The 139,411-nt window shown below is 49.3% G+C and overlaps 5 protein-coding genes and 5 non-coding genes across 11 annotated transcripts; 4 read left to right on the forward strand and 6 right to left on the reverse strand.

Annotated features, from left to right (window-relative positions):
* Positions 1-10,232: 10,232 nt before the first annotated feature.
* Duox2 (dual oxidase 2) lies at positions 10,233-28,429 on the reverse strand. The gene is made up of 34 exons (XM_075961989.1): positions 28,255-28,429; positions 27,835-27,956; positions 27,489-27,578; positions 26,535-26,699; positions 25,859-26,046; positions 25,497-25,698; positions 25,169-25,335; positions 24,797-24,857; positions 24,588-24,684; positions 24,084-24,174; positions 23,551-23,653; positions 22,885-23,048; positions 22,183-22,358; positions 21,863-21,981; positions 21,412-21,549; positions 21,095-21,208; positions 20,732-20,934; positions 20,246-20,431; positions 19,159-19,384; positions 18,984-19,077; positions 17,340-17,527; positions 16,756-16,825; positions 16,335-16,415; positions 15,425-15,603; positions 15,014-15,244; positions 14,842-14,941; positions 14,181-14,230; positions 13,883-14,010; positions 13,484-13,637; positions 11,643-11,875; positions 11,317-11,475; positions 10,887-11,042; positions 10,655-10,783; positions 10,233-10,409 (listed from the first exon to the last, which is right to left on the reverse strand). Exons 2-34 carry the CDS (start codon positions 27,902-27,904, stop codon positions 10,287-10,289), a joined length of 4,635 nt encoding a protein of 1,544 aa, XP_075818104.1. The 5' UTR covers positions 27,905-27,956; positions 28,255-28,429; the 3' UTR covers positions 10,233-10,286.
* Trnan-auu (transfer RNA asparagine (anticodon AUU)) lies at positions 12,570-12,642 on the forward strand. Its single transcript has one exon. It is a non-coding gene; the product is annotated as a tRNA-Asn (tRNA).
* Positions 28,430-28,612: 183 nt separating the features above from the next.
* Positions 28,613-31,931, forward strand: Duoxa2 (dual oxidase maturation factor 2). Its single transcript, XM_075963795.1, has 6 exons — positions 28,613-28,879; positions 29,728-29,785; positions 30,174-30,308; positions 30,553-30,766; positions 31,006-31,220; positions 31,551-31,931. The coding sequence occupies exons 1-6, from the start codon at positions 28,733-28,735 to the stop codon at positions 31,742-31,744; spliced, it is 963 nt and encodes a 320-aa protein (XP_075819910.1). The 5' UTR covers positions 28,613-28,732; the 3' UTR covers positions 31,745-31,931.
* Positions 31,932-32,006: 75 nt separating this feature from the next.
* On the reverse strand, positions 32,007-42,223 carry Duoxa1 (dual oxidase maturation factor 1). The gene is made up of 8 exons (XM_075963797.1): positions 42,152-42,223; positions 41,417-41,492; positions 36,018-36,193; positions 35,645-35,702; positions 34,897-35,031; positions 34,432-34,645; positions 33,966-34,183; positions 32,007-33,298 (listed from the first exon to the last, which is right to left on the reverse strand). Exons 3-8 carry the CDS (start codon positions 36,162-36,164, stop codon positions 33,045-33,047), a joined length of 1,026 nt encoding a protein of 341 aa, XP_075819912.1. The 5' UTR covers positions 36,165-36,193; positions 41,417-41,492; positions 42,152-42,223; the 3' UTR covers positions 32,007-33,044.
* Trnak-uuu (transfer RNA lysine (anticodon UUU)) lies at positions 38,544-38,616 on the reverse strand. Its single transcript has one exon. It is a non-coding gene; the product is annotated as a tRNA-Lys (tRNA).
* Positions 42,224-42,276: 53 nt separating the features above from the next.
* Positions 42,277-76,675, forward strand: Duox1 (dual oxidase 1). Its single transcript, XM_075961990.1, has 34 exons — positions 42,277-42,380; positions 44,560-44,668; positions 46,801-46,884; positions 47,282-47,446; positions 48,263-48,450; positions 48,604-48,805; positions 48,966-49,132; positions 49,520-49,580; positions 49,686-49,782; positions 51,405-51,492; positions 52,228-52,330; positions 52,591-52,763; positions 54,622-54,797; positions 55,047-55,165; positions 55,765-55,902; positions 56,573-56,686; positions 57,394-57,593; positions 58,133-58,318; positions 61,810-62,035; positions 62,203-62,296; positions 62,546-62,721; positions 64,880-64,949; positions 65,330-65,455; positions 66,349-66,527; positions 66,632-66,862; positions 67,357-67,456; positions 67,647-67,696; positions 68,848-68,975; positions 72,793-72,946; positions 73,315-73,547; positions 73,756-73,914; positions 75,000-75,155; positions 75,259-75,387; positions 75,963-76,675. The coding sequence occupies exons 2-34, from the start codon at positions 44,611-44,613 to the stop codon at positions 76,083-76,085; spliced, it is 4,653 nt and encodes a 1,550-aa protein (XP_075818105.1). The 5' UTR covers positions 42,277-42,380; positions 44,560-44,610; the 3' UTR covers positions 76,086-76,675.
* A 1,223-nt stretch (positions 76,676-77,898) lies between these two features.
* Shf (Src homology 2 domain containing F) lies at positions 77,899-97,249 on the reverse strand. Of its 2 annotated transcripts, XM_075961991.1 has the most exons (7): positions 96,752-97,249; positions 88,349-88,490; positions 85,520-85,726; positions 83,910-84,050; positions 82,384-82,555; positions 82,136-82,255; positions 77,899-78,178 (listed from the first exon to the last, which is right to left on the reverse strand). In XM_075961991.1, exons 1-7 carry the CDS (start codon positions 97,244-97,246, stop codon positions 77,992-77,994), a joined length of 1,464 nt encoding a protein of 487 aa, XP_075818106.1. In that variant the 5' UTR covers positions 97,247-97,249; the 3' UTR covers positions 77,899-77,991. The 2 variants fall into 2 exon arrangements, with proteins under 2 accessions (XP_075818106.1, XP_075818107.1); XM_075961992.1 differs by lacking the exon at positions 83,910-84,050.
* A 10,460-nt stretch (positions 97,250-107,709) lies between these two features.
* On the reverse strand, positions 107,710-107,781 carry Trnah-gug (transfer RNA histidin (anticodon GUG)). Its single transcript has one exon. It is a non-coding gene; the product is annotated as a tRNA-His (tRNA).
* Positions 107,782-109,177: 1,396 nt separating this feature from the next.
* Trnah-gug (transfer RNA histidin (anticodon GUG)) lies at positions 109,178-109,249 on the reverse strand. Its single transcript has one exon. It is a non-coding gene; the product is annotated as a tRNA-His (tRNA).
* Positions 109,250-109,781: 532 nt separating this feature from the next.
* On the forward strand, positions 109,782-109,853 carry Trnah-gug (transfer RNA histidin (anticodon GUG)). The gene has a single exon. It is a non-coding gene; the product is annotated as a tRNA-His (tRNA).
* The last annotated feature ends 29,558 nt before the right edge of the window (positions 109,854-139,411 follow it).

A 139,411-nucleotide genomic window follows, 5' to 3' on the forward strand; every position in this document is an offset into this window, starting at 1 on the left:
ATTCTCTCTTAACAGGCTACACATGTCTCCAGAATTTCTTCTATGTGTGCCAGGCACTGTGCTAGTCTGTAGGGATGACTTCACAACATAGAATGAGATTTGGCCACGGCTTCTAGAAGTGCCTATCCAGAGAGGACCAGCCCCATAGGCCTCCTGGGTCTAGGGCCTTTTTTGGGTGGTAGATGAATGGAACAGGGGCAGAGGAAGTTCCTGGGCTCCTCTCTCTCCCAAAATCCATTCTTGGAGTCCTGACGCATTCATTTCAGGTGAGCCATTTAAGTTGCGTTCTCTTGATCATTTGCAATGGGAATCACAGACCCTTTTCCCAGTGGCCATTTGTCAACAGAATACTAAGTTACTGCAGGGAAGAAGGGAGTTGTGTCTGCCATGGGCCAGACACTTCTAAGGGTGATAGACGTGAATCCATGTCTGCCGTGGACCAGTCACTTCTAAGGGTGATAGACATGAACTCGTGTCTGCTGTGGACCAGACACTTCTAAGGGATAGACGTGAACTCATGTCTGCTGTGGACCAGACACTTCTAAGGGATAGATGTGAACTCATGCCTGCCATGGACCAGACACTTCTAAGGGATAGACGTGAACTCATGCCTGCCGTGGACCAGTCACTTCTAAGGGATAGACGTGAACTCATGCCTGCCGTGGACCAGTCACTTCTAAGGGTGATAGACGTGAACTCATGCCTGCCGTGGATCAGACACTTCTAAGGGATAGATGTGAACTCATGCCTGCCGTGGACCAGTCACTTCTAAGGGATAGATGTGAACTCATGCCTGCCGTGGATCAGACACTTCTAAGGGATAGATGTGAACTCGTGTCTGCTGTGGACCAGACACTTCTAAGGGATAGATGTGAACTCATGTCTGCTGTGGACCAGACACTTCTAAGGGATAGATGTGAACTCATGCCTGCCATGGACCAGACACTTCTAAGGGATAGACGTGAACTCATGCCTGCCGTGGACCAGTCACTTCTAAGGGATAGATGTGAACTCATGCCTGCCGTGGACCAGTCACTTCTAAGGGATAGACGTGAACTCATGCCTGCCGTGGATCAGACACTTCTAAGGGATAGATGTGAACTTATGCCTGCCGTGGATCAGACACTTCTAAGGGACAGACGTGAACTCATGCCTGCCGTGGACCAGTCACTTCTAAGGGATAGATGTGAACTCATGCCTGCCGTGGACCAGTCACTTCTAAGGGATAGACGTGAACTCATGCCTGCCGTGGACCAGACACTTCTAAGGGTGATAGACGTGAACTCATGCCTGCCGTGGACCAGACACTTCTAAGGGTGATAGACGTGAACTCATGCCTGCCGTGGACCAGTCACTTCTAAGGGATAGATGTGAACTCATGCCTGCCGTGGATCAGACACTTCTAAGGGATAGATGTGAACTTATGCCTGCCGTGGATCAGACACTTCTAAGGGATAGACGTGAACTCATGCCTGCCGTGGACCAGTCACTTCTAAGGGATAGACGTGAACTCATGCCTGCCGTGGACCAGTCACTTCTAAGGGTGATAGACGTGAACTCATGCCTGCCGTGGATCAGACACTTCTAAGGGATAGATGTGAACTCATGCCTGCCGTGGATCAGACACTTCTAAGGGATAGACGTGAACTCATGCCTGCCGTGGATCAGACACTTCTAAGGGATAGACGTGAACTCATGCCTGCCATGGACCAGTCACTTCTAAGGGATAGACGTGAACTCATGCCTGCCGTGGACCAGACACTTCTAAGGGATAGACATGAACTCATGCCTGCCGTGGACCAGTCACTTCTAAGGGGGATAGACGTGAACTCATGCCTGCCGTGGACCAGTCACTTCTAAGGGGGATAGACGTGAACTCATGCCTGCCGTGGACCAGACACTTCTAAGGGATAGATGTGAACTCATGCCTGCCGTGGACCAGTCACTTCTAAGGGATAGATGTGAACTCATGCCTGCCGTGGACCAGTCACTTCTAAGGGATAGATGTGAACTCATGCCTGCCGTGGACCAGTCACTTCTAAGGGATAGACGTGAACTCATGCCTGCCGTGGACCAGTCACTTCTAAGGGATAGACGTGAACTCATGCCTGCCGTGGACCAGTCACTTCTAAGGGATAGATGTGAACTCATGCCTGCCGTGGACCAGTCACTTCTAAGGGATAGATGTGAACTCATGCCTGCCGTGGACCAGTCACTTCTAAGGGATAGATGTGAACTCATGCCTGCCGTGGATCAGACACTTCTAAGGGATAGACGTGAACTCATGCCTGCCGTGGACCAGTCACTTCTAAGGGATAGATGTTATCTCATGTAACTCATCATATTCTAACCAGATTAGGACAGTTACCCCATTTGATGGCTGAGAAAAATGAGACACAGAGCAATTAATTAATTAGCCAGAAAATAGTGGCATGTACCTGTAAATCCCAGCACTTGGGAGGTAAAGGCAGGAGCATCATGAATTTGAAGCTGGTCTTTGGTGCAAGGATGCATGCTGGGGTTTCTTGCAGGCTAGACCCTCTACCCAAGAACCCAACGGCTTTTGTCTGACGTTTTCTGACCCTATCTTCACTAGGAGGAAGATGCAGCCAGGGACAGGATGAGCCCACATGTGTGGCACCAGCCCAGGAACCTCTCCTCCACCTTCCACTTCCTTTTTAAAAATTACATTTATTTAACGTGTATGTGTGTTGAAGAACCAAAGTTCCTCCATTTTGTCCTCCGCTTCCATCTTGTGTCTTGTGTAAGCTATTTCCCCTAAAACATTCCAGTCCTCAGAAATGGCTAAGGGCAAAAGTGACAGGGTAGCCATCTGGAAGTGCAGATAACTGCAGAATTTCCCACCCGAAGGTCAGCCGATATGAAAACTTGACAAGCAACAGGTGAGGTTCGAAAATAAAATTGGTGAAAAGTCCCTAGACGTCCGCCAATCAGGATTGAATCCGTCACTCCACACTCTGCTAAGGTAACTTTTTTGGGTTTTGCCTTTAAATAATGCTCTCTAGAAGGGCGGGGGACCTCCTGTTGCCGCTGCGTCAGTTGCTTTGACGAGGTCCCTACTGGCTTGTAATTGTGCACACAATAAACTGTCCTTTTGTGTTTCTGTGAGTCGGTCCTCACAGACTGGACATAACGTGTGTGCGTGTGTGTGTGTGTGCGTGTGTGTGTGTGTGTGTGTGTGTGTGTGTGTGTGAGAGAGAGAGAGAGAGAGAGAGAGAGAGGAGCATGTGGAGGTCAGAGGACAACTTGTGGGAGTTTACATTTTCTTCCCATCATGTGAGTCCTGAGGACTCAGGTCATCAGGCTTGGCAGCAAGCACTCCCACCAACTGAGTCATCTTGTTCCTGATCACCCTCCACTTCCTAGTTCCCTTGAATGCCTTTGTCACGTTCTTTGTTGGTTCTCATCTTCACTACCTGAGGGCTGGGCTTTCTTTATCCTTTTAAGTTCACTTAGAGAAAAGTATTACCTTAGTTTGCAGTTCATAGAACTGTTTTTTGTTCTGTTTTCCAGACTGGGTCTTGTTGTGTAGCTCAGACTGGCCTCAAACTCTCAATCCTCCTGCCTCAGCCTCCCAAGGGCTGTAATCTATCTCTGTATCTTTGCCTTGGGTGGGTGGGGGTGGCTGGAGAGATGGTTTTAGCGTTTTTTGCAGGGGACCCACATGATGAGTCAGAGCCACCTGTAACTCCAGTCCCAGGGGCTCCAACGCCTCGGTGGGTACCAGGCACACACGTAGTACACAGTACTCACAAGCAAAATGCCCACATATGTACAACAATAAAATATTCTTTTAAAGTCTTGACAGACCTAAAAGAGACAGTCCACTATTATTATTTCCGCTTTTGTCTGGTAGGGCACTAACCCTGGGGAATCTCATATTCCAGGCAAACATTCTACAAAGAGATATAATCCTGTCAACAACTCTTTATGTCTATTAACAACTATGCTCTTTTTCTAATCTTGACATAGAGACATATTCACTTAAGATTTCATCCAACAGCCTTACTCAATCTTGTCTGAAGTGTTATGGAATCTTTCTACTTCCTCTTCAGGGGTTCTGACACCGATATCATGTCCTAAGCAAGCCCTTCAGATCCTCACAACTCCCACAACCATGGACATAATGTCCAAAGACATTTTATTGCGGATTCTAGAGCCCATGTAACCTCCCAGCCACATGGCATTTTGAATCACATCTTTGAATTCATAGTCGGCAAGTAGATGGGCAGGGAAAGGCCACATACAATCGATCATACGTTTGCGGAGCCTACAAATGTTATGTTGTCTTACCCTTACTCTCATCAAGTGAAGCTCCAAACAGTAATGGAGCCCAGTAAATTAGCTCGGCAGGATTTGAGCTGGAGGATGGTGTCCCCGGTAGGCCATTTTCTCAGCACAATGAAATTCTATCTTGGAGATTTATATATATATTCCTGTCTCAGCACATATAGATAATACCCATTTTTTAATGATAATACATTATTATCAGACACATCGAATGGTTGTAGAGAACACAATGCCCACTGCAGTACCTTTGTATACATACACTGTGCAGCCTTATGTTTATATGTGAGTCTCCTGGTACTAGGTGTTTCGATTTCCTTCGCATTTTGCTAATGTAGAATCACTGAATTTCCGTGCACATGGATCTTTTTATTATTTAATTGCAGATATTTCTGTAGGATTCTTAGAAATCGGTGCCTATGCTGATCACTGACACGGTTACCATCATCACACGGCCCACCCCAGGAGAGTGGAGGGTGTGCTGTCCTTTTTTCCTCTCAGGATAAGGCGAGTAAATTGTTTCTTCCTTTTCATTTTAATCATGTTTCCTTTTAAAAACTGCCACCGTCCTGGTGTGTGTGTGTGTGTGTGTGCTCGTGTGCAGGTCTGTGAAGGTCAGAGGACAGCTTCTCAGAACCAGTTTTTGCCTCCCGCCTTTATTACGCCAGTCTCTCTTTTCACCACGTATGTGGCACGCTGCAGGCCAACTTCAGGGCTTCTGTCTCCCCCGGCTTCCGTCTTACCACATGTGTGCTGGCATTTCAGGCACACCAGGGCAGCATCAGGCCTTTTCTGTGCATCACCGGGGTTGAACTCGGGTTGTCAGGCTTGCTCGGCAGGCGGTTTTACTCACTGAGTCATCTTGCCAGCCCGCTTTTCCCTTTTGGTAGTGAAACATCGACTTTGAAAATTTCATTCAGGCACAGTCTAAACATTGTTACTATCCTGGAATATTTCCAGCTATAAATATTTATCTAGATTTTGGGTTTTTTTTTCCCCTAGTGATAAGTTCTTTCTAGAGGAATTAGTAGAAAAGAAGGCTCAGACATTTTAAGATTTTGAGATGTTTTGCCAGATTTTCTGACTATGGAAAGTTGCCTAATGAGTTCTACAGTTAAAGGATGTATAATATTCCACTTGGTTAAACAGTTTGCTTAACTTCTCACTTGCTGTTGGGTGTCTAACCATCCACCCCCGCCTGACAGAGCTGCTGAGGGGAATCAAACAATAGCACATATGGGGAAGTTGGCCTTGGGCTGTTTTAGGGGGGCTCCTTGGTACCTTTCCCTGTCAGCTGCACCAGGTAAGAAATTTCCAATTCCCCAGAAAACTCAGCCCTAGCAGCCTCCTACCCCATCCAGCGTCCCTCTAGCACGGTTCCCCAAAGCCAGGCCTTTCTGAAGGTATCCAGAACCCAGGTAGATTGGAAAGTGAAAGCTGGGAAGGTCTTGGGTTTGGAATCTAGTATGATCTGTGTGCGCAGCAGCTGTTCAATAAATGACCATCAGAATAACTAGAGAGAAAATAATAAAAAAAATCTGCATTCTTCCCTTCCCATTCCCTTAGAGCAGTGGTTCTCCACCTTCCCAATGCTGCAACCCTTTATTACAGAGGCCCATGTTGTGGCGATCCCAACCATAAAATTATTTTCTTTGTTGCACCGTAACTGTAATTTTGCTACTGTTATGAATCATAATGTAAATATCTGTGTTTTCCAATGGTCTTGTGTGACCCTTATGAAAAGGTCATTTGACCCCCCAAAGGGGTTGCTACCCACAGGTTGAAAACTGTGGCCTTACAGGCCAGGGACAGAATGGACTCTGAGATATCAAGCCTGATTTCAAACGCTGATTTTGTCTGTTCACAGCGCGATGCCCGTGGGTGTGTGACACTCGGAGTCTCATTTGCCTTCTTGATTAAATGGGGATAGCAGTGCCTCTTCCAGTGCAGTATTGTGAGGAACAGAAGAGGTGAATTATGTTAGAAATTATAGGATCACACACAGTAAACTCCCTGAAGACCATATATCCTTAGCTAAGGGGCTGAGAGAGCTAAATAAAGTTTCTGTTCATTTGAGACAATGGGTGAAGGGAAAATGAAAGTTTAGGTATGAAAAGACCCTTGGTTTATTTTTGTATCGCTTTGTCTTGCTTTTACATTTTATTTGTTTTATTATATGTGTGGCAAGAGGCTCATGCTACATTGGGCACCTGTAAGTCAAAGGAAACTTGGTAGAGTCGTTTCTCTCCTGCTGGGTGAATTTCGGGAATTGAACTCAGGTCATCAGGCTTGGTGGCAGGTGCCTTTATGCACTGAGCCATCTCACTGGCCCACCATTCTCTCTCTTTTTTTTTACTGATGAGAAGTTTGAGATGCAGAGAACTCAGGTGGTCTCCCGAGATCACACAGAAGTGGAGACGAAGCCCAGACCGCCTGGTTGCAGTACTCTCGCGATGACTCTGGAACCCCAGATTTAGCCTCTCATTCTCAGAGGAGAGAAGAAGGCCTTCAGGATATAGCTCACTTGAGGTCACTATTCAGGACAAAAGGGGGTTCTGAATAAGTCAGCTGGGAAATTCACCAAGGCTTCATTGCATCCTGTGCTCGGCACGTCACCTTCCATTCGGTTTCACGTCAGGCCACAGGTGAGTGACTTCTCAGTGGTGGGTGGAGGGAGGACCTCAGGGGCTAGGGAGGTCTTCTTCCCTTCACAGTACCAGACCCTGGTGAAACACAGACCACCCAGGAACTGATAAGGGAGGTGAGGTAGTTAATTAGTAGGGTGAGTGGGAACCAATAGGAACTGATATGGAGGTCAGATGGGCGTGGTCTGAGGACAAGTCATTTAACAGCACTGAGGCCTCCACACCCTGTTCCTTGGAATACAGAGCTCTGCTCCTGAACCTTGACCTTGATTACTTAGAGTGGTGGGAATCAAAATCACAGTAGACGTCTGGCCTGAAGTAAAGTCTTTGCTTTTGCGAGGCTAAAGTGAGAGTTAAGGGCACAGTCTGCTGGATTCCAATCACTGCGTCTTGGGTAATGAGGAACTCATTTAAGCCTTTCTGTATTTCGGTTTCTGTAGAGTAAACCGGGAGTAATATTAACAGCTGTTTTGTAGTTCATCCTGAAGACCAAGTGGGCTGGACACACAGCAAGGATTGTGTGCATGGGTTGTTAGAATCTTAGGAGCTTCCTTGGGCTTTGCTCATCCACCTTACTAAAAGGTGCCCTCCCTTCCAGTCCCCCACTGTGATTCTATTGTCTTCAAAGCCTTTGTGAGCTGAAATCCTCTCCCCCTAAATTGCTTACTGCTTGATTGTTTCCATTGGCATGCAAATGCCCCGGAACTGGGCCTGATTCTGAGACCCAACAGGGCCAGCAGCTTATTAAGTTGGATTATGTCATTGGCGCTTGCCAAATCCTATGGAGAAAATACATCGCCCCGTTCTGTGGAGGAGCAAGCCGAGGCACCAAATGTTCTCTGTGTGTACTCAGTCACCTAGATACGATTCAAGAGTTGTCCATTATAAACATCAAGCCGGGCAGGATGCTCTCCCTCAGAAGCTGGTACCCAGAGCTGGGAAGGATGTTACATCTTGTCAACTTTCTCCTCTTTCAGTTGGACTTAAAGCTTGGGGAAACGTGTCCAAGACTGGGCAGAATAGTCAAGTCATATAAATGTCTGCCTACAGCCAACATCTAGAGCTGAGGTGTGGAGCCGGGAAGACCAAGTGCTACTGAAGGTTGCTCAGGGTCATCATAGAATGTCCTTCTACCCAGCTGGACACGCACTTAGCATTGCCTTGGAGTCAGAGCAACAAGTAACTGGGGGATGCCTCTTTAAGATCCCAGACTCTGCATGAGACTGTCACTTCCCCTAGCATGGAGAGGAGGAGAGGGAGAGAAGTAGGGGACAGAATGTTAGGGATAACCCTGGTGGCTGTGTTAATGCCATTTTGCAATCTAGTAAGGATGAGTGGGTTAGGATCAAATAGAAAAATATTGGGGGGGGTCAGGGAGAGGTGGTGGCACATGCTTTTCATCCCAGGACTTGGGAGGCAGAGGAAAGTAGACCTTTGAGTTTGAGACCAGCATGGTCTACATAATGAGTTCCAGGATAGGCAGGGCCACACAGAGAAACCCTGTTTTGAAAAACAAAAAATAAAATAAGAAAGAAATTTTTTTTAAAGAAATAGCAGGAAGGTGCTAATGGGTCAGATCTGAGAATAAAGCTAAGGCTGATATCAAAGAACCTGGATGTCAGCTCTTAGTTCAGGACTGGGGACCGTGAGACTTGGTGAGGACCAGGAGAGCTGGAGGCCAGGGCACACATAATGCTGTCCCTAAATGTGTTCACTGTTTATTTATTATATTAAAAAACACACTTAGTGAAACTTTAAAAAATTAAACAGATAGACTAAAATTTAGCACACTATACTATGATTGTAAAATGTATTCTCACACGCTTTTCTCATCTGTATAATTTGTCTGGGACAATTTGCTGTCTCACCTCCTAATATCTTCACAGCAGCTGCATAAATATAGGAAAAGGCTCAAAGAAGTTGAGGGTTGTTCTTTATAATCTCTACAGATAAACTTGGCACCAGAGTCCCAGGTCTCCTGGACTCCGGCTTGGTATGTCCCGCTCTGTCAGAGATGACCTCACTATGGAGATACTTGGCTTCTGAAGAAACCCACCAAGAAAGGAAGCTGGTTCAGATCCTGGAGCCGGTCTGAAACTCTCCTTGCTACAAATTCTTCTAGCTAGAGAATACCATGAACCAGCAATTTCACTCCCAGATAAATTCCAGACCCAGAAAAATAAGTGCATTACATCCACCAAAAGACAGGCATACGAATGTTCATAGCAGCTTTATTGAATCATCCAAAGCCAGAAACAACCCCACTGCCTTCCAGCAGACCAGGTAACAGACTAGGATCCAGCTCTACAATGGAAGGAAGGCGACATAGCAAGACAGGGGAACAAACTGCCAAAAGACACAACAGCAGGAATGAATCACAGTGCACCAGGATGTGAGGCCAGGATTAAAGCTGAATTCAGTGTGGCCCAAACTGCAGTGACAGAAATCACATTTGGAGTTGCTTCTAGATGAGGGAGACTTACCGGGGAAACTTCTGGGTGACAGGAATGTTGAAATGTTTTCTGACTTGACCTGGGTGGTAGTTACTTTAAGATTCATACATGTTCTGCAACTATACCTCAACTGTACATGTGTTACAACTCAGCTTTTTAGTAAAACGCCATGTGAAGGAGGGGAGAGGTGACATCTGTGTACTGTGGTCAGGTGACCTGAATCTCCCTAGGATAAGAGGCTTCCAGGACCCAAACTGGGCAAACTGGGAAAGCTGTTACGTTTTCTCTGGGAAATAGGAGCTGAGGAAGAGTTGTTGAGAGACTGTTGCTCCTGGAACCCAGGGACTGCTCCTCAGACTCACAGAGGATCCACTTCAGGGTCAGGGCAGCAGACGCTACTGGCTGACATTAGGAACTCAGGGCTAGTGGCCTTATGGCTTGTGGCCCTCTTGGAGCAGCAAGGTGTGGGGCTGAAGCTGGGGCAGGGTGGCCCAGAGCCTGAGTTGAGCTAGGTGGGCTCTGCAGGCTTTCAGTCTCTGAGAGGAACCTCAAGGGGATGCTCAAATGATCCCCCCGAGGAAAGCCCACCACTATATATACCAATTCTGTGAAGGCAACGCAGAGAAACAGAAACCTACAGGAGGTGTACCCTTTCCCTCCACAATTGTAGGAAACAGGAACTGTCCCCTCATCCCTTTACATCCCATAACCTATTACAGCATGATCTGTGTATTAGAGAGGCCTTGTTTATCTGCCCAGAACAGGAGGTAGACGGGGCAATGAGGCGGAGTCTGGGTGGTATCCAGTTTCCTCCCTGTGTTCTCAATTGACAGTTGTGCTGAAGCCCACAGAGGGGCTGGGCAGGAGCCAAGCATCAGACTCAGAAGTTCTCATAATGGTGCACGAAATGGGCCTGGTCCCGCCTGTTGATAAGTTGGCAAGACTTCTCCACATTCTTGGTCATCCCCGGAGGACCACAGCTGAAGACTCCGATCTTACGAACCTGTCCATGGAGAGACGTGTGCCCTGGAGCCTTGAACCACCCACTGCCCAGGGAAGTCAGCTTGTCCAGCCTGACTACAAAAAGCAGACTTCTACCCTGGACCCTGAGAAAGAGGCTAGAGCTGGGGGTGGTTAGGATAAATCTGTGCTCAGGGTGGGAATTCTCTGCTCAGGATGGAGCTGCAGGGGTCTTGAGGGCCAAGATGAGATTACATAGGGTCCTAGGGTGGGAGGGGATGGACTCACCTCTGGATGAACTTCCTGCAGAGAGCTGAAGAAGAGCTCAAAGGGAGGGCGGCCAAAGTGGGTGACCGAGCGCAGGCCCGTGAACAGACTCCGGTTCAGCACCTTCTGGAAGTGCCGCTCACAGATGTACTGGGGGAGGAAGTGGGCACAGAGGATCATAGCCAGGCATGGCCAGGACCAGCTCTTGGCCCTGATAGTGTCCCACCTGCCCTGCCTGGTTGGCCTGGCCTACCAGCATGGTGGTCCTGAGGTCAAACTTCTCAGCCAGCTGGGTGATATAGATGTGCACAGACACCAGGTCCTGGTGGTCATTCTCCTCCACCTCCCGGATGATGTCAGCCAGCCACTCAAACTGCCGCTGAGTCCTTGTCACCCAAATGAAGTAGATCTGAGGACACACACTGGGGCTCAAGGCCAGCTCAGGTCTGGCCCCCTACATTCTGAGATGCCAGGATGTCTCAGATATCCCATAGAGGGATGCTCCGAAGCCAGCGGAGTTCTTTATGGCCATGCTCCTATCCACCCTCCAGACTTGGCATCTGGACCACTGGATGTAATGGTCCCCACAGGCCCCGTGGTTGAAAGCCAGGAGTGTTCTGCTATGATATCAGGACTCCATCAGGCCACATGCTCCCCATGCAGGGTGGAGGAGGGAGACTCACCTTCTTACAGAGCATCTGGCTGCCCAAGGATGACTTGAAGACCAGGTCTTTAAGGATGGAGGCAAACGGGGTGACTCCAATGCCCCCTCCTACCAGCACTGATACCTCAAACTTATGCCACTCCTGGTGACCCTCTCCAAATGGCCCATCGAGGTACAGCTGCCGAAAGAAGGGGAGGTGAGCCTGGCCTTGCCCCAACTCTGAGGCCAGAAACGGGGAGGACTATGAGAGGACAGAACACCCCAGCCCCTCTTAGACGAGCATTGTCACGATTGGAGCACCTAGTGTCAGGACAGAGGGGAAAGGGATATTCCTAGGGTAGGCACCTTTGGGTATCTGGCATAAATACCACCCACTGGGGGTGAGTAGATCTCCCTGAGGCGAGTAGTCCAGGGTCCCACAGCCCTGATGTGCAGGCTGAGTGTGTCCTCGTGGGGTGCAGAGGTCAGTGTGAAGGGGTGGTACTCATTGGTCCCCAGGCCCAGGCAGGCGATCCGAACCCACTGCCCTGACTTATACTCAAAAGCCTGGGGTCGCTGGAATTGCAGGTAGGTCACTCCTAGAGGTCATAGGTAGGAAAGAGCCTAGATTAGAGACTGTACCTGAAGACCAGCAGATACCTGTTTGTTTTTTTTTTCTACACTGCTGAGGTCCAGACGGTCTCGCAGTCACATGGTTTAGGCAGATGGATTCCTGGTCTGAGAATAGTTGAGTCTCCTCTGCTTCTTGGGTAACGTAAGAGTTGGGCTTCTCTGACCCAATTTAGTGTCTCTCCTTTCTCCTTCCTCATCCCACAGAGGGTTTCTGGCTCAACACTGCCAGAAAAGCAGCCTACAGAGTGGAGGGGCCTTCAGATCCCAGAGGCTTACCAAACTCCCCTACTCGAGGGTGACTTCCATGATGTACATGTCAAAGCAACATATTTTGTTACCAAATCTTTGTTAGATACTGTTGATTGCCACCACAGCTGGACCTCAGGCTTACTGATATTTGTTGAAAACGGAGAATTAAAAGTTTTGGAGCATATGAAAGGCTACTTTAACTTTACCCTTGAGTAATCCTAAGTGAAATAAGATTGAAATGAAATTGAGTTCTTTGAGATGTGAATCTTGGAGCTTAGATAACCTTATGCTCCCTAACACCTCCCACCTCCCTCCATAGTGATTCACATCAGCCAATCCAGACACAGCAGCAGTCTGGCTATCAGGGCTATTGACCTTTCTCTGCTGTGGTAACTCCTAGCCCCGTATTGAGCCTGGTTAGTTCAGTCTGTAGAGCATGGGACTATTAATCTCAGGGTCATGGGTTTGAGCCCCACACTGGGCGCCAAATGTTGCATGAATAATAAAAACCCAGAGATAGATATTGGGGTTCAACCTCAAGATCAGAAAAACAAAGCATCCAAGTCACTATAGAGCTCTTACCTCTATGAAATATTCAGGCTGAAAGAGAATAAATTCCTGTCTCATCCTGCCTTATATTCCTCTCTAGTGCTGGGATTAAAGGTGTGCACCATCACTGCCTGGCCTCTATGGCTAACTAGTGTGGATGCTGGGATTAAAGGTGTGTGTTGTCTGGCCTGTATGACTGACTCTTGTGACTGTTTTGTGTTCTGATCTTCAGGCAAGCTTTATTTATTAAAATACAAATGAAATATCACTACCCTGTACTCTCCTGGAAATCTTCCTGATCCTAGAACTTGTCTGTGTCATTTTTACCTGCATCTTCCCATCATTGCTTCTCACTGTCTGCAAGTCGTTCTCTTTTTTAAAGATTTATTTTGCTTTTAATTAGGTGTATATATGCTTGTCTGCATGTGGGTATATGGACATGTGAATGCAGATTCCTGTGAAGGACAAAAGACGGCATTGTATTCCTTGGAGCTGGTTATGAGCTGCCTGACATGGGTGCTGGGAACTGAACTCAGGTCCTTTGAAAGAGCAGAAAGTGCTCTTAACCACTGAGCTATCTCCTTAGCCCCTTGTCTGCAAGTCTCGTGAGGAACTAAGCATAGCCCCTCTTGGGATGCTATTTCTATTAGAAAGATCTTAGGGGCTCAGGGGTCCTCAGGAGAATGTCAGAGGTGGGGTTCAAGAAACCTGAAAAAGCTCCCACCATATCTGAGGAGCCAACTGATTCTCCATGCCTGCATCAGACCAGTCCTTACCTGAAGGCAGCAGCTCAGCCTTCACCACGCTGATCTCCACCTTCTTTCTACTCAGGCTCACCAGCTTGTCCCCTCCATAGATAATTGCTGGGACCAGGAAGTAGATGTGGAAACTGGGCAACTGGATGAGGGCATAGCTGCCGTGGATGATGAGCTGGAAACACAGCCAGTTAGTATAGCACCACCCAGCCAGGCCCCACCTTCCTCCTCCTTGTCAGGCATGGCCCACCCAAGGTCTGGATCTGGTTTTGTAGATGGGCTGGCATAGACCCCAGTGTGGGGGTCTCAGATCTCAGGATCATAGTCCTTGGGTCTAATTCTCCCTGCTCCCTACTTTACCCTCTGTTTCCATCCCGTGTCCCCCTCCAAGGTCCAACCCTGCCCATCAAAGGTCCTCACCAGGGCATAGAGCACAACATAGAGGTGGTGGGTCAGCCAGAAGCCCCGGAAACTGTGGCGGCGGAAGTGGTGGGAGGCGAAGACGTACATGATAGCCAGGACCAGGAGCAGGAGTACACCTGTCATACCTGGGAACAAGAGGACGGAGTCAGTGGGTGTCTGTGAACTTCAGCCTGAGCTGAAAACACAACAGGACACCGCACTACACCCATCCCACCCAACTTCAAAAGGAGTGCTCAGATCCCACAGATGACACCCCACTTCCTGCTCAGATCCCACATCCCGCCATGCGTCCTACCTGGAACTGTCTCAAAGAACCACCAGTAGTACTTTGGCGGAAACTTGGACCTGTGGGGCGAAGGCACAGTGAACCTCTGGCTGGGGCGGAAGGACATCACCGCTACACCCCAGCCTGGTGCTGCCTCCTGACAGCTGATGGCTAAGGGATCCTTCCAAGGAGACTTGTGTCCACTGTCACCATTCTACTCTCTGCAGCCACTGCAACATTTCCTGTCATTCTATCTTACGTTCTCTTCCTGAAGTCAGCCCTGGCCTCCTTGAGTACTTGTCCATTATTCCGTGAGAGGAGGGAGGGTGAGACCAACTACAGAGCAAAAGTGTTGAACAACTGCACTCATCTGCACAGCCCAGCTCTCTGGCACTTGAATTATACCTAGCACATGATGTATAAGTGTTTGTCCAGTGAGTGGATAGCAAACTGAGATAGTAAACTGTGTGTCAGATATATATGGGAAAGAGACTCCGATGTCATTTCCTAAGGTCCTATCCTGGCCAGTCACAGACAACTGGAGAGAAAGTGGTCACCTTTCAGCTCCCCACGAGGGACAGCTTTGTGCCTCCATGCACCAAGCAGCTGTACTTCTGTGATCACCTACTTCTTTCCTCTTACACCCTCCGCCCACCCAGAAGACCCTAGGGACGCCTTCCCATGAACTGACCCGTCATTCACGAAGACGTTAGGGAAGACGCAGGTCAGCAGGCTGAGGGGACTGACGGAAAAGATGTACACATTGACCGCATGGCCAGCACTGTGCAAAACTGGGAGAGAGAGACATCATGTCAGAGCCATTAACTGGGTCCAACTCTCCTCCCACCCCAGGAGCCACATACCAGCCAGGACAACTGCAGCCATAGCAATCCAGCGATGGAAGTCCACAGCGGCATCGAAGGGAATGTAGCGGTTGAGGAAGGTCTCCCGCAAGAAGGTGATGAGGTTGCGACACATGGTGAGGAGGATGTAGGAAAACATGAAGGAGATGCTGGCCGCTGTGCCCCGCGACAGGATGATGCCCACATAGGTGGTCTCTTCAATATCCGTGGGTGGCGAAGCAAAGCCGTAGTCTAGGGCCAGAGTTGAGGCAGATCAGCATGGCACACAAGACAGCATCCCCAATCTGAGTCCCAGTGCCCGGGCTCTGCCATCCAGACACTGAGGACTGGTGAGGGCAGCCAGAGGGCTCTTCACTCCCCACTGAGATATAGCATATTCCCTGCCCACTGCCCGCAGCTTGGCACTCTCACAGTAGGCACGGTCTGCAAACAGGCCCACGCAGATGGCTGAGAAGATCGTGACACACATGATATGGCGCCGGTAGTTCTCCACAAACCGCTTGAACTGCTGTAGCTTCTGGGCCAGGAAGCCCCGCTGCAGCTTCTCCGGCACGGCCTCTGTGTACAGCCGGGGAGAGGGCCCCATTGACCTGTAGCAGTGAAAGAGAAAGCATTGGGAAGGAAGGGGCTCCTTGGCACCCCCTCAGTGCCACCAACCAATGGAGATCTGGGAACCATGAAGGATGGGTCCTCACAGTGAAAGGAACACAAGCAGACCCTACTCCCCCAACCTTTTGTCCCCATTGTTGCTTGTTCCAGACACCCCCTTCTGACTCCTCACACTCTACCTCCTCCTCCTTCCTGTCTCTTCCTCTGTGTTCTACACCCCCTCCTTTGTTTTATGCGCTGGCCTACTTCTGTACAGCAGAAGCCAGGAGACCCCGTGTGCCCTGCTCCTGGTGCTTTGAGTCTCTTGCCTGAAGGTGAGTTTGGAGGCTGAGAGAAGATGAGGTCATTTGACACTCTAACCCTCCAGTGAGTGGCCCTGAGGGAAGGTCAGGGAGCCACTTCCTCACCAGTGCCTGTCTCTCATGCTACAGGGCAGTGGGGCCCCCTCTCTGACTGTGCAACCTGCAGAAGATCCAATGGGTTTCGGGGCCCAGACGCCACAGTGGGTCAGGTGTTCCATGGAGAACACCTGATACCATAGCATGTCAAAGGGAAGGGGGTTTGAGGTCGTGTGTCAGGGTGCAGAGATCCTGAGAGACCTGATACCACAGCATGTCGAAGGGAAGGGGGTTTGAGGAAGTGTGTCAGGGTGCAGAGACCCTGAGACATCTTTTTAAACATCCTTGTGCTCAGGGACCTAGGAAATACTCACTTTTTGCCCAGCTTCTTCTTTAGGCCGGCACTTCCCAGCTCTGGGGCTTTTAAGGGGAGCACCAGTTCCCGGGGGCAGGAGCTAAAAGAAAATGGAATCTGTTTTCTTCTTATCATTGCAGACAGCCAGGATAAGAACTGCCATGTTGACGTTGGAATGGAATCCAGAGAAGGACCCTGAGACCAGGGAGGGACCAAGGAGGAAAAGCAGCAACAAGTTGCTCATCTGTCCTTAGGATGCCTCAGCCCTAGAGAGGCAGAGGGGAGAGCCAAGCTCTTGAGCAACACGGGCTGTAGAAAGCAGTTGGAGTCTGAGCTGACACTGACCTTGTGGTAAGAGGTCAAATATTTGATCAGCTAGCTCTGTTTCTTTTGTTTCTCTACATAGATCTAGCCAAGGAGACCACCCCGAGCCTACGCACCGGTTCCCAGGAGTCCGGGTGATGAATGAGACTCTATAGCCGCTGCGTTGTTTAAAGACGTCCCCAGAACCTGGAAAGGAGAACAGGCGTTCCAGTTGGCTTCTTCAGATGGACAGAGGGTGGGATGGGAGACTGTCCTTTCCTCCTGGACCCTGGAAGGCTGCCTCAGCCCTGGGTGGTGACTTAATGAAGTCCAGATCTCTGACTTCAGCCCCATTTTTCTCCCTGTACGTACTAGGCACTTCTGGTACAGAGGGCAGCCAGTGTGGTAACCGTGGTAACTGTGTAAGGAGAAAGGGGCTATCCTCTGGACAGAGAGGACTCTGCACGTCCTTCGGGAAAAGAAAACAAGGCCCCCTCTTCTGGCCAGATACACCCTAGGCGAATGCCCATGGCTTGCCCTTTGGTGTCGTGAGCCACTGTGAGCAAAATACAACTTGTCTCTGAGTGTCCATATTTAGCTCAGTGCCAAGCACCGAGGGCTCAGAGGAAAGGCAATAAGGCCTGGGCTGTGTCCATCGGGAACTCTGTTCTGAACACTCATTGTCTTCCTGATTCTGAATATTCCTTCCATGCTCACACACCTTTAGCTCCACCTTTGACACAGAGCTGTGTGAATCGGAGATCGCTGTCGTGGTCCCGCAGCATGAAGTGGAAATCCTCCCAGGTCAACTCCTCCTTGTCCTGGAAGCCCGACTCCCGGAACATGGACTCCACCACCTCAGTCAGCTGGGCCTTGGACAGGCAGTTGTTAGAAATTTCGATGAAGGACCTGGAGGAGGATAGAAATAGAGTAACTATCATGCAGCAAGGTCAGGATGGGGTTCCCTCAGACCAGCAATCTGGGACATGGTGCTGGGAGGTGCCTGTTCAGCCTGAAGGCAACACTAAGTTAGGTGAGGGGATGAACCCAGACTCAAGGACCTTGACAGTGTAGGAAAAGCATCCCCAGCCCAGAGGAATGAAATGACAACAAACGGGAAAGACCACTGCAGAGACTAAGACATCTGATGCCCCTCTCTTGCGATGGACTCGCTGCCCATTCTCTTCTGGGAAAGCCCACACCCATCACCCCCAGGGATCCCACTCTCCCTATCCAGAGAGGACCCTAGAGTGTGGGAGGGGCACCGCTGCAATGGCAGCTGCCTCCTTACACCGATACCCTAGAGCATGTGGAGTACCCCCTCGTTCTATCTTATTATGGGATTGCAGGGTTAGAGGATGATGGGAATTCCGCCTGGATTTTCTAGAACATTGCCAGGACTGAACCTGCGGTAACATGGTGGTGAAGTACAGGCTGTAGTCATTTTTGCTCTTTTGGAAGTCTATGCTGGAGACTGGAGAGATGGCTCAGGAATTAAGAGTGCTAGATATTCTAGCAATTTCTGCTTCCAGCATGGCAGCTCACAACTGTCTGTATTTCTAGTTCCGAGGGAATCTGACACCCTCACATAGACACACATGCAGACAAAATACCAATACACAAAAGATAAAGATAAATAAAACTGAAGGAGGAGGAGGAGGAAGAGGAGGAGGAAGTAGTGGTAATCGCCTGTGTCAGGCTGGGATTGTCAGCAAAGGTAACGCCAAAAGCAATGGGAAGGCAAGCAGGAAGAGGCACTTTTAAAGAAAATGGGCTGCTGGGCTCAATATTTACTCACACGCATTTCATTCGTTTTGGTGAACTATGTGCTAATGTCTACACACTAATCTCAACTTAGAGAAAGCAGATTCAAGAAGAAATGAAAAGCTGGGCATTGGTGGCGCACGCCTTTAGCCTCCTCACTCGGGAGGCAGAGGCAGGTGAATCTCTGAGTCTGAGGCCAGCTGGGTCTACAGGGTGAGCTCCAGGACAGGTGGGGCTACACAGAGAAACCCTGTCTCGGAAACAGAAGAGAAGGAGGAGGAGGAAGAGAGATGCCTGAGGTGCTCAACGCGGCTTGTTACTAAGGTCCTGTCCTTGGGAATGAGAAGTTGAGGATGCTCACAGCTGCTCTTTATTGACATTTTAAAACTAGGGCAACGTTTCTGGCAATTTTAAACAGAGTAGATATATGGACCCTGTTAGAGGCAGGGACCTGCCTCGGTGACCTTTTGAAGGTGGATGCCTTGAGAATCCAGGATGCAGTGTGTACCGCTCAGCCACCTTGCCTGCCCACCTCTGACCCAAATTGCATTACTGTCTAAAACATCGAGATGTTTCAGGATTGGAAAGGCCCAGGCTGTACCGCATCATGGTGAAGAATTCGTCCTTGGAGAGGAAGCCGTTTGAATCCAGGTCATACATGGTAAACATCAGGCGGGACTTATCCTCTGGGGAACCTACGAGGGAAAGGGGATTCAGGCCACCTCCTTGAGAACAAATTCATGGGTCCTCAGATGCTCTGCTGGTCCCTACCCTACCTTTCATGAAGACTACCAGGATGTCCAGGAACTCCCGGAAGGAGAGGTAGCCATTGCCATCCTTGTCGGCCAGAGAAAACATGGCCTCCACAAACAGATCCTGGGACTTGAGACCCAGAGACTCGGCAAACTCGGCCCTGCTCAGCTCACAAGTCAGGGCCTCGCGTACTTGCTGGGATGAGTCCATGGGCAGAGACCCTGCATCTGCCTGGTTGATATCCAGCACCTGTACTCGGGCAGTCACAGGGAGGGAGAGAAGGAGGTAAGGCCTGGGACAGAAGCAGTTCAATGACTTCCTATCTCCTCCATGTGCAGGTCACAAAACCCAGCTCCTGATGCTCAGCCATGCTGATTTGGGCCTCTGCTTTCCTATCGTAGGGGTCAACGGACTCTCTCAGTCTTTCTTTTCTCTTTGGACCCAAGCACCACCCAGCAAGGACAGTAATGAGAAGATAGAAAAAGTGAAAGTAAGGGGCAGGGAGCAAAGTCGAGGGATGAAAAGAGAAAGAACGTGTGCTGGAGACAGGTGATAGGGGCTATAACAGGGCCAGCAGTCAAGGACTGAGCCCAAGTGCTCGGCTAATTCAGACAGCACTGCTGCGTGCCTGGAATCTGAACCCTGTCAATGTGCAGGGAATGTAAAACTAACATTGCTGCCTTTCATCGTCGCCCGCGAGGTACTCAGGCTAAGTACATGTATTTAGGCTAAGCACCGCCTACAGAACGGCAATTCTCAAACTTGAGTCCACATCAGCATCACCTGGAAAGACTTGTTAAAATGAAGCTTCCTGGGGCTCATCCCCAGAGCTCCTCGTTCAATCTGTTTGAGGAGGAGCCTGAGAACCAGCCTTGATAACAAATTTCCAAGTGAGTTGACGCTACCGGTTCAGGGGTACCATTTGAGAATTCATCTTGTAGATCACCTCACTAGCTCCACTGCTGATTAGATAAGGAAGTGGGGATACAGAGACAAGAACACGGTGACTTGTCTTAGAATCTAACTGTTGCCAGCCTGCAGGGTAAAATCTTAGTTCCCATCCAGCTCAGGTTGGTTCCATCCCCTGTGCCAGGTATTAAGTCATGGCACCTGAGCAAAAAGTTGTCTGAAGAAGATCTCCAAGATGCCTGCCCGCTGCTGCTTGGTCACAGCCTTCCTAAATAGCTCCTTCTCGTCCATCTCAGTCATGCGCAGACCTGGAGCCCAGCTGATACAGAGGTCTTGCAGCTGCTGCACAAACACACCCCGCTCCTCTTCAGAGTTAAACAGCAGCACCTGTGTTGGAGAAAGGGCTGCCATTGTGTCTGGAGCTGGCTCTTCTGTTCTAGCCCCACTCCAAAGGACCTCAGGTTGAGGGAGGAAGAGGACTCTCTTCCCTGACCATCCAGGCTGTGGTCAGAGAGTGGCCTGGAGGGGGATGTCAATCAGTCTGGGAGCAACTGAAAGGAGGGAGCCTCCTCCAGTTTCAGTCTTCCCAGGCAAGCTCTGAAGCTGGGACACAGAGTGGAGGTGACTCGCTTATGAGAGGGGATGTGCATGAAAACAGCCCGCAAATGGAGGCAGGATGAGCAGTACCAGGTCATACTCCTTGGGGATCTTGAGCAGCAGGGTACGGCGTCCTCGGTTGCTGGACAGGATGAGGTTGACCTGCTGTGGGGGCCGCAGCTGGATGGTATGGAGCACGGTGAGACGTTTGTCAAGGACCTGCAGACTCCTGTCTGGGGTCAGCTGGATGGTGACAGGATAGCTCCTCTCCTTGGGGCCTGGCCACTCCATCGCTGAGGAAAGAACAGTTGTGCATGGTGACTCAGCAGGGGTCTTTGAGCCCATGTCATTCTCCAACCTGAGCATGTGTTTCTGCTGAGCCTGACTTTCATCCCGCTCTCTAACTTGGTCCCAGATCCCCTTCCCCACTTCCGTCCCCCAGGCTCATCTCACCTGGCAATCCAGCACTGGCTGTTTCCTTCTTCAGACTCTCTTTGCCTTTCTTTTGTAGCTTCTTGCGCTCTTGGTTCCGGTGATGAGCCACCACCCCAGCGACAACCAGACTCACTAAAGGGGACCAGGAGAGATCAGTGACAGGGAGGGAGAACCTTTTGCTCATAGCCTCAGAAGTGGAGGGCCTTCAGCTGCTGTTCCTTGGATATCCAAGGCTCCCTGAGCCTGGCTTGAGCTATACAAAGGAGCTAGCTCAGCAAGCCAGCAAGTGGGGGGGGGGGCAAAAAAAGAGAGATGGGGGGAGGTAAAGTGCTTACCTAATGGTAAGCAGCAGAGAATCACAATGACGATGCCGTAACTGGCACCACTGCCCTTGAAGTAATCAGTCACAGTAAGGGGCACACACTGGGGCAAGCCTTCCGTTGTCAGCTGCTGAGGCTGTGGGCAGGGGGCACCTGAGGGACAAGTCACGGCAGACCTCAGAGCCCAAGACTCCCACTCCCTAGGCAAGCCTCTTCCCCTGTCTTATATCTTCTCCCATTCCCAGGTCCACCCCTCTGGAACTCGTTCCCCTCAAAAGACCCCTTTCATAACTAATTTCTCAGCATCCACCTCAGCTCGATTGCTCGGTCTGACCCTCACGCCTGCGTGGACGGCAGTGTAGGGAGCAGCTTACTGCAGGCCTTGCAGCCCAACGCAGAGGTACATGGCTCCCTGGACTGCACCAGGTGACTGCCCCACACCATGTCTGCTCGCCCAGCTACTCACCTTCCTGCCAGAAGAAAACGTTGGGCTGCAAGGCACTGGGGTCCACGTTGGAGACAGCTACCAGTACATCCCGCAAGGTGGTATTTCTGATTTCCGCAATCTCCTCCTCAGAGAACAGTCTACAGGGGGAAAGGCCATTGCTGGGATGGGAAGGGGCTTTCAGTCCTCCACGGACTCATGTGAGGAAAGGGACTGGAGTGGATAGAAGGATGGGGTAGGCCCCTGGAATCAAGACCTGCAGAGCTGTCTAGGGTCAGGCAGAGAGGGTCTGGAGCCCCAGGCCAAAGTGAGGTCTGAGGCAGGGCCCAGCCAGGCCTTACCCATTCCTGGTGTTCTCGAACCAGTAGCGGTCACCATCCCGTAGCCTCACAAACTGGTCCATAATGATGCTGCTGAACAGAGGTCCGGGGCCCCCGTGGCTCTCCAAAAGTCCACCCAGGAGGAGCTCCAGCTGGGACAGGTCCTGGTTGTACAGAGCAGCTGTGGCCTCCAGCACCTGGAGCATCGTGGGGGTAACAAACGTGTGTGTGGACTCACCAACAATGCCATCATCGGTAAAACTGTAACGCTGAGAGCAACAACCTTATAATATTCTAATGGAGAGTAAGTGAGTTCACCTGTGTAGAGGATTTGGGCCATAGAAAGTTTTGGCTGCCATTAACTTGTGTATGTATGTGTGGGGGGAGGGGATATGTTTTTGCACATAGATATGTGCATATGGATGCCAGAGGTTGACACTGAGTGTCTTCCTCGATCGCTCTCCACATTATTCTTTGCGACAGGGTCTCTCCCTAAACCTAGATAGATAACGCTGCTTTGGCTGGATTGGTTAGCCGGTAAGGTCTAGGGTCCTCCTATCTCTGCCTCCCCAGAGCTGGGATCACAGGAACATTCCAGCTTTATATATAGGAGATCCAAATCCTCACACTTGTTAACATGTTAATAACATGTAATGAGCATGTTATCAACTGAGTCATCTCCCTACCCCCAGGTGCCGTTATTGTTTTGTTGATGTTATTGACCTGTGGTTCTACTTGGGGGTTGAGAGTGCTCCAGTTCTTTGGCGGCTCCAGTCCTAAGGCCAACAGAGCCTCGCTATAGCTGGGCAGCCCCATATCTCGGCCACGTTGGATACTGCTAGCCACATAGTCTGTGCGAGAGAATCTGTCCGGGCCAGGCCAGTAATCTGAAAAGAGACCAGACTCTGAGTCAGTCATCCCAACCCTTGCATCCTTATAGTGAGCTGTTGAGAGCTCTCCCCAGCACTCTTCTACACAACACCAGTGGCCTTGTTTGCTGTGGAGCCAGTGCCACCATGTGTGATCGGGGCAACGTTTCTTAAAAGGTATTCTAAGACTCAAGATTAATTCTTGATACCAACCAGAAATCCCCTTCTCTGGACCTCCCAACTGTAAAACAGGGCTGGATAGAACCCTTAGGACCTAAGTAGACACCAGAGATGATGTTCATGGGTGGTGCTGCCCCCATGCCCACCACATTCAGGCATAGTCACCTTAAAATAAAAGCAACACAAAACTAGAAATTAAGTGGGGGGGGGTACTCAAATTTCGACGTATTCTGACATCTGTTCCAAGTCTGTGTATTTGTGTGTATCGGCGTGTCTGCCTGTTGACTCACCCAAAAGGATCCTCAGTGTCCCCCTGTGACACCCCACGCTCTGAGCTCACCTCTCAGGTCTTCAACCACTATCCTGTCCTCCAGCTCTGAAATCTGGGAGGCCATTCCCAGCAGCAGCTGGTCCACCTCCTCGGCACTCTTCAGATTGGGATTCTGGAAGTGAACAATCCACGCAAGATTTTGACCCTGGACCACAGCCCAAAGGCCCCAGGACAAAGGCCCCCTCTGACTCTCTAGCTCTCCCCATCCCCCCTCTCTTCCCCCCTCTTTCTTTCTCCCACTCTCCTTTCCTTTCCCCTCCGTATCTTGGTAGACTGTTGAGGCCTTGAACACCTGGGTTCCAGCCATAGTCCTGCCTCAGTTTCCCAGGCAGCTAGGAGAGCAGGCACATCGCCTTCCCCACCCTCACCCTCCATGCTCAGGCATTTCCAGACTCTCTTGGACAATTCTCCCCAGATAATTTTCTCTCTCTTTTGCTCCCTACCTGGAGGCACCACTGCTCAAGAACCCAAATTGTTACTTTTCCAAGGGTTTATGATAAGTGAACATGACCCCTATTCTCTGCCCCTGACCCCATGCTGACCTCCCGAATCCAGTAGCTGTTGCAGACCCTGAGAGCTGGAGAACTGCCAGAACCTTCCTTTGAGAATTTCCGGAAATGACAGCTGGAGTTTCTGAAACGGAGTTTTAAAAATACAGTAAAGGAATTGGGGGCAGGCGCTAAGGTGGTGAACGAGGTGGAGCAATTCTGGGGGCTGGTTGAGAGTGAAGGACGGCCCATAAACCTCCTAGAACAGTGAAAGGATTTGAAGAGAGGGTGATCTCTATGACCTATGGGTGGTGGGAGGTGAGGAGATACCCCAACTGCAGGCATTCCCGACACTCAGAAACCAACGTTCTGCCATTAGGAGAGCCTAAGGATTTCCTCTGGAGCCCAAACCTCCCACCCCTGGATCCTGTTTCAGCCCTCTCCCCCCAGTTCTGCTTCTCTTCCCATGAAACTGTGGAGGGGCGTGCAAGCTCCAAGCTGGCTCATGGAGTACCTACTTCCAACCTTGAGCAGCTCCACCTGCAGCCCCTCTCTTACCTCATGTAGACTCCGGGGGGCACCATGGTGGAGAAGAACTGCTCAGAGGCCACCACAAACTCCGGGGAAATGCTGGGGTCCATGAAAGGGCGGTACCCTGCAGAAAGACAGGTTCCTTACCTCACTCCCTGGCATCACAAATCTACCCTTGTTTCTTCTCTGAGTCTTCAGCTTAGGTGCCCCCACCACACACAACTCCTCTCCCTTACCTGAATACTCTGGAGGGTTTTTCTGCAGGAAGCTGGGCAACCATTGGTATAGAGCAATGTTCTGAGGGTTAGCAAGAGGAAAGGAGAAGTTGGAATGAGCCTGTGAGGAAGGAAGACTTAGGTGCAGAGATGAGACCCAGGCAAGGCCAATTGTGGGGGATGGAGGACCCAGGCAACTAAATTATAATCACAAGTAAAATCGTTCACATAAACATCTGCGGGAGCTTTTCATATTTTCCTAAACATTAGCCCCTATGGGAACAAGAGTCTCATGGGAAGGGGCCTTGTCCAAGGCTGGGGAAGCTTTGCTGGGGGAGCTGGATCTCCCTGGATCCTGCCGCAGGTGGGCACGGGTCAGGTGGCCCCACTCACCTGGTAGGTAGCAATGACCCTCTTGCGCGCATGCTGGAACAGCTCCTCATCCCCCCAGTGTGGGTGCTCCCGCGCCAGCCTCCTGGCCCACAGGTTGTGGTAGCGAAACCACAGCAGGCCCAGAGCCTGCAGGAAGGGCTCCCTGTTCCCGCGCTGGGCTCCAAAGGCTGCATCCATGTGGAGACAGAGGGGGTTGGAGGAAGGCGATGGGAGGCAGCATGAGCCAGGGGAGCCCAGACCCACAGGCAGACCCCTCCAGCCCAGTCCCCAACCCCATCAGCCTGATGTCTCCAACCCTGCTCCTTCTGCGGGGACCCCTCAGTCTCACCATACATCCCCTGCGACCCTCCCTGCCCCGTGGCGGGGTCCGGTGCCATCCACATGAGCAGTTGGTCCTGGGATTCCTTTGGGAATGCAGGATCGGCCCCCGATGCCAGCTGTCCTCCTGAGAAGCTCCTCAGCGTGTCGCTCCACGAGTGAGAGGAGCCATAGATGGCACTGCCATCCAGCCAGCCGGTCACCTGGTTGGTCTGTGGGGACACGTTGGTGAGCTGTGTCGGGTCAGGTGCCTGCACGTGGGAAAGAGCCTCACCCTGCCCAGTTTTCCCAGCCAGACCCCAGGTCTCCAGCGGGTTTAACCTCGGTCTCCCTTCCCGCTTGCCTGCCCTCCTGCCTGCCTGCCTGGCTCACCAGGTCCCGGGGGTTGCTGGGGCTCTGTCCAGTCTTGCGGTCCCAGCGGCTCCTTTGAAAAGGCAGCACCACGTCCCCACGCTTGTCGGGGTCAAACACGGGGTCCCCACGCGGGATGTAAATGTTGAGAAACTCTGCGGGGCAGCCTGGCGTTTCCACACTCACCAGGTCGGAGAGCACGTGGTAACCTGGGTCAAGAGGGCAACGTGGTCAACCAATCATCAGGCTCTGCTGCTCTCTTGGGGCCAGGAAGACCTCTAGTAATTCTCAGGGCGCAGAAGGCAGAGGTCAGAGCACAAGCCCCTCGATCTTCTAATATGCCAACAGAACATGAACATGCATGTTCTCATGAACATGGCAACGTTGTTGCCAGATGCAAAAATGATATGATTAACAGGCTCCCTTCACCTCTGCGTGGTAATTATTAGAGTCTTGAGGAGAGCAAACGGCCAGGGCATCCAGTTCCTTAGAGTTCTAATGGGGACCCGATGGCACTTGTTAGTTTGGAGTAAGGTGTAAGAGAAAGATCCCCGCATCACACCCAAGTACTCAAAGATGACAGCAGAAGCGCTTCTTAGAAAGTATTCGTTTCCTACGAGTTGCGGTGGGACTCCCGGGGTCCTTCCCTGCGCACGGAATGAGCTCCAGATCCGCCCAGGTTTCTTCCTACACTCACCAAAGAAGACCCCTAGCACTGTGCGGTTGTGGGTGGACGCCAGCCCGGCTTTGCCTTGAGTGACAGCGTCGCTAAGCCGCCGAGGGTTGGGCAGCAGCGGCTCCTCCAGAGCCTGATAAACTCCGTCAGCGTAATTAGCAGGTACTAGGCGCTGCAGGCGCGATCCTGCAGGAGGCAGAGAGCTGAGCTGGATCACAGCTCCTGGTGCCCAAGACCTGGTACCCAAACCTGACCTTTCTCTGTCTGTCTCTCTGTCTGTCTGTCTGTCTCTCTCTGTCTCTCACCCTCCCTCCATCTCCCTCCCTCCCTCCCTTTCTCCCTTCCTCCACTTCTCTCTCACAAACACACTCTCTTTCTCCTTCTCTTCCTCCCTCCCTCTCTCTCTCTCTCTCTTTCTCTCTCCTTCTCTCTCTCTCTCTCTCTCCTCTCTCACTCTCTCTCTTCCTCCCTCCCTCTCTTCCTCCCTCCCTCCCTCTCTCCTTCTCTCTCTCTCTCTCTCTCTCTCTCTCTCCTCTCTCACTCTCTCTCTTCCTCCCTCCCTCTCTTCCTCCCTCCCTCTCTCCTTCTCTCTCTCTCTCTCTCTCTCTCCTTCTCTCTCTCTCTCTCTCTCTCTCTCTCTCTCTCTCCTCTCTCACTCTCTCTCTTCCTCCCTCCCTCTCTTCCTCCCTCGCTCTCTCCTCTCTACCTCTTCCTCTCTCTCTCTCTCACTCTCTCTCTCTCTCTCTTTCTCCTCTCTCACTCTCTCTCTTCCCCCCTCCCTCTCTTCCTCCCTTGCTCTCTCCTCTCTACCTCTTCCTCTCTCTCTCTCTCTCTCTCTCTCTCCCTCCCTCCTTCCCTCTTTCTCTCATCTCCTGGCCCCAGGAATGCACACGAGTGTGGTGTGAATGCAAAACCCGCTTGCAGCCACACTCCAACTGCAGGCGGGCACTGCTGCGAGAAGAACTCAGGATTTACCAGTAGAACCTCGCTGGTGGTACTTCAGATTGTTAAACCAGCCATCAAAGCGCTGCACTTCCCAGGGCAGTGAGGGTGCGTCCTGGCTACCTGTGGGAGCAGAGAGCCTTCAACTTGGCACTAACCTCCCAGAGATCCTTCCCCAGCTGGCGAAGTCCTCCCAACCAACTCTATTTCCAATCCTTCCACAAAGCCGGAGGACTCAGGACAAGTCTTCATCTCACAAATCCTATTGGAGATGGAGATGGACCAGCCCTTCCCGCTTCCAAGACCAACTGCACTTCTCCCTTTCCACCCTCATGGGACTTTGGGTGACCCCTCTCAGCTAGAGGTTCCTTCTACTTACCTGCTGGACCCAGGGGTCCAGTCAGCAGAGCACCCAGGAGCACTAGTGTCTTGGGGCTTGCTGGAAGCATGCTGTCCCTGCAGCCTGGAGGTGGGAGGTAGTACACACCCCTACAGCTGGTGCTGGAAGAGGATGGCAGAAGCATTACTCAGGTCCCACATCTTCATGACGCTCTTTCTGGGACAACCTGGGAGATTATTGAGAATGCCCCCTCCCCCACAGCCCTGACAGAGTGCGGCATTGTTTCAGTCCCCCGGGGCTTTGCTCTAAAACCGGGTACTCTCATTCCAATTTCCCACATACTGCTTCTCCAGGATGAGACAGGAGAGTGGGAGAAGCTAATGAACTGAGAGCCAGGGGCCCCCACTCTCATCTGCAGTGAATGCCGGCGGAAAAAGGAGAGGGCTAGAAGGACCCAACCTTTGGTGGAAGGCTCTGGTCTGTTTCAATTGGCTTCTGTGTTCTTTGAGGCTTTCTTTGCTCTGCTTCCCGCACTCCACCTTCGGAGCTCCGAGAATCTTCACGCTTCCTGGATGTACTTTCAACCTTCACTCTGGATCCCGTCTCCCAGGTGTGAGCTCACGCCAGGGCAGCGGCAGGTGTGAGTGTGTGGACCAGAGGTTTGGCCTCCAGTTAAGAAGGGTTGCCGTTATTTGCATGTCCCCGCCCCGCGCTTGATCTCAGCTGGACGGGACCCTGCCACCTAATTGGGACACCTCCCCTGCTTGCTGCCCACGCTCCTATAAAAGGGGGTCTGCCTTTCTTTGCAAACGCGGCGCGAACCTGCCAAATCAGAAAGAGCTTCGGGATCCCGTCTCTGTGCTTCTTAGGAGAGCCGCGGGTCTCAGACTTTCTTTTACTCACACCAGTTCGCCGCAGTTCTCGAACTTCTCTCAGAATGACTGCGTGGGACGGGGTGATGCCCTTTTATCCCCAACCCAGGCACGCCGCGGGCTTCAGCGTGCCGCTGCTCATTGTTATCCTGGTATTCTTGTGCTTAGCGGTCAGCTTCTTGCTAATCTTGCCTGGGATCCGTGGCCACTCGGTAAGGGGGTACTGAAAGTTCTTAGGAGGGTTCTAGAAGCTCATGTCGTGGGGTGAGAGAGCTATACGTAGAGCATTTCTCGGAGATTCAGGGCAGACAAGAATAAGGAAGATTCTTCATAAATAGTTGAGTTGAGGATCAGCAGGAACAAATTTTAGAAGTCTGGTTCGGCAAAGGACTCTTCACAAGGAGAGGGACAGTTCCTGGTTTAGGACTGGGGGGGGGGGGACTCCAAGTGCCTTATTTTGGAGGCTGCTGCAGAAAGTGAGAACCAGCCCAGTAGTGGAGGCTTCAGGTGCTGCCAGGACCTCCCACCTCTCTCTGAACCTTCTGACCAAGAGGATGGGCAATTTAGACTGCTGTGTGTTTCTTACACAGGGTGTTCAAACTTGTAGCAAGTTTGGCAATTCCCTTAAATGCTCCCAGCCCCCATATCCTAAACTGTCTCCCCCCCCCCAAGTCTGAAAAGACCTCTAGTCTTTCTGTGTTGATCTTTTTGCCGGTTTTGGAGAACTGGCTCATCTAGAAATAGCCACTGTTCCTCTCCTTTTGTTGGCCACCAGGTCCTGGGGCCTCCCTCTTCTGGGAGAGGTGACCCTTGTCCGCCTGGCACTTCTGAACTCACTGAGCCTCACCAAGCAGTGACTGAACTAGAAGTAATGAACAGGAGCCAGACAGCTGGGGGTAAAAAGGAGGCCAGAGAGTGCCAGGCAAGGTGGACCTGAAAACAGGGCAGGGGAAATGGTCAGAAATGCAAGCAAGGCTGGGATGGAGTGGGGTCAAGGCAGGTCTTGAGGATGGACTGGGCAGTACCCAGTCTTGACCTGAGTGTCTGTCTCTTCCCACAGCGCTGGTTCTGGTTGGTGAGAGTTCTTCTTAGTCTGTTCATCGGTGCAGAAATTGTGGGTGAGTGTATGGGGAAAGGAGTTGGAGTAGGGAAAGAGTGGCAAAGGACACCGAGAAATGGGGAGCCAGCTTGGTTTCCTGGGCTCCCTCCCATTCTGCACCTATTTCGGGCACCCCTGGCTGTTCTTTTGCTGTGGATGTTTTGTTTTGAGACTGCCTCTCACTTTGTAGTCTAGGCTGACCTTGATGAAAGCTTACTTGCCCTGGTCTACCCTACTCACCCCCGCCCCCGCTGCCGCCTCCACTATTGCTCTTGGCCAATGCCCACTTTCCTGACCTTGCCTTGCTGTTACACCAGGTCCTAAGCCTTCATCTTTCTGCCCTACCTCCCATCACCGCTTCCCACTGTCACCCATCCCCGCAAGTTACTGTGTGCATCTCTCCACAGCTGTGCACTTCAGCGGAGACTGGTTCGTGGGGGGAGTGTGGACCAATACATCCTACAAAGCCTTCAGTACAGCCCGTGTTCAAGTGCACGTCGGTCTGCATGTGGGACTGGTGGGCGTCAATATTACACTCAGAGGTGAGGAGGCTGGGGCCAAGTGAGTTCTTAGGGCTGGGAGATCCCATGGAGCTGAGTGCCAAGAGTTGTTAGAGGATCTTCTACATCCTTCCGGCTCAGAAAGCCTCTGATTGACGTGGATCTGGGTTTTTCCCCAACTACTACCTAATCTTTCTCTTTCCTGACAATTGCCCCACCCTTATCTCCCTAACTGAACGTGTTCAGTTTCCGGGTCTCTGGCCTTGACCTCACGGCTTCCCTGCAGGAACACCCGTGCAGCAGTTGAATGAGACCATTGACTACAATGAGCGGTTCACTTGGCGTCTGGACGAAGACTACACCAAGGAGTACGTTGATGCCCTGGAGAAGGGGCTGCCGGACCCAGTGCTATACCTGGCAGAGAAGTTTACACCCAACAGCCCTTGCGGGCTGTACCACCAGTATCACCTGGCAGGACACTATGCTGCAGCAACGCTGTGGTGAGCGTGTGGTGGGTGGGGAGTGGGCAGGGTGTGTGCGACCCGGAGAGCACGGCCTCGGGAGCTGCAGGTTGGAACTGCAGCCTCGTGGGCAGGATCCTCTGGCGATCTGCAAAAATCAAGGGAATCCCAGCCACGGAAAGAGCGCAGGAGCCGGCTCTCTCCGGGGTTCCCCTGCGCCTCCTGCAGGCCTAGCCAGGGAACCCGGCTCACTGGCGCGCTGCCTTGGTCCCTCACAGGGTGGCGTTCTGCTTCTGGATCATCGCCAACGCGCTGCTGTCCACGCCCGCCCCGCTCTACGGCGGCCTGGCCCTGCTCAGCACCAGCGCCTTCACGCTCTTTGGCGTCTTCGCCTTCGCCTCGATCTCCAGCGTGCCACTCTGCCCCTTCCGCCTGGGTTCCGCCGCCCTCACGCCTCACTACGGCGCCTCCTTTTGGGTCACGCTGGCCACCGGTGGGTACCAGGAGATGCTCACCTGGTGGTGACTGGGATATGTAAAGGATGTGCGCTATCCAGCGTATAGAATGAGTTATTTTATTTCTTCCTCTCGATAGCGGCCAGAAGGTCGGGGAGACACTGTTACTCTCATTTTACGATGAGCGGAACTAGTTTGGGAGGGTTCAGTATCTTGCCCCAGTTAGGGTGAGTGAGAGCTTGTGCATCGTGTAAAACTCGGAAGAGTTCTTTCTGAGGATTGTGTGTGTAGGAATTCCGGGGATTGGCTCCTGATGATGGCGAGGAGCGCCTGCATCCCTGACTCCGTCTTTCCATCCTCCGGTGCAGGCATCCTAAGCCTCCTCCTCGGAGCGGCGGTGGTGATTCTCCACTACACTTGGCCCAGCGCTCTTCGCTCCTTTCTGGATCAAAGTGGCAACGACTGTAGCAGTCAGGCGAAAGGGAAATCGCTTCTCATCTTGGACAACCCGCAACACAAGCAGTTCGAAAACCCAGACTTAAATATTACCACTGTCCTGTGAAGAGAACTAACTCCGGATTCCTACCTCCTTGGGATCCTGCAGACCTGAAGACAGTGTTAAGGGCGCGCCCGGAGCTCAGCTGAGTCTAGGGGACTCCACGACCACGCAGGAGGACGAGGGGGAGCCCTGGACATGCCCTTTGCTCTAGGGAATGATTTCTTTGAGAGCTGTAAATAAACGTTTGTTTTGTTTTGTTTCGTTTTTCAAAATTCCCCCGCCTATCCATTTCCTTGATGTCTCTTGGCCTTTGGAGTCACAAACTCTTGAGAGCTTTGCTAGGCTAGTGATAATGTAGTATTGTTTATTCAAGAGCTGAAAAAGCAGAGAAACACAGAAGGGATCTGGGAGAGGTGCGCCCTCTAGTGAAGACCGAGAGGAACTGACAGGCGCCTGCATCTTCGGGAGCTGCCTCACAGGGTGGTTACAATGCCCACATCTCTCTCTACTGGGCAAACTGAATCTACTGGGAAAAAATTAAGATTTTGGCGTTGATTCCGTAATTCTTCCCACTTGACTTCTTTTGTGTTTGTACCTGAGAGCTAAAAGAGAAATTAACAAGGCATAAAAATATAAATCCTGGGAGTCTGGAGAGATGGTTCAGTGGTAGAGGGTACTAGGGTTGGAGAACTAATACCCACATGGTGACTATCAATTGCCTCTATCTCCAGCTCCAGGGGGAATCTCTGCAACGCCCTCTCCTGGCCTCTTCAGGCACTGCATGCAATTGTTGCACACATACATGCAGGCAAAATACTCATACACACTATATACATCGTGGGATTTTTTTTTCCCAAAGGTTCTTCCTAAGTCCTGGAATCTTACACAGCATATGTGGGAACTAAAGCTCAAAGAGAAAGTGGCACACAACTGGTTAGTATTATATCTGGAACAAGATGTTTGGTCTCCTTCCAGTGCAGGCTCAGAGGTCACATAAACTATGAGAGCAATCGAAAAAGAAAGGAGAGGGACCCAGGCCCTCAAAACAAAGTGATGGGTGCTGAGGGACCACTTTGATGCCCGAAATGTTGGTTCTGAGAGGGAGGTTGACCTTGAAAAGGCAAAGCATCCAAGAAGGTGGTGTTTGCGCAGAGACTCATCCCTGCTGTCTTGCAAAACGGCAGTGTTTATAGGCACGGTTGACATCTCTTCAGAACCTTGGGACTTTTGCTCTATTTTTCAAATTGGAGTTGGGCATCTGACACACCCAACACCACCTCCTGGGCTGTTCTGGTTGTTTATGGAGGCTCCGGTGAGGTCTGGAGCCCATCTGGAAACTCAGGTGGCCACCAGCAGAGGAACATCACAGGGCACAATCAGATGGTTTGATGTGTTCTTCCTTGAAACATGTTTCAGAGGAAGCTTCTGACATGGGAATGTCCTGGGTCTCAGAAATCTCAGCCGTGGACCTGTAACGGGGGCTCAGGAGTCCCCCTTCCTCAGAACCCCACTCCAGCACTGAGTCCTCGGCACTCTGGTTGAAGAAAGCCTTCAGTCTGTGAGGCTGCATCCTGTGGGCCACCGCCATGGCTAGGCCAAGCAGAATACACAACAGTCCTGAGGATGAAGGGGACACGTGTCTGCCTTAGTTCTAGTACATCCTTCCAAGAACAGCTCCTCCGAACATCGGAAAAACTCTATAAGGGAGGTCTGGGTCCCTGCCTCAAGGTAACTGGAATTCATAGATCTCACTGAATGTCCTCGGGTCTGTATCGCTGGTATGGGTCTACTGTCCTGAACTTTCATACTCTAAACTGAGACACAGAGAGAAGTAGACAGACTGAGACTAGGGACGGATGGGGACAAAAGATGGAGGCATGCGATACATGGGTGGGTAGACACAGCACGGCAGGAGAGTGCCGCTGTGAGCCAAGTTGATTTAGGGCATTTGGGGATCGTGTGAGCTGGGTACATACAAGGGATCTAGGAAAAGATGAGAACTGTGGTTAGGGGATGCAGGAGGGGACACACAACTGGAAGATTTGGAGAACGCGAGTAAAGAAAGTTAGGGGATAACGGATGTGACCGAAATGATACAGGGAAGTGAGCATGGATGAGGAGAGAAAATGGCCTTGGAGAGAGAAAGCCAGGAGGTGAGGGAGTTAAGAAGGATGGGGCTCTAAACAAGGCACAGACGTCTTGACCTCTAGAAGTGGATCCACTCCGCCAACATGATAGTTCCTGCCCTCCATTCTCAGCCCTTACCTTTAGGAGAGGGTCTCACCTGTGGCCAATGTGATCCAGAAAGCAGGCCCATGGTGAGTGTGCAGCACAGCGGTGCCCAAGCGCAGCGAGCAGGGTGATATGAATGATGTGGCCATGGAGAAGAAGAAAAGTGCCAACAGCTGGAAGAGGCCAGTAGCCAGCAGCATGTGGCCACCATAAATCAGCACCGGCATAGACAACATCACATTGGCCAGCAGCCAGCAGAGGAATGCCACCCTGGAGAGCCAAGATGCAGTGAGGACTGGCCCAGGCACCTCTACCTGCCAGAGAGGATGGGATGGTCCAGGTAGAGGCTGTCCCAAGGGGCACTCTTGCCTGTGGCTTCCCAACCAAGAACTAAGGTTATTGCCAGCTCCCCCTCCCCCACTCAGGATACCCCTTGAGTGGAAACGAGATGGCTACAAAAATAATCTATTCCTGAGTTTAGGCCAGTAGGGGCTGTCCCATCCCATATCCATGCTCACCACAGCATGGCTGAGGCATAGTGTCCTGCCAGGCGGTACTGGTTGTACAGCCCACATGGGCTTTGAGGGGTAAACTTCTCAGCCAGGTAGAGCACCGGGTCTGGAAGGCCCCTCTCCAGTGCCTTTGTGTACTCCTCCACGTAGCTCTCTCCCAAGCGCCACAGGAACTCCTCATTGTAGTTGATGGTTTCGTTCAACTGCTGCACTGGGGTCCCTGGGGAATAGGGTGGCTGTGCTTAGCAGGAAACCGAGAACTGGGCTGGACCTTTCACTTGGGTAGGGGTTCATCCACACGGGGCAAAGGGCCAAGAGCGGACAGAGGAGACAGTTCTGAATTTCCCTTCCGCCTCAGCTCCTACCCTTCCAAGCTCCGGTGCTGGGCACACATGGTAGCTCTGTACACACAAGATGCATCTCCAAGACACCGAGCAGAGCCTTCCTTTCTCCCCAAGTTAGAGCCCTTACCTGTGAGTGTGATGTTGACTCCTCCGAGCCCGATCTGCAGTCCCACATCCACGCTGACCCACTTGGGACTGAAGGCTTTGTATGTCGTGTTGGTGTTGATTTGACCCACAGACCACTCCGAACTGAAATTCACAGCTGGGATTGGGGAGTTGCAACTCAGGAAGGTCTGGGCCTTGCTGGGTTAGTCAGAAGGAAAGCTACAGGGGTTCCATGCCTGAACTTGTTGTAATTGTATATCCATTTACTAGTCCAGGCCTGGCTCATATTAAGTCTGCCAACCACTATTGTGGGATGAAGAAAAGGGTCAGAATCTAAAATTTTCCATGCTCACACTCTGCTTATCCTCCCAGTCCCACTTATGGGCAGCCGCTCGCTCATGCAACTGGTAAGGGAACATTAGCAGAGACCACGATGGGCAAACACAGACAACCTCAATAAAAATGGTCTGTGTTTCCCATTCTCCGAATCACTGGAACCCAGCAAACAACCCTCCCCCAGAGTCCTCCTACCTACATTCATTAGGACCTAAATAAAAATAGTAAGAAGATGCTTTCCTTGGTCCACACCTTTCAGGGCAAGGGCAAAGGCAAGAATAAGAGGCTAAAACTATGGTAACACGTGCGGTTGGATCTGGAAGGCACCCTGAATCCGTGACCACTAGGGAGCCACAGAAAGAAGAGAGGCAGTCCACAAAGGAAAAGGCACAAGACAGAGGCAGCTGCTCAAGTCTGTGGCATCTGGCACTCACCCAGGATCACAGCCCCGATGAATAAGCTGGTCACCACCCGCAGCATCCAGAACAGCCTCTGAGTCAGAAGGGGTGGGGCTTAGTAAGCCTAGCCTTCCTTCCCTGTACACCCTCCCTCCTCCTACCATGGGGAGGGGCGGGGCTTCTACCGCTGAGCTCACTTGGCCAATTAAGATCAGAGTGTCTGGCACAAAATCATTCCCAAGCTTTTGGTTCAGGGAGTGGGGAACTCTGCACGGGGGATGGTGAAGAGGCATTCTCAGTACTGGACTTCCTCCCCCGAGTCTGCCTCTAGACAGAGTCTGGACTTCTCACTCTTGAAGCTGAAGTCCTCCCCAGGGCTGGAGTCTCCAGGGCTGGGTTTGTTTCTTACCGTCTTCCCACGGATGCCAGGCAGGATGATGATAAAGGTGACCAGTGCAGTCAGGAAGATGGTAATTATAACAGCCAAAGCTGTGTCCATTGGGAAGGTTGGCTTGGTGCCAGTGTAGAAGGGCAGGGTGTTTCCAAGAGCAGCCATTTTGTTGGGGGCGTGCAGAGGTGGTGACGCTGCAACAATAGACATTCGCTGAGGAGTGTCCTCTGTGGGCCCAACACTAACTGTGGGGCCGGGGGTGCTTCAAAGAATAAGCAGACCCGGGTTTTTGTGTGTGCACTCTGATCTTCAGCACCATTACTGTTATTCACTGCCTTTTAGCCATCCATCGCCCCATCTTTTGACTGTGACAGATTTACGGTCTTGACAATCGGTATCTGTTGGCTGTGGTCCTAACCACTCAGCCTTCTAAATAAGTACCATCATTACCTTTGGGCCTTTTCTGTTTCTTCTGAGAATATCTAAAGGAAAAAAAAAACCCTCTCTTTTATTCTCCCCAGACTCTAGTACAGGCAGATCACAGAACATAAAAAGAACTGCATTTACTATCAAACAAAGCCATAAGGGTAGGAGATGGTGCAGACGGCTTACGGAAAGATTGCCTTTCTTCTTCAGTCTCCAAAGGAACAAAGGCCAAAAAGCTTCTAAGTGTACAGTCTGAGTTTATCACTAGAGCTTAAGCATCCTAGCTCCTGGGACTGGTGAGTGCGGAACAGCCTGACTAGGCATTGCAGGAGAATCCCTGTTCGCTGTCAGGCACAGTGCTGGGACCAGAGGTCCTACTATTCCACACATCACCAGCATAGGCCCCTTCTGTCCATCACATCCATCCCCCACGCGGTTCTTCAACTCAAATACTGGCTTTGGTCTTCTCTGCCTTGTTGCTTGATTGATCTTAGATCTTATTTGACTCTTGTTTGTCCCTTTATACACAGGGCATCAGTAAAATTATACCTGGTCATTTCATCAGCTTTTAGACAGAATTCATTGCAAGACACACTGTTATCTCACGATCATGGCGGGGGGGGGTACTTCATTTAAACCTTAACAGCCATTGTGATAAGATGTACCCCAACTCCAGAGATATCAAGAGCAGGGGTGAAGAAAGAACCTTAGAGCCACTGTCCCAGTTCTGCTCGTTCTCCCAAGTGTGAGCTGCACCAGGGACTCACATCATCAGGAGGACCCATAATTTAATCTGAGCAGGGAGATTGTTAAGTGGGAAGGTAAAGAAAGCAGTTTTGGAGTCAAAGGGTTTGCATTCTGCTTCTGTCTTTAGCAACTTCACCTCTATGTAGTTTTATTGGGAAAAAACAGAAACAATAAAGTTTACATCCATTATGGGGATGGAACGAGACCGGACACGGAAAGTGCAAGGGACACTCTCAGAGACAAACAGGGAATTCTCTGCTGTTCTGTCCTCATTCTGGGTTCTTTGCATTTTAGCTTTGCCACCGTCAAAGACGCCTGATGAACAAGCTATCATACCCTCGGAGAATTTCCTGAAATTGTCCATTGGCTCCCTTCGCTGCTGTTGATTTGAGTCTCATCCTCTCTTGCCTGGTGCAAGAAAAACATTTTCTAATAAGCAGATGTAATCGGTTCACTTCTTTGCCTTGGGTAAAATCTACTTTCTCACATAGAAAGCGCTTCATGAGCAGCGCCCTTTCCTCCCCTCCCCATGGCTGACATGCTTCCGAACATTTTTGCCTTTGTGTGTGCTGTTCCCTCTACCTGGACTGTTCCAGCCTTGGCAAATGCCTTTCCTCACTTCAAATTTCAGCTCGCTTTACCTTCTCTGTGGAGTTCCCTCTAACGCCACTGGACCAATGGTAAGGTTTCCCACTCTCCCATTCCTGGTGTTTTGAGTGTATCTCATGGTCCTAGTAATGACTGTACTCCAGCACTCTAAACATTTCTCTCCGCTTTAGACAGAGACTGGAGGGCAGAGATTTAATCTTCCCATCTTTGCATCATCTCCATATAGCACATTCTAATCAAACTCTGGATCAAATTAATGAATGTGTGAGTTCGTCCCATAGGCATCTCCTTCTGAGTCTTCGCACAGGAGGGAGCTCTGTCCCCTCATTACCCACACTGTCCTGTCACTCACGGTCACTGAGTGCCACCAACTCAACGCTGCACCGGAAGGGATCTGGTGAAACTGATCTACATTTAGTGATCTCAAAAAAACTGTCTAGAAGTCCTCTTCCAATAGTTAGGGTCTCTAAGAATAGTAAAGACAAAACCACAAATATTTGTATTTAGTTGAACACAAAGCATACATTGTAAGATCAGCCAAAAATGTATAGATAAGGGGCTGGAAAGATGGCTCGGAGGTTATTATTATTTTTTTTTTTTTGGTTTTTTCGAGACAGGGTTTCTCTGTGGTTTTGGAGCCTGTCCTGGAACTAGCTCTTGTAGACCAGGCTTGTCTCGAACTCACATTAGATCCGCCTGCCTCTGCCTCCCAAGTGCTGGGATTAAAGGCGTAAGCCACCACCGCCCGGCAAAAGAACCAAGAGCCCAAACAGGGACTTGAACCCTGGACCCTCAGATTAAAAGTCTGATGCTCTACCGACTGAGCTATCCAGGCCCTTGGCTTGGAAGTTAATTAAGAGCACTTGCTACTCTTTGCAGAGGACCTGGATTCAATTCCCAACCACCACATGGCAGCTCATGACTGTGTGTAATTCCAGGTTCAGGGAATCTAATGCCCTCTTCTGGCCTCTGCAGGTAACAGTCATGTACATGGTGCACTGACATTTTTACCTGCAAAACAGTCATACACAAAATTTTTAAAAATAAAATAGAGCCTTTTTTAAAATAAAATAACTAACTGTAACATTTTATTTTTAAATGTTTGTGTTTATTAGTTCATGCATATGTATGTGTATGTGTGTGTGTGTAGGTGTGTATGTGTGTAAGTGAGTGTGTGTGTGTGACTTCCCACGGCAGGCATTTAGAAACAAGAGGACATCTCTGTGGAGTTGGTGGTATCCTCCCACCTTTATGTGAGTTCTGAAGCTTTAACTCAGCTTGTCAGGCATAGCCGGCAAGTGCCTTTACTAGATGAGCTATCTTGCTGGCCTAGTGACATTTATTGTAAAGCATATGTTTTTTTTTTGTAGTGAATTTTTATTTACGATGCCAAAACTGAAACCATTTCTAAGAAAGTCTATACAGGAAGAAGGGCTATACAATGTAGAAGGCCTTAGGTCTTAGTTTGGATAGCCAGGCTTGGTGGCACACTCCTTTAATTCCAGTGCTTGGGAGGCAAGCCTGATCTACGCAGTGAGTTCAAGGCAATCCAAGGTTATATGATAATAATGATGATGATGATGATGATGACGATGATGATGATGAGAAGAAGTAGAGGCAAGGGGGAAGAGGAGATAAAAAGAAGACATGAATTAAGATAAAGTGAGATTGTTCATAGAAAGAAGTCATATTAGAACCAGTGAGGTGGATCACTGGGGGAGGGGGCTTGCTGCCAAGCCTGAAAATCTGGGTTTGATCCCTGGAAGCCACATGGTGGAAGGAGAGAACTGATTTCTCAAAGTTGTCTTCTGGTGTCCCTATTAGGATGCATGCATGCATACACACACACACACACACACACACACCACACCCCTCCCCACGAATGTGAAAAATGAAAAAGAACACATATTATATGATTGAGTTCCAACAACAGACACTTGCAGTGTGAAGCAGATATTAACTAACACAATGCATCTTGGTCGGGATCACACACACTTAGTATTTCTGCACTTATTTTAATGAGAGGTTATGAAAGTTTTGTGAGCATGGCTCATCTCTATTAACACGATGCGTCAAAGAAACACTCACAAAAGGTTTTTTATCTCAGGTACAGAAGGACATTGTTAACATTTCTGATTCTCCAAAATATGCATTAAGGATGACTAGAGCGAATGACAGCTGGTGACGACAATTTGCCTTGCGTGGTCCCTTCCATTAATCATGCACTTTCGTGGTGTGGGTACTCCTTTCCCTGCACTGTCTGATGTAGCAGAGTTGAACTTTTATGACTGATCCTAACTTGGTTCCATTATTATGCAAAAGGGGTTCCTACATGAAGAGATTGACTGATTTTTTTTTTAAAGGCTGCAGGACTCTTCTTTTTCCACAAAGCCTGTGTTTCTCTTGCGACCATCTTTCTCTCCCAGGCTTGACAAATAAAGTCTGGCAGCAGAATTGGCTCTAATCTAGAAAAATCTCACATCAATGTTAACTTTACCCCCTGGTCTCTCAGCTCGCTGCCATGACATCCAGTCTATACTGACACCCATAAGACTGTCAAATACATACCTACAGACTTACATAACCACAGACAGACAGACTGACAGACAGAAGACGGGTGCACCCAGACTCTGTCGTGCTCTAACTAGACACCTATAGTTCTTCACAGGGACCCCCAAGATGACTTGGCGCTTTCTCACTGAGAAGGCCCAATTCCTTCACTTTGGGGTTCTGTTTTCTCATGAGGCCTGGAGGGCAGCCTGTAAGTACTAAAGGCTTCCCCATGTTCAGTAGGATTTCCGATGTAGTCACCCCGTCCTTTCCTATAACAAGATGAAGTGGATTTCCAGTGTTTCTATGCTGGGTGGGTAGAGATAAAGTTAACAGTCTTGAAGAAAACCCAGCCTAGTAATGCCCAGTTTCATCACTCAAAGTCAAAGGGTTTGGTAGGTGATCTGGAACCTCTCTTGAAGTTTGACAAGAGAGGTTCCTAAGTCTTTCTCTGCCCCCTCCCCCGGGCAGTGTAAGGACTGCTAGCCCCCTATGAAGGCAGCTTAGGTGACATGTCTAATCCCGTCAAGCACTCTGATAGGTGATGCGTGGCTACCAGAATGTGACGGCTTATATCTCTGTTGAGGTAAAACCCATGAAAAGTTTAGCTTGGCTGGCTAAAGGGAGTCATTTTTAGGAATGCCTAGTCCTCCTTCGTAAGGAAGGTAGAGGTGTGTGTGTGTGTGTGTGTGTGTGTGTGTGTGTGTGTGAGAGAGAGAGAGAGAGAGAGAGAGAGAGAGAGAGAGAGAGAGAGAGAGAGAGAGAGAGAGAGAGAGAGAGATTCCCCATTGATGGATGGTAATGGACTCAGGGATGGGGAACTGAGCAATCCGACCTACCCAAACTCCAGATAAGAGAAATAAAGATTCAGTGTCGACAAATCATGTGACTTTGTAGCCTTAAGAAGTTTGCCTTGTCTTAATTTCTCATTAAGACTTTCTCCTTCACACACCCCACCTCTGAATTAGTCTGTGTAGACTCAAGAAGTGCGCCCCTAGGGGTCGGTGCTGGAGCAGCACTTCAAGGTCTGATCGCCTGGAAACCGCGTAGACCCCGGCACCCACACGCGATCCATGGTTCCCTACCTTCCTTCCTCTCTTTCAGATACTGTGCGTGGCACCCGCGCTCGTCTCCTCCGTTGGGAACTCACTCGCAATGCTCCTAGTCGTGGGGATAAGGCCGGAATCAGGTCCAGACGTTGACGTCTTGTCACCAAAACTATACACTTCAGCCCATCAAGGTCCCATCCAACCTCCCATTCTTCTAACTCAAATGCGGACCAGGTTATGACCCCATAAACCCGGCCTGGTGCTTTTGCCGCCTTCCATTGCAAGTCATTTTCAACTTTCTCGTCCCTGGCACTCCGCCCTCGGACACCGGACGGACCCGAGTGCTAGGACAGTGCTCAGGCGCCTGGGCCCTGTGCAAGCCACCCCCGCCCCCCAGACCTCCTAGTCCCTACCCAGGCCAGCGTCCCTGGCAGCTGCAACGCAAACCTAGCGACCAGGCTCGCAGGACGGTGAAACCTGGGAGGTTCCCACCAGGAACCCTGGTTACCCAGACTTACAGGTTTTGGGGACAGATGGATGCCTTGCTTTGGAGCCAGGTCTGGAAGTAGGTATTGGAAGATTATCTTTGTTTTAGAACCCTGACACCGACTGTGTGGCGAGGATCTGGGGACAGCCCGCCTGCCCCACACCCTCTCGGGTCTCCCACCCCTCGCCTCAGCCCCCTCCAACTTAAGGGAGACTTGCCCTTCCCACCTCCCACATGGCCACACTGCCTGAACCCTTGGAGCCCTGCACCCCACATGGTCTCACCTTTCACGCTCGGGTCCCCTAGGAGCACCTCGGCGGGTCCCCGCGCCAGCCTCTATCCCGCCCAACTGTGCCCCGCCCCAGCGCCAGGACGCGCTACCCGTTCTTCAGCCCCGAGCCCCGCCCGCCCCGGCTCAGAGTTGAAGAGGCAGCCAGAACCGAGTGGGCTACCGCGAACCCGGAGCCAGGCCGGAGCCAATCATAGTCCCAGACTGAGGGACCAGAGGCCAAGGTCAGATTCAAGAGCGTTTCTCCTGACCCGCGGGAATGGGTGCTCCAAGGGAGGGGGCTCCAAGGGCGGGGACGGAGGGAAAAGGAACACCGGTCGGTGGCCCTCCTCTCCGCAGAACGGGAATCGGAGCCTCGCGTACCTCCAATCCTTCCCCGAGGCTGAAAGGGATCTCGCTAAGGCTTGAGCTCAGCACGCTGAGGTTTTGAAAAAACAGGGTCGTCTGGTCCTGAGCATGTTGAATGACCTAGTTTGTTTGGGCCTAAAGGATTTCTTGGCGCCATCACGTCATGCCAAGGAGGGACTTTGGGGTCTTTAGTATACGGGCGTTACTTCCTGCTCTTCATCTTCCAGGTTGGAATAGATCTTAACTCATCTTTCTCTCACTCCCACCCCGGGGCCAATAGAATCACCATTCTAAGACTGTGATCTGGAAACACAGCCATGTGGACAAGAACGAGGCAGGCTGGTACTCTCCCTGATTCTGCCACTGCCTGGAGCTCCATTGCCCTGGAGTTGTGCCTTCGTTTCCAAATTGTTTGGGAAGTTACCACGCCCAAGTGTCTTGTGTAAATTGCGAAGGGTTACCTACCCACGGAGAGGTTTCCAGCATGGCCAGTCTTCCTTTCTAGTTTGTCCCCACAGTCTGGCCTGAAATCCCACAGGCCGTTAGAGCTTGACTGCTATATCTACCACATTAGAAAGGGAAAGAGGTCGGACTATTTGGATTAGGGAAACAACCATAGCCAGTCACCCCACCACATCCAGTTCAAGGCTTCAACTATCCAGAGCCCAGCTCTTTGAACATTACGGAAGGCCACACCCTGAAGAATCTCTAGGATAGAGGGGATGCTGAGTTGGGGGATGAGGCAGGATCTAGGTTTTTTCGCTTGTTTAGTAGGAGATGGAGAGGGGACAAGGCCACTCACAGACTTCTCTCCTTTGACTGGAGAGCCTGTTCAGGAGTTCTGGCTGAAGATGGGGCCTTCCCTGAGCACAGGACTTTCACCCTTCCCTTCCCCTCCAATCTTCAGGTTGCCCTTAGGACATCTTCAGTGAAATTTCACCAGAGGTATCCTGGCTTGAGTCTCCTGCTGCCTCTGTTTCCCTGTTGGCAGGTGGAGGGAAAGCCAGCCTGAAACAAGCAATGATGGGGCACTTCCCTTGAGTCTGCTCACAGCAGCCATGCTCCAGCCTCTCCATAGGAGAGCCATGCTCCAGCCTCTGTGGTGCTTGAAGTCAGCTTCATCACCACATCGGATGCTGGCTGCCACGCTGGGAGACAAGCAGCTCGGGCACATTCCTGGCCAGGACTGTGCAATCAGATGAATGTTTTACTTCAGATCCCACAGAGGATGAGCAGCAGACCCGAGATCTCAGCAGGGTTTCTCTGCTCCCTCCTCCCAAGTTAGGCTCTGACAGTGGAGCAGACTGTGTGGGCAGCTGGACCAAAGCAAGGGTTTTCAACTACTCAGAAACTAAAGGCCACAGGAGCAAGGTTGGCTTTGCTTTGTTTATCACGTCGTCTCCAGAGCCTAGGCCAGTTCTGTGCACAACGTGTGCTCATCAGTTAAAGGTTGAATGAATGAGAGGCTTCAGAGAGAGTGAGGCGCTTGCTTTTAGCTGACCACGCCTCCTAGGTCCAACTCTCCAGCCTGGATTCTTTTTATTATTATTATTACTGATTTTATTGAGCTCTACATTTTTTCTCTGCTCCCCTCCCTGCCTCTCCCCTTTCCTTCAACCCTCTCCCATGGTTCCCATGCTCCCAATTTACTCAGGAGATCTTGTCTTTTTCTACTTTCCATGTAGATTAGATCTATGTAAGTCTCTCTTAGGATCCTCATTGTTGTCTAGGTTCTCTGGGATTGTGATTTGTGGTCTGGTCTTCTTTACTTTACGTTTAAGAACTACTTATGAGTGAGTACATATGTTAATTGTCTTCCTGGGTCTGGGCTCCCTCACTCTATGATGTTTCCATCCATCTGCCTGCAAATTTCAAGATGTCATTATTTTTTTCTGCTGTGTAGTACTCCATTGTGTAAATGTACCACATTTTCCTTATCCTTTCTTCAGTCAAGGGACATTTAGGTTGTTTCCAGGTTCTGCCCGGCCTGGATTCTTAGAAGTCTTGCAGAAGCCTTATCCTGACTCTCACGAAGGCTATCCTCTGTTTTTCTAGGTCTCTATTTTGAAGAATTCCAACACTTAATCCCTCGTTACCATTTTCATCATGGGATCCCCTCTAGCTCTGGCCTGGATACTCCTGGTTGGGACATCGGCCTGTTTGGGTGAGTACAGACTGGGGAAGAAGTGGGCAAACGAGCAGAGAACCCATGTCCTCTGTCTTCTACAGATGTGTGCTATCGTTTCTACAACCTTAATCTCAAGAAGATATAATACACTGTACATGACAGGTTCTTGTTTCTAGCTGTTGAATAAATGGGGAGATGACAGAATAAAAATGATTTCCTCTAGTATGAGGCCCTTTCTCTCTCCACTGTCTTTTATCCTTTTAGATAAGGTAAGTTCTCCTGACTTGGCACAGGAAAGATTGAGTAGACGTGTAAGACAATAAAGCATCTTAGGGTAAAATTGAACCCAAGGCTAAAGAGGAGTCACCAGTGTTTTTAAAATAAAATGCTCTTAGGCAGGGAATGTAACTCAGTGGTAGAGCTTTTGTCCAGCATATATAAGGTCCTGGGTTTCATCCCCAGTGCTGGAGAAAAGCGCAAAATAAAACAATAACATCAGAACACAACACGGCCCACAGCAGTTCCAGCTTTGGAAGTCTGAGAACTTTAGCATTAGTGGCTGTTCCCTATAATCCAGAGCTCTGAAGAGGGAACTGGACCCACAGTGGTGGAAGGTGGGTGTGGTGGCACCTGGCAGCTATCACGGCACTTTGGAGATAGAGACCCCAGCATCGAAACAAGCAAGCAAGAGCAAACCTCAAAGGTGTTTTGCATCTTGGGGGTGATTCATGAAGATGGACCTTGTAAAGTAGCACCTCCTGGCTGGCATTGGCAAGACAGTGATACGGACCTTACATTCTCCCTTGCCAAAGCTGCTCACGTTTGAGTTCTTTCCCGTACTCTCCGTTCTTTGAGACTTCATTTTCTCTCCCAGCCATTTCCTCTTACCCCTAAGATAGACTCTCCCCGAGAGACTCCTTCCTTGCCCTACCACCGTTTCATCTTATTCTAGAGGTCTTGTGTGAGTGACTGACCTGCTGTCCTAGGTGTTTAGCCAGGTTCAAATATTAGAACTTTAGTTGTTTTCCTTCCTGATCCCCCCTCCCTGTGAGTGTGCCTGTGTGTGCATATAGCACCCACAGCTTGGAGATCTTACGCTTGGTCTAAGGACAATCAGAGGTATTGATCATTGTTAGAGCCCTTTCTTCTGTTCTCCCGGGCGAGCAGAAAAGTCTTCTAAATTTTCTTGGAGACGAGGAGGGTTTGGCTAGTCTCCTGACCTACTGACCGAGAAGATTCTAGACCCTCCCTTTTTGTCCTGCTTCCTCAGTTTCCCCCCCCCCCCCATCAGCCAAATGCTCCCTCCTGGATTGTAGGTTATTATAGTAGCATTATAAACAGGAATTAGGCCTGGAATGGAGAGTCAACAGTTAAGAACATTGGCTGCTCTTCTGAGGACCTGGATTCAGTTTCCAACATGGTAGCTCACAACTGTTCATAATGCTGATTCGAGAGGTCAGTTGCCCTCTCCTGGCCTCTGTGGTCATCAGTTACATGTGTAGTATGCAGACATTCATGCAGGCAAAACACCTAGACACACAAAATAAATAAATTAAAAGAAGAAGAAAAGGAGGAGGAGGGATGAAATGAGGGACAAGATGTTCCAAAGGAGGATGGGGCAAGGTCATTCACAGGATCAGTCCTTGGTCTCACCCAAGAAACTGGGAAAAAGACCAGAGTAGCAGTAACACACCCTGCCTTGGGGCTCTGCTCAGTGAGAAAGAGCCAAGTCCCTCTTCACACTGCTCCTGCCCAGTGATGGGTCACAGAATGACTTGTCCTTCCCAGTTACAGGGTGTGGCTAGCTCTTGCTCCCTACTGGATCTGAGGGTTAGGGATGATTTTTGTCCTCCTGTGTCTCCCAAAGACTTGCAATAGGAGGAGTGCAAGCTTGTGTGACCCCATCCTATTGCTTTGTGCTGCTCTGCCTCTCCTCTGAGGCCACGGTTAGCAGGTGCTGCATGGTCGTGCACCGTTTTCCACTTTCGGAGTCAAGTCTTCCTGGCTTAAAGAGTAGACAGCACTTTGCCCTGGTTTCTCCCTCTGGGCCGTACTTCCTCCTCCTGCTCTTTCAAGAATCAGAATCACAGGCCCTGTTCCCTCATGGCCTGCTTGGTCCCCTCTGCCTGCACCTGCCCAGCGGCCTCTTTCCCTTTATTTTCACACAGGGGCTCAGAACTCCATTTCTTGGGAGGTACAGCGATTTGATGGATGGTATAACAACCTCATGGAGCACAGATGGGGCAGCAAAGGTAGGTGAGGGCAAAGTTAGTCCGGGCATCAAGGTGGTACCCTCCAGTGGAGATTGAGAGTTGGCAAGTATCACAAAAGGCTATCGCAACTATCGTCAGAGGCTGCCAATATCTAAGGCTTCAGGATTCAAGGTATGGAGGGAAGCCTGAACGTAGAGGTCAAGAATGCTCCCTGGAGTGGAGAGATGGCTCAGTGGTCAAGAGCACTAACTGCTACTCTTACAGAAGACCTGGGTTCAGTTCCCAGCACCTATGTCCAGCAACTCACAATCACCTGTAACTTCAGGCCTAGGGGTTCTGCCTCTAGGGTACTTGCACTCACAGACAGACAGACAGACAGGCAGGCAGACAGACACACGCACCAAACCCATCCTTGTCTTTACCTCTCCTGTGCCAGGCTCTCGGCTGCAGCGCCTTGTTCCAGCCAGCTATGCCGATGGAGTGTACCAGCCCTTGAGAGAACCCTACCTGCCTAACCCCCGAGACCTTAGCAACACGGCCATGAGAGGTCCTGCAGGGCAGCCCTCTCTGCGGAACCGTACAGTCCTGGGTGTCTTCTTCGGTGAGAGCATCAGCCTCGGGAGGAGTAGAGCCAGTGGGTGTCAACTGAACACCTCAGTGCGTAAGGAACGGGGGGGGGGGGGGATGAGGAAAGATACAATGGAGGATCAAAGGTGGGCGTGAGAGATGGAAGAGGAAGCCATGAAATCATGAAATAGGGTAGGGGCAAAAGCAGAAGAAGGGAGGACCCACGCTGAAGTGAAGCCTGGCAGGGCGTGAATCTTCCCTGTGCTGGAAGAGGACATGGAGGAGAGCAGAGGAGCATCTCTCCGTTTGGGGTGAGGGTTGGTGTCCACACTGTGATAGACTGTCCCTGGGACCCTGCTGCCCCAGTGGCTGCTACAACAGGCTGAGAGAAGGGTTCTGACCTCAGCAGAGAGGGCTATATGGGGGTGTCGGGGTGTCACAAGCTCAGTAATGGGGGTTAATGGCTGGTCCTGCAGCAATGATGGCTTCTGTTGCCCTTGCTGACTCCCATGTGACTTCCTGCTTGGCTGTGGGCCTTCTGGGAGGCTCCTAGCTACATGTTGGAGCTGGTGCTGACAACCCTGCCTACTGAGGCATCATCACCAAACACCTCCCAGTTACCAAGGAGAAGGCCAAACTGACAATGACAACATCTTAGAGCAGGTGTAGGCACAGGCAGGGCAGGAGAAAGAGAGTTGGGAGGGGATGTGGAGGTCAGGGCTTGGACTTGCCCATAATAGGAGATGACTATCCTGAAGCTTCGAGAAGCGGGGAGGCCTCCACACCTGAGACAGGGAAGAGCATGGCCTTTGGCTAGCCGGGTAATTCCTCCTGCTTTATGTATGGGCAGGCTACCACGTGCTCTCCGACCTGGTGAGTGTGGAAACGCCAGGCTGCCCCGCAGAGTTCCTCAACATTTACATCCCTCGTGGGGACCCCGTGTTCGACCCTGACAAGCGTGGGGACGTGGTGTTGCCCTTTCAAAGGAGCCGCTGGGACCACAAGACCGGACAGAGCCCCAGCAACCCTAGGGATCTGGTGAGGCCAGGCAGCCAGGGAGGAGGGCAGGCAGGTGGGAAGGGAGACTGAAGTTAGACCCGCTGGGAAAACTGGGCAGGGTGAGGCTCTTTCCCACCCTCTGGCACCTGCCTGCCCCCCCCCCCACCTGGCTCACCAGCACGTCCCCTATAGACCAATCAGGTGACCGGCTGGCTGGATGGCAGTGCCATCTATGGCTCCTCTCACTCGTGGAGCGACACGCTGAGGAGCTTCTCAGGAGGACAGCTGGCATCGGGGGCCGATCCTGCATTCCCTCGGAAATCCCAGGACCCTCTGCTCATGTGGATGGCACCGGACCCCGCCAGGGAGCAGGACAGGCAGGAGGAGATGTATGGTGAGACTGAGGGGTCCCCGCAGAAGGAGCAGGGTTGGAGGCATCAGGCTGATGGGGTTGGGGACTTGCTGGAGGGGTCTGCCTGTGGGTCTGGGCTCCCCTGGCTCATGCTGCCTCCCATTGCCTTCCTCCAACCCCCTCTGTCTCCACATGGATGCAGCCTTTGGAGCCCAGCGCGGGAACAGGGAGCCCTTCCTGCAGGCTCTGGGCCTGCTGTGGTTTCGCTACCACAACCTGTGGGCCAGGAGGTTGGCGAGGGAGCACCCACACTGGGGAGATGAGGAGCTGTTCCAGCATGCGCGCAAGAGGGTCATTGCTACCTACCAGGTGAGTGGTGCCTCCTGACCCGCGCCCACCTGCGAGTAGGATCCAGGGAGATCCAGCTCCCCCAGCAAAGCTTCCCCAGCCTTGGACAAGGCCCCTTCCCATGATGCCCCTTTCCAAGATGGTCCATCTTCCTGGAGATCCGGGAAAACTATTGTACATGATAGAGAGGCAAACTCTGTTTATGGGAGATAATTTTGGGTTTGATCATTACTTAACATTTCTCTCTCAGTAAATATTTGAAGAACCTGATTTTTGGTGCTCTTGTTTTAAATCTTTTCTTCCATGATCGGCTTTGCTGGGTCCTCGTGTCTACTCGTAAGCTTTCCTGGGCTCGGTACCCTGCCTGGCCCAGCCCTACACATTTTTTTTATACCTCTTTCCTCTCAGAACATTGCGATGTATGAGTGGCTTCCCAGCTTCCTGAAGCAAACTCCCCCGAAGTATGCAGGTGAGGGGTGGGGAAGAGGGCTGAGCGATCGCTAAGTATCGTTTGAAGAAAGGCTGGTAGTGAGTTTTTAAAGTCCTAATGGGTCCAGTTCTCCTCCTACCTCAGGATACCGTCCATTTCTGGACCCCAGCATCTCCCCGGAGTTTGTGGTGGCCTCTGAGCAGTTCTTCTCCACCATGGTGCCCCCCGGGGTCTACATGAGGTAGGAGAGGGGGCTCACACATTTGTGTTTTTGAGCAGGACAGGGTTCTATCCGTTTGGAGCAGCTAGTTTCTAGAGAGAATGGTGAGAATAAAGAAAGGAGATTTGAACAGACCCTTGTGCATGGTGTGGACTGTCTGTAGCCCACAACCGTGTGCTTGTTTGTATGTGTTTGGTCGCTGGTTTGTCAAGACAGGACTGTGTAGCCCTGGCTGGCCTGGAACTTGCCAAGATCATCCTGCCTCTGCCTCCTAGGCTGGGTTACAGAAGTACACACTTGATTGATCAAAAGAGAGAAGCTTGCATCCTTCAGAAATGTATACATATCATTGGTTGCAGTGGCTCGGGTCTCTAAAGTAGTCTCTCCTGTTTGGGAGGCTGATATGGGAGAGTTGCTTGAGCTCAGAGGGCCAGGGTTGGCCAAATGGGAAAACTTCATTTTTAGAAAGAGGGTGGGTGCATCCTTATAGTCTCTTTTCCCAGCACTCGAGATAAAGTCAAGAGGAACAGGAGTTCAAGGTTATCCTCTGCTATACAGAGAATTCAAGGCCAGCCTGGGTTACTCAAGACCTTCTCTAAAAAAAGAATGTATACATACATATAAATAAAACTATGTATACATGATGTGTATATAATAAAAGTATATACAGGTAGTGTGCATCTAGTCAGCCCTTACAGTGTTAGGTTCCCTATCTACTCAATCAACCTCAGATTTTAAGTATCCGGAAAAGTTCCTTCCGTACTGAAAATGTAGACATTTTAGGGACATTCTTCCTAACAGAATAAAATCTAAAGACTATTTAGACTGCATTTATGTCATATTAAATATTATAAGAATGTAGGGGGTGGGGAAATATCTCAGCTGGTGAAAGTACTTGCCACTCAAGCACAAGGCCTGTAGTTCAAAAGTTCAATCTCTAACATCCTGTAAACAGACAGACCGATGTGGTGGTTCAGGCTTGTGATTCCCAATGCTGGGAGGGCAGAGACAGGCAGACCCTTTGAGACGGCTGGTTTGCCAGTCCAGCCTAACTGTCAGGTCCTAGGTGCCAGTGAGTGACCCTCAAAAGAACTAGGTGAACAGCGTCCAAGGACTGACACCCAAGGACTTTGGACTCCACATACATGTGTACAAACATACATGCACCTGCATCCAAACATACATGAATATGTCTGTGCAAAACATACATACAAAGATTCAGAGAGTCCTTAACTGTATGGGTCGCTGTGCATAGATTATAGGCAAATATTATGCTGCTTTACATAAAGGATGTATGCATCAGTGGATCTGCTATTTAGAGGGCTCTATAAGTCCTACCAAGTGGTACCAAAGGACTCCTAACTGTGTATGCATGGGTGCTATCTGTGTGTGTTCTTATCCGTTTGGAAAGGGCGCAGATAAAATATATTTATGGCCAAATTTTCACACATTTGGTCAGATGGGAGATAGGACTTTCCAAGAGTCAGATAGTTCAGTAACTACCAAGATCAGATGTCTTGATTACACAGAAAATAGAAAAGGCTATGGCCTGGGACCCCTGGCTGAAGTCTTGGAGAGCAAAGCTGATGTCTGACATTAGGACCCTGTGGTTTCAGTAACCACTCTTGCTCTTTGCATTTTAGGGATGCCAGTTGCCACTTCCAGAGGATTGCCAATAACGCAAGTTTCTCCGGAGCCCTCCGGGTCTGTAACAGCTACTGGAGTCGAGAGGTTAGAGTTGGAGACATATATTGGATTAATATATGTATATGCTGTGTGTGTGTGTGTGTGTGTGTGTGTTGTATGTGCATGTGTCTGAGAATGTGAAGAAGGTAGACAATGGGACTGCAGTAGGCAGCTTGGATGGGCTAGAGTGAAGGGGACAGCTTGGGTACCTGGTCAGAAGTCAGTCCTCTACCCTCACCCAAGGGCTAGATATGAGAGACAGGAGGGGAGGGGACACTATGTGCTCGGTGCGGTTCCACCTTCACTGCTCCTCCTAGGTATGTCCTCTCCTTTGACAGCTCTGGGTCCCTGGAGGCTTTGGAGCACCCAGCAATGCTATCCCTCCTAGGCAATTGCTTGAGAGTTGAGTATATATACCAGTAGTCCCGAGCTCTCCCCTAGTAAAAGGAGAACAGCAAGTTCAGACAGGTCCTATGACTCCTCCATGATCATACAACTAGCTAATGAGAGAGCAAAGATGAGCGTCTAGGGACCTTGCCCATCATGTTGTCAAATCTAGGACAGAATAAACGTTTAAAGATCCTCTGTGTTCCAAGACATCGGCTTTGGGTGGGAATACCATTTTCTCTGAGTGAAGAATTGACCCAAGTTGAGGAATGCCCACCAGGAGCAAAGGGCTTGACTGAGTGGGCTCAAGGATGTGGCCGGTGTGGTGGAGGGCACCAGGCTACCCAACCTCTGACTCCATTATCCATGTCCCTCTTTTCCCAACTCCTTAAGCACCCAAACCTACGAAGTGCTAAAGATGTGGATGCGCTGCTGCTGGGCATGGTTTCCCAGATCGCCGAGAGAGAGGACCATGTCGTGGTTGAGGATGTGCGAGGTGAGCCCAAGGCTGTCCCTGCAGGCTGTGAACCTCTGACCCCTGGGAGGAGATCCGGCTGGACCTGAGCCAGGAAGCGGGGAGTTCTCAGGGCTGAGGGCTGTATGTCATCCTTTGCTGGGAAAATTTCTGATCCACTGACTATGACCCCATTCCTTCTCCATGGCTCAAATGTTCTTGGCATTGGTCGGACTGGTCCGGGCTGGAGGCTGCATTGATGGCCCTTGACCTCCTCCAACGCGTTAGTCTTCCTTTTTCAGATTTCTGGCCCGGTCCACTGAAGTTCTCCCGTACAGACTACGTGGCCAGCTGCCTGCAGCGGGGTCGGGATCTAGGCCTGCCTTCTTACACCAACGCCAGAGCAGCACTGGGTCTGCCTCCCATTTCCCACTGGCAAGACATCAACCCTTCACTCTCAAGAAGCAATGGCACTGTGAGGAAGGGTTAGGGCCCAGAGGGTTGAGTGGGAGGGTCTGGGCACACCATCCCCACACAGGGAAGATGGATAGGAAAACATAGTTACCAGAGACAAGCACTTGACAGGGGACAAAACTCATGAAGGTCACTTTTCCCAATCTTGTCCACCAACTTATGAGATTCCAAGTCTAGCAGGATTAGACTTTTGACTCTGAAGGCCAAGGCCCAGCAAATATGTATTGACTGTCTATTGCATGTAATGCGTTTACTTGGTAGACATTGATTTTGTTACTCTTGACAGCCCTAGAGTGGTATTGCAGGCCCCTTGACTTAGGAACAAACTATGTTTCTGTGTATTTGATATTTCCGCTGTCTTCACCCTAAGTTAGCTTTTACACTCTGAGCTATCGCCTGTGGGCAAATGGCATTATCTACTCATCGATAGACCAACTTTGATTGCCCTACCGTTTTGGCACAGTCGTCTTGGCACAGTCACCTAGGCATAGATGTGTTTCCACGATTGTGTGCCTAGTGCACCGTGCCCTTACTGTAGAGTTACTGGAAAGAATCGAAAGGCTTATTATAGGAAAGTGCTATGCCCAGCATGGTGTCTCTCGCCTGTAATTCTAGGATTTGGAAGACAAAGGTAGGAGGTCCAGGAATTCAAGGCCAGCAAGTTCCAGGCTGGCCAAAGCTACAGGAGACCCTGTCTCAAGAAATACTCTCTTCACCTCTGCCCAAAAGTAACATGTACAGTGATCTCACAAACATTTTTAAAACATTTTTTTATAATGCTAGGGATCGTGAGACAAATCAATTTAACAAGTCATTGGCTTCAGCTAGGTGTCACTGGAATGAGTCTGGTCAGGTACTTAGAACACCGGTAAAGAATAGGAGCCACTGGGATGGCTCGGTTGGTCAAGGCACTTGCTGTCGAGCCTGCCAACCCGAGTCTATTCCCCAGGGTCCTCGTGGTGGAAGGAGGAAGCCAGTTCCTGAAAGTCGTCCTCTGGGGTCCGCATGCGCATCACCTTGCACTCACACACAGCTTACACACAAAAATTAAACGCAATAGGAAATAAAATGAAGTTAAAAACAAGGTAGAGGGCTGGAGAGATGGCTCAGAGGTTAAGAGCATTGCCTGCTCTTCCAAAGGTCCTGAGTTCAATTCCCAGCAACCACATGGTGGCTCACAACCATCTGTAATGGGGTCTGGTGCCCTCTTCGACAGAAATATTGTATATATAATAAATAATTATTTTAAAAAACAAGGTAGAAAGCTCTGGCACTGGGTGAGGTGACACAAATCTACACCCCAGCATGAGGGAGGCAGACGCAGGAATATCTCGGTACCAGGCGAGCCTGGCACACACACAGTGAGACTGTGTTTCAAAACAAGCAGCGTGCATGGTGATCCCCCTGCCTCAGTCTCTCGGTGCTGGGATTACAAGGTGTGAGCAACTGGGACCATGGATTGCTAGGGATTTAGCTTTTTAAAGTTTTTTTCTAACTCTAAGGATAGAAGCCTTTTATAATATCATTCAGCCATTCAGCCTCTCACACAGTGATTTGCTTCTCAGATCTATTCCTTCTCAAGAAACTATGTAGACGACCGGCTGTTGCTTTTATTCAACATTCACAGAACAGGATGTTGAATATGTGGAAAGATTCCTGTAAACAATCTAGCTAATGTAAAGCACCCAGAGGAAAGCCTGGGGTGTAATCGTGTAATTCCTAGAGATAGGTGTATCTCTAGGAATGAGATATTGTTCAGGTCATTTATCATTATTATCATGCCTGCGGCTAATCCCTGGGAGCTGTCTCTTTGCCCAAGGCTGGTTGCTGGGTCCTCTCTCAATCATCCTGTGTTCCAGGTGCTGGAGGCCACAGCTGCCCTATACAATCAGGACCTGTCTCGGCTGGAGCTGCTCCCAGGAGGGCTTCTGGAGAGCCATGGGGACCCTGGGCCTCTTTTCAGCACCATTGTCCTCGACCAATTTGTCAGACTTCGGGATGGTGATCGCTATTGGTTTGAGAACAGCAGGAATGGGTAATGCTTGCCAGGGCCACGTCTCAGATTTTCTGAGGCCTGGACCACAGCCCTCTGCTTGACCCTACAACTGGCCTCAATTCCAGTCCCTCTGGATCTCTCGAGTGAGGATTTGTCTCTGGCAGCTCCCTAGGCTGGCAGATTCTCACAAACAGCTGTGGACCAGAGACGATTTGCCCATGGGATACCAGAGTGTGGGGTCCTAAGTTTCTCCCTAACCATGATAGCTCTCCGCCTCTCCTATGCCAGACTGTTCTCTAAGGAAGAAATTGCAGAGATCAGAAACACTTCCCTCAGGGACATTCTAGTGGCTGTCACCAATGTGGACCCCAGAGCCCTGCAGCCTAATGTCTTCTTTTGGCTTGCAGGTAAGAGACCTAGAGAAGGCTAGAGGGGAGGGTTCAGAGTCTTGTCCTTCCTCAACCGTAGGCTTGGTTTGATGAGGCCGGATGAACACTCTAAGTGTAGTATGACTGAGGGTTCTGCCTTGTGAAGTTTGGTTTGGGGTACCAGGGCTGCCACATATAGCTGCCCCTTGCACAAGACCAGGAGGTGATAAACTGGGGAGAGGACTGACTCTCTCAAAGACCTGGGAAGGACTCTGACATTCAAATGGGACAGGATGGGGGCTGTAAGTGGCATTAGGAGGGTCAAATGAAGGCGAGGTTATTATACTCGATAGCAGTGGTGAAGGAAGTCTCTCTCTCTCTCTCTCTCTCTCTCTCTCTCTCTCTCTCTGTGTGTGTGTGTGTGTGTGTGTGTGTGTGTGTGTGTGTGTGTGTGTGTGTGCATGTTTTGAAGTTCATGCTGGGACCTGCTTGCTACCCACCTAGGCAAATGCCATGGTCTTGCTACTTGCTCTCTAGCTCCCAGAGTACCCTATTTTCTTCTGTTATCACCCTCCTCCGTGGGCTTGTGCCAGATTGTGGCCCCGTACTCAATATTCTGACCTCCTCTGCCTCCCCAGGAGACCCCTGTCCACAGCCAAGTCAGCTCAGCACCAAGGGCCTGCCAGCTTGTGTCCCCGTCTTCATTCGGGACTATTTCAAGGGCAGCGGATTTGGCTTCGGACTCACCATTGGGACCCTTTGCTGCTTCCCCTTAGGTAGGAGAGTAATGGGTAGGCAAGATGGGGCTACTGAAAGGTGCAATCTAGGGGTGAGCTGGGCTTGTTTTACGTATGACAGCAAACAGTACAGAGTAGCTGTCCCTCTGGGTGGTGAGAAAAACACAAGCAGAAGAAAAGGTGTCTTGCTGCAGATAAGTGAGCTCCAGCCTCCTTGATCTCCTGAGATGCCCCCAGGCCTAGCTTGGCCGAGAGTCTGTAAGAGCCCAGGTCTGCACCTGTTGGTGCCTAGGCTGTGCCTAGGGAGCTGTCAGAGACAAATCCTCACTTGAGAAGCAGAGCTGGGCCAGACATGGTTTCTAGAACAGGAACATGATAAGACTCTGTGTGGGTGGCCCAGCAGCCTGGTATGGTATGTCTAGCTTGTGGTTTGAGGAATCCAAGTGTGGACTTAGTCCCTGGCTGGGAAGGGATCTGAGTAATGGAACCATTGGTGACAAGACAGATATTTTAGACACTCTCCAGAGCTCCCTGTGGGATGCAAAGCCGTTCCTTCCATGGGGCCCCCACAGTTGGAAAGCTGTGCATCAGGAGCATCAGAAGGGAGGACTAGGGAGCACTCGTCCTAAGGAAAGGGGGTGAGACGGGAGCGACTCCTATCTGCTCCCACCCTCACTTCCTGGAATACCCTCCCCCACTCTCACGCCAGTCAGCCTGCTCAGTGCCTGGATTGTTGCCCGGCTTCGGATGAGGAATTTCAAGAGGCTCCAGAGACAGGACCGCCAGAGCATCATGTCTGAGAAGCTTGTAGGGGGAGTAGAAGGTAGGCCTGGGGGTGGCTGGGGCGGTGATGGGAAGGATATGGCTTAGGGCTCTGGTCCCTACCCCCATCTCAGAAGCCCGTGGAAAAGGATTCTCGTTTATAGGGCTGTCAGGGAAGCATGGGCAGGTGGAGGAGAGGCACGGTAGGCATTGGACCTGCAGCTTTCCAAGTTGCAAAGCTCCTCCCAATGACCCTAAAGAAATGGAATGTGATGGAGTAGCGGCAGAGTCATGAGATCCTGCCTTCATTTCAAAGGGTTATGAATCACAAGTGCCGGATGGTTTTGCGGCATCTTACCCTGGAATCGCAGGCAACGGGAGCAATCAATGAAGGACTGAAGTCAAGCAAGGATTGGAATCTTGATTCCACCACTGCAGACTGGCTGTGGGACCTTAGGCAGATTTTAGTTTAAATCTCTAAACCTGTTTCTTCTGTAAAAGGGGGATCCTAACGGTGCCTGTATCTTAGGTTGTGAAGACATGCAATAACTAATGCAAAGCATTACGGGAAATATCCAGCAAACACTCAGGAATCAGCCGTCCTTCTTCTCCTCATGGATTAGAGGAACAGCAGAACTGTTGAGAAGAGAATGACCCTTGGGGCTTAGGAAGGGGCCGAGTGGTTGCTGAGACCCTGTACTGGCCTTCTCTTTCTCTCCTGATGCGTTCTACACCCTAGGTGACCCAGCCCCATCTCTTGCTTTCCAGCCTCAGAGTGGCAAGGCCGCAAGGAGCCCTGCAGGCCAGTGCTCGTACACTTGCAGCCTGGACAGATCCGAGTAGTAGATGGCAGGCTCACCGTGCTCCGTACAATCCAGCTGCGGCCCCCACAGCAGGTCAACCTCATTCTGTCCAGCAACCGTGGGCGCCGCGCCCTGCTGCTCAAGATCCCCAAGGAGTATGACCTGGTATGGCCCAGCTGACCCCCATCATAGCTGAGGTAGTTATGTGGAAGGGAAGGAACGCTGAGACAAGAGGTAGGGTTTCTGGTTGCTAGTCCCCGGATATAGTGCCTGATAGAGAGATGAACTTGAACGTGTCTGTCTTGTTCTAGACCATGCTGACTGATAGTTTCCTCGTACTCTGGCAGCCACTGGCAGCTTCCTTCTCTATGAAGGATGTTCTTATGTGTCCTAGGTAGTTAGGAGTTCCTGGAAGAAGTTGTGTCCTCTTCCCTATTCCCTCATTTCAGTTTAGGGGATTTCCAGGCACTTGGAGGGGTGTCAAACAGGAGGCCGGTTGTGGGTCCACTCCACCTTCTGCTCCCCTCCCTACTTCCGGCTTTTCTCCAGTATGGAGTAAATGCTCACCTGAAGTTCTCTTCTGTAAATGGAAAGACAGTATCTCTTCTGCCAGGCCACACCAATGACCCCTGGTGTGACCCAAGCGAAACACATTTCTTTGAGAGGTTCTGACATGTTTGCTTCTGCTCCTGCTGCCTTTGCAGGTGCTGCTGCTGAACACGGAGGAAGAGCGCCAGGCGCTGGTAGAAAACATCAGGGGGGCCCTGAAGGAGAGTGAGCTGAGCTTCCAGGAGTGGGAACAGCGGGAGCAGGAGCTGATGAGGGTGGCAGTGACCAGGGAACAGCGGAGTCACCTCCTGGAGACTTTTTTCAGGCACCTTTTCTCCCAGGTGTGTACGTGGGATCAGATCTGGTGTGCGTGCGTGTGTGCGCACGCGCGCATCCTTACCTACTTGAGGCCATAGGGGTGATCATTCAAAACTCAAGGTTTGAATTCTTAACTAAGTGTCATGATTTAGGTCAAGTCACCAGACTTTTATGTTACTAGAGTCCCAGGTCAGAGACCAGATCTAGAGGAGTGGACACAGGGGCATGTCCCAACTAATTAGGTTCATTCAGCTGCTTGCCTCACAAACCAAAGTCAAGGAGTCTGTCAACATAGTCATGTTGGGAAGACAGAGCTGGAACATCGCAATGCTGTCTTTGGGGGTATTGACCTGCACTTCTAGATTATAGACAGAAAGGGCAGAAGAGGGAACCCGGGGGCATGCATAGCCAGTCAGCCCTAGTCACACCATGGTCTGAGGCATGCATGGCCAGCCGGCCCTAGTCACACCATGGTCTGAGGCATGCATGGCCAGTCGGCCCTAGTCACACCATGGTCTGAGGCATGCATGGCCAGTCAGCCCTAGTCACACCATGGTCTGAGGCACGCATGGCCAGTCAGCCCTAGTCACACCATGGTCTGAGGCATGCATGGCCAGTCAGCCCTAGTCACACCGTGGTCTGAGGCACGCATGGACAGTCAGCCCTAGTCACACCATGGTCTGGTAGATTAGCATGGCCAGTCAGCCCTAGTCACACCGTGGTCTGAGGCACGCATGGCCAGTCAGCCCTAGTCACACCATGGTCTGAGGCATGCATGGCCAGTCGGCCCTAGTCACACCGTGGTCTGGCAGGTTAGTGTTTCAGTTTCAGTTCTACAAATGACTCCAGAGAATGTGTCAGTGAGAGGAACATTCTAGTTCCCACAAGATGATATTGTTTTGCTTCGTGGGCAGCCTCAGCTCCCATCATGGAGTACCTGCTTCTGTTTAGGGAGCATCTCATCATGGAACGATCTGCCTACGGGCTCTGCTGTCCTGAAGGGAAGGTGACTGCAGGTTTATGGCAGTTACTACAGCGTTCAGCTCCTTTTCGGGGGTTTGGAACAGGGTGTAAAATCTGGTAGCAAAGCTTTGTTACCCTCATCTGATGTCTTCAGCCTTGAAAAGAAATTTAGGGTTGATCACCCTGATAGCCTCAGGAGGTTTTATGGTGTGGGTTTGTGTGTGTGTGTGTGTGTGGTTTTTCGAAACAGGATTTCTCTGTAGCTTTGGCATCTGTTCTGTAACTAGCTTTTGTAGACCAGGCTGACTTCGAACTCAGAGATCTGCCTGCCTCTGCCTCCCGAGTACTGGATTAAAGGTGTGCGCCACCACAGCCTGGCACTATTTTTGCTTTTTTTTTTAAAAAAAAAGGGTTTATTTTAATTATGTCCACGGGGGCGGGGCAGCACAAATGAGTGTGTCTGCTCACAGGGCAGAGGCACCACATCCCCCAGGAACTCAAATGGCAGGGAAATGGTTGGGAACCTCCTGAGAAGTCTAATGTTGGTGCTGGGAACTGAACTCAGGTTCCCTTGGAAAGCAGTATGTGCTCTTAACTCCCGAGCCTTCTCTCCAACCCAAACAGGAAACGGAAGCCCAAAGGAGATACACAAAATAAAGGCACAGATGCCAAGATTATTCTGCTTTGAGGAGTCTGTAGGAGCATGTAAAGAGCTGGCGCTCTTCTGAAAAAGCACTCTCTTAGTTCCTTTCACACTTCCTGTGTTCCTACCCAACTCAGTCCGGTCTCCTGGGAGACAGTGCACAGGAATGAAGCAGAGCAAGCCAGCTCTGTGCCCCTTCCGGAGCCAGAGTTCTGTTCTTCGGGGAGTGCATCAAGGAGCTACCATATGGACTTCTGAGAACTACTGGGAAGGTGTGGGAAAATTAGATAGAAGAGAAAAGTCCAAAGACTGATGCCCACATCTGGTCCAAACTTAAAGATAACCTGGATAGAATGCTGGAGTGGAAATAGGAGGCTTAATGTAGAAAGCATGGTGGTACACACTTGTAATCAGGAGGATTGGGAGTTCAAATCCAGCCTCGACTACTGTCTCAGAACCAATGGTGTCTGTGGACATAGTTCACTGATCAAGTGCTTTCTGGGATGTGTAAAACCCTGGGTTCTGTCCCCAGCATGGGGCTCAGGGTAGACACATAAATACAGCATGCGTCCCAAGAAAGTTAATCGTTCTATTGGGCCAGTGATGATGTTCTCCCAAAAGATTGGTAAGGGGTGAGGACGGTAAAGGTGATCCAGGGAACACGTGATCTAATATGTTAGTGAAGAAAAGCTGTCAATCTGGCGTAAGATCATGGTGGAGGTTAAGATTGGCAAGGACACAAAGAAAAAGTTTGGCCCAGGAGAAGGGAGTGGGTAGGTAGGACTGAGCAGAGGAGCCCTGCAGAAGGGAGAAAATTAATGTCTGGGAAGGAGTAAGCTGCCTAGCCGGGAGAGAGTGACAAGGGAGAATATCCATTTAATGAGCATGCGTACATGGACTCTGGGCCAGGATTAATTCTCCAACTGTTGAGTGTGCATAAGAACCAGGGAACCCTAAGCTGCTGGGTTGTGGCTCCTGCTAGGGCACCAGTGGGATCCAGGCACCTGCACTGAGTCCAGATGTCATCAGGATGAAGGGAAGACCTTGTTCTGGAAGCTTCACGGACTGTTAGGTCTCCCCCTAGCTGCCCTGTACTCTCAAGCCATGCCCGACACAGACACTCCTGTTGCTTGTCACCATAACCTATGAGATAAATAGGGCAGGTGAGGAAACGAAGCCCAGACAACTGAAGGGAACTGCCCTAGGGCACACAGCACCCAGATGGCAGGGTTGGGACATGAACCCAGGTCTCTTACCTCCAGCCCCAGGCTCTTTCCACTAAAGCACCTTGTTTGAAGCTGTAGTGTTTGCCTCATGAAAACACAGCCAGGCTTGGACTGAGCAGCTGTTGACAGGCAGGAAAAACAGGTATTATGGCCTTGGCCTACCTGCCACCCTCACCGGCTGTTCTCCTGCTGGGGCAGTCCATGGGTAAGATGGAGACGACCCACAATAAGAATTCTCCTCTGCCAACCCCTTTAGATGGAAGACAGACATAAAGGATAAACACGGTCTCAGGAACCCCAAATGGAGGAGGACTTCATCTTGGCTTGGGAAGATCTGGGGGAGGATACTGTTGGCAAGCAAGGCCTGTCTTCGATTGTGTCTACTTTCTCTCTGACTCTTCTAACCCCTGTGTCTCTGATCACAGAGGTTAGATCACAGCATTGTGCTGAGGTCACAACATTTCTGGAACCTATCGGTTGTAACTCCAAATGCCCAGGTCGGGTCAAATGTGCATACTTGGTTCAGTCAGCTAAGTCAAAGGGCCAGGCCTCTGTAGCATAGCTGTAACTCACAGACCTGGACTGCTTATGGGGGCATGTGCTGGACAGATGCCTCAGAAAGTGGTCCCACCAATCTGCAAGTGAAGGACACCCCCCAACTCCTGTGTCTGCCTAAATGCAGGTGTTGGACATCAATCAGGCAGATGCAGGGACTCTGCCTCTGGACTCCTCAGTGAAAGTGCGCGAGGCCCTGACCTGTGAGCTGAGCAGGGCTGAGTTTGCAGAGTCTCTGGGCCTCAAGCCCCAGGATATGTTTGTGGAGTCCATGTTTTCTCTGGCTGATAAGGACGGCAATGGATACCTCTCTTTCCGGGAGTTCCTGGACATCCTGGTAGTCTTCATGAAAGGTGAGAAAGGAGAAAATAATGTTCAGACAGGGGTGGGACAACGGCACTGCAGTGTGGCTGAACTATAGGAAACAGAGAGCCGCGAGTCCACGACAGATGCCTGGGAGTCTAGTAAGGGGTTCTGGAGGTTGGGTTGGGCTCTCCTCACAGAACCCTTCTTCTTCCAGGCTCCCCCGAGGAGAAGTCTCGCCTTATGTTCCGAATGTATGACTTTGATGGGAATGGCCTCATTTCCAAGGATGAGTTCATTAGGATGCTAAGGTTGGTCCTCTCGAACAGCAAGGAGAGTTAAGTCAGGACAGGGACTTCCAGGAAGAGGAGGGTCCATCACAGGAATAGTTATAAAGGAGAAGCAGGGGGCCTCCTCCTTATCTTTGTAACCAGAGCCTTCCAGAACTACTAGGGAACTTGGGATTCAGCAAGCCGGGTCCCTGATTTAGCCTCCCATCTCCCCGAAGACCTGGTGGGATGGTCAGCGAGCCTTCTTGGTGTGCCCACCCCCAACCCTAGGTCCTTCATTGAGATCTCTAACAACTGCCTGTCCAAGGCCCAGCTGACTGAGGTGGTGGAGTCCATGTTCCGGGAGTCGGGCTTCCAGGACAAGGAGGAACTGACCTGGGAGGATTTCCACTTCATGCTGCGGGACCACGACAGCGATCTCCGATTCACACAGCTCTGTGTCAAAGGTGGGGCTGCCTGGCTGGCAGGCTGGCTGACGTATGTGTCAGGAGGCATAACATACTTTTAGGAGCCCACAGAAATACTTTGTATGAGAACCAGAAGGGAAAAAAATCAGTATAATAATGAATGCATAATATAGCCAGCCTGGATGATGCTCATGTGATTATCGAATAACACTGCTAATTTATTTTTATTTGTATGGAGGAAAGGGCCCAGGAAGATAGAAGCGCCTTGGGGCCCATGAATGTAGCCTGGCTGCTGCAGTGGGGTGAGAGGTGGGTGGGAGACATTTTTTTTTTTTTTGAGATAGCGTCTTGCTCTGTGCGTGACTGGGTGGCCTGGAACTTGCTATGCGCACCAGACTGGCTTTGAACTTCTGGTAATCCTCCTGCCTCTACCTCCCAAGTGCTGGGAAAACAGATGTTTGCTACTACACTCAATTTTCGGTAAGAGATGTTGACTGGAGCCCTGCTTCTGCTGGATCCTTGCCAAAGCCACCCCACCCCTGCACCTCTGAGCTTAGTGCCCAGAGCAAGGAGGAAACAGTGTCTCTTTGTTACAGCTCTACTCAGGTCAGGGTACGTTCTCAGTGACTAGGTTGTATGGGTTGGGTGTATTTGGGGTTTTATCCCCTAACTCCCGCCCTATCTCCTGGCTAAGTGCTTCGTAAACGTTTGCTGAGTACGTCAAGGTCCAACGACACTGTCTGCTCCCTACCTCCTGCCCTACCTGCGTCTGACTCAAGTGGGTGGAAGGTCGGGGTCAGAGTGAGGGATGGGACAGATTGCAAGCCCAGGGTCTGTGCGTGGCCTGCTCTGAGCTGTCACAACGTCTTTGTAGCTTGAAATTCTCCTTGGAACATGTTGAGACCAAACCCAGTCCTTCCCGGGATTCTGAGAACAGTGGGGGCTAGCAGCGTTGCTGAGAGATGGAGCGAGTTGGGCAAGATGCGGATCAACTTCTGCACAAGGCCTCCTCTGGCCTGCGGGCAAGGGGAGCTGGTGAAAAGGAAAGCTGAATCTGTAGCTTTCTTCTTTTCCTAGGAAGCCAAGCAATGGGTACTTAGGCCTGAGGGCAGAGGCTAGCCAGGCTACACAGTCCTGGGGATACCGGGCCTGGTGTGACCGGGCAGGGGACTGAGTGAACAATGTGTGGCATCTTGTTTCCCTTTCGGTCATCGCTGCACATTGCTCTTTCCTTCTGAGCTTATTTGAAAGGTTTGACATGACAGAAAAGGGCACACGGGCTTTACAAACAGCTCTTCTCTTTCACCAAGACGAGGTCTTTCTGGATTACTACCTCACCACATTTGCTGTTTGCCGAACGACTGGAGAGTCAGATATTGGCATTTGGAGCTAGACACTTGAATTTGGGGCTGGAGGGATGGCTCAGTGGTGAAGAACACCTGCTGCTCTTGTAGAGGACCACGTTCAGTTCCCAGCACCCACATGGCAGCTCACAACCACTTGGAACCGAGTTGCAGGGGATTGGGTGTCCTCTTCCAGCCCCCTTGGGCATCAGGCATACATATGATGCACAGTGATCTACGGATACAAACACTCATAAGTTTAAAATAACTCTTAAACACTTGGGTTTCATGTGGATAAGTTCACCATGAGCCAAGACATCTTCGGGGTTGACTTAGAACTTAGAAGCACCCTGGAGGCTCCAAGTCTCCTGTAAGAACTTGGATTTGCCAGGCAGTACACGCCTTTAATCCCAGTACTCAAGAGGCAGAGGCAGGTGAATCTCTGTGAGTTCTAGGCCAGCCTGGACTACAAAGAGAGCTCCAGGACAGCCAGGGCTGTTACACAGAGAAACCCTGTCTCAACCCCCATGCCCTCCAAAAAGAACTCGGATTTGCAGCTCAGCCTTGCATTGTTCTCAGTGTGCAGCTCTGACAGGAAAATGAGATAAAGTTTCCAGTATTGTATTATGAACATTTTCCAACCCAGAAAGACCTTTAGCTACACTGATCAATAGATAGGTGAGTCCGGTTCTCACTGGACTGGGCCGAGAACTGAGGCTGGGGTCCCCAGAGGCAGGTTCTCCTCTGGAATGGAGACTTTCTACAGGTTTGAACTTAGGAAGGAGGGGGACCCTGTGCTTGAGCTAGGCTCAGCTGAACTCTGAGCTGTTCCCTCACCAAGCTTTTCATCACAGGGGTGGAAGTGCCCGAAGTCATCAAGAACCTCTGCCGTCGAGCCTCCTACATCAGCCAGGAGAAGATCTGGTGAGTTTCCGTCTGGGTATATGGGGTAGCTGTCATTTTGTCCCTAGGATGGCTGAGGTTGGGCACTGCCCCCATCCCATGTAGCACCTTCATGCAAACAGAAAAAGGGCACACTTTTTCTGTGGGTACATCCTGCATCGGGATGAGAAGTGAGCCTGCTGAGTTAGGCAGAGCTCACTCACTGCCGGGGCCAAGTGTCCTCAGAGAGGACACAGTTACATGTGGCGACCTCCACTGGAACTCACTCCCTGTCCACCTTGCTGGGGAACTCCTGCTGTCCTGCGTGGAGGGTTTTTATCTTTCCTCGACAAAGTTGGTTTGGAGGCAGAGCAGGGCAGCAGGAGGTCGGTTGGCAGACACCTTCCGCTTTTCCTTCCTAGTCCTTCACCCAGAATAAATGCCCACTGTGCCCGCAACAACATCAAGACTGAGGCATCACCACAGAGACTACAGTGCCCCATGGACACAGACCCTCCTCAAGAGATCCGACGGAGATTTGGCAAGAAGTATGGCTGCTTTGCCCCTAAAGTCAATGCCCCTTCAACCACTCATTACATGGTGCTGAGTACTCTGCTCTATAGGCAGATAAGTACTCCCTGCGCCAGAATGCTTTGAACCCGTGCGCCTGTCACTACAGTTCCCTACTGATGAATGTTAGAGTGGTAGGAAGGGCAAGGAACTTCAGGACTCAGGGATGTTTTCTCACCTCTGTCTGGGAAGTTGGGGGGCCTTCGCAGAGAACCTGCCCTAGTTAGGTTTTTGTTGCTGAGATAAAACCATGACCAAAAGCAACCTGGGGAGAAAGGGGCTTATTTGGCTTACAGGTTTCAATCTATCATAGAGAGAGGCCATGGCAGGAAGTCAAGGCAGGAGCTTGCAGCAAAAACCAGAGGAACGCTGGCTTCCAGCTTGCTTCCTTTAGCGGTTGAGCTACCTTTCTTATATAGCCTAGGCTCACTGCTCAGGGATGGCACCGCCCACAGTGGACTGGGCCTTCCTACATCAGTTAACAAAAAAAAATGCCCCAAACATGCCAATCTGATGAAGGTAATTCCTCAGTGGAGGTTACTTCTTCCCAGGGATGTCAAGTTAACCACGAAAGCTAACTGTGACAGGCCCCTTGAGCCTTCCATAGGCTAACTGTGGGTGCCTGGTAGGAGCAACAGATAGGGAGGGAAAGGTGCTGCCTGTGTGAATGGACCCTGGTGTAGAGGCTGTGTATGCCCTGGGGATGAAATAATCACTTGGAGATCCGCCCTCACTTAGACTTAGTAGTTGTAGCCTACTAAGGGTCTGAACCTGTCCTTCCAGGACGCTCTTCAGAGACACCCCTTGGGGTAGCAATTTTCCACTGGTATTGAGTCTCACAGGCCAAAGGTTAAGGCTTCTTGTCTCCCAGGGTAACTTCGTTCCAGCCCTTGCTGTTCACGGAGGCACACCGAGAGAAGTTTCAACACAGCCGCCGTCACCAAACGCTGCAGCAGTTCAAGCGCTTCGTTGAGAACTATCGGCGCCACATAGGCTGTGTGGCAGTGTTTTACGCCATCACTGGGGCGCTCTTTCTGGAGAGGGCCTACTGTGAGTGACATCATATACCGCAGGCCAGGGGTGGGTGGTCGTGGTGATGCGCTGCAGCAAGTGACGATTGCGTCGCCTCCAACTGCACTCTTGTCCCTTCACAGACTATGCTTTTGCGGCACACCACAGCGGCATCACCGATACCACCCGTGTGGGCATCATCCTGTCGCGGGGCACAGCGGCCAGCATCTCCTTCATGTTTTCCTACATCCTGCTCACCATGTGTCGCAACCTCATCACCTTCTTACGAGAGACCTTCCTCAACCGCTACATTCCCTTTGATGCCGCTGTGGACTTCCATCGCCTCATCGCCTCCACAGCCATCATCCTCACAGGCAGGGGCTGCTGCTCTGGGATTCTCTCGGTGCCTGCTGCCCTTGCTAGCTTCCCCTCCTCTGGGGCTCCTCCCCGTCCCCACTGGCACTTAACTTTAATGTGGCTCTTGGGTGGCATATCCATAAGGATGGAGTTAGGTGGGCTTGTGGGATGAAGTTAAGTTCAGGAGCCCACCCTGCCCTGAATGGCTTTTCCTATACTTTCAACCCCTCAACTTTAACTGACAGGGTAGAAATGCTTGCTCTCTTAGTTCTTATGCTTTAAAACAGATCCGTGAAGGAAACCAAAGGAATGAGCTTCTAATGGCAGAATTTCAGACTCATGTGGTTGTGTTCGTGGGTGGAATGGGGGAGGACCAGGAGGTTGACTACCAGTCAGCAGCCCAGACCACGAGGGTGCTGTTTCATTCCTCCATGTCTGTTTGGCACTCGGATGTGTTGAGCCTCCTCGCTTGGCTGTCCTTGGGCTCATCACCCTGTCTGGTCTTCCCTAGTCTTACACAGTGCTGGCCATGCGGTGAATGTGTACCTGTTTTCCGTCAGCCCGCTCAGTGTCCTCTCCTGCCTCTTCCCTGGCCTCTTCCATGATGATGGGTAAGTGTGTGTGTCAGGAATGAATTTCCTGAAGGTAGAGGATAAATCTGCTTGGCCCAGAGAACAGGGTCACCTTCTGGGATGGACAGACAATGACCAACCTGAAAGGTAGTTGTTCTGTTCCTCTGGGAACTCTCGGAGAGGGCCTGGAGAACTCATCTTGCGACTCCCTGCTGTGCCTTCCACACAGGTCAGAGTTCCCTCAGAAGTATTACTGGTGGTTCTTCCAGACTGTGCCAGGTGAGAACTCTTCCCCTCTCTGAATGTCTAGGCTTGACTCCAAATTCCAGGCTATGGGTTCCGTCTGTCACTGAATAGCCAAACTCACTCAATTCTTATGATGAGCCAGGCTCTGCCCTCTAGCCCAGAGGACACTTCTGGGCAGTAAGAAACTTTGGTGGCTTCATCACAGCTCCCCTCAACCTTGGGCTAGATCCCCCCTAGGAGGGGCTTACTGGACCTTATTCTGGACTGGTTCTCAGAGGGCTGGGAGTAGGCCTTCTTTATAATACTTATACTTACCATGACTGTTGCTTGGAGAAATGCTGTGCCCCAGCTCCATGGGAGAAGGACCAGGCTTCCTTTTTTTTTTAATCAGTTCAGGCAGAAGCCCCCACCCACACCATAAGAAGCCTTGACAAAGGTTGGGGAATATTCCTAGCTTACTGCAATCACCCAACTCAGAGCTAATAGCTGAGAATCTATTAAGATTGATCCTAAGCCTATTTATAATTTCAGTCTGTTCCCTCCTTGGGGTAATGTGTTTTTCATTTTCACTCCTTCTGTGAAATACAGCAGGTTTTTTAAAATCCTACTGCTTTGAACTTCAGAGGGTGCTTGCTGACTTCCGCACCCTGGGATTTGGTGGATAAGGCTGTATTTATGCTCTTCTCTCTGCTCACGACTTTTACAGGCTGCGGTTCAATCCCTCCTTAACCTTTGCGTTCCCACACATCAGGGCTCTAATCTTCCTAATTACCGTCTTTCTCCTCCTTGATCACTGAGGTATTCTGTGTTTCTACACCCCATCCTGGCTTCAGCATGACCCTCTTTGTACCCCTGGCATGGAATCCTCCAGGAAAGCTGGGGCTTTCTACCAATTCCGGGTAGATGAGGGACTCTGTCAATTTGCTGTTTGGTATGGTCCCAGGCACAAATTGGTCCAGAGTTCATGTCATAATAACCAAGAATAGTGGTGCAGTTTTGACTCCATGGTGATGGGGCCTGATATTTCCAGTGTCTCATCTAGAGATTTCTGTGCATTCATTCATTCATTCATTCAGCACACGGTTGAGAAGCCTGCAATATGCCAGGCCCTGCAACGGCCAGGCGGATCAGCGATAAGACAGCCTAGCACTGCTCTTCAGTCTCCTGCCCTTTTCTCTTCCCAGGCCTCACTGGAGTCCTGCTGCTCCTGGTCCTGGCCATCATGTACGTCTTCGCCTCCCACCACTTCCGCCGACGCAGCTTCCGGGGCTTCTGGCTGACCCACCACCTCTACATTTTTCTCTATGTCCTGGTGAGAGTTTCTGGCTGTGAGCCAGGCCAATGGGGTGCAGACAAGACGTTCCTAGGGAGGCACTGAGGGCTCGACGTTGATTTTCCATCCCCTTAGTTATTTCATGTATTCATTTCCCCATATCCCTCCATAAAGATGGAAATTATAGTGTGGGGCTCTCCAGGAGGCCGAACCCATTACGCGCCTCTCGGAAGATCCCTCCCTGCCGTGGATTTTTTTGGTAGCAGCCCTGCCAGGTTCACCCGCATTCCTCACAGACTCCCCCACACCATTTCTCTCCAGTCTTTCTCTGCCTTTGCCTGGCTGGTTTTTTGGTTCCTGGGTGGACTGCTTGCACCTTAAGGAAGAATTATTCTTCTAGAGAAACTTCAGTGGGTTCTGCTTTTGTTCTGATCTCATCTGAGAACACATTAGTCATATCACGCGACCAAACACCTATGAAGTTAATAGGGTTGCTCGAAACACCAGCCGGACTGCTGATAAGATGGACTTTGAGACTCCACCGTGTTAGGTTTTGGTGGGGCAAGTGGTCCAAGAGGACACTGAGCTGGCGTCACTGGAGAAAAGGACTTTATTAGGAGTTGTTGACACCATGGACAGACAACAGAGATGTAATAGCATGGTCTAGGCTCCAAGGAGAGTTCAGGACACAGCATGAGAGACAAACAGAATGGCTGGGTCTCTGAAGACTGTCAGGGCCTAGGTGGCAGAGGAAGGGATCTCTTACGCCTTTTGAGGATGGGGGAGGTTCACAGGAAGAGCCTGCAGCCAGGAGGAAGGGAGTGGAGAACAGGATATGGCACTCTTTGATGTAGACTCACACGAGATGCCATGACACTGGCCGTGACTCAGGACTCAGACAACACCTGTTAGTGCCTGAGAGCAGGCCCAAAGCAAAGGCTTGATTCTGACATTACCGTTCTTACACGCCTATCCTGTTTCCTTCTCGAGCTAGGATCCATGGTTTCTTTCCTCCCCTCTCTTCTTCTGCCCCTGTCACCCTACACTGTGTTGCCAACAGCTGATTGACCTGAATTCCTGAGCTGACTCTGACCTGGGTCCCTGTGCTTGCCCCCTTGCCTCAGGTACACAGTATGCCCCAAAGGGCACCCTAAGGTGACTGAGAAATTAAACCAAGTCCCGAGGCCCTTATTTTTCCCACCAGTTGATTGATGGCTTGGTTGCTGGCATTCAGAGAGCCCAAAGCCCCCATGACTAGCACTTTTTATCTCCTAGCAGAACAGTACACAGGGGTCTCTTTTGTTCTGCGATGAAGAATGTACCATTGTCTGGTTGTGGCTGAATCCTGGTATCCCACTTCCCTCCTCCCAGATGCAGCTCTATCCTCACTGTTAGCTGGGAAGATTATTGCTGTGGCTTAGCACTTCCTGATTTTGAAATAACTATCTGCCTTGGCTTAGGACAGTTTCTAGAACTGCTGATGTTTGCTTCCGAATAACCTCTCCCTCCTTTGAGAGCTCTGGTTAGCTAATTTCCTCCTTTCCTCCCTCCGTCCCTACCCAATGAAGGGTGGAGTCCTAGCCTGATGCCTACTGCTTTTGCTAGGAACATGTTCCTGGTGATAAAATGAGCAGGGAGGCCCAGTAGAGTGGTTAGCTTGATTCCCTAAGTTCAAGACTGCTTTCTGACTCATTGCTGGGTTGTAGACATCGCTGGCTTGCTGGGCAGCCCCAGCCTGGCAGATTGAGAGCATTTTGCCTGGTTAGGGAGTTCAAGGGCCAAAGAAACTTCCTCCCACTTATCCCCAGGGATGGAGGGAGCAGACTCTGAGAAAGAATGTTCATGCTGACAACAGCCTAGACTGAACTTCTCCACCACTTGTGGGGAAAGGTTAAAAAATGTGGAACCCTTGACTGGAGAAGGAATTAATTCTTGAACAGGAGACTTGAATTCACTGAAATAGATAGCAACCAAGGGTCTCTTTTCTCTAGCTCTGTGGGAAGTCCAACATAGTTGGCAATTCCTGCCCTTGGGAAGTTAGGATTTGCTGCAGAGACCAGTGCCACATTCACTCCAAACAGAAGGGATTGCTGAGCAGAGGGTCCCAACAGTAAGCCACAGGAAGTCACGGAGGAAGAGTTTCACTTACGCTGACCTGGCTAGGGGCAACTTGGAGGGGAAAATGGGACTTCAGCCACAGCTTTAGAAAAGAGAAACTAAACATCGACAAGGCTGAGTGGACACTGAAGAGCAATCCAGGTGGCAGGACCTAGGTAGAAGGGCATGCACACAGATGCAAGGGCGAGAGGAGCGACAGGATATGCAGGGGGCAGAGGAGACAGGCCTGCGTAGTGGCAGGACATGCTGGTGACATGTGGGGGTGGCTGACGAGGCAGAATGGTTATGGCTTATCAGAGAGGCCATGCTACATGGCGGAGCACAGGAGAAAAGAGCAGTGGGTGAGGAAAGCAGGCTTGGACCACACCCATGATTGGGGTGGCAGATGGAATGGGGCCAGCGCAGGAGCTGGAAAATGAGTGGCCGGGGAGGCTGAGGCAGAACCAGCAGAACACTGTTGCTGAGGTAACAGTGAACCAGGGAGGTGGCGAGGGAGGGGGTCTCTAGAATCACAGGCTGCAGAGAGGGAGCTGGCATGGCCTACAGAAGACCTTGTAGTTGGGCCTGGTAGCAGGTCCCTGTCGTCCCAGCTCCTTGGGAGACTGAAGTAGGAGGATTACAAGTTCAGAGCCTACCTGGTCCACAGAGTGAATTTAAGGCTAGCCTGATCAAATCCCTAAGACTACCTCAAAGTAAAAAGTAAGAAAAAGCTGGCTGTAGGTCTGTTGTAAAAACACTTATCTAGCACTGTGCGTCTCTAGGTTTAATCCCAGAGAATAAAGAAAAGAAAGAGAGGGGAAGAGAGTCCTGGGGCAGGGTTATAAGCTGCCAAGGTATCTCATGGAAAAGACTAGCTAGATGTTCTTAGCCACCAAAAGGTGGAATAAACAGGGCAAGCCCTTCCCCGACAATTACTGAGTGCCAGATGTGCGCCCAGCAGACATCACGCAGATCCAAGACAATGTAGCACAGTCTCCACCTCCTCAGACCACTCAGAAAAGAATACACATGTGGATGAACAAAGGCTGACCATGGACGAGGGAAGATAGAAAGAGAGATGTGTGATGTGATAGACATAGGCAGTGGAGGTGTCATTTCTGCTGAGACGTGGAAAGGGGGATGGAGTAGCCATGGGGAGATCTAGGGACAAGAAAGCTCAGGCTTGCCCTACCCCTGTAAGTGCAAAGATTCTGAACCCAAAAGGACCAGGGAGAAAGAACCAGCTAGTAGGAGTCCAGAGGCCAGAGTACTGCAAGGCTGGAGGGGTCAATGAAGTTCACTAAAGCTTTTTAGACAGAGAACATGATAAGGAAAGAGCTATGTTGGCCAGGTGTGTTGATGCAGACTGGCAAATTCTGTACTCAGAAGGCTGAGGCAGGAAGCTCGTCACAAATTCAAGGCCAGCCTGGTACATCTGAGATATTCTCTCTCTCTCTCTCTCTCTCTCTCTCTCTCTCTCTCTCTCTCTCTCTCTCTCTCACACACACACACACACACACACACACACACACACACACACACACACAGAGGATATCTTACAGAATCCAGGTAGGGGTCACCTTGGCTATGTACGGAATGGTAGCATTCCTTTGGTGTGCTTTGGAGGATGGAGGTGGGAGTGATTATCTCAGAACCTAGAAGGAACGGATTCATGGGAGGTAGGGAATGGATACCCCAGTGGGTTAGGTCAAAGCTGTGTGTACCACTTGGACTGAGCCTTATTCTTCATCCCGTACAGCTTATCATCCACGGCAGCTTTGCTCTGATCCAGGTGCCCCGATTCCACATCTTCTTCCTGGCCCCGGCAATTATCTATGTGGGGGACAAGCTGGTGAGCCTGAGCCGGAAGAAGGTGGAGATCAGCGTGGTGAAGGCCGAGCTGCTGCCTTCAGGTACAAGCCTGAAGACTGTGAGGGAACCCACTTGGTTATTAAGGGAACTGACAGGACACAGGCAGTACCTGGGTTGCTCCAGTCTACTGTCCTGGTCCAGGGGAAGGGAAGGGACCTGGGGTTCTTGGGAGAAGTAATCTGATGAGAATGTTTTTTGCATGAGGCATGTCCCCTCTTAAGACAGAGAGTAGAGGAGCCCAGGCCAGGCTTTCCCCTTGCCCTGTTCACCCCCAGCTCCTCTGCAAAGCAAGATTCTAGTGGGGGAGTCTACCTTGTCATCAGATCTGAGGCTATTGTTCGAGGAACTTTCTAGAGACCATACTGTTGCTGGGTTCAGGGCAACAGTCTCTTGTGCCATCCCTTCCCAGGAGTGACCCATCTGCGGTTCCAGAGGCCCCAGGGCTTTGAGTATAAGTCAGGGCAGTGGGTGAGGATTGCATGCCTGGCCCTGGGGACCACTGAGTACCACCCCTTCACACTGACCTCGGCACCCCACGAGGACACACTCAGCCTGCACATCCGGGCAGCTGGACCCTGGACCACCCGCCTCAGGGAGATCTACTCACCTCCGACCGCTGACACCTGTGCCAGATACCCAAAGGTGCCCAGATTATCTACACACTTCTATAGCCCCCCCCCGCATCACCAGGCTCCCTGCTGTACTGCCTCCTCCCAGAGAGCAGCACAGACCCAACCCCACCCTGTATTCTTCCTCATGTCTTGTAACTCCGTTTCCCTACCCACCATGTCCATTTCGGGCTTCAGAATCACGGCTAAGCTGAATTTTAAAACCACTGTCCTTCCCACAGCTGTACCTCGATGGGCCATTTGGAGAGGGCCACCAGGAGTGGCATAAATTTGAGGTGTCGGTGCTAGTGGGAGCTGGAATTGGGGTCACCCCCTTTGCCTCCATCCTCAAAGACCTGGTTTTCAAGTCATCAGTCAGCTGCCAAGTGTTCTGTAAGAAAGTGAGTGCCAGCCCACGGTTCCCCCAGCACAGCACTGCCGCTATCTCCTGCCTCTGTTCGTGTCTCTACCTTCTGGGGAGGACAAGTTGGTCTGAGACCCGGAGAAGGATGGTGTGTTGGAAAGATGCCAGGTTGTCCTGACAGGCGGAATTGGTATACTGATGTCTGTAGGACTCCACCCAGTCTCTAAGAGCTCCTTCACTCAGCCATGAGGTGCTCTGCACAGGAACTGCTTGTGAGAGTCCCTCCAGGAAGGGCTGAAGGGAGGCAAAACAAAACAAGCAACCAAAGAAACCGCATTCCCTCATCCAGAAGAGGCCAGCCCTCAGAGTGCTGGCTGGGAGAGGGAGGGGCACCTTTGGGGTGGGGCACAAGTAAAACTGGCTCAGGTCTCAGGGTTGAGGGAGGTGCCCAGGTAGGACTTGCCCGTGGGTTGGCCCTAGCCGCACAGCCAAGCCTTCAGGCCCCCTCCACACAGGCACTTTCTCTGTAGTTCGGACCCAATGGCAGGCCTCTGCTTGTCTCTCTGGGCCTGGCAGGTGAATCAGGTGCGCTGGAATGCAACGGGCAGAGGCCCAGCCTACAGGCTGTCAGCACTCAGAGGGTGACAGCTCCTTCCTTACCTGTTCCTTCACCTGCAGCACCTGGCTTTTCCTCTTGATAGACGCCTTTCATCACTTTTCAGGCAGCTGGGGATCCCCAAGGTGGCTGCTCCATGGAATGCCCTTAAGCTCAAAGTTCTGCCTCTAGGCAGCTGCTCAGCAGTGAGCAGCCTCCTGCTCTAGCATCTCCCACTGAAGGAAGTGCTGGGCTTGGCCTGAGGAAGTTGCTTCTGACCCCAAAGCCCCTCAGCTCAGTTGTGGAAGGCTCTTTAGTCTGGCACCAGGTTGCCTCACTTCCACCTCTCTTTGTCCAGGGGTAATCTGCCCCTGGCCTCAGAGCCTGGTCCTACTTCCCATACACCCTATTTCCCTGGTGGTCTGGGAACAGTCACAAACTGGCTTAGGTCAGAATTCCGTGTGGGGATCCCTGACATGTAGGGAAGCCAAGCTGAGCTGGCCCTGAGCCCCAGTGTGTGTCCTCAGATCTACTTCATTTGGGTGACAAGGACTCAGCGGCAGTTTGAGTGGCTGGCTGACATCATCCGGGAGGTGGAGGAGAATGACCACCAGGACCTGGTGTCTGTGCACATCTATATCACCCAGCTGGCTGAGAAGTTTGACCTCAGGACCACCATGCTGGTAGGCCAGGCCAACCAGGCAGGGCAGGTGGGACACTATCAGGGCCAAGAGCTGGTCCTGGCCATGCCTGGCTATGATCCTCTGTGCCCACTTCCTCCCCCAGTACATCTGTGAGCGGCACTTCCAGAAGGTGCTGAACCGGAGTCTGTTCACGGGCCTGCACTCCATCACCCACTTTGGCCGCCCTCCCTTTGAGCCTTTCTTCAACTCTCTGCAGGAAGTTCATCCCCAGGTAAGTCTCCTTCACATCCTGATTTTTGTCCCCTTTTATCATCTGGGGTGCGAGCAAAGCTCTCCAACCTGCTCTATCAGGGAAAGACTTGGTCACTGCCAAGAATCTACCCCTTAGCAGATTGGTAGGTTACAGACTAGAAAAGCATAGGTGGGGGGGGCGTCACCCTAAGGTGCTAAGAAAGGAGGAAGCCCTAAATTTATCCACCAAATGGGAGAGCTCAATACTAGAAACATCCCTTACTCAGGAATGCCCTGGCCCTGATGGAGCTAATTTTTACCAGGAACAGTGAGTAAAGCTGGCCACAGATCTCATCAGCAACAAGCTGCCCCTGAATTTGAACACTGGTTAGTTAAGTGGCCTTTTTTACAGTGACCTAGCACTTACAAAGTTGAGCTAGACTTATAGTGAGCTAGCCCTCACCATGCATGGTACAAAATAAACCTTCAATGGGAACACTGGATAGCTTTTTAAATAGGACCAAAGCCTGTACCTTAAACATAAACCTTGCTGACCAATACGGACCCAGCTCTGCCGGTAAATACGTCCACCTTTGGTTCTTCCTCCTGCAATAGGTCCGAAAGATTGGAGTATTCAGCTGTGGTCCCCCTGGCATGACCAAGAATGTGGAGAAGGCCTGTCAGCTCATCAACAAGCAGGACCGGACTCATTTCTCTCACCATTATGAGAACTTCTAGGCCTCCTGCCCAGCAACTCTGCCCACTACTGCCCAGCAGAGCAGGGGCTTTGGCCTGCGCCTTAACCCCGTACTCATTTCTTCTGGTTGCCTCAGGCTTGGCTCGCTTCCTGCCTACCAGTTTGGTCCAGGTAGCCATGCTCAGACATCATGTGTGGGCGCAGAGATCTCTAGGGCCAGCAAGTGTCTGAGCTTGGAGAAGCGCGCCGTTTAAGAACTAAAGGTTCAGAGGGAGGGGAGCATCCTGGTTGGGACAAAATGAGGATTCTTCCAAGGAAAAATGAAAGTTCAGAAGACAAGCTGTCACGTTTATGTAGGTAACTGTGATCCTGAGGATGAAGTGGTGGTATGGATGCTGGCATCTTTGACCTTTTCACTCTGTGACCTTCCCGCCTTCCGGGTTCTCCACTTTCAAAACAGCTGGGAGATGTTTTAGAGTGGGCAGGGGCAACTTACGGAAACCCTCAGGACCAGCCTAACTGCATAACGTAGCCAGACCTTTCCTTGCCCCAACCTGCCAGGAGCAGTGCCCCTCAGCCCTACCTCCCTACTGCAGTAGTCTCTTTTGCAAATAAACCGCCTTTCCACCTTTGGGGGTTTCTTTTTTTCTGCCTCAGTTCAGGGTGAAGGCACCCAGTGGGCTTGCCAGCCTGGTCCAGACATCTCGCCAGTATTTACAGAGAAAACCCAGCTAAGCTGAGTACCACAATAGAGGTCCCTTCTCTCCTCTCGGGGTACCCTTCCTCACTCCGGCCACTTCCGGGTGCTGAAGGCTGATCAGGAAGGGCACAGAAGGGTTTCTGGAGCGCCACAGTAGGCCTGGCTTCCTTCAGGACATCAGCTATTCTTGGTCTGCCCAGAGACACGGTCTTCCAGGCAGCATGAGACAGACGTCTCCTAATCCCTCTAGGCCTGTTTCTAATGGTGGGTTGCTCTTTCTGTCACTCAAAGACAGGACAGACCCCCGAGAGAATTTCTGAAAAGCTGCCCGACTCCAAAGGGTTCGGTCTATTCCCTCATTTCTCAGATCACACATCCTCCCTTGGGAGGCAACATCCACTGAGTTAGAGACTCCCAACCGGCTCACGGCACACCACGGCGCCGTGGGACTGGGGAGGGGGGTGAGGAAAGGGGCCTCAGGTAGACGGATCACGGCCCGGGGGTGTTCGGCCCCCACAGAGCAAGCAGCAGGGCGGCCGCGGGTCCACGGCGTCGGCGGGTGGCCCTGAGGCCCGGCCACCAGAGGGAGCCGAACGAGCGCCGCGGCCCGAAGGGGACGCGCCTTCCGCCTGCGCGCGCCTTCCGCGTGGCAGCCGCCCTCCCTCTTTGTCTCCGCGCCTCCCGCCTCCCGGATAGCCGGCTGATGGCGGGAAGCTGGGCTCGCTGAGGAGCAATGGCGGGGGTGACACGGCCTGGACACCCCGTGCCCATTGGGGGACGTTTTGATGTTTGCTCAAAGGAAGGAGTTGAGGCTTCGGCAGTGCTTTTCGCAGGCGGCCGGCGGCGGCTCCGGCGCGGGTTTATAAACAGTCTGCGCTCGCTCCCGCCCCTCCCGTCAGCCCCTGGGCGGCGCCGGCGGCCGTGCCTGGCCGAGCCTCTGGCCCGGAGCCCGGGAGGGCCCCCTGGGGACCGGGCCTGAGGGATGGAGAGAGGGGAGGGGGCAGAGGGTGGTGGCGCGGGAGCCTCCTTCCTCCCCAGGCTTCCCTCCGTTCCCAGCCCCACACCGCCCCTTTACTCCAAGGCCCAGGATTCCTTCCCCCTTATAATAAATTAAGGAATCTTCAGCGCCTACGGGGTCGTAGGACAAGGGGAAGCCAGGTTCGTGACTTCATGTCCTTGGTAAGAACCACAGCCCTCGGGCAGGTGGCAAAGGCTGGCTCCACTATCACAGTGCCCTGATCTCACATCTACAGAGTCCGGATGGCCACAGGGTAGAGCAGGGACATGTGTTCCGCCCCCTTTATGGGCAGCTTGCGGCTGGCGTAGTGGTGCACGATTTCAGGGACGCTGCTGAAGGGTGGGCTGTTCTGGCCCAACACGTACTTGTGTTCCTTGGTCCGGGACAGCTTCATGTGCATGAAGCCCTGACTGCTCCTGGGAAGAGGGAGAGATCCTGGTGACCGGGGGTCCTTCGCAGTTCCCTACTTCCACCTCCTCCCACCCCCAGCAAATGTGGTTCCAAAGCCAGCTTCAAGTGGGAGGTGAATACGGATGGGGTGGGGGGCTGAGTAGGTAGCTCACACCGGCTTTGTGGTGAGCATACTGGGTGTGCCAAGGATGTGTGTGTGGTGAGTGTACAGGGTGTATGCTGGTGAGGAGTGCGGTGACCAGCACCCTCCAGTTCTGTGATCTCAGTCCATCAGCCTGTGGCCAATTGGGGCCAGCTCAACCTTACCGTGGTTGGTTTTAAAGACAGGCGCAGGTAAGTGAGGTTAGCCTCAAATTTGCTAAATAATCAAAGGGACCTCGAACCTCTGATCCTCCTGTCTCTACTTCTTGATTACTGGTGTGTGCCAGTTTATAGGGTGCTGAGGTCTGAGCCCAGGGCTTCGTCTGTGCTAGGCAAGCATTCTACCAACTGAAATGCAGGCCCAGCCTCACCCTCGGCTTGCTTGAGCTACATGGCAGCACCTGTGAGGGATGCACCTGGCAGGAGGGAGAGGATGCAGTGTTTGTTGGAGCTAAGTGTGGGGAGGAACTACACTAATGGGGAAGCCCCCCCCCCACAATCTGAGAGCACCCCTTCTCTACTTGGATCTCAGTTCAGCCAGCCAGCCCTATAGACCTAGAGTGACTTTAGCAGGAGGGAGGCAGGCTAGAGAGAGATCACAGAGCAGAGGGGCTTGGGGAGGGGGTGAGAGGAGAGGCGAGCCCCTCACCCTGGAGTCTGATTGAAGCCTCTTGCCAGCAAAGCAGCAAGAATTCTTGCACAATTGATGTCTGCTGTAAAGGTGGCTGACGCAGAAGTATTGCTTTCAAATATAGAAATGTTATGTTAAAGTAGCCATGAGCCCGTAGATCCTAAGGCCTGAATGTGTAAGCCCTTGGGGAAGGCCTCGTTCCTTTTCCTATGGTTTGATTAAAAATTGTGGGGCAAAAAAAAAAAAAAACACAAAAATTTCCCAAAACCCTGTTTATAGCAAAGATATTCCACCTTCCTATATTCATGTGGGTTAAACTTTTACCTTAGTGATACTAATCCTATCAGAAGCTCACCACGATTAGACAGTAACTTCAGACCCAAACCAAATCCTACATACGATTATAGTAAAAAACAAGACAAAGCAAAAGAATATGAGCCGTACCCTCTCCCTCCAGGAGGCTGTACACATACTTGAGTATATACTATTTTTCTTCTGAGCATGTCTTTTGTTCCTCATGCTTAAATCATATACTGAAATAACTTTAACTAAAATCCCTCAACTTCACTTCATAAATTGGCTAGTCCTGAAACTGTTTTGGTATCAAAGTCACCAATCCTGGCTTGGCCTGAGTTAAGATTCCCAGAACTCTTGTGGGATCTAAGCTGTTGAGGATGAGAGTGAAACACTGAGTTAATTTTAAGTTATAAGAACCAGTTAGGAACAAGCCTAAGTTAAGACCAGGCTTTCATAATAAGTCTCTGTGTTGTTTTTTTATGAGTTGGTGCGCCCCCCTCCCCCCCCCCCCAAAAGTCCATTTGCAGGCTGCCTCGGTTCTAACATCCTTGTACCAGAGGCAGGGCTGGCATATCTCTCATCATTTGCCTCATCTACCTGTCTCTCTCTCTCTCTCTCTCTCTCTCTCTCTCTCTCTCTCTCTCTCTCTCTCCCTCCCTCCCTCCCTCCCTCCCTCCCTCCCTCCCTCTCTCTCTCTCTCTCTCTCTCTCTCTCTCACTCTCTCTCACACACACACACACACACACACACACACAAAGAACCTTTGACCAGACCTATTATACTGGGAAACAAGAAATTGAGAAGAAAACTGAAGAGAAGAAAAGGGTGGGGGGCAAACGGGCCTAAGTCCACTCCTCTTGGAGTCTGGTTTGCTTGGGTCTGTAGGTCTGAGTTCCCGTCTGGTGTGCAGTGACCACACAGGCCCTGAGGGAAGGAGCCAAGGGTATGAGGCCAGCATAGATGTGTGGGCAATGGGGAGGTAGGGCAGTAAGCAGCAGCTCCCATGTGCTGTAGGAAGCAGGGTGGGCCCTGTCTTCTCCCACCCTTCCCACAATCCACTGGCGAGAACTACCTTTCTCAGACTGCACAGGGTATTTTCCCCCGAGGAACAGACTGGATAAGAAAGGTACCGTGGCCAAGGGGCCGTCTGTGTAGTCCAACCTCCAGGGACTAGTCCGAGGGTCCATTAAGACACAGCAAGGTCCCCACCCACCCTCAGGGGGTTGGGTGGGACCAGCTGGGCCACAGGGCTCAGGGCGGGCAAGGCTTTTTGAGGAAGCTGTTTAATTACCAGTGAAAGCCCTTCCATTAGGGAGAGAAGAGAAACCATAATTGTATTTCAGAGAAGCCATTTATATGCAAACGAGACCTTGGCAGACAGCCTGCAGGGGCCAGATCAGCCCGAGCAGGAGCAGGCGTCCAGGCCTGCCTTTTTACTCCCTAGACTAAGGTGGTCCCTCACCCTAGCTGCCCAGTTCCACTGCAAAGACCCAAATCTTGACAGTGTCTCCCATTGAGCTGGAGAGTGCACGTGGAACCTGGTGAGGGGTGGAACCCTGTCACTGAACAGTACGGTTCCTGAGGTCAGACTGAGCTAGGTCCTGGTTTTTTTGTGTCTTTTGAAACAGTTTCTAGGCTGGCCTGGAAATCCTGGGTGCACGAAATCGTGCCTGGGCTTCCTGAGTAACTGAGACAAGTTACTATCCACATGCCCAGCTTGGAGACTTAATTATTTGATGGTGACCTTGAGCAAGTAACAAAGCTCCTTGAATCTATTTCATCTGTATAAAAAGAGATTTATCAGCAGAGTGGTAGTTGATTTGGACATGGTATATATGCTAGGTGGTACGTGCCAAGAATTCCAATTATAATCTTAATAACAGTGCTCCACCTAAAGTTGTTGTAAATCAGACTTTTGACAAATGAAATTTTCCAACATCCTCTTTGGATTTTATAGCTTGTGGGCTCCCGAATACGAGAGCTAGAAGAACCCACGATATTAGCTCATTCAGCAAGGGGAGAGTCTGAGGCCCAGAGAAGTTCACGGATTTGTCTATGGTTGCACAGCCAGCTTTATCAAAGCCCAGGATAGAACTGAGGCCACTTTTCTCTTTGATACTTTTTCTGATCCCTTTCAGATTTGTTCGAGGTGTAGCTGTATCTGTATCGAATGCACCGGACGTGGTGTGCGGTTCTGAAGATATTCCTGCCATGCTGGGGGAGGTGAGTGGGACACCTTACGCGAGCTGGCCACCTCATGTGGATGGCAGGCTATCCTGGGCAGAACGCCTGGCTGCCAAGAGCTGGCCATCCTGCTAAGAGCCTGGGAGTCTGAGTCCGGGCTGTGTAGAACAGCAAGCTGATGGAAAAGGAGGGCCCTATCTTGGGCACCTCTTCCTCGCCCCTCACACACAGAGTTCCTCACTCAGTGGAATGGCTTTGCACCTAGGTCTGCCCCCCACCTCACCCTGCTGACTACTTTAAGTAAAGCTCCTCCTTGCCAGGGCTTCTACATATTAGGGTTTAACAGTGATGGCAATAATTTATTAAGCACTTAGCGTGGTGTTTAAGAACATGCTAGGTGCTAAGTAAGACACTAAGTCAAATGCTATTAAATCCTTCCCAATAAAATGGATCTTATTCAATCTTATCAAAGAAACAGAGGCCTCGAGAGGTTGAACAGCTAGTGACAGAAAGCTTCAAGTGCTTTTTCCTTGAAGTACAGGGGCTAAGGAGTCTCTGACATTTCAGGTTCCCCAGGGCCTGGGGTGGAGCGAGCAGAAGTTCACAAGGCATGTGGTTCTTCCCAGCCTGGATGGATCAGAAGAGACTGTTTGAATCCTCTTCTGGGGGCAGGCTAGTGGGCCCTCTACCCATGGCCACCCTTACTTACTTGAGGGAGAGAGAGAAGTCGTTCTTGCTGGTCTCACTGTTGCGCACCAGGTAGCTGGCCTCTTTGCACAGCCGAAGAAGGTTCTCGGCGTCTGTGCGGCTGATGGCCCCGTGGTACCAGCTGAGGATGAGAGAGGGGAAGGGGGGCATCTCTGCTGGGTCCCTCGCCGTCCAGGCCCACCCATTCTGGGTGTCCCTTGCAGGAGGGGAGGAATAGGGAGGGAGTCCCCAGTGGACACAGACACTCACACCTGGTTTTCCAGAGGCAGTGCTGGATCTGTCCACTCCCCCAGAGGGCTGCTGGGCTCCACGCCTAGGGACTTGGCTGACTTGGGGTTCCCAGCAGAAAGCCGGGGAGGCAGCCGCCCCTTCTCCTCCCAGCCAGGCGACAGGCAGTTCTTCTCCGATCCTTCAAACTGGGCTGTAAGGAACATACTGACCATGGACTCGGAGGTCCTCAGAGGCAGAGTCCTCTCAAGTGCTTACTTCTTTCAAGTCCCCACAAGGGTCAAAGGCATATTCTGGGAGGGCACACTCACTGGTCTGTCTGCCTGACTCCAGGGACAGAATCCTGGGCCACTATGGGGGTGGGGGTGGGGGTGCAGCAGTCGCTAAGCCATGGCAGAGCCCTTGGGGCCTCCCAGTCCACACTGGCAGGCGAGGGAGGACAAAACATGAGAAACCACTTAAGCCTTCTCCCTCCACCGACTGCCTTCTCCTCTTCCACCCCCTCAGGGTGGCTTCAGTGTTGATAATATTGTTTCTTTCTCCTCCTCAGAGTTCATTACCGTTCCCCAAATCGCCTTGCCAAGCCATTCTGTAGAAATGACTTATTGATCCGAGAACAATTATCTGATTCCCCTTGGTGCCATCCTGACAGGCTAATCCTGTCCAAAGCCGCCAGACTGCCGGCCCCTCTCCACCCAAGGTCGCTGCCCATTGCTTTTCCTCCCCCATCCATAGGAGCACAGGGTCTAGCATCTCCAGAGCAGGGCAGCCTGAGAATCAGCACAAGGGGACCCCCAGTGGGGCCCATGCCCACAGGTACACATACACAGGTGGCTCTCTCTCGCCTGCACTTACAAACTATCTACAAAGTCTCATGCGCAGTGTGCAACAGAGGCTGGTGCCTGGACACACACCACCACCCCACACACCGCTGGGTGTTCATTCTGGACACACACACCACCACCCCACACACCCTTGGGTGTTCATTCTGGACACACACCACCACTCCACACACCCTTGGGTGTTCATTCTGGGCAAACTGGATGTAGAAGTTGATGCCTCCCCCTGCCCCACAGACCGAGGCTCTTTCTCCCTCTAGCTCTTGAATGAATGACTACCTTATTTCCCTCCAGTCACCAGAGGAGAGCATCTCCTGTTGCCAGCACTTCCCCACACCTCAGGAACACCTGCCTTAGCAGGCAAAGCTCCACCCGAAGAGAACTTAAATTATAAAAACAATGGTTTCCTCTGTATTTAGACAGAGTTCCACACTCTATAGCCCAGGCCGGCCTGGAACTATGTAGCAGCTCAGCGTGGCCTCAAACTCAAGGCAGTCCTCCTGTCTCCGCCTCCTTATAGCTGACAATAGTGAATTTTGTGGCACGGTGCACAACCTACTAGGAAAGTGCCTTGGTTAAAAGACCATGCATACAGCTCTAGGGAGAGGGATGGGCACTTCTGTTCTCTCTCTTCCAACCCACACCCACAGACAGGGTCTAAAGGATAAAGGACCTATCACCCTGGCCACAAGTCCCCAAAGAACCCACCGCTGCTGTCCTCCAGGCTGGGCTCTGGGAGGGGTGAAGCTGGACCGGAGATGTCCCTGTCCCCGTCAGGCAGGGAGGGGCTGCTGTCCAGCTGTCCCACAGGCGGAGGCCAAGGTAGGTCTTTGATGACCTTTATGTCAACTGGAGCCAGCAGCAGAAGGGAGAAGAGAAAGAGACAGTGACAGAGACAGAGAGAGGCAGACGTTGAGACACCAAAATGCAGAGGTAAGATACACACAGCCTAGAAAGGAGGAGGGCAGAGGCAGAGGCAACACCGGAGGCAGAACAGGATTCTGAGGGCCTGGCAGGGCCAGTACTAGACCAGCCTTGCCTGGTAAGGAAAAGGTGGGGATCTTGAGTGGCAAACAGGAAGGCACAGAATCTTGCTCCATCGGCCCTAATCTTCCACCTCTCACTAGCTGCCAGTTCCAGGGAGCAAGAAGACCGGGAGAGTGGAAACATGGGCACAGGAGCTGCCCACACTTCCCAGGACCACACCCAGTTTCCCGACACCCCTTGTCTCCTTTCCTAACCCCCAGTCTGGGAACTGGCAGACTCGAAGACAGGGGCAAAGCCTGGGGGAGAGCGCGAAGCCTCGGGGTATCTGGAACACTCAGACTTGGGGCAGATGATTTTTTGAAACCTAATTCTCCTCTTCCCAGTCCTGAGAAGAGTGACGCCACCAGCGGCTGCAGGACCACTAACGAGGCTTCCTAATGATGAACATAGATTTTCCCATTAAGCAATCCAAACAGTATTGATTCTCCAAGGAGACCTCTGGAGATAAATGGCCCATCCTTGATGGGTGTGTGCTTTACAGGAAGCAAAGCAGAAACCTGTGGTTTCCCAGTCTGGCTGCCAGGGTGGGGAGGGGAGGGCAGAGCCGAGGGCTGGATGCAGGATGAGCTGTCTCTGTGTGAGAGGGTGTGTGTGTGTGTGTGTGTGTGTGTGTGTGCAGGGGCATGGAAGCAGGAATGAAATTTAATGGCATCTAAGCCCTCAAGATTCAGGCTGTCTCCCAATTCCAGGCCCTTGCTCCACCCATCTCAGACTGCCAATATGCACGTTTCCATGGTGGACTTGGGCCTGGGACACTGGTGTGGTTGGGGCAGGAGAAACCTGATCTTCATTTAGCAACCTCACTGCCTCCATCTGTAGCCCAGAACTGCCCTTGGAGCCAGACACCCTTGCCATGGCCGGGCCTACCACTGAAGACACAGCCCCAAAATCCATGGTACATAAGCATCTATTTTCATCATTTCAAGTGTTATATACCTTCTTTTCAAATATATTTAACACATGCCACAAGTTTCATAAATCTGTATTAGAATTTATTTTTATCCAAACCCCCAAAGGTAGTTATAGCTCAAGCCTCTTGGCCTCGAAGAGGCAAGATGTAGGAGAGCTCCTTCTCTCTTCCCATACCCATGCCCTGCACACGGCGCTACATCCACACTGCCCAAGTCCCAGCCCCACACCCAGAACTCAATCACCCTGCTCCAGAACTCCACTCCTAGACCTTGCTTGGCTCCCAGGGTCCTCTCCTCCTATTCTGAGCCTGGGAAGTGCTCAGAGGCCCCAGCAGAGCTTCCCACGCCAGCAAGACTCACCAGCGAAGGCTTTGGAAATCCGTTCCTTCTTCCACTCCCAGGGCTGGTCATACTCTTCCGGAGGCCTCTCATCATCCTCCGGCAGGCGGGATTCCCTGGGCCAGGGAGTCCCCTCAGCTTCTGGGCTGTCTCCCTCATCCTCTGGTTCATAGGGTGTGTCATAGAGAGGTAGGGGCTGGGCTGCAGTCTCCTTAGAACCCCGGATCTCTGCCAGGGCAAAAAGGAGTAGTAAAGCTCAACCCTGAGCATCTCAGGTGGTATTTGTTCAGAGCCGATGCGCTGGCATTAGGGGAACTCAGCAGTCACAAATCCTGGTCCTGCACCCTTGAAACATTCCCAGGGCTCTCAAAGCATGAGACCCAGGGGAGGAAGTGGCAGGTAGAAGATAGGAGAAGGATCCCAGGATGGACAGCCAGAACTGGGAAGCTGAAGTGGGCATGTGAAGGAAACTGAGGCACAGTCCTCCTCTAGTCCATCTCTTCCTTAGTGCCTAGCTCTGTTTACTTATCATTAATTTCCACTTCTGTTCTAATTGAAATAACCACAATCAGGAAATCCTCTGTTGCTCATATACCACGGGCCTCTCCTCCTCTTAAAGTTTCCCCTTTGACAGGTCGGTAACCAGCCACTGGCTTCTCTCCCTCCCGCTGCTCTTTTCTCCTGGATCCTCTCTTGGACTCTGTCCCCAGGTCTCACTTCTCCCTACCCTGACTTCTGAACTGTTTGCCCAGACTTACTGCACCACTGTGTCTGGAGTTCTGGTCCTCTTGGAACAGCTGCTAACAATGCCTGGTTCTAACAACAGCTCCCTTCAGACTCACTACCTTCTCCAGAGCTTAGGAAATTTTTGAGATCACTGACCCAAATCTGATAATAATAATAATAATAATAATAATAATAATAATAATAATAATAATAACAATAAAGCTCCAGAGCTAACTTGCCACAAAAATGTGTATTTTAGGACTGGGACTGAGTCTCAGTGGTAGAACACTTGCTTAGCATGCATGAGGCCTAGATTCAATGCCCAGTGACATCTCCTTCCCCCAGGTCCCACTGCTCCGAAAGAAAAATGCACACTTGAGCACTTTCATTTCCACATATAATTCCAGGACACTTGTGGCATGGCTCAGGCCATCTTCTCTCAGACCTAAACAGGGTAGCGCTTTTACTTTTTCCACTTCCGGTCACTACAATGCTCCGTTGGGCCTGACCCTACCGCATTCTTTGCTTTTTTAAGATTTGCTTTGTTTTTAAGCACGTGTATGTGTCTGTCTGGATGCAGGTTTGTGCAAATGAGAGAAGGTGGTCACAGAGAGGTGTTGTGTCCCCTGGAGCTGGAGTCACAGGCTGTTGTGAGTCACCAGATAATGGGTGCTGAGAACTGAACCCAGGTCCTCTGCAAGAGCAGTCTGGGCGCTTAATACTGCACCATCTCTCCGGCTGAAATCTCATCTGCTCACGACTTTCAACCTCATGACTTTCAACCTCCCCTGTCCATATCTAGACTTTTACTTGAACAAACCTCCACTTTTCAGGCTTGGGTTTCTAGGGTTCCCTAGAATAAGTGTCCTGGGGTGACACTCTGTCCCTTCACCCATCGCTAACAAGGAGGAGGGCAGGGCAGCTCATCTGATTGGTCAGCTCTGCCTTCTTGCAGACACAGTAATCCCAGTCCTTTTCTGTCCATGCAGTGAGGAGCATGCCCCTGTGCAGAGGCCACAACTACCCTGTGCCACCAAGCCCTGAGTGGGCAAGTTTGACTCTCTTGAAAAGTACAAGAAACCCATTGTGTTAATATCACTTAAGTTATGTTCTCTGATCAACTTTATAAATTGACATCTTAATAAAGCTAATATCTTAATCTCCATTAGCCTTTTCATTAATCTTATTTCTTAATTATTTCTTCCAAGGAGAGGAAGAAAGAATTTTTAGTTACTGGCTCCTCAGAACCCAAACAACTGGGCAGGGCATGGTGGCTCATGCCTGTAATTGCAGCACTTGGGAGGTGAGGACAGAAGGGTTGCAGTAAATCCGAGGCCAGCCTGGGCTACACGAGAAGTTCCAGGCCAGCTTGGACTACGTAGTGACACCATGTCTCATAAGAACAACCAAAACCACACAACATCAGGAAGCAACAAACCCAACCACTTCTGAAAGAGCTTGCTAATTCAACTTTACGATAGGCTCTCCTAGTCCATTCTGTATCCACGGCCTCGGAACTCCCCTTAAATGCCACGGTAACCCTGCTTTTTTTCTTTTGGCACAAATCCAAGCTCGTCACTTCAACCTCTGCATTCTTCTCGGTCTCCCGAACCAGCATTTCTCTTGGCCCACCCTCGTCCTCTGGTCACCCCGTCCCTGACTCTTTCCCGGGGTCATCGCTTGGCCTCTGTTCCCCAAGGGCGGGTCTGACTCAATTCTTTCTTCTCCAACTCTGAGATACTTGCTCCACACCAGACACCTAATGCATGGACATCTTCAACTGCCGTTAGTGTTTCTCGTTGATAATGTTAGTTCAGACGCATCACACTTCCAAAGGCCGCTGACTGACTCCTTTGGGGAGGTCTGACTTGATCTATACCATCACCCTGCCCCCCCCCCTCCAGTGCTTCTACTGGACCTTTGCTTTCAAGGCCTTTTCTATGGCCTCGGGTGTCACACCATATACCTTCTCTTCCAAAATGACTGTCCTGAAGGTCCTGGCCACATTCCTGAGGACCTGGCAGGACCTATCTCCCTATTTTCCGGGGACCACAGGACCAGTCCTTACATTTGTATTGGAGAGTCAAGGCCTTGGGAAGCATCTCCCTCATCCCCAGTACTTACCAGCCATCATCTTTTGGGCTTCATACGGCTCCATGTAGCCATCATTTTCAGGAACCTTCTCTGGAACAACTGAAGTTCCTCCTGAGCCTTCGGCAGTGTCCTGAACATCAAACGGGTCTGCATAGTCTTCTAGGATTGCCAACTATGGGAGTCGGCAGAGAAAAGGAGGCTCAGACAAGGGCAGGCCGCTCCGCTCCCCAGGTAGAGACGGGGCTTCTTTCTTTCCTGCTAATTTTCTGCCTTGTGGTCATCTCCTAGGCTCAACAGGGAGCAGGAAGTGACTGAATCTTAGGAGTGTATCTTAGGGTCCAAGCTGGACAAGAACCTATACACACACCGGCTCAACAAAGAGGACTCAAAAGCACTGGTTACAAATGTGTCGCTGGAACAACTGGTTGCAAAAAGAACCAGAAGGGCAGAGCAGCAAGGCAGCAGAGATTAGTGCTCAATGGAGAAACAGTCAGTGACCGTGAAGAAATAAAGTAGGTGGTGCAGCATGAGCCTGTAATCCCAGCACGCAGAAGGCAGAGGCAGGTGGAACTCTGGGAGTTCGAGGCCACCCTGGCCTACGTAGTGAATACCAAGCCAGCCAGAGTTAAGTGATAAGACCCTGTCTCAAACAAAACAAAACAAAACAAGGAAAGAAAGCAGAGACGTCACTCTGCCACCGTTCTGTTGTTTGATCTTTATCACGTCCTTATCCTGTGCTCATCTTACGCCCTCTCTGAAGAAACTGGAGAATAGGTAGGTAGGGAAACACCCCCAAACCATTCTGTCTAATGGAAAAATCAAATTTGGAACTCTTGCTGTTTGTGCACAGGGCTATCAACCTGTAGCCAGTGGTCTTCTCACGCTCCTGGGAGAGAACTGCCTGGGGGCACCCTGGGACACTACCGAACCCCTGAGTCCCCGGAGACCAGGCTACAGAAGCCAGTCTTAGCTTTTCCCCATTTCCCCAGCTGCCCACCACTGTCACATACAGTCAGCCATCTACCTTCTCCCAGTGAAAGCGGATGAACCTGAGACACTCAGGGCAGGGCAGGGCTGAGGACGATGGAGTTTCTCTCCAAACTGGGCAGGAGAAGGTAGGACTCACCAAGCCAGACCCTGGAGCACTGCGCCACTCACTGGGTTACAGGCGGGTGACATCAGAAGGGGCACAGGGAGAGGCCACTCCTGCATTTCACAAACTGAAGCCTGGACTTCAGACCTGAGCTGGATCAGAGCTGTGAGAGCCGCTGAGCCAGGGGGGCCCCTGCCCTCGGTGAAAGGACCTGGGAATGGGGACCCCCGGAGGGAGAAGATGGAAGAACCAACCCTACCTCATGTTCCTCTGGCTGTTTCTCTGACCCCATCTGGCCCACCTACAGGTTTCTGAGGTTGTCCCAATGGCTGCCTCTCTCTTATTCTTGGGTCTTTACTACTACCTTGTTTCAGTCTGGCCCAACTCCAACACTTCCTTTCATACCTGCCTGCTTGGAGTAGGTCACACCAGCCCGTCAGTACTCCAAGCCTTCTGCTAGCCTAGAACTCTTACTTTTTTTTTTTGTCTCTAGCTCCAATAAGCAACCAAGAGGCCCTAGAAAAATCTTTCTATTGTATCACCACCATTGCCTTAACCCTTATGTCCTCCTTCCTCCAGGAAACAGAGCAGTCTGTTAGAATCCATCACACGACCCCTGGCTTTTCTCTCCCAGGCCAGTGGCACCGACAGGACTTCCCACCGCTCGCTGCTGGCGACTCTGCCAGTCAGCACACAACATCAGCCCCTGTGTGGCAGCTGCTCAACAAACGTCTGCATCACCTGACACATTCTCCTTAAACCTTACAATACGCAGACCTCCAGTGTTCTCAGAAAAACGTTCAAGGTTCCACGTTCGTCTTTGGAGCACAGCTCTGAAAGCATTATGGTCATTTTATTATCCAATGGTTTCCTCCCTGCCTGGAACACCTTCCTACTCTGGCCAATCCTTACTCACTTTTCTCCCCTCAGAAGGCTCTTCCATGCTTCTCCAGGTACCTCCTTCCTGGGGCCAATCGCTTTGTGTACCAAATGCTTGTTTTACTGGGTATCTTCAGAAAGACGGGGCACTTCCAGGGGGCAGGACCCACATTTGCAACTGAACACCCCAAGAACTGAAAGCTCTCAGGAAATCATGTTAAATCCGTCTGATAAGATGAGAGGGAGGGATGGAAGCACTCTTCCCTGATTTCGAAGAGGGAGAAGACATGAACCTAGGTAAAGTACGGTCAGAATGGAGGACCAAGACTCTCTAAACAAGACTGGGTCCTAACAAGCTTCGCCGTGAGGTCAAGCCCTCCACACCCTTCCTGGGGCCCCACTTCAGAGCCCTTCCAGGCCTCCCCTCTGTAAGCCCGGTTAGAATTATACACACAGTTGCTTCTCCCCGGAGTCCTGACCCCTCCCAGGCTGGTGTGCGCCTCCCCAGCGCCAGCTGACAATGCCTGTGGGCAAGCAGGTGGCAGCTCAAAGGCTCCTCTGTTCCACTCCTGGCTCCACACCCTGCTCTGGGAAGCCCCGACCCCCACCCTGGGCTGGAGCATCCAGAGGGCTACCCACGAAGCCCAGAACAGGAACGACAGCAGAGTCACCAGCTGGGAAGGCTGGCAGGACTGGTAGCCACTCTGGGCACAGAAAACTCCAGTCAGAGCCCAGGCCTGCTTCCCCGGTGCCTCTGTGTCTACAGGGGGATAAACTGCTTACAGAAAAGCTGTCCCTGTGGACTATGTGTGGTCTACGATGGTTTGTTGTTTGTGGCCCCTGAACCCCTCTGATATGCCCACTGTCCTGCCCAATACCTATCCCAGGCCCCAGCGCACAGTAGATACTGAATTCATATTTACTAGAGCGCCTTCATAGGCTTCTATCCTAGAAGTGACACCAATATGCCACCCCCACCCCAATCGCTCTGATCTTTGAGTGGCCTGCGTGACCAGCGGCGGGAGGAGGATCAGGCACACTGGACAATCTACTTCTGAATAGGGATCAAAGCCTCTGGCTCAAGGGCAGATGGGAGGAACTGCCAGGTGGGGCACTGGAAAGGCGCCTGACACAAAGGTGATATTGAAGCACACTGAAATGCTGAACCACTTCCCAGCGAGGAGGTAAACAGGTGCTACTCAAAGGGCTCTGTGTCACTCCCTGATCTCTGCTGCCCTCCAGTAGGCTGTCCCTAGGACCCAGCCACTCGTCTGTCCAGCTCGGCAGAGGCCCTCCCAGAGTAGCTGTGAGCTTTTCCATCTCCTTCCTGCCCACACCGCTCCCAAGGTAGCTAACAGGCCTACCATCTGCCGTCATCTCCCATTCCGCAGTTTTCTGACCTCCCCACGGGTTCCGGGAGTTGCAGAACAAGTACTCTGGGGACTTCAGACTTCCCAAACTCTCTCATTGCTTATTTCCGCCACGGCTTCAAGCTTACATTTAGTGCCCTTTTCACAGGCATTTCCACGTTTTAGGTTTATATTTTAGTTTAGGGGCTGGGGACATAGCTCAATGACAAGAGCCATTTGCTTAGCATTATAAGACACCCCCCCACACACACCAGTTCAGTCTTCTGCAATGGAGAAACAAACTAACAAAAACACTTGCCTGTTTTAGTATCTCCCCAACGTATTTACGTCACTGAACACCTATGAGCTGATCAGTGTGGTTAACAGTACACGACTTACTTCTCTGAGGTCAAACATTTGTCCCTGCTGCCCCCACTTACTCTGATCCCTTCTCCTATTCTCCTATTGGCCTGGGAAATGCCAGCATAAAGCACAGGGGTCATTTCCCCCTTTCTAATCATACTTACAAAACACTCAAGCACGACAGACATGTGGCTGACACCACCAACCCTGTAAGGCCCCGGGGTATGTCATGTCTGTGTTCACTTCAGGACAGTCCCCCCAGGGCTAGACCCTAGTCCCCGGGAAACAGTGACTTCAGCCCTGAACTACATCATCCCTTCTCTAAGAGCCTCACATTGCTAGTTAGCAACCGCTGCAGGAATACCACCTCTCTGCTGGGTGCGGGTAGCAGGTGCTGAAGACCCAGGCGTGGGGCTTGGTCCAGAGTCCTGCTGCGTTGTAAACTTCAGGGCTAATGTCTTACTGGTTGAAAAGCCCTGCAAGTGGGGCTCAACATCCCTGTATTTCGGTTCCCTACATACAACCCAGAGACAGATTCTTTCTTATAATAAGGTTGCTATAAATACTGACTGGTCCAGTATAATTTAGCTGCTGGAAAATGGCACCAGGCACAAGACATATGCTCAGCAAATGCCAGTTACTGTATTAAGGACAAAGAAACCAATTTGGGGGTCCCCCAGGAGCTCACACTCATAGACACAAAGTTCTAGGAAAGCGAAGCACCTGGAGGTGTGCTGGAGGTACGCACAAGGCCAGAGCATGCAGGAGTCGGGCCCCATCTTGGCTCTTACACAATGTCATGTTGGCTCTGGAATGAGGACAGGTAGAATAGGCAGGAGGCACCCTCGAAGGACTCGGCCCCTTCAGGACTGGCTTAGCTTAGGTAGCTTTCTTTCCCCATCCACAAGCAACTGCTCGGCTGTTTCCAGCTCTCAAAGGCAGGGTAGGGTGCAAGGGCTGAGATGCTGACCTAGTCACTCCCTGGCCACGCCATCTCCTAGACATCTGGTGCCACAGACCAACCCCACGGTCCATCAGCAGCCACATTCTCCAGCCATCCTTGACGTGCCAGTGATAACACAGACAAGCAGCCCAGGGCTGGTCTAACTGGGCCACAGAAGTCCCTCCCCGGGACTCCTCCCTCTGCCACGACTTTCCCCCTTTATCTTCACCACAGAACAAGCAGGAGATAAGGTGACCATACTCCCACACTCTGAGAGGGCATGGGAAGGCAAGCTTATGGGGAAAAAACAAAAGAGAAAAACCTCAAAAGAAAAAACAACAACAGGGAACAGGTGTCCTTCTCAGCACCCAGGCCAGTGTCACATAAGGACACATGCACTACACTCGATGAACACTGGCTGAGAGTGGTCCTATGCTAACATCAGGACAGGAATGCCCTGATGCAATACGGATACCTCCGGCCTCACTTTACTCTTCCTGCTTGTCCTCTCCACTCTAGCCTATGCACATCCGCGACATACATTCGTCATTAAAAGTCCTCAATACCGGGGCTAGTAAACTGGCCCAGGGAGTAAAGGTTCCAGCCACCAAACCTATCTCAGTTTGATCCCTGTGACCCACATGGTAGGAGAGAATGGACTCCCAGAAATTCCTCTGACATTCCCACGTGTGTCTGTACGTGAGCATACATGTTTGTATTTTTAAAAAGGTTCTCAGTATAGGGCTACAGATACAATGCAGTAGTTAAAGACACACTCTCGTCTTGGAAAGAACCTGGGTTTGGTTCTCAGCATTCACATCTGGTTGCTCACAACCTCCTGTACCTACAGTTTCCCAGGGATCTGATGCCCTCTTCTGGCCTCCAAGGGCCCTGCATTTGTATACACAAAGCCATAAACAAACACACATAAGCATATATACATAATTTTTTAAATTGTTAATGAAATCTTTTTAAAAGTTTTCAGTACTACTTTGAGGGGCCAAAAACTCCTGTAAAAATTTTGAGAGCTATGAGCCTTTCCCCATAAAAGTGAGAAATATCTACAAACAATTTCTGGGTACTCAAGAGCCCCAGGGTCTTGCCCAAGGATTAGGAATATGAGGCCTGGTTTCAATATGGGGCACCCGTTTCATTGGCCAGGTCTCGCCTGTTATTGACCTCACAGCGGACAACAGCAGATGTTGGTAGGCAACCCAGCCTTCGTTCAATCACAGCCCCATCCCCTTTCCCCAGTTAGATCACATTTTTCCTGCTGAAGCTTGGAGAAGAGTGAACAAATGAAGAGGAGGCCCAACACACTGGTCCTTCTGCCAGAGCAAAGCCTGGAGGTGGGACGAGGGCCCAGCACCAGAGGGGGTTCTTCTGGGGGCCATCTGGCCATGCCCTAGCTGCCGGTTGCAGGGTGTCGATCTTGCTGTTCCCACACCTGCCCTGCTAGGCCTGGCCAGATGGTCAGCTCTGTGCTTCTGCCAATTATACCAGTGGGTTTCAGGGTGGGCTGGCAGCCAGAGAGCCCTGCATAGGACCTCAGGACCCTGTCCAGATCCCCATTCCCTCCTGCCGCCTCATGCTGTGAGCTCCTTGGCTTCTCCAGCCTAGCGTAGAAGCGCCTCTACCCATCTCATCCAGTCTCGGGATACAGCCCCTCTCTGTGCATTCTGGCGCCTCTGTCTGCCAGCCAAGGAGCTCTGCAGGGCTGAGAGGAGGAAGGAAGCAACCATACACAGCTCAGTGGGAGCAAGGGCCAGAGGTGGCACTGTGCATGTGCCCTGGGGTGTCTGATGACCTGGTTTAGGGTAAGAGTTCAGGCACCTTGTGCCTAGCCTTTCCCGGGGAAGACTCTGGGATCTCTCAAGGTTTGTTCCTAGACAGTGGGGAGTTGATTGTTCTCTGAATAATGACAAGCCCTAGGTCAGCCCCTGGGACAGCTCTGGTGGCACATCCTTCATCCCTTTATCACACCCACCGAAGAAAGCACAGATTGTGTGGCTCCTGGGAGAGCCTGTTGGATTTCATTCCGGTCTCTGTGGCTGGCTGACAAGAGAATCAGACGCCTCTTGTGTGTGTGCCCCCTCCCCCAGGTCTGAACAACCCACAGATCAGAGTTGACCCAACTGAAGCCTGGATGGTCTGGACTAGAAGGCTCTAAGGGTCTGTATGTGTGGCTATGGCTACCTTGGAGGTTTCTGGAAGTGGAAGAACTGTGTCTTGGAAGTTCCTGATACTTAGGCCACCCTGAGAATGGACAGACACCATTTCAGGACATTTTGTTAGATACTTCAGAGACGGAGAAATGAAGACAAAAAGCAGACCTATCCTGGAAGAACCCACAGCCTAGTGGGCAGCCTGTTAGGTCATTCTAAGCCACTACAGGGAGGAAAATAGCCAAGGACAGCTTAGGCCATGGGCCAGCAGCCAGTGGCCAAAGAGGAGGAGACTAACTGGTCAGTGGAGAGGCCAAGGCCTAGCTATTCCTCCCTACTTCATTGCCACACCACCATCACACCATACAGCAGCAGGGGGAATTTGGGAAGAGACAGAACAGCCTGGGAGAAGTGCCCTTGAACCTTGCTTTTACAACTTAGGATGCTGGGTCAGGATGGGCAGCCATGCTCTACAGAAAGAACTTGGGGGGGGGGGGTACGAGTCACACATCTGGGGCTCTTGACACATCTCTCTTATCCAGGAAGCCTCACTGGACAGTACTCTCTTGGCTGGAAACCCTAGTTCTGAAACCTGAGGATTCAGACATTAACTGTTCTCTAATCAGATAAAAATCTTTTCTGCCGAGGAGAGGTGAATAGGCCCCGGAGAGACTAGCTCTCAGACATGTGGAGGACAACAGAGCTGGGGGTGGCTCACGGTCATCATCTTCCAATTTCGGGCTGGGGAACTACAGATGGCTGTCTATCTTGCAGGACAGGATAAAAGTGGAATTAAGAAAGAAGGCAGATGTCCGGGGAAACAAACTCTTTTCCCCTGAGTCTGCAGCTCCAAGAGAAGCTCCAGCCTCCCTCAGAATGGGCTGAGGAAGAGGGAGGCCAAGGGGAGATCGCCAAAGGACTTAGCTGCTCAGCCCTCACTGGGCAACAGGTCCTGACCACCAAGCATCCTCATACTGGGGGGAACTGAGGGAGTGTGCCTGCACCCTGGGGGTGAGTTTCTTCAGCAAGAGCTGTACAATGCCCATCTTAACAGCTCACCCCTCTAACCTCATCGGGAAAGGCAAAGACCAGCACTTGCTGTTTTCACATAAGAAATCTCACTTTTCAGCTCCCTTCTGGAGCTTCAGACTTGCGAGCATGCCTGGACTCCAGGACAGGGTGGGAGGAAGAAGAAAGGAGAGAGAAAGAGGAGGGGAAAGCTTTGTGCCGGTTCCGCCTTGGGGGAAAGAGTCAGAGATCAAAGGGCAGAGAAGCTGCTGCTCCACAGAGGGCACAAAGGCCATAAACCTGCAAAGGGAGGTGGGGTGCTTCTCAATGTCCGTTAGAAAAAGGGGCTCCAGGATCACAGTGGAGAGGCTGCAAAGCTTGGAGTACCCATGAGGGAGGAGGTCACCAGTCCTGGGGCTCTAATAGGAAACAGGACAGTTTGGGGGCTCAAATTAGTCGGTGGAGAATCTAACAAAGGGGTTAAAATCTGAGCCCCCAGATTTTAACCAGAAATACTGACGGCTAAAGGCTGGGCCCCAGCCAAGCTGCCCCAGCCAAGCTACCTTTGTCCCTCTCCAAATCGCCAGACCTCAGACCACCACCCCTCCTGGGGTACGCCCGCGCGCCACTCACCCTGTCGCTGCTGGCATGGGGTCCGGAGATCCGCTCCTCCGGAGGGGGCGCTGGAGGGCCGGGGGTTTCGACTCGAATGAGGCGGTGCGGGGGTGAGCCGTGGCGCGGGGGCGGAGTGGGGCCAGGGGCGGCGGGGGTGGAAAGGGCGGCAGACACGGACGAGCTCCCGGAGTAGGGGTCCTCAAAGTCGCGGTCACGCTGCAGCCTGTAGGCGGCCAGGATGTCCGGGGGCGGCGCAGGGGGCGCGGCCGGGCAGGGCGCAGGGGGGCGGTAGTCGGGCTCTGGGGGGGCGGGCTTGGCGCCCCCTCCGCCGCCGCCCCCACGAAAGCCAAGGTGTTCCCGCAGCCACTTTGCGACTCCGCCGCTGCCGCCCCCTCCCGGGCCAGCCCCCGCACCCCCAGCCCCGCGGCGAGATCCCCCGGGGCCGCCCCCGGCGCTGCCCTGCGCCCGCGGCCCGGGGCCGGAGCCCGGAGGAGGAGCTCCGCTCAGTAGCATGGGGTCCTCCCAACTGAGCGAGCAGACCGCGGGCGGCGGGGGCGGGGCGAGAGGAGGCGGGGTTGCGCCGGCGGGAGGGGCGGGGCTCGCAGTGACAAGAGGGGCGGGGCCCGCTGCCTAACGGGGACCCGAAGACTAGAGAGAAGTAGATGGGAGACAGCGGGGTGCGGGGGTGCGATTGCGGAGCCGAGGGAGACTCCTTCACGTGTCGCTGCGCGTGTTCCTGTGGGGCGCTCACTGGTCCCATCTGCTCTTCTTCTCCAGCTCCCACTTTGCGTCAGACGCGGAAAGTCGAGCCCCCAGGCACATCCCACCCATCTTATTCCTCCCCCAAAGCCCAGAGACTCGGAAACAATATTCTCTAAGAGTCTAGGAAGGAACCGTTCTTCAGATGTACCTATTACTCCCTCGTCTTGGGAGTCCCGCCTACCTCCTCCTATCCCTCAGCTCATACCCAAATCTAGGTTGCTTTTCTATCCAGGCAAACTTCTCACATCGCATGCAATCAATTCCCCCGGAGACACCCATTGCTCTGGTTTCCACATACACCCAGCCGCTTCACATGCTAACAACCCTCGCTCGCACAAACAATTTCCATCCATGATCGCACCTGTCCCCAGCAGGCCCACACAGCCCTGATGGTTGCACTGAAGGATTTCTTGTGGAAATCCCTCAAGCTACGCCCTGGGTTTGTCAATCAGGTTAGTGAAAGAATAGAAACAGACGCGTCAATAAATCAAGTCGAGAAACAGTTGCAACGTTGTTTATCAGCAGCCTCTTACACTCTCAGGGCTCCAATGCTGCACTGACGCCGAGGTGCTTGGCGTTTTTGTCTTAGAAACGAAGAAGAGTTTTGCAGCCCTAAAGCTAAGGCCAACAGGTCCCCCCGCCCCGCCCCCACCCGGGAAGCTATCTGCTTTATCTCACCGTGGTACAGGTTCTGCCCGCTGCCTCTGTGCCTCTCCAACTGCTCATGGTTGTTTTTGAGATAGGGTAGGCTCTCGTATTGTAGCTGACCAGGAATTCCCTATAAAAGCTCAGTCGGGTTTAAAGTAGCGATCCTCAGTTCCTGTCTCCAGAGAGCCTTGAGTTGACGGACTAGCACAGCCTTTTGTATGAGCAGAGAAAACGTGAGTCTCCAAAGAGGAGTGAGTTCAAAGCTGAGGGAGAACGGTGTGATGGGAAAACAGCAAGTCTAATAGTCCTATGATTCCAGATTTCAAATATATTACATTTCTGTGTGCAAATTCAAATATATATATGAATTCCCACACAGTAACGTGACCCCTAATCTCCCGGGGTAGGGGTGTCTTGTTGCATTGCAGATGATCATTTTTGCAGGTCCAGCTCGGGTACTGCCAGGTAATACAAATGCTGTTGGACCCCAGCTACACATTGGATAGTGGGCCCGTAAAAGACACTGCAAACAGTCGCTTCGTGAGGTGTAATACAGAAATAAGAGGTTTACATTCCAAAATGTACAGTCTAAAATATTAACGGTGCAAAGGTGAGTAAAAGAGATGACGGGTACCCAAGGATGTTCTAGCAATTCCCACATGTGAAGGGATGGAAAAGCCTTTGGTCAGGAGTCAACAGCTCTATGACCTAGCCAGTTCTATGGGCAAGACAATGCCCCTGGTCCTATGGTAGGTAGGCTAATAATAGTGGCTGGTGTGAGAATTAAGGTTGGCGGGCGATGAATGATAAGAGCTACTGCCGGCGGATTCTTGGCAATCCTGTTGGCTCAAGCTTCCCAAGTGCTGGGGTTACCGGTGTGAGCCACCACACCAGCTGTATTTGCTTCAGGAAATGTAAAATGAGGGGAACATGGTGATGCCTGGTGGTTAGAATGAGAAAGGTCTCCATAGGCTCTTCTGTTTGGGGGTAAGATTGGGAGGTGTGGCCTTATTGGAGGAGGCGTGGCTTTGTTGGAGGAGGTGTGGCTTTGTTGGAGGAGGTGTGGCCTTGTTGGAGGAGGTGTGGCTTTGTTGGAGGAGATGTGCCACTGAGGGTGGGCTTAGAGGTTTCAAAAGCCCACTACACCTCTGAATATGGGTGACAGTTGTGTGGCTTGGGCTGTTTGTGGGGCCACCGGCAGTGGGATCAGGATTTATTCCTAGTGCATGAACTGGCTTTTTGGAGCCCATTCTCTTTGGAGGGATACCTTGCTCAGCCTAGATTCAGAGGGGAGGTCCTTGGTCCTGCCCCAATGGGATAGGACGGACTTTGTTGATGCCCTATGGGAGGCCTTACCCTCTCTGAGGAGTGGATAGGGGGTGGGGTAGGGAGAAAATGGAGGAAACAGGAGGAGGAGAGGGAGGAGAGACTGGGATTGGTATGTAAAATAAATTGTTTTAATAAATAAATAATAATAATAAACAGTACACTACAGGCCCAGCCCCTGCAGCTCCCCCTCTAATCCCCCGCCCCTGGCCTCTGCTTGCTGATCAGGATGTAAAACTCTCTGCTACTTCTCCAGCAACATGCCTGCCAGCCTGCCCTATGCTCTCAGCCATAATAGTGAACTCACCCTCTGAAACTGTAAGCAAGCCCTCAATTAAGTGCTTTCTTCTGTAAGTTGCCTTAGTGGCGGTGTCTCTTCACAGCAATAGAAAAGTGACTAAGACACACAGCACACACACATAATTCCAGTGCCTGGGAGGTTGAAGCCACTGATGAGGAGTTCAAGGACATCATCTTGATAAGGAATTTGTGTTCAGCCTGGGCTGTCTGAAACCCTGTCCCACAGATGAAAACAAACCTGTGATGCCGGGCATGGTGGCACACTACTTTAATCCCAGCACTTGGAAGGCAGAGGCAGGAGGATCTCTGGGAGTTTGCAGCCAGCCTGGTCTACACATCTGGTTCCAGGGCAGCTGGGGCTCCTACATAACAGAGAGACCCTGTCTCAACAAACAAAAACACAACCCTGTAAAATATGGTGGGCACTTGGAGGCTGTAACAGGAGGATTCCCTTGATGAATTCAAGTCCATCCTGGGACACTCTGTCTCCAAAAAAAAGAGGGGGGGGGGACTAAAGGGATGACTTAGTGGTTTGAGAGCACTTTCTTTCTGCTTTCCAGAAGACTGACTTTGGTCTCAGCACCCATGTCAGGCAACTCCAGTTCCAGGGGCTCCCACACCTTCTTCTGGCTTCTGTGGGCATGTGTACACATGCACATACACATACCCACACACATAAAAATAAATAAATCTTTAAAAAAAGATATTCTAATACAGGCTTAATAATAAATGTTAAGAGAAAGAGAAGTTCTCGGTAGAAAGATAAGACACACCCAAAAGCATGGGTGTAGTCTTCCCAAAGAAGAGCTGAAGAAGCAAGATATCTGTGGATACAGGCTCCTGTAGGCCCCCCAAGACATCCCTGTGGATTCAGGATCCTGTAGGCTCCCCAAGACATCCCTGTGGATACAGGCTCCTGTAGGCTCCCCAAGACATCCCTGTAGATACAGGCTCCTATAGGCTCCCCAAGACATCCCTGTGGATACAGGCTCCTGTAGGCCCCCCAAGACATCCCTGTGGATTCAGGCTCCTGTAGGCTCTCCAAGACATCCCTGTGGATACAGGCTCCTGTAGGCTCTCCAAGACATCCCTGTAGATACAGGCTCCTGTAGGCTCTCCAAGACATCCCTGTGGATACAGGCTCCTGTAGGCTCCCCAAGAGTCATGCTCATTGCTTTTGGTGGCTTCTGTTTTCTACAGTAATCATATATCGGATCTTGGAGGGGTTTGAAGGTACCATATTCAAAGATTTGCTAAGAAACTCAAATGAGACCACAAGGTGGTTCCTCGGGGGTCCCTGATTGGACTATAATTGATAAGATAAAACTCTAGTTTACAAGGATACATGGATGTAGGATAACTTTACTATGAGCAAAGCTAGCAGTTCTGCTAGGGAGTCTCTGGAGATGTTTGGGTAAAAGAATGAGGGCCTACGTAAGGCCGTATATATTCAGAACTTAAGCCTGTTATTATTGTAGCAAAAAATATCTATACATGACACAGAGATTAATACTATGTTGGCAACATTTACAACAAATCTTGTTGGAATTTTATTTATTTATTTTTTTTTGAGACAGGGTTTCTCTGTAGCTTTGGTGCCTGCCCTGGAACTAGCTCATGTAGACCAGGTTGGCCTCAAACTCACAAAGGTCCGCCTGTCTTTGCCTCCCAAGTGTTGGGATTAAAGGCATGCACCACCACCACCCAGCTTTGTTGGAATTTTTTAACATTTAAAAAGTGTGTGTGTGTGTGTGTGTGTGTGTGTGTGTGTGTGTGTGCTGGTTATAGTGTGTAGGTTAGAGCTGGTTCTCTCCTTCCACAATTCTACCAGGAACTGAACTCAGATCATTAGCCTTAGTGGTAGGAATCTTTAGAAGTTTCAACCAGACTCTGGAGCGAGGAAAATCTTCTGTTTTTGCCATGTCATCATTATGTTTCCCTGACTTTCTACACTCCTTCAAGGTTTGGATAGATGAAATAAAAGGTGCAGAGCCTTTCCAATCCAGGAGGGCATCATGAGTCAGGCAAAGGCACAGACGTGTGAACAGCATGATACACATAGTATTCACAGGGGTGAGAGTGGGGGGTAGAAATAAAATTATTTAGAAGGGAGACAGGGTAGAGGTCATGTATAGTCAGAGGTAGAGGGATAGATGATGGCATTAGAATTATAGTACAGGGCTGGAGAGTTGACTCAGCAGTTAAGGCGCTTTCACGAGAATCTAAATTCGGTTCTCAGGAAGCACATGGCAGTTCACAACTGCCTGTAACTCCAGTTCCAGGGAAGCTGATGTCCTCTTCTGACCTCTAAGGACTCCTGCACACGCATGGTGCACATACACTCAGGCACACACAGACATCCATGTAAAAATAAATATATTTAAAAAATCATTTTCAAGCTGGATATGATGGCTCACACCTTTAATCCTGGCATTCTGGAATCAGAGGCAGCAGAGTTCTGTGAGTTTGAAGTGAGCCTGAACAAGTCCCAGACCAGCCAAAGCTACACAGTGAGATTCTATGGGGAAAAAAGAAAGGAAATAGCTGGGTGGTGGTGGCACACGCCTTTAATCCCAGCACTTGGGAGGCAGAGGCAGGTGGGTCTCTGTGAGTTCGAGGCCAGCCTGGTCTACAAGAGCTAGTTCCAGGGCTGGCTCCAAAGCCGCAGATAAACCCTGTCTCGAAAGAAGAAGAAGAAGAAGAAGAAGAAGAAGAAGAAGAAGAAGAAGAAGAAGAAGAAGAAGAAGAAGAAGAAGAAGAGGTAGTTGTAACTGGAGGTTTCTCTCCCATCCACCAGTTCCCGAATAAACATTTTAATATTAATTATGTTTGGCCGAAGGCTCAGGCTTATTTCTGGCTAGTTCTTACATTTAAATTAACCCACTTTTTCGTTTCTATTTTACCATGAGGCTTGTAACTTGTTACCTTACAGGTTGTGTCTTACATGATGGTGTCTCCCCAACTCTGCCTTCTTTTTTCTTCCTATTTCTCTGCTTAGATTTCCTGCATAGCTATAATTCTGCCTTGCCGTCAGCCAAAGTAGCTTCTTTATTAACCAATGGTAATAAAACATATTCACAGCATACAGAGGGCCATCCCACATCATCTCCCCTTTTCTGTCTAATTAAATGGAAGGTTTTGACTTTAATATAGTAGTAAAATTGGATAAAACAAAACAGTTATCAAGCAAGAATTATAGTTAAATAGTCTATTTGTATTTGGCAAAATTAAAGAAAATACTCTATTATTCATCCCATCTTTGAGTACAAAGTTTTATCTCTAATCTGTCTTCTATCACAACTACGGAAAACTATAATTATCTAGTCTTCAACTATATCAAAGACCCCATGAGGATATAATATTATCTGAGTAAACAGGAAGTGCCTTGCAAGCAAATTTCAAAATTCTAGAAATGACAGAGACATCTGGATGCCTGTACAGTCACCCAAAGTTCTTCTGTGATGTTGAAGCATCCATCTTCAGCAGATAGGCCTAGAGTGTCTGGCAGGTTTTTTTCAGTGAAGCAGGAAATCTGAAGGACTGTCCTGCCTATTTTGACAAAATTCATCAGTCACTTTATTCTGTGTCTGGCAGAATGTCTGACAGACTCTTTCATGAAGCAGGAGCCCTGAAGGACTGTCACACCTTGTTTTAGCAAGTTCAGCAGTCATAATTTTTGTGGGTCCTGTATGTCCAGTTTATACAACATATTGTCAAATAGTTCAGGCAAGAGCAGTTTCTTGACCAAATGGCTAGCTAGCCCTGCCATATTGAAATCAAATCTCACAAAGAGTTTCTTCAATGTCCAATATCCTCTTGAAGTAATTGGTGCTGTCAGGGATAGACATCTCATGTCAAGAAAAGAAAGTCTAAGTTCTCAAAACATATAAATGCCATATTCTGTAGTTCTTTGAAGTATTTGAAGATTACCCATCCATCTGAAATATATCTCTGCATATCTAGAAAACTTAATATTACTGTAAGTTTGAATATTATAGATGACTACTAATTGGTATTTCTTAACTATACATCATATTTTAAATGAGCTGCATAAACATAATGTCTTAAACAAGAGTAGAAATATACATACAGTATCACAAAATTGACCTTAAATTTGTATCAACAAACCAAAATCCCTACCAATGTAAAGTATTTTGAGATTAACAGATTTTTTTAGATTAAAGTTGATTTAATAATCTACCTTTTTTCATCATTTCTATATCATATACCCTGTTTTATTTAGAAAGAGATTGGTCTTGACCATTGACCATTTATTACCAACCCCCTTTAAATGAAAACAAACATTCTTAAACAGTATTTTGGGAATTTGAGCATATTTTTCTATACTACTTCCTGCTGATTGGGGGGGGGGGCACTGGTAATCGTATGGGGATCCTGAGAAAATTTAGAATTATGGTTAAATCTTGGCTGTAGTAGTCTGTGAGGCTGCATAGTCTCAGCCAGTAGCTTTGAAGTTGTTCTGGATGTTGGATCATCTGGGCCATTGCTCCCATGAGATCTTTCATGGAGTCTTGGCTTGTTACCTTACATCTTGCTTCTCGAGTGGCTGCTGGTGTCTCTCTGACTCCACCTTCTTTCTCCCTTTTTCTCTGCTTGGATTTCCTGCCTATCTATATTCTGCCTTTTCCTGGTCCAAGTCAGCATCTTTATTAATCTATGGTAATAAAACATATTCACAGCATAAAGAGGGGCATCTCACATCAGATCAGTTAAAAGCACTGGCTACTCTTCCAAAGAACCTCGTTTCAGTTTCCAGCACCCACATGGAAGCTTGTGAACCTTTGTAACTCTAGTTCCAGGGGATCTGACACCGTCTTCTGGCCTCTACAGGTATGCACATGGGGAACAGACATGTACGCGGGTAAGACACCCATTCACAATGAGAAAGATCATTTCTCAGGCTCTGCAGTTAGGAACACTTGCTGTTCTTCCAGAGGAGTAGAGTTTAACTCCCCAAACCCATGTCTGGAGGCTCACAACTGTGTGTAACTCCACCTCCAGGGCATCTGACACTGTCTTCTGACCTCCATAGGCAACTACATACACATGGCACAGACACAGCATGCACACACCCATGCGCACACACAGCAAACAAACAAAACAAATTTGCCAAAAAAAATCAATTTTCTGTGTGATACAGTCTATTGCCATCTGTCTCCGTTAGAGTTTTATTGCTGTGAAGAGACACCATGACCACAGCAACTCTTATAAAGGAAAACATTTAATTGGGGCTGGCTTACAGTTCAGAGGTTTAGTCTATTATTGTCATGGTGAGAAGCATGGTGGCATACAGACAGGTATGGTGCTGGAGAAGGGGTTGATACTTCTACATCTTGATCCTCAGGTAACAGGAAGTGAACAGTGTATCACACTGGCATAGCTTGAGCATATAAGCCACAAGGTTTGCCTCCACAGTGACATACTTCCTCCAACAAGGCCACACTTCCTAATAGTGCTACTCCCTATAGGTCAAGCATTCAAACGCGTAAATCTCTGTGTGTGTGTGTGTGGGGGGGTGCATACCTATTTAAACCACTATACCATCATTCTACATCAATTCCTTTTGATACTCAAATTCTTCCACTTTGGCCAATGAGAGCCTTTTCAAGAGGTGCCTGTATGGTTTTTACTTCATTTCATCAACTTCTCATCAATCTTTTCTCTTCTCTTTCTCAAATATGTGCTCTGTTATCCATTAAGTCTGGGAGTAGGCTCCATTTGTTCCAGCTTTCAAAAGAATATGTATGGGTGTTTTGCCTGCTTGTACGTCTGTGGACCACTTATGTGCCAGAAGGAGGGGTTGGATCCTGATACAAATGATTTATGAACTGTGGTGTAGGTGCTGGGAATTGTACCTGGGTCCCAGTGCTTTCAGCCACTAAACCTCTCCTCATTGTACCAACTTCTCTTTTACCTACATAGTTTTGATCAACTCACTGTTTAAAAAATTAAATTAGATTCCAATGTTTAAAATTAGGGGACATCTTGCACAAGACTCCAAGTTCCTGGCTTCTCCGAAAACACCAGAAAGTCTAGCACACTGGGCTATATTCCCTCAAGTACAATTGGCAGAGGATGAATAGCCTCGGTGCCTTTGAATGACTTCTGACTGCCAGAGACCATCTAAGGATTTCACTGAAGTGCCAAGCTTTTACCACCAACTTCACGTCTTTTCTTACTGTCATGTCCCTTGAAGGCTGGGGAAAAATGAAAGGGAGAGAGGAAGGGAGCGACGAGGAAAGGAAGGAGGAAGAACAATGGGTACAGAGGGCTTTGTGTTACTGGAAAATGGGAGAGCCCCATTTTCTTTTTGTAGAATCACAGATTATTACCTCTTTAATATGAAAATAATATGATTCTATACTGAAAGAACATTAACATAAAGCAGAATCTTGCAATCATAAAGTAAACCATGCCACTCATTTATAGACTATAAGCAACCCCCTGAAGCTGGGCACACATGCATATATGTAATCTCAATTACTCTAGAGGCTAGAGGACTGAGTTTGAGGCTAGCCTAGCCAGGGAGCATAGCTAGATCCTGGAGGGAGGAAGTAGACAAAGCCCAAAAAGCCCTCTGTTCAAATATGTATTTATGGAGGTAGGTGTGGTAGTATACAGTCTGTAATCTCTCAGTACTTGGAAAATTGAGGCAGGAGAATCCAGCACACTATGAGAGCAGTGTGCGTTCAAGGCCAGCCTCAGTTACACGAACCTCTGCCCCCCCCCCCCCCCCAAAAAAAAAACCAACAAAAAATTTGTGTGTGTTTGGAACACAGTCATGGCCAAGACTTAGTCAGAGCATCTGAATGGTGGTACATATCCATAATCTGAACCCTGGGAAGACTGAAGCCTGGGGATCCCAGTGAGCTCCTGGAGAGCTCAGTGGTTAAGAGCTCTCACTGTTCTTGCAGAGAACCCAGGTCCAGTCCCATCACTCCCGTCTCAGGGGTCCACTGCCCTCTTTTGGCCTCCCTGGGTATGTACTATACATGTAGGCAAAATAGTAACGCACATAAAACAAAATGAATATTTTTAAAAGATCTTTAAAAAGAACCCAAATCCTAAAACAATAAAAGCTAGAGAAAAACAAGCAACAAACAGACTCTGCAAATCCTGCCAACGAAGCTCTTGCATTTCCTAGTTCTAGTGGTCCTGCTTCCGTTGTATCTTAAGAGATGAGACTGGAGGGCTTTCAAGTGGACTGCCAAGACAATTTCCTCTTCTAGTCTCTAAATTCAGGTCTTAATGGATAGTCTCTTTCTTCTGTTTCACCACCTAAACTGTCCTCTGCCTGTGCTAGCTGGCAATCAGGGCTGGGAGGTGGGAGACGCAAGGAAGACAGACCTCGAGATGGGTGGGGATTCCCTCAGTGTGATTACCCTTACCCACCTGGGCAGAGATCCCCTCGTGTTCTGTTCTCAGATTATAATTTTTTGGGGAGTTAGAGGTATAGGTATTTGATGTAAGAAGAGGAATCTCTTTCCATACATGAATACATAAGTATTTGTAACACCAGGACTATTATGACAAGAGAATGGTGCTGGAAAATGGCAATACCTGGCAGACGAAGCGAAGAATGAGAAAGAACCTTTCGGTTAGACTTGGACACATGCATTCTGTAATTACAAACGAACGACGCAGTTAAAAAAAAAAAAAAAAAGAACGTAGAGAGAAAAACCCCACAAGGTCATAAGGGTGCTGTTTCGCTCGTGTTGAATGGCTTAGACACCGCGTTCCAGGAGGAGGGCATTAGAAACAGTTCGATCTGAAGTCGTATTTAGAATGTTAAAGCATTCTTGGAGGCGGCGATTTTTTAGAAGGATTCAATATTCAAGGGAGAGAGAGAGAAGCTGTGCTTCCTGTAAGAAGGTTGAAAAAAAAAAAGCAGACCCCTTGCCGTGTCATTGTTTCCACAATGCCGTGACTCGGATTCGAACCGAGGTTGCTGCGGCCACAACGCAGAGTACTAACCACTATACGATCACGGCGAGCTACCGGGGACCTGTCAGATTTCTCTGAAAAATATTCTCTTGAATACTCATAGGCCATCCCACTTCTTGCGTCACTAAATGACCCACTTATTGGGCGGGACTCTAATCTATGGTTTGAGAATACGCAGGCGCCTTGCGCTTTCGCCGCTTACTCTGAGATTTTCGGTCCCTTAGCCTTGGGCAAAGAATTCGCCTGTGACAGTGTGGGGGTCGGCAGGAGACCTCTTGAGCATCCAGGGACCCGAGCTGACTGTCTTAGAGAGGAGGGTGGCCTGGACACTTGCCAGCGGGCCTGCAGGAGCGTTCCCTATTGGATCCCGGCTTCTGATCCTCCCTCTCTCCCCAGCAGAGACCCATTCCGGAGTGACCTTTGCTGAATGTGCAAAAGCTCTCGGTACTGGGTTGCGTCGTAAACGTAGCTCAATGAAAGTGCATCAACCTCAACCCCGCCCGCCTCTCCCTTCCAGCCTCTCCCACTCCTGGATGGCTAAATCCTCCCTCCTTGATGCTCCCTCTCGGCTTTGCGCCCACCTCTGACCCTTCAGGGCGGCAGCTGGGACTCGGTCCGGTTTTTCTTCTTGTCCGTCATCGCTGGCGCCCACACGGCGCCTAGAATGTGAGGGCTTTCACAGAGGGCAGTGGCTATTTGCTAAACAGAGAATGTGACCGTAGTTTCTGACGAGTGAGTTCGAAGTGCCCACCTACCCTCTCCTTCAGAGCCACCAGAGATTTCGCTAAACACCAACTAAATCCTTTCACCATTTCAAGTCCGAGACTGCAGGGCATTCGCCTGCTTTTCCTGCTCGCATGGCTTTCAGTGTCTTTTCCCGCCCCCACCGACAGGTGCCCATCCATTCAACAGGTTCTTGAGGAGCATTTGCTTTCGGCCCCGCCAGTCCCGACATAGCTGTAGGGGCGGGCGGGTCAAAGATAACCCAGGGAGAGAACACTTGGGAGAGGAATCACAATGCCTTTTCATGACTGTGTTCAAGTCTTTGAACATTAAATTGCTGCTTGACAGAGTCCCATCCTACTTAATAAGAGCTGTCTCAAGGGTGACACACTCTGCGGAGCCTCGTTACTCTGGCGTCTACTCTAGAGCTTTGCTGGAAGTTTGTAAAAAGCCATAAATGTTTACGAAACTAAGAAAAACCACGAAAAGATACACATATGTACATTACACTTCTCGTGACGATGGATTCTTTTTACTTTGTGGAGTAAACGGACCCTCGTCCCATCACAAACTGTGAAGCTTCTGTGTTTAGAGAAGTTCAGTTTCGGTATAATGCTGTTCTTAACTGTCACTGGAGTTTGAGATCCATTTTCTAGACTGGTAGGTCAGTATTAAAACGGAACAAAACACAGCTCCCTTGCCGTGCCATTGTTTCCACAATGCCGTGACTCGGATTCGAACCGAGGTTGCTGCGGCCACAACGCAGAGTACTAACCACTATACGATCACGGCGAGCTACCGGGAACCTAAGGTCAGGGATCCTTGCTTGATCTCTTCTCTATTGGGCGCCCCTCCCCCTCCTGACGTCATTGGTGTGCTGGCGTACGTTTCTGCCTATCATCAACGGCGGGACTTGCGAGTGTGCGCAAGCGCTTTGGTTTCCCCGGCTAGGTCGGGGCGCTGGTGGGGACTAAATCCCTCCGCCTCGCTGCAGTTTTAACAGCAAGTGACTGAGCCTTTTATTTATTTTTTTTTTTGAGCCAGGGTCTCATTCCATCCAGACTGGACTCGAACTCGGGATTTTCCTGCCACCACGTCCCGACTTTTAGTTTTCCCAGGCGCCATCACGCTAGACTTTCCAGGCACTTTCTTGTCCGCCTTTTTTAGTGTGGTGTGTTCCCAAGACCAAGCAGAAACTCGTAGCTCCTCGTTACGGTCAGCTGGGACCTCTGAAATATAATAGCATAGGGATGGCAGGACATTGGTCAGTCCCGTCTCAAGAGCTGCACTAGGAACACGGCACGTCGTGGCGTTCCGGTAGCTCGCCGTGATCGTATAGTGGTTAGTACTCTGCGTTGTGGCCGCAGCAACCTCGGTTCGAATCCGAGTCACGGCATTGTGGAAACAATGGCACGGCAAGGGCGCCTTTTTAGTGCAGTGTTGGTCGCATTCTTCCTGGTGGCGACTTCTTGTAACGCCTGATTAATTAATTACCCTTGTCAGTTCTTGGTTAATTCTCGGAGACCGGTAAATCTTCAGACCGAACTAATGTTACAACTTTGACAAATTAGATACAGTACCATGTTTTTGGATGTATACAGTATCATGGTTTTGGATGTATACAGAATCATCGTTTTGGATGTATACAGTATCATGGTTTTGGATGTGTACATTATCATGGTTTTGGATGTATACAGTGTCATGGTTTTGGATGTATTTCTTTCCCATTTGACCCTGCCTATGGTTAAGTCCTTTAAAAACCTTACATGACTTAAAACTTCATCACAGGTGACATAGGAATTATAGAAACAATGAAAAATTAGGGGTTAGAGTGGGGTAGGTAGGAAAACACACCAAACTTTTTTTTTTTGTTCAGATCATGTGATAAATGAAAGCTACCACAGTAGTTGAGGTTCTAGCTCTTGAGGGCACTGTTGAGTGCTAAAGATAGCCTCGTGGGTGCCGATGTTTTCTCCTGGAGCAGCTTCTTCCCAATCTACCTCAGATCAAAATAAAACGCACTCATTATTTTATATTCTTAAAAAAAAACAAACCCAGACTCATGGAATTCAGTTCTGTAGTTTGTTAGTAGGTCAACTGGAAGTGATGGTGCCGGATGACGGGTGTGTGGCTGTCGAGAAAGGAATGAGAGAGGAACTAGAGAAGAATGAATTTCTCCAACTCCTCCCAGGGGATCTGGAGTGGCAATGCAAGTCAGGAAATATTTCTGGAAAAGATGGGCATTGTAATGCCTTTTTACCCACAATCCATGAGGAACTTCTTAAAAAAAAAACTATTTTATGCACAGTGCATAAAATCAAGACTTCATTGCACCCTAAGATCCCCCCAAAATAAAACACAAAAACAAGCCAAAACCAAAAAAAGCAACCCCCCCCCCAAAAAAAAACCTCACACACCATTGTGCGCTGTAATTTTCCTGGGGCTCCCAAGAGTTTACTAGATTTGGTGCGTTTAAAGCCACATAACAGGACAGCTTGCTCCTTAAGGATGCTCTTGAACAGGACAGAGTAGGAGTTGAACCTGAAAACCCATCAGACTCTGCACTAGAAGCTATGTATCTGGGATATCGTCAAGTCACTAGGACTGTGGCAGCTGTTCCGTGGCCGCTTAGCTGCTCCTATGAGGTGCACCCAGAATGGGGTGCGGGGGAATTGTGGGCATACCTTCCATGGGGAGACATAAACCATGTCTACCCTCTCTTTCTAAGGTCCCAACAACAAACAAAGGTCCCTCAGGAACCAGAAGGACCTAAGTACATCTCAGGGTGTACTTAGCGGGAGTGAGGGGTTACTGGCAGGTGACCATAAAGTGACCACACTAGAAAGTCTTCACCCGGCTTGCTGGCTTATTCCCACTGTCACATAGATGCAGCTTGCCTTCAATCAGCCTGCCCAGGATATAAACTGTGTTGTTTCTGGAGACCGAGGTCACGTGTAGTTAGAGCAGAATGACATACAGGCGGCCAGGACGCAAGGCTGGAATCTCACGGGGAGTCTAGTGACCCTCCCCACCTCTTCTTTCTCAGAGAGAACAGCTGCAGACTTTTGTCTCAATTGTAATGGCGTCTCACAACCAGGCATAGCCGATCCGGTTAAGATGGTGGCTGTTTTGCTTGGATAATCAAGGAGGAAGGAGCAGTCACTCTGATATTATTTATGGGTGCAGGAACTATTTCATTTTCACTGCCAGTTAGGTCAAAGGCAGGAAAAATTTGAAAGTCAAGCAAAGTCAAATTTTATTCAAAATGTACAATTTTATTAAGACTTTAAAACAAAACAAAACAAAAGCTTCCCCAGGGCAGGCGAGTTGTCAGTCTTCGCAGCTGCCCAGAGGAAGAGAATGGAGGAGAGAAAGAGAAATGTCAGGCCATTTGAATTAAGCCAACAAAGAGGGGTGCATTAGAGAAAGAGCGAGAAAGCCCAAAGTAGGGGGGGTGGGGGAGGGAACACATATAGACTCCGCTCAGAAAGAAATAGCCAAAAAAGAAAAGTACTCAGTAAGGTGGGCAGATCCAGCAGGATCTCATAGCAGCCTGTAGGGATTGTACTGAGAGTGGAAATTCTGGGAAGCTAAATTATAAGTTTTTTTTTTTAAAAGATTATTATTGCACTCACCTTTTTTAGCATCACTCATTAAGGCGAGTCTTCCTATGGGTGGTTCACTGGCAAGTTAATCTGAACCGGATTAACTCTTGTGTTCTGGGTACCTTGGAATGTCAGGTCTACACCCAGGCAAGAGATTTCATCCTGTTGACAGAAAGGCCTAGTTTTTTCCTTACTGAGCTTTCCCGTTGCTGTGTCAATGACATCACAACCTAGATAACACAACTTTGAAACATCTGCCACCTAAGGTAGCCCACTGGCCACCCACCTCTATTACCAGGAATGCGGAAGGAAGCTAAATGGATGTCTCCTGACCCAGGTGCAGGAAGAGGGGGTGGAGTCAGGGAGAGTAGGGTACAGAGAATGCTCTCCTCCGTTTCCCATAGCAGGCCTTCCCGACAGGATTATTGTCATTCTAGACGGGTCAACCCAACTATCGGAATTTTGTAACATCCTCTTTGAAGGCTACTCTGCCAGTTTTCTTTGCTTTGACTCCAGGGCCGCAGACGAGTCTGTGACATGGCTGCCGAGTGGACTTGCCTGCCGCGAAGAGCAAGCATAGCCGTGCCCAAGCCTCTGAACTTTTGGCTTGTTCACCTTCCTGTGGTTAAACAGTTTAGATCCCTGGGTATGGCTGGTGTGATTCATTTCCTCTGCTTATCTCAGGGGATGGTGTTTCTGGGTTGACAAAGCCAAGAGCTAGAGACCCTGAGAGCCCGGCCTGGGATGACTTCACCGTGACCCAGGTGGCACACTCAGTGGCTATCCGCACCCTCCTTCCCTGCTTTCCCTATTTGAGGGCCAACAAAGAAGCCGGCAGTGTTGAGAGCTCCTCTAGCATGCATCCCAGCTCCAGCCATTTCCAGTTAGATATCTTCCGGTTTCCAGTCCCCTTCCTTCCCCACCCCCGTAACAGACCCAGGTGTCCACCAGGAGGCGCTGCATCCCGAGAGGTTGACTTGGAAGTGGAGGCTGTAAGAGTCTATAAATTTGGGAGACATAACTGACTTAATTGAACCGACCCTCAGGGATTCTCTGGAAATGCCATACCCAAGCACATCCTTCCCTCCCTCATTTCCTTCTTTCTCTCCTCCCGCCATTCTTCAAACATTTTTGTTCTTAAAATACTGAGTATGGCGGGATCTACAAAGCTATGTAAGTAGCTCTTGGCCCAGAGTGGTTGTCACCTGAGATGTGCGCGTGTTAGAGCACAGACGCCTGCATTAATTGGCCACTTGTTTCTAGATCTTTCCACACTCATTAAAAAGAGGGCACGGGGAGTTCCCGTAGGGACCCAAAGTCCAGAAGATGACAGAGAGTGGTTTCCAATTCTAGAACTGACCGATTGGAAGGGATTTTCTGTCACAGAGTCAGTGAAGTGAAGGCTTCAAAATGCCAAGGGGTGGGCACTGTAGCTGAGTGTTTTAGCGTGCTCAGTTTGTGTGAAACCCTGCATTCATCCTCCAACACTAAAAAACCCAAACTCAAACTAAAGCTTTGTAAAGATTCGTAAATTACTCTGTTTTTCTGTTTCCTTACTTTTCTGACTTCTTTCTGATGAAATGAACTTCTTTTTTCTTTTTGGTTTTTCGAGACAGGGTTTCTCTGTGTAGTTTTTTGGAGCCTATCCTGGAAACTGCTCTGTAGACCAGGTTGGCCTCAAACTCACAGAGATCCACCTGCCTCTGCTTCCCGAGTGCTGGGATTTGTGTCCCTCCACCACCTGGCTCACTTTGTGTGTGTGTGTGTGTGTGTGTGTGTGTGTGTGTGTAGCTGAGACTGGCATGAGCTCACTATGTAGTATTTTTCCTCCACTGACCTTTTTTTGTTATTGATACTGTATGTTTACACCCTCATGTGTTATAAACCCCACAATTCCTTAGTATTTTTAAAAAGCAGTTGATAACATTTTAAACAGAATTTAAAAACTAGAAAAATGCCTTTTAAAATTCCTCAGTGTATTTACCACTATGGCATGCTGGGGTCTTTTGTGTAGTATTCCCTTTGTCCTGGTGTTCTTTTCTTGCCACTGAATGTTTCCTCTGCTAACATTTCTCATCTGTTGATCAACCCCCTCCTCTGTCAGGTGTCTGCAAAGGCCTCTTTTTTGCCTTAAAAATTTTTCACAACACATATTTGTGTGTGTGTGTGTGTGTGTGTGTGTGTGTGTGTGTGTGTGTGCGTAGGTGAGAGGACATCTTGGAGGAGTTGGTTCTCTTCTTCCATCACTTTGGCCCAGGAAATGGAACTCAGGTTGTCAGGCCAGGCAGGAAGTACCTTTCCTGGCTAAGTCATCTTGCTAGTCTGCAGTTGTTTTTGAAAAGAATTTCCTCTCTGTATTGAATCCCAGTAATTTACATTCATATTTCAGCACTTTAAAGATGTTGTTCTCTATCCTCTCCCTGCATTGTTTCTGATGAGAAAACTGCTAGAATTCTTATTTGTTCTTTCTCTGTACATCTCATGTATATCTCTATCAATATCAATCTTTATCTGTTAAGCACTTTGAAAAATTGTTTATTATCATGGGTTTTTTTTCTTTGCAATTTTGTTATGATGTGCCTGTGTGTTTTCATTATCTTTATTCTATTTGTAACTAGTTGAAATTCTTTTCAAATTAAAGTTTGGAAATGTAAACTTATTGTTTGAAATATTTTTCTTATTATCCTCTTTTTTCTGAACTTACACATATTTCCCTTCACATATATGACTGCTTAATATTGTCCTGAAAGTTGCTGGTATGTGTGTGTGTGTGTGCATGCGTATGTGTATGAGTGTATGTGTATGCACATGTACACCATATCACACTAGTGGATGTCAGAGGACGGCTTGCATGAGTCCTGAAGGTAACTCAGGTCATCAGGCTTGACATTATGCCAATCCCAGCTAAACTGAGAGATAATATTTGAGATAGGCAGATGGTCTTCAAACACTTCAGAGACCTACAGAATATCACATTTAAGATGTTTTAATAACATAAGCCTTTTCATAACAGTGAGATATGTCTACTCCTGGTAGCACCCAATTTACTTCAAAAAAAAGATGATGGGCATCAAAGAACCTCCATATGGAGTTTGCTTTCCTTGTGGAAAAATTAGCCACTGGGCAAGAAATTGTCTGTGCCTTAACTGCTGATACTTTGCTGTCAAAACTGGACAAGCAGGACACAAAAGAAGGTGACTGGCGAGCTTTGTCAAGACAAATTAGGACATGTTTTTTGAAATTACTGCTTCACAAAAAAGTCTTTCAGATATTCTAGGCCTGTAGGCAGAAGATGGATGCCCCAACATTGCAGAGGAATTTGGGGCGACTGTTCAGACAGCCAGATGCCTCTGTCATTTTCTATAGTTCTGGAAGTTGTTTTCTCTGCACTTCCTGTTTACTCAGGTAATATTGTATCATTCTCAGGTCTTTGATGAGGTTGAAGATTAGATAGTTATAGTTACAGTTTTCCTTGTTACAAATTCAGAAAAGTAACTCACAAAAGAGGTGTAAAGTGTATAAAGTTGAGAGACATAAAAACTTAAATTCTTTATCTAAGAAAATGCTTCGAGGTCCAAAAAGATAGTTTTGGGTTGATAATACAAGTGTCTTAGGGTTTGTGTCACTGTGACAAAATACCATGACCAAAAATCCAGGTGGTTAACCAATTCTGTAAGGAGACTCTTTGATGTCCATCTTCCTCTTGAAGTAGATTGGTGCTGTCAGAAGCAGATGTGTTTTGTTGTCATGAAAAATTCTAAATTCTTAAAGCATTTTAAATGTCATATTCCATAGGTCTTTGAAAGCTTTGAAGATTATCTATCTAACTGAAATACATCTCTTTATATATCTAGAATACCTAACTAACATGACTACAAACTTGACTATTATAGATGACTATCTATTAACCTGTATTCCTTAATTGTAATATATATATATATATATATATATATATATATATATATATATATATATATATATATATATTTGGTTTTTCAAGATATGGTTTCTCTGTAGCTTTGGTGCCTGTCCTGGAACTAGCGCTTGTAGACCAGGCTGGCCTCGAACTCACAGAGAGATCCACCTGCCTCTACCTCCTGAGTGCTGGGATTAAAGGCATGCACCATCACTGCCTGGCTTGTACATTATATTTTTAAATGAGCTTTACAAATGCAATACTTAATCAAGAGCAGAAATATACATATAACAAATTTGACCTTAAATTTGTATCAATAAACCAAGATCCATACCAATGCAAACTATTCATCTCTATAGCATATCCCCCTTTAAATATAAACAAACACTTATAAACAATATTTGGAAATTTGGGTGTAGTTCTTTCCAAACTGCTTCCTGATTTTTATTGAGCAGCATAATTTTAAGGTTTGTGGACACCTTTTGGGGGGGGGTGTCTATTTCCACTAAGCCACATTAGTTTAGAAAGGAATCCACAGGTTCTTATTCTCTATGGAAACAAAAGCAGAACTTCTTTTCCAAAGTAACATATTCTTAGACCCAAATTTTGAAGTCAAGATACCTTTAAAGTATATATTTTGGTTTAGATTAGCAGCCTGTACAATGAAATGTCTCTCTGTACTTATCTCATTCACAGTAAAAAAAAATTCAAAGAAAACACAATAGTTTACATAATCCAAACCTCTGTGTATATTCCATCTTTATGTGGTTTATTTTTCTTTACTCCTTTAATTTATGACTGTCTGTACTCTGTCTCTTTGTTTTCTTTTAATAACTGTCTGTACTCTTTTTCTTCTCTCCCAAGCCTACGTACATTTGTCCAACACTGTTACCTGTTCAGAGGTTTATTTTTGTCTGAATCTGTCTTTATTGCATATCTGTAATTATTTTCTGACCAGGATGAATTTTAAAATTTTTTATTCTATTTTATTTTTATAATGCTAAGCCTGCTTGGCTAGGACCAACTCTGTGGTCCCGTCTGTTGGCTCTGCCCAGTTCCACATGGCAGAGTATGTTCACTGCCTCTGAGAACCATGTACACTGCCCCAGCTCCAGAGATGCAGCAGGTCTATCTATGTCTTGCCATTAAGCAATTTGTAGCACACTGCTCACAGACCAAAGGTCTGCACCATCAAGCCTGCTAGAAATCTTTTTTATTAAAACATTTTTAATAAAAAAACATTTTTAATTTATGTGTATGTGAGTGTTTGGGTGAATGTTTTCCACATGCATGTAAGTCCCTGCAGAGGCCAGGAGAGGGTGACAAATCTCCTGGAACTGGAGGTACAAGTGGTTGGAGAGACATCCTTCATTGATGTTGAGAATCGAACCCAGGCCTCTGGAATTAAATTCCCATCCTCTGGAAAAGCAGGGAGGCTCTAACCTCTGGCCTAGCCAGCCCAGTGATGAGCATTATCTTTTTTTTAAATTGATTTATTTTATTCTCCTCTCCCCTCCCCTTTTACGCTCCCGCATGGTCCCCATGCTCCCAATTTACTCAGGAGATCGTGTCTTTTTCTACTTCCCATGTAGATTAGATCCACATATGTCTCTCATAGGGTCCTCTTTGTTGTCTAGGCTTGATGAGCAGCATCTTTTAAGGGTTCACCATTTAGTCTTCTACAAATAGCATCCTTCTCTGGGGCCTCAATGTAAAACAATGGTGTTGGACTGGACGAATCCTAAAGATTCCACAGCTCTTATTCTTCGGCTCATTTTATCGAGGTTACAGAAATAACGCTACTGTAAACAAAGTAATCTATGGGAGACAGCTGACCCCTGTGTAGTTCTTGGTGGCTAACACCACGACGCAAAGAGGTCTCAGAACTTCTCACCTTTCACTGCAGTGGGGCTGGATACTTAGGAGGTGAAATCGACTGTCACTTAAAAGGCCTCCTATTTCCACTTCAACCGCTCACAACTCCATGCTCACAAGGCATGGATCTCTGAATGTCCACCAGGGCTTTTGCACTGTCTCTTGTACATAGAGACAGGGACATCTTGCTAACTTTAACTTGCTGGGTCTCAGAGGGCCATAGTTCAGTTTTGTTTTGCTTCTTTTGAGACAGGCTCTCTCTATGTAGTCCTGACTTGTCCTGGAACTCATTCTCTAGACCAGGCTGTCCTCGAACTCACAGAGATGCTCCTGCCTCTGCCTCTTAAATGCTGGGATTAAAGGCGTGCTCTGCCACACTGGACTCATAGTGCAGACTTCATGAATGCTGGGAAGGAAATTTTTTTCGAATACTTTGTTTATATATAAACAATATTTCTAAATTATTCAGGGATATATGAATGGCTATTTCACCAGGGGAAATACTAGTACTTTTCAGTGTGCTTCAAAGAAAAAGTTCCCGAGTGTGTGGTGGTTAATCTAAGACCCGCTTTCCTGGGAATCCCCGAGTCCATGAAAGCTTAGGCCGTAGGCATGTCTTGGGCTTTCACAGAACATGGCAGAGGTCGACATTTCTAATAGCCTGACATTTTAGTGAGCAGAAGGTTAAGATGAGGCCATACAGGCAATAAACAATGTAACAATTTAAAAGGTACCTTTGTGTCACCAGTATGGCCTCCCCTCCCAGACATTGGTTGTGTATCAATTCGGAAATGTTTTTGTGGTGTCTGGCTCCATGGCCACCCCAAAGCATGGTGTTGATAAGTGCACAGTTATCAGGCAACCAAAGTTAGTAGCTCTCGGGCCTGGATTTTTACAGTTTTCCTGCTCCTCGCTGTCTGCCCAGCCAATTCTGCTGCGCTTCCTCGCCCTGCAGCTTCGTGCTCCTCTCCTTTTCCTGTCCCCGCTGCGCATCTGTAACTTATTCGGGAGCTCTGCACGCTCTAGGGCACCCTTCTCAGTCTGAAAGGTAACCACCACTTAATTCCATCCCTTGTGTTTATAACTGCTTGTTAAAGTTTATAACTGTTCGGCCAAGTCTACGCTATGCTAGGCCCAAGTCCTTTGTTGTTTTCTATCTTTTGGGAGACCTGGAGAAATATGTCTGATCAGCAATGGTTTAGCGGATTGCAGATTTGTAGTGTGCTTACAGAACCCAGCCCCATCCCTAAGACTTCCCACTGAGGCTTTGGAATTTTCTTTCCCCTAGTCAAACAAACGTCTTTATCCTTTTCCCTTCACAGGGAACCAGCTGAACCGATGATGTTGAAGGATGTTAGAACATCCTTCCACCTCAAAGGAACAATCGTTTCAGCAGGGATCCCTCAAGTCAGCTTCTTTCACAGTGACGCTGAACCGCAGACAGGTTCTCCGGTGTTGCCAGAGTCCCATGGTGCACCTGGAGTTTTTAAGTTCTTTCTTTACAGAGTCTATTTCTTCCAAGACTGGCAAAATCGTTAGTAGCACAGGAAGGGGAAAGGCCCCCAGAGGCCCTGGCTCCCAGCCGGTGGTGCTGTTTGGAGAGGTTTAGGTGGTGCATCCTTTCTAGAGAACAGGAGGAAGAACATCGCTGGGGACTTTCCTGTTCTCCCTTTGCCTTCTCTGCTTCGTGTTTGCTGTTGAGGATGTGAACTCTGTTTTCTGCCCTTTCCACCATGCCTGCTTCTTGCTCCTGCTGTGATGGACTCTTATCCCTCTCGAACAATAAGCTCAAACAAACTCTTCTACAAGTTGTCCTGATCAAGATGTTTTATTACAGCAAAGAAAAGTAAACGGTACTTAATGGGGAGGGGGGGGGGCTGGCAAGATGATTCGGTGGGTGAAAATGCCTGTCACCCAAGCCTGGTGACCTGGGTGAAATGCCTGGAACCCATGTAAAGGTAGAAAGAAAACAGACCAACTGTTGTTTGCTGCTGGCCTGCCCTGTCACCTGGGTACCCTGTCCCTTTAAGAGACAAGCCCCACCCATTCCCAATCTCCTTTCTCCCGCCCAGACAAGCTGATCTCCTGCCTCCACTTCTGAAGAGGCAGCTTCTGCTTCTCTCCCTTCTCCTCGCTTCTGTCTTCCCTCTCCCCTCTCTCTTTCCTCTCTTTCTCTGTCCCCTCCCTCTCTCTCCCTTTCTCCCCTCCCCTTCCATAACCCACTAAATAGTTTATTTATACCCAAGCTCTTTCCCGCTTGGCTATCTGTCTGTCTCCCACCCGCCAGGGGACCCGCTGCGGCCCCGGGTCACCCTCGTCATGAATGTTAACACCAACGGCACAAAGTTATCCTCTGACCTCGACGTGCAGGCTATGGCATGAGCCCCACCCCACGTACCATTCATACACACATACTAGTAATAATAATAATAATAACATTTTTATTAGCCCGCGCTGGGGTCGCCGCAGATCGTGCGGGAAGCGGCTAGGCTGTGCGGCTCGGTCAGGTTCCGCATCGCACGGGTCTCCACCAGAGCTGCGGGATCTGTCTGCCAAGCCCGCCCCTACGGGGAAGGATAAATCATCAGATAGAAAAAGTGCAAACCAAAGGGAAGAGAGGAGCAAACAAGCTGAAGAGGCCGACCAGCAAACCACAGGTCTGCCTGCAGAAAACGGGAGACCGAAAACCAGAGTCCAGCCTCTGAAGGAGAAGAGAAAGAAGCCAAGTCCGACTAACCATCCACCATGTCTGTCAGTGTCCCCTCCTCGCTTCTTGCACAATCCAGAGGAATATTTTTTTATCAACTATTTCGTAAATGCGAGTTTTTTAGTAGCTCTAGAAACATTTTAAAAGATGAGGAGAAATCCCGCCTCATCCCCTTTTTTAAGCGTAAATGATTTTTTTTTTTAAAAAAGAAGTTAAATCACTTGCTGGTTGTTTATTTTTTGGTACAACTAGAAAATAGCAGGATACTGAATCAGGAGAGGCTGTGACTGTCTCAGGGGTCACCATAACATTCCGTTGAGGGGGCCAGTTTTATCCTACAGCACAAATGGCAATTTGGAGTCTCGGTAGTGCATTTGTGTCTGGAATATTTTCAGTTATATCCGGCCTCGCGTTTCTAGTAGAACTGTTTTCTAAAAACAAAACAAAACAAACAACAACAACAACAAAACAACCTCTCCTCGGTCCTTGCCCTGTCAGAACTGTCTGGGCATGGCAGCCCATCTTCCTAACCAGGGTAATAACGTGTTTGCTGTGAGAGATGGAACTTTTGAATGCATACTGTATGTGGCACAAAATTGTGAGTCAGTGGACTTGAGGATTGTGAGCACTTGGTTGTTGTGTGAGGTCTGGGAGAACTTGCCAAGTGTGAGGATGGAGCGTCATTGGGCTAAGTTCAAAGAGAAACAACACATGGCTTGGCTCTTGGGGCCGTGAACACAATGTATGAGTCTTCAGAGTTTGGGTGCATGTTTTTAGAGTTGAAATGTCTGTGTACTCTGCTCCTCAACCAATAAACCCTCCATTGTGAAAGAGTAAGAAAAGTAACATTTTTATCATAACAGTAATAATAAAAATATAAAGTTTTATATAAAGAATAAATAGCAGGCGCTTGTCTGATCTCTTTGAACCAGTGGAGGCTGCTGAGATCAGAACGTCTACAAGTCACGTGTGTCTAGAGGGCTGTGGTACAGGGTCGTTTTTGTTGGCTCTGAGCAGGCATCTCCAGAACTAAAAAGAATACTGCTTAAACTGAAAGTGTTTTTACCCAAGATAAAATCAAACTGCAGGCGCTCCTGTGCAAAACAAAAACAACATAGTGACCCCTAGTGGCAAACCAAGCAGCAGCGGAGTGATTTGGGAGGGTTTTTATTATTATTATTATTATTGTTATTATTATTATTTTTAAGGAATTTGGGCCCTTGGAAACAGTGGCATGTTTCCCTCCCTGGCAAATTCCAAAGGAACCTCCTTGCCCCGGCCATTAGATACAGAATCTGTATGATGCTGTAATTCTCATGGATTTATGCTCGTCTTTTATTTGTTATTTAATTTTTTTTTTATTTAAAGGGGAGAGCATCAGTGAAGCTCCCCGTTATCACAAATCACGTGGTAGTGGGGAATCTCAGGCCTAGTCTGCCCATCTCAAATACAATGAACAGGCCTCACCTTGGGAAAGCCACCTTCTCAATCCTGGTCTCCGCTGACAAGGAAGTGTGCTCTTGTCTTTTCATTTGTTAATTATTAAAAAAGTAGCATAATGGTTTAAGTAAAACAGCACCGTTCCCAGAGAGGCAGCAGCGGGCAGCAGGCCACAAGGGGCAGCGGATCCCAGGTAGGGAGCTGCTAGGTGGGTGAGAGACCGTGGCTGGTCAGCCAGTCCCACGAGGAGCCACTGCTCTTTTCTTTTAAAAATCTTGGTTTGAGTATGTCTATTTATCTGAGCCTCTGAATATCATTTTAAAAGTAATCAACAAGCTTGTTTATTTATTGTTCAACCCAGGGCCTCAGGCATGCTGGCCACGATCTGCCACTGAACTGCACTCAAAACCAGTGGCCATCTTGAAGCACTAACGGGGCAGGTGTCTTACTTGCTCAGGCTGTGACAGCAGGAACACCACAGATTTGGCGGCTGCATCTTTAACTCATTTGTTTACTTATTTAAAGCTAGCCCTTTGCTTTTGTGGGTGACTGAGTCATTTTCTTCTGAGGCTTACAGGTGAGGAAGCCTTGAAAGGGTCAAGGGGCACTGATGCCCTCTGCAGGCTTCACTCGGTGACTTAAACAACAGCTGTTTGCTCTCTCGTGATTTATTGAGGACGGAAGCCTGAGGTCAAGGTACAGTTGACTGAGTTGTTGCTCACCAGCTCCGGTTCTTGATTGCAGACTATCACACAGCATTATCACCCTGTTCTTAAGCAACAAAACAGACCGATACAAATCACACATCACCCTGTCCTCACGTAACAAAGAGTGAGCAAGGGGCCTAGGGTGAGCAAGCTGTTTGGTTTGTCTTCTCAGAACACTAATCTTATCAGGTTAGGGTCTCACCCTGATGACTTAGTTTGACTGTAAGGAAGGCTTAATCAAAATCACTTGCCGTGTGGCTCAGAATATCGGGACATATTCTCCAGAGTTCCAGTTGGCATCTTGGTGTCCTACAACCCCAGTAGGGGGAAGAGTTTATATATTAGGGAGAGGAACCATGATGGCACCCAAGACCCAGAAAGACGAAGTGTAAAGAGTTAACTTTCTTCTTCATTCTTCTGTCCAGGGCCTCTGCGGGACTGACACCTTTCACCACATGAAGTCCTCACGCTCAATACCTCTGACACTGCTCATAGGCAGCTGTTATGGGAATCACCCAAAGAGGAAAACCTAAGAGGCCCGAATAAGTCGGATGGAATCCTTTTTAACTGTCGGTGGGACTGTCCCAAACAGATTAGCGGGAAGCAGACTCAACCTTCCGTTCGAGTTTTTGCAGGGCAAACCCCTAAATTGTGAAATAATACAGAAGGGTATTTCGGGACGTCCGCAGCGAAGAGTTCTTTAGGGAAGTGGAGAGATTGCAGTTAAGTGACCAGGCAGCTGAGGGTCACATTGTGTAGGAATTGTGGCTGTCCTAAGTGGCGAGGCCTGTTTTTCCCAACATAGTTTTAACACTCCCAAGTATTCTTAGGTGGACTGATGAGACGGTGTTGCTGGAGCTCAGTAGCCCGCTACGCAGTTTTCGAGTCCGCCTGTAAATCTAGACCGACGGTGTTATGATTTTACAGTCCCCACGAGGACTCACTGGCTCCCGGAAGTCCTTCATTTTAATAATTTTCAGGAACCGGCACTGATGGAGGGAGGAGCCAGACACTGATGGAGGGAGGAGCCAGGCACTGAAGGAGGAGCCAGGCACTGATGGAGGCATTGGAGAAAGACCCTTGAGCGATATAGGCTACATCCCTTACCACTTTCAAATGCCCTGCTGCAGAGGGCAGAAGTCACAAGAGCTACTTGCTGATTTGGGGTTCCAGCAGGGACGCCGATCTCAGACTATTTCTCACGTATCGTTTTAGTCAAGGCAGAGAGGGCTGGAGGTGTAGATGAGCATTAGAAGACTGGCCTAGGGCTCCTGGGCTCCAGCACTGCGTGACACAAACGAAATTCACCATGACCAAACCAGAGAGAGGAAGTCGGAGGATGGACAAACAGTCAAAGTGAGAGGGGACACACTCCCAAGACTCTGCTGGCTAACCATTTAGGATATAAGCTGCCTCAGGCATGGCTCCTCTCTTACACAGGTACTCTTTCAGAAACAGTGACACGGGGACATGGAGTAAAGATAGGGGGGTATGAGCGTTCAAAGGCCATGGCAGGGCATTCTGTTCTGCCTTTCTCCCAGGCAGTGTTCCAGTCTTCGGTGGGGTCAACAGGAGGTCACCCTGAAAAGTTCTAGAGAACCCAGCCTGTGGGCTGAACTGTGGATGGTCTTTGAGGATTTTAGAGCTGGTTGCTATCAACTCCTTCCCCATGATCACGGGTATCTCCATTGTTCCACCATTTAGGCTTGTCTTGGTTGCAAGGGTGTGTGAGGAAGGCTTTGCTGGAACTGAGTCAACACTGAACTGCTCTTATCTGTAATCAGTGCCCTCTACACTTCTGAAGTACCGGAGGACACGTTTGTAACCTGTTTGTGTGGAGCTTGTGACTCAGGCAAAGACTCAGCTATCTTGACCCGTTTGAAAGATTCTAATCAGTAGCGACTGGGCACGTGGCTTCATCTCTCAAAGTCCCATTTCTGTAAATAGGGATTTGAAAAATGAGAGACTGTTACTTTGGGAAAATTCAGCAAGACAACCCATGAAAGATGAATTGAACCCCAGGCTCATCCCTTGGGAGAAGCAGCCCCACAGAGCCTCTGTCTCTGCAGGACTGTGCTGAGGTACAGTGTGTGCTTCCTCTTGAGGCTTTGCTGCCTCCAATTTGTATTTTGAAAGGCAGTCTTAAAGTATAAATGCATGTAGCTTGTTATGGTACATGAACAACAGACTCCGCCAATGCAGGAAGCCAGCTGTCCTTGTGCAAGTGGGGCTTATGGGTTAGATGCCTTTCTGTTTTATAGATCTCTTAAGTACAGTAATTTAAACTTAAAACAAACTTTAGCTATTACAGTGAATTTTTTGTTTGTTTTGTTTTGTGTTTTTGAGACAGGTTTCTGTGTAGCCCTGCCTGTCCTGGAACTTGCTCTGTAGATAAGACTGGCCTCTAACTCACGAGATAGACCTGCCTCTTCCTCCTAAGTGCTGAGATTAAAGGTGTGCACCACCACTGCCTGGCTTGTTGTTGTTGGTTTTTTTTTTTCCTGCAGTGCAGTCTAAAAACTATCTATCTATCTATCTATCTATCTATCTATCTATCTATCTATCTATCTATCTATCTATCTATCATCTATCTATCTATCTATCTATCTATCTATCTATCTATCGAACTATCTATCTATCTATTGATCTATCTATCTATCTATCTATCTATCTATCTATCTATCTATCTATCTATCTGCCTGAGTGTATGTGTGTGTGTGTGTGTGTGTGTGTGTGTATGCAGGAAAATTGGATTCCCTGGGACTGGAGTTACAGATGATTGTGAGCTACCTTTTATAATCTGGATATGGAACCCAACAAGACCAGTGAGCTCTTCAACCACTGAGCCAACTCTCTAGCTCCTGTGCTTTTAATTATAGAGTCAGACAACTCTTCATTCTGTAAAGCAGAATGAGTATTTCAATGAGCTGAGCAGAAAAGTTAGTTTTCTAGATAGAAAAAGAAAAATGCCTGGAGAAGTTAAAATGAAAGGATAAAAAGGAAGAGTCATTTTAAAATGACTAAGGGCTAGACATGTATCTGTAAGTCAATTATTGTTAACCTAAGTAGACCTAAGGAATTTATAAACCTTATTTATCAAATATATTTTATTTATTAAACATACGTGTTAAGTTGGGAGCTTAACAATATGTTAAATTTTTTATTTTTAGAACAAAAGTCATCATATAAAAATCTGTCCTAATCCAGAATATTTTGGAGACCTGTTGTTAGTCTAAAAAGGAGATAACAAGAATTATATCACTTGGGATGTAGAGGCAGGTGGATCTCAGTGAGTTCAAGGCCGGCTTGGTCTATAGCTTGAGTTCCAGGACAGCCAGGATTGTTTCACAGAGAAGTCCTGTCTCAGAAAAACAAAACAAACAAACAAACAAACAAAAAAAGTTATTTCAAGTTACATATAAGCATGCATTAGTAGATTGATATTACCTAAATATAGACTTGAACTATTAACCTTTTTGTTACAAGTTTTAAGCTAACATTTTTGCTTGGATTTTTATAGCTCCCTTCTGTCCCCTTGCCATCCTGAGAGACAGAAAGTTTACATGTTTTTTTTTTTTTTTTGTAAAAAAGAATCCAGGAAGGGGGAAGAAGTCAAAGAGCTAGACATCTGTGATTACATTTAGCCATCTTAATTTTTATATAAATATTTTTTGATTAAAAAATTTAAATAACATGAGACATAACTAACAAATTCACCATTTATTATAAGACATTTTCCTAGGGGAGGCATTTTTAGCCAGTGTATGTAACACCTTTCCCACTGCTGTGCAGGTGGACTTCCTCCTTTGGCCTGTGTGTCTTAGTTTTCCAGGAAATCCCAAGGCCTCCTGCAACCAGGGCTTAATTGCCTGCGGGCAGCTGTAGGAATGGCTGGCTAGCAGGTGACCGTCCAGTGGCCTCACCTATTATCTCCTTTTCTGAAGAAATATTAACTTTTAACAAACCTGGTTCTTATCATTTTAAGCAGGCATATCTGGTATTCCTGAGAGATTTCCATAGCTAGTTTCTGTGTGTCTGCTGACGGAGGCAGGAAGCCTGAAAGGTTTCGTGTTTTGTCATCAAGTTGCAGAATAACCTTTGAATAAGTCTTTGAAACCTAGACGCCATTAAACAGAAAACTATAAAAGCCAGATATATATGGGAACTCAGATAATGATGTCATCAGGTTTTTTTTTTTTTAGGGGTGGGGCAGGGACCTGGCTTTTTGAGACAGGATTTCTCTGCATAACTCTGACTGTCCTGGAACTTACTCTGTAGTAGACCAGGCTGGCCTTGAACTCACAGAGATCCTCCTGCCTCTCTGCCTCCCAAGTGCTGGAATTAAAAGCATGGGCCACCATCGCCTAACTGGAAGAAACTTTTAAACAAGCCTGCTTTGGTTTGGAGAAGTGGTCCATAACTCAACTCCAGAGTCAGGTTTTTTAATAAAGCAGACCAGCATAAAAACAGCACTTCAATATTATCCATACCCGAAAGACACCTGGATCCCTGCAAAACCAACCAGTCACCAGTGAGGGACCAGGTCAAGCAGAGAGCAAAGAAAGCTCAGAGATAACAATCTGTGAGACCTAGGAGACTTAAACAGCAGGCTCCAGCTAGGCAGGGACAGGGACAGGGACAGGGACAGGGACAGGGACAGAGCAAGCTCCAAGGGGAGCTAGCATGGAGGCAGCCAGGAGCCGTCTGCCTCAGTGAAATCCTGACAAAATGACGCAGCGTGCACTGCCGAGGGGTCTTAGCCGTGCTCCGTCTAGCTCCTGAGTCTGATCTGCAACAAAACGTATGCGCGCATCAGAAAACTCAGATCCTCCAAACAAAAGCAAACAACATCCCCCCCCCCCCAAAAAAAAGTCCGCACCAGCAGAGGTGACCAAACAGACACACGGTGGCCACTTTCATTCAGACACCAGGCATCTCCTTTGTTGGGGAGTCTGGGCCTGTGATGGCACCCATCTCCCCACATCTCTTTTCCAAATGCCCAGACTCCAAAACAGAACAACAACAGAAATTCATCCTCAGCAATCAGGTCTGAGTTTCAGATGCTATTGGCTAACCATTCTTTTGTTTTGTTTTCAACTTCCAAATGTGTGATAGTCATAGTCTGGGTTCCCCAGGGCCTCTCAAGTCTGTGTTGTACTTGTTCCTGCTTCCGGCAATCCCTGACTAGTGACTTAATTTGTGCAGCCATGACCTTGAGGTCCCAGGGACCTATCAAGCCCACCTTGGATTTGCTCCCCCTGGGGACCTCTTCCAGGCCCATCCTCCACCCCCATCGCCCAACCCTGTCTCCCAGGGACCTCCCAGACCTTCCAGGCTCTCCTAGGCTGGAAGCCTCCAAATGTTTTGAAGTTCATGACCCCTGGGGAAAGGCCACATATTCTATCCAATCATAATGAAAGGATTTATTGATTACTACTAGCAGGACAACAATCTCTGAGCCAAACTTGAGATTGTTTTGTGAAGAGGGTGAGGGATGGATTTTTAAAGATGGAGACCAAAGAAGACCTTGAGTATCTGCACAAACAAGCCGAAAACTGCTCTGTTCTGCCAAGAGTAGGTAGCCAGGGTGGCCTCAAAATGGTCCTTGAATGTCTGCGTAAGCAGGTTACAGAAGCCAAAAAGCAGCCAGTCATGTTATAACAAGCAGATAGACATGGCTGTACAATGGTGGGGGTCACAGAGTCAGGGTTACTGAGAACTTATTTTACAGGGATTGGAGCTGGGGACACAGATGGTGGGTACCAAGATGGATACCTAGCACAAGATGGAGTTTTTTAGCCATCACACCATCGCTTCAAATATTTGTGTGAATTTTGGGGGACTTCTTTCTTTGCAACCCTAGGTTCTGTTTGCCAGCGTCTTCTCTCTTTGCAACCCTAGGTTCTGTTTGCCAGCTTCTTCTGAAGTCTCTCACTGTTAAGTGGGCTGATTTTAAAACACACACTCACCTCCACTCCCAGTCTCCTCTCCACTTCCCTGCTGTCTTCGAATATCACCTGGCACCTTGAACACTCCAAACACTACGGACACCAAGCTGTGTCGCTAGCCAGATGCAGACCTTACCGGAGGTTTGTGGCAAGGAAGGGAAGTGAATTTGCAGCTCAGCACAAAACAAAACAAAACAAAACAAACAAACGAAAAGCACCACCACCACCAACGTTTTGAGACAGGGCCTTACTCTGTAACCTTTTTGGCCTCAAACTTGTGATGTCTGTCTCAGCCTCCTTTGTGCGGGGTCACAGGGGTGCACGAGTACTCCTAACTTCAGCATGTGACCGTTAGCGGTCCCTTCTTCCTCTGCCTTCTTTCTTCTCTATCTCTCTTTTTTCTTTTACAGTAATGGGGTTTGAACCTGGGGCATTTTGCCTGGTAGGCAAGTGCTGAACAGCTGAGCTATGTCCCCAGCTGTAGGTCCTTTGGTTTAGTCTCTGCTACCTCTGCTAAGACCTCACTGTCCTATCCTGTGTGCTACTCACTTCTGCAGCTTCTCCCAAGACGCTTCAGTGATTCTCCCTGTTACAGGTGCAGAACACTCTAGCCACTGTGTAGGGAACGCTTGTGGGTCACAGGGCACCATGCTTTTCATTTCTCAAGGAATTGTGGGTGTTCTTCTGCTTAGTGGCTAAGAGCACTTACCGTACTGGCATGAGGATCTGAGTTCAAATACCCAGAGCCCATGTAAAAAAGCCAGGTATGGTTGTACACAAATAAATTCATAATCATGGGAAGCAGAGACAGGAGGATCTTTTGGCCTTACGAGCTATCAGTGTGGGTCCAGATTCACGGACTAGAGTGACAGAGAAGGGCACCCAACATCCTCTTCATCGGTGAAGGCACTCACTATGCACATACAGCACACGAGTGCATCACACACACAACAAATAAATACAACAATGCAAATACATTTACCTCGGAACACTAATAGGCATTCATGTTCTCTTTTGCTGTGGACAGTGCAGGCACCTATCCTAGGACCTTCTCGTTTCTTTAAAAGTTTTTTTTACACAGCTACTGTTTTAGCAAAGGAGCCAATCAAGACATTTTGCCAAATACATTTTTTTTTGGTATTTTTGAGGCTGATCTTAACATTAGCATGTTGTGTAAAGTAGCCCTACAGTCACGGTGATCCTCCTGCCTTAGTCTCCTGAATACTGAGATTATGGGTGTGTGCCAGGGCAAATACAACTTTTAAAATATTTTAAGCATTCGATAAACTTTATTTGCAGTTCCAGAATTAAACAGAAAACTTTTATTCCATAAGAATGAGTGTTCCTTCTACGTGCTTGCATTTTCTGATGTTGGGGCTCAAACTGAGGGCCCTGAGCACAGGAAGTAAGTACTTGTGCTTTCACTGGCCTGCATCCCTGGTGCTGTGACTGGCCTGCATCCCTGGTGCTGTGACTGGCCTGCATCCCTGGTGCTGTCACTGGCCTGCATCCCCGGTGCTGTCACTGGCCTGCATCCCCGGTGCTGTCACTGGCCTGCATCCCTGGTGCTGTCACTGGCCTGCATCCCCGGTGCTGTCACTGGCCTGCATCCCTGCTGCTGTCGTCACTGGCCTGCATCCCTGGTGCTGTCACTGGCCTGCATCCCCGATGCTGTCACTGGCCTGCATCCCCGGTGCTGTCACTGGCCTGCATCCCTGGTGCTGTCACTGGCCTGCATCCCTGGTGCTGTCACTGGCCTGCATCCCTGGTGCTGTCGTCACTGGCCTGCATCCCCGATGCTGTCAGTCACTGGCCTGCATCCCCGGTGCTGTCACTGGCCTGCATCCCTGGTGCTGTCGTCACTGGCCTGCATCCCTGGTGCTGTCACTGGCCTGCATCCCTGGTACTGTCGTCACTGGCCTGCATCCCTGGTGCTGTCACTGGCATGCATCCCCGGTGCTGGTACTGGCCTGCATCCCTGGTGCTGTCGTCACTGGCCTGCATCCCTGGTGCTGTCACTGGCCTGCATCCCTGGTGCTGTCGTCACTGGCCTGCATCCCTGGTGCTGTCACTGGCCTGCATCCCTGGTGCTGTCGTCACTGGCCTGCATCCCCGGTGCTGGTACTGGCCTGCATCCCTGGTGCTGTCGTCACTGGCCTGCATCCCTGGTGCTGTCACTGGCCTGCATCCCCGGTGCTGTGACTGGCCTGCATCCCTGGTGCTGTGACTGGCCTGCATCCCTGGTGCTGTATAACCCTTCCGGTGGCCCTTTTGCTTTACGCGAACGTCCTCCTTTGCTCTCTATTGCTACGATAAAACACCATGACCAAAAGCACTCTGGGAAGGAAAGGGGCTATTTCTCACTGCAGCTTCCCCTCTATCATGAAGGGATAGGACAGAAACCTGGCAGCAGGAGGTAAAGCAGAGGCTATGGAGGGACACGACTTATTGCCTGGCTTTCCCAGGCCCCTCGGGTTACTCCCGTAGACAATTCAGAACTGCTTTCCTATGAGTGTTACCACCCACCTTTGGCTGGAGCCTCCCATATCAAGAAGGTGACTCACAGATTTGTTTACAGGTCGATCTGATGGACAGGCGCTTACTCAGCTGAGGCATCCTCTTCCCAGGTGACCCCAGGTGTGTCAAGCTGACAAAATACTAACCAGCACAATCATTTTCTTTTTCTTCCAGGACACAGTACAAGACAACATGACAAACGGCAAGGCTAGAAAGAAATGCAAGTGAGACCACACAGTTGTTGCATGAGTAGCTTGGGCAGTAGAAGAAGATGACCAGATGCTGGGCTGCCGTCCAAAGGCAGAAACCAGGAAAGGGACACCTTGAGTTGAGTCTTATAGAAGTGAAATCGAAGGGATAAGGAAGGCATGAGTGACCGAGGCAGGATGAGCAGTGAAGTCCTGGTTAACAACGAGGACTCTAGGCTCACATAGCCATTGGCCCGCTGGATGACTTTGGCAAATCAGTTCATCTCTTTGCTTGAATTGGAAAACTGCCATAGCAGTAGGTGCCTTCCTCAAAAGTCTGTGGTTAGGAGTAAATGGGAAAATGCAGACTAAATGAAGGGACTAGTACCTGAAATATAAAAGAGCAATCTAGCTGGCGTTAGAAGGGAGGAAAAAGTGACCATAGCTAATATCTTTAATATTTATATTGGCTATTACAGTAATATTTTTGAAATGGCTTTTCACATTTGTTACTTCTTTAATTTAATTTCCTCAAGAAACTTTTTTAAAAATTATGTATGTATGTTTGTGTGTGTTTGTATGTAGGTATGTGTGTGAATCAAAGAACCTTGTGGGAGTGTGTTCTTCCTTTAAAATAGGTGAGTCATGGGAATTGAACTCAGGTCCTTGGGCTTGCTGACAAAAACCTTTATCTGCTGAGCCAGCTTGTCTGCCCATCTCCAGTAACCTTACAGGCATTTGTGGTGACTATCACTCACAGACCTTCCAAATTAAAATCTTTGCACTCATTCTTAACAGGAAAACACCAAACCAAACAAACCCAAGAGGGTTCAAGCTCTGAAATGCTTAAAAGCAGATTTTTGCTCAATGATTATTTCCTGATAACTTGTTTTTCAAACATAGGTAGATTTTCTCCAATGGGGTACAGTTAGAACATGCAGTGGAAAGGCCAGGGGTTGGTTGGTCAATCAAAAAAATTTTCTCAGACTTTGTCCCTCTTACAGTTTAGTCACGCTAATGATTAGCTGATGTAAGTGAGTCTTCTTTCTATGTGTTGCTTTCATTGGTTAATTAATAAAGAAACTGCTTGGCCTGATAGGTCAGAACATAAGTGGGTGGAGTAGACAGAACAGAATGCTGGGAAGAAGGGAAGTGAGTCAGTTGCCATGCTTCTCCTACCCAAGACGGACAGTGGTTAGAATCTTCCCGGTAAGCCACCACTGTAGTAATAAGGGCGGCGGGGCTGCGTCCCCAACACCCCAGCCGCCTGCTCGGCTAGCTTTTGCCCCCAAATAATTACACGGACACTGTATTCTTTTAATCACTGCTTGGCCCTTTAGCTCTGGCCCTTACTGGCTAATTCTGATATACCGATCAACCCATCTCTAATAATCTGTGAGCACCGGTCTTACCGGGAAGATTCTAGGTCGGAGCTTCATCGCGTGTGTCTGCCTGGGAGCGGGGCATGGCGTCTCTGCCGAGGCATCTGCTCCCGAGAGGAGAGCTGTCGAGTCTGACCTCACTTCCTCTTCCTCCCAGTGTTCTGTTCTGTCCACTCCACCTACCTATGTCCTAACCAATAAAATGGGCCAAGGCAGTTCCTTTATTAGCCAGTGACCTTCCTCCATCACACCACGCCGTGGTGGTACACAGATTATTAGAAATGGGTTAATCAAGATGTAAGAGTTAGCCAATAAGAGGCTAGAACTAATGGGCCAGGCAGTGTTTAAATGAATACAATTTGTGTGTTGTTATTTTGGGTGTGAAGCTAACCATGCAGGAGCCAGGCAGGACAAAAAGCAGGCCTGCCCACAGCTCCTTCTACAATTAGCCAACTCCAAATAAATAAGGAATTAATTAGCATTAAATAAAAAATAGTTGAAGTCAGGCTTTTTTGTTTGTTTTTCATTTGTTTTTTGTTTTGTTTTGTTTTCAAGACAGGGTTTTTCTGTGTATCTCTGGCTGTCCTGGAACTAAATTCTGTAGACCAGGCTGGCCTCAAACTCACAGAGATCCGTCTGCCTCTGCCTCCCTGAGTGTTGGGATTAAAGGCGTGCGCCACCATTTCCCGATTGGAAGTCAGGCTTTTTAAAATCAGAACTCAAATAAAAATTTACTCAGGAACAGTAACTTCTGGGAATAAAAATCCTAAGCTCCAGCAAGATGATTACAGAAGACCATTGATGCAGAATCTCCAGAACCAATGAGTGTGCTCCCAGCCCTAACCTGCCACACCCCAAGCATCCCATCACAAACAGGAGACCGGGAAGGAGACTTGGCTCAGCACCACAGAGGCACTGTCGCTCTTTAAGAACTGTCGTATTTTCATTCTGTTTCCTCTGCTCAGAAAACACTGAGTTCAGCCGGGCGGTGGTGGTGCACGCCTTTAATCCCAGCACTCGGGAGGCAGAGGCAGGAGGATCTCTGTGAGTTTGAGGCCAGCCTGGTCTACAAGAGCTAGTTCCAGGACAGGAACCAAAAGCTACGGAGAAACCCTGTCTCGAAAAATCAAAAAAAAGAAAACACTGAGTTCTTCTCTGGGGGAATGAGGCTTGAAACAGGTTTTATGCTATAGCCCAGACTGACTTGAGACTCTCTAGGTAGCAGACCAGACCTCAAACTCCGGTGGTCCTCCTGCTTCTGCGCATGTGTGAGCCACTACAACTTGCTAGGGGAATGCATCTCTAGATGCTTTCCCTTGCATTCTATTCTGTGCCTCCTTTTCTTCCTCACAAGTTCCTTGAAATGCCCTGGTGAGCGCCCTGTAATGACTCATATATTGCTTCCCGCAAGGCCAGGAATAAAAATGCTAATAAAGTTACAGAACTCCAGAAGCAAGCATAAGGAATACTTCCTCTGCCAGCAGGGTACAGGGAGGGAGAAGATAAGCAATTTTGTTATTGGGACAGATAGGGAAGTTCCAGGTCTCACTGTGTTGCCCAGGGTGGCCTTGAACCCTCCTGATCATGATCAGACAGGTACAAGTCTAGGATTTTATAAAATCAGGAGTGTGTATGGAAGGTCGGGGTGGGAGAGATGGATGCATGCTGTCTCCCCTAAGTTGTGTGGCAGGTTCACTGTGGGCCCGAGTGTATGTCCAGTAGAATGTCCCTAGGACATGGCTACCAGGTGTGTCTGCAGCTTGATGACCCAGACAGTGAGGTTGGTACTATCACGATCCCAGGGATCCTTGCAGCTCCTTTTGCTCTAAGTTTCTCTGTTCCACACCCACGAATAATGGTTGTTTTGGATGGTGCTAAGGTCAGGTAGAAGTGAGAAAGGAAGGGATACAGAGGCCTCCGGGTGCTCCTTTGTACTTTGATTTCTCCCGTCATCTCGGATTCAGGGAGATTCCCTAACTTGCTCTCTTCCTTCACTAATAACAAAGCAGCTATGGGCATCCACTTAATGGCTTGGCCACAGGTAAGAAAGTTGAACTTTTCTGTTGATTGGTTCTTTCTCCTCCAAATATTTCCTCCATTTTAAATGACTGTTCTGGATTTTCTTCATAGATTGCAAGATGATATGATTTTACCATTGTGTTAGAGCCACAGACTCACCCTTAGAACTGAGGGGGGGCAGTCATATTGGGGAGACTGCAAGTATACCAGGGAGGTCCTGACTGATGTCCAAGGTTACTTAGCCCCATTCCTTTAGGAGAGACCTCGGATTCTTCCATATTTCTCATCATTCATTATCCAGAAAGTAGTTGCCTAAGTTTCTGGGCACAGCAGCTCCAGGGAGCACTGTGTGAAAGCCCCAGCGATGAATTTATTGGTTGGCTAGCTTGTGTGTTTTTACTGCAAGTGGGGCTGCTGGAGAGGTTTTGTCTATTTAACAGATGACTGGAAGCGTCATGGAAGAGGCTAGAACTTCTCTGGAGGTTAAACAGGGTCAGAGATGATGTTGTGTGTGCATGACCTTGGCAGTATCATAGGACTGCTCTCAGAGGGCCGTGTGCTTGACTGAATGCTCTGTTAATACTGCCTTGAAATATTCTGTACATTTTGGACAGGGGCCCTTTTTTATATTCTATACTAGCACCTGAAAATTATGTAGTTACTCCTGGGCAGGACATAGTCTTTTGGGGAAATAAATCTTAAAGTAGAAGAATAATAAGAAACAAATAACTGAACAATAAAAGGTTGGAGAGATGGCACAGTAGTTAAGAGCATTTCCTGCTCTTTCAGAGGACCCGAGTACAGTTCCCAGTACCCATACTGGGAGGCTCGCACTGCCTGCAACTCCAGCAGCAGGGAGTCCAAACACTCTGTCCTCCAAGAGAGGACATTCACACAGATACACATACACACACACATAAAATAAATGAAATAAATGAAAAACCTAGCCAAACAACAAAAAGAAAAGAAAAACAGGAATAATAACAAATACTGGGTTTGTTAAATGTGGGTTTGACAACTTATATGTAAGTAGTTATATAACTAAATAGCTTTTAAATTAACTTGCAGTGACGGCAGTCCACAGTGGACACTGAGATTATAAATGGTTTACATAGATTAACTCAATTTAGACTCACAAAGAGATTGTAAAATGAATGCTGTGGTTAACTCCTCCCTTTTTCTCTCCCCACTTCTCCTCTTCCCCCCCTCTTCCCCCTTCCCTTTCTTCTCCTCTCCTTTTCTCCTCTTCCTTTTTATCCTTTCCTCTTTCTCTTCTCTCTACTCTTCTTCTCTAGCCCCTCCCCCAGTTCTTTTTCTTCTCCCTTCCTCTTTCTTTTTCCTCCTCTCTTCCCCTTTCCTCAATCTTTCTTTCTTCTGATGGGGACTCAATTTGTCCCCTAGGCTGACCTCAAACTCCTGGGCTCAAATGAGCCTCCTACATAAACCTTTCAGGCAGCCAAAATATTCATTTGATTTAGTATATCTATATCTACATTAGTTTAGCTATGTATTTCTATGTAATCCCCATTCTGCCCTATAGGCAATCTGTTGCTTTTTGTTGTTGTTGTTGTTTTCCTGATTTTTCTTGTTTTTATTGAGCTATACATTTTCCCCCACTCCCCTTTTTTCCTCTCCTCTCCCCTTCTACCCTTTCCCATGATCTCCACATTCCCAATTTACTCAGGAGATCTTGTCTTTTTCACCTTCCTATGTAGATCCATGTATGTCTCTCTTAGGGTCCTCTTTGTTAACTAGTTTCTCTGGGATTATGGCCTGTAGGCTGGTTTTACTTCACTTTATGTCTAAAAGCCACTTATAAGTGAATGTATATTATACTTGTCTTTCTGTGTCTTGGTAACCTTACTCAATATGTTTTTTTTTCTATTGATTATATTCTATTCATTATTTTTTTTACCACTGTGTAGTATTCTATCATGTAAATAAATGTACCACATTTTCTTTTTCCATTCCTTGGTTGAGGGGCATCTAGGTTCTAGCTATTACAAATAATGAAGCTATGAACATAGCTGAGCACATGTCCTTGTAGTATGATTGAGTGTCTTTTGGTTATATACCCGACAGAGGTATTGCTGGAAGTAGAGTGTTTCCTAATTTTCTGAGAAATCACCATACTAATTTCCAAAGTGGTTGTACCAGATTGAACTCTGACCAGCAAAGGAGGAGCATTTCCCTTACCCCACATCCTCTCCAGCATATGCTGTCATCAGTGTTTCTAATCTTGGCTATTCTGACAGATGTAAGATAGAATCTCAGAGCTGCTTTGATTTGCATTTCTCTGATGGCTAAAGATGTTGAGCATTTCCTTATGTGTCTTTTAACCCTTTGAGATTTGTCTCTTGAGAGTTCTTTGTTTAGGCTTGTACCCCAGTTTTTCTAAATTGGGATTGTTTGTTCTTTTGATCTCAAGTTTCTGGAGTTCTTTGCATATTTTGGAAATCAGTCCTCTGTCTGATGTGGGGTTGGTGAAGATCTTTTCCCATTCTGTAGGCTGCCATTTTGTCTTATTGACCATGTCCTTTGCTTTATAGAAGCTTTTCAGTTCCAGGAAGTCCCATTTATTAATTGTTTCTCTCAGTGTTTGTGATACTGGGGTTATATTTAGGAAGTTGTCTCCTATACCAATGCATTCAAGTGTACTTCCTACCTTCTCTTCTATTAGATTCAGTGTGGTTGGTTTTATGTTGAGGTCTTTGACCCATTTAAACTTGAGATTTGTGAATGGTGATAGATACTAATCTATTTTCATTCTTCTACATGTTGATATCCAGTTATGCCAGCACCATTTGTTGAATATGCTTTCCTTTTTTCCTTTTATATTTTTAGCTTCTTTGTCAAAAATCAGGTGTTCTAGATGTGTGGATTGATATCTGGGTCTTCAATTTGATTCCATTGGTCCTCCTGTCTGTTTTTATGCTAATACCAGGCTGTTTTCATTATGTAGCTATACAGTAGAGTTTGAAGTTCAGGATTGTGATACTTCCAGAAGTTCTTTTGTTGTACAGGATTGTTTTGGCTATCCTGGGTTTTTTGTTTTTCCATATGAAATTGAGTATTGTTCTTTCGAGGTCTGTGAAAAATTTTGCTGAGATTTTGATGAGCATCATGTTGAATCTGTAGATTCCTTTTGGCAAAATTGCCATTTTCCTATGTTAATTCTACCTTCCCTAGAGCATGGGAGATCTTTCCATTTTCTGATGTCACAGTTGTTGTTTTATGAAGCCACACTAGTAGATATGGAAGGTCCCTACCAAGAGAGCACTCAGATCTTTGTGTATTGGCTGAATCCCATCCTTGTTTCACAGGCCTTTATTAAAATTCATCTTATAGGAGGCCAGGGCCTTTTCCTGTGAGGGTCACCACTGCATCTTCAACATCTAAGGCTGTGCCCTACACAATAGAACCTGCTTGGTAATTATAAACTTTCATTTCTGGCCAAGATAGAATAACAGGGGTCAGCTTTATCATCTTATTTTAAGCAGCTGAATAATCCCAACTTCAATCCTGAAAACAACGTTTTTCAGATATTGGACAACAGGTATGCAAGATGGACACGGTAAGAAGGTAAACAAGATGAGCTTTACAGTCAGTGTCTCAGTTGACTTCCTGGAGCAGAAGCCAAGTATGGACCCGTGGTCTTTCGGAGCTGAGACATCAGGAATGGCAGGGTAACTGGGATTCAAAGCACAGGGTGTGGAGAAGAGAGCAGTGTAACAGGAAGTCAATCAGCTCATGCACATCTGGATATGGTTGGGTTTGGAAATAACCACTGAGAGACCTGGCAGAGGGGTCCTAAGTGGAAAGACCTTACTTTAGCGTTAGAGCACTTAACACTGAGCAAAGTTCCAGGGACGTATTTTCCCAAAATCCAGCCCAGAGAGCCAGGTTTTAGAGGATGTTTTACACCTAAGAAAGTGCAAAGGAAGCTTCAACATGTTAACCCTTTCCTAAGTAACCCAATTAATACCCAGTCGTGGAGTCCAGAAATAATTAAGGACAAACGGAAAAATCTGTTGCCCACCGACGTCGGACATATTTCTACTATAGATTATCCTGCGTGCGATAAATGACCCTTAACAAGGGGAAAACTAATTAACAGATATAAGATAGAAGTCTGTGAAATGCCTCAGTGGGTAAAGGCGCTTGCGATGCAATCCTCACGATTAGATTCAGTCCACTAGAAATCACGAACTAGCGGTGAAGGAGAAGAGCTACTCTGGAAGGCTGGCCTCTGACTTCACTAGCGAGTGCCAGAACTTGTACACATGCAATATATACATACAACACACCCTGATGTTAGTAATGAAATGTCTAAGAAAGAAGCAGCAAATAAATGAAATAGATGACGGAATTAGAATAATAACCCTTTATATTAGATATTTAAATATACACCCCATATACCTGTGAGTCCTTGGTTTGATGAGAATTGCTAGTGTGTTGTACCTATTTAGGGCATTTATTTTCACACTGTTCATTCGTGTGTGTGTGTGTGTGTGTGTGTATACACGCATATGTGAACATACTCTTGCCATTATTTATGTACAAAGGTCAGAGAAAACCCCCAGGAGTCAGTTTTTTCTTTCACCCTGGGTCACAGGATTTGAACTCAGATCATCAGGTGCACACAGCAGC

The sequence above is a fragment of the Microtus pennsylvanicus genome, chromosome 2, assembly GCF_037038515.1.
Source record: "Microtus pennsylvanicus isolate mMicPen1 chromosome 2, mMicPen1.hap1, whole genome shotgun sequence".
Taxonomy (NCBI): Eukaryota; Metazoa; Chordata; class Mammalia; order Rodentia; family Cricetidae; genus Microtus; species Microtus pennsylvanicus.

Coding starts and splice junctions, on each gene's coding strand:
- Duox2 (XM_075961989.1), bottom strand. CDS start 27,904: ATGCTTCCAGCAAGCCCCAAGACACTAGTGCTCCTGGGTGCTCTGCTG. Junction 24,685..24,796: donor AAACCCTCCAGAGTATTCAG/GTAAGGGAGAGG, acceptor GTCTTTCTGCAG/GGTACCGCCCTTTCATGGAC. Junction 21,550..21,862: donor CGTTTTCTTCTGGCAGGAAG/GTGAGTAGCTGG, acceptor CTTGTCCCTCAG/GTGCCCCCTGCCCACAGCCT.
- Duoxa2 (XM_075963795.1), top strand. CDS start 28,733: ATGACTGCGTGGGACGGGGTGATGCCCTTTTATCCCCAACCCAGGCAC. Junction 28,880..29,727: donor CTGGGATCCGTGGCCACTCG/GTAAGGGGGTAC, acceptor CTCTTCCCACAG/CGCTGGTTCTGGTTGGTGAG. Junction 29,786..30,173: donor CATCGGTGCAGAAATTGTGG/GTGAGTGTATGG, acceptor ATCTCTCCACAG/CTGTGCACTTCAGCGGAGAC.
- Duoxa1 (XM_075963797.1), bottom strand. CDS start 36,164: ATGGCTGCTCTTGGAAACACCCTGCCCTTCTACACTGGCACCAAGCCA. Junction 35,703..36,017: donor CTGGCATCCGTGGGAAGACG/GTAAGAAACAAA, acceptor CTTCTGACTCAG/AGGCTGTTCTGGATGCTGCG. Junction 35,032..35,644: donor CATCGGGGCTGTGATCCTGG/GTGAGTGCCAGA, acceptor CCCCAATCCCAG/CTGTGAATTTCAGTTCGGAG.
- Duox1 (XM_075961990.1), top strand. CDS start 44,611: ATGGGATCCCCTCTAGCTCTGGCCTGGATACTCCTGGTTGGGACATCG. Junction 62,036..62,202: donor CCTGGTAGTCTTCATGAAAG/GTGAGAAAGGAG, acceptor TTCTTCTTCCAG/GCTCCCCCGAGGAGAAGTCT. Junction 67,457..67,646: donor GGCCTCTTCCATGATGATGG/GTAAGTGTGTGT, acceptor CCTTCCACACAG/GTCAGAGTTCCCTCAGAAGT.
- Shf (XM_075961991.1), bottom strand. CDS start 97,246: ATGCTACTGAGCGGAGCTCCTCCTCCGGGCTCCGGCCCCGGGCCGCGG. Junction 84,051..85,519: donor GATTTCCAAAGCCTTCGCTG/GTGAGTCTTGCT, acceptor TGCTGGCTCCAG/TTGACATAAAGGTCATCAAA. Junction 82,256..82,383: donor CTGCCTCTGGAAAACCAGGT/GTGAGTGTCTGT, acceptor TCTCATCCTCAG/CTGGTACCACGGGGCCATCA.